The sequence below is a fragment of the Hyperoodon ampullatus genome, assembly GCF_949752795.1.
Source record: "Hyperoodon ampullatus genome assembly, chromosome: 4".
In the NCBI taxonomy this organism is placed as follows: domain Eukaryota; kingdom Metazoa; phylum Chordata; class Mammalia; order Artiodactyla; family Ziphiidae; genus Hyperoodon; species Hyperoodon ampullatus.
The window spans coordinates 167,364,760-167,508,938 of NC_136917.1; the positions used below are offsets into that span (position 1 = coordinate 167,364,760).

Genomic DNA, 144,179 nt, shown 5'->3' on the forward strand with positions numbered 1-144,179 from the left:
ATCTTGCTGGTTTCGAGGGTTGGGAGTCCCAGCACCGGCTGGCTGAGGCTCTGCTCACCTGGCAGAGACACCTCTTCGAGGTGTGGGCTGAGGCCGCTGTCTCGTCTGACGCGCAGGGTTCCCTTCGGGGCTCCCTTCCAAACCATCAGGGTCATTGACAGAATTCAGTTCCTTGCGGTCATAGGGCTGAGGTCCCCAGTTCTTTACTGGCTGTCAGCAGGAGGTTGCTGTCAACTCCCAGAGGCCACCCTCACCTCCTGAACACCTGGCCCTCTCGTAATGACAGCTGACATCTGAAAGCCAGCAGGGGAATCTCTCTCTAGTCAGCTACCTCTGAGTCTTATATAATGTAAGAGAACCAAGGGAATAAGTATCCGATTGTATTCACAGGTCTACCCACACTCAAGGACATGAGACTATACAGAGATTATAGATTATACGGCGAGTACATACGGGGGTGGGGGTGGGAATCTTGGAAGCCGTCTCAGAATTCTGCCTGCCATGGAGACTCATAGAAAGTCTGAGAAATTCAGAAAATTATCTAGAGCAAATCTAGCTTCTCCCCATTCTAGAAACCTCTCTGATCTTCTAAATGAGCCAAGATTCCCTCATTACTCTTCAACTTCCCTATCCTCAACCCCTCCCCACCTCTGGAATCCTTAAAGGGCTTTCTTCGGCAGAAAAAAAGGGGTCTACTGACCGCTTTCTTCAGGGGTCAGTAGAAAACCAAGTCCAGATCTCGCTTTGGACCATTCCAGAGATCTGCTCCATTTCTGACACCGCCTCTGGACACAGTTGGCCAGAAAAGAGGTCATGGGGCATATTAGCTTCCCAAGGCTGTTGTATCAAATAACCATACCCTGGGGGGCTTAAAACAACAATAATTTATTCTCTCACAGTTCTGGAAGCTGGAGGTCTAAAATCAAAGTGCTGGCAGGACCATGCTCCCTCTAAAGCCTCTGGAAGGGTTCCTTCCTCACCTCTTCCAGCTCCTGGTGACCCCAGGTGTTCTTGGCTTGTGGCTGCATCACTCCAATCTCTGCCTCCATCTTCACAGGTCTTTCTCTCCTGTGTCTCAAATCTCCCTCTGTCTTTCTCTTATAAAAACCCCAGTCATTGGATTTAGGGCCCACCCTAAACCAGGGATGATCTCATCTCAAGATTCTTAGCTACATGTGCAAAGGCCCCTTTGCCAAAAAAGGCCACATTCACACCTTCCAGGGTTAAGACATGGACATATCTTTTTGGAGGGCCACTATTCAACCGATTGCATGGGGAAACTGATTTAGAAGTCTGGCTATGTCCATTGCAAGGACCAGATATCCCCCTTGGTCTTGCTGGAGCATGGCAGGCGCCTTGATTGGTGAGTCTAATGGAGCTGAGAGCCTAGCCGAGGTGGTGTGCCCCTGGAGAGGCACAGGGCCAGGATCCGAACTGCTTGGGAAGCTGCCACTCTGCCTGTCCTCTGCACCCCAGCCCCCAGTGCAGAGAGGCTCCGCCACACTGGGGCCCGGCAGAGGGAAGGCAGGGAAGCACCAGAGCCCACTGCAGCCTCGCATGAAATGTCCAGCCTCTCTCCTCCTCAGCCGTCACACCCAGAGGAGGAGGTTAATAACAGTAACACCCACTTTATGCGGGTGTTGTTATGAAGATTACATGAGTCAGTGTAGGTAAAGTAGGCAGAATTCTAATCGGCTCCAAAATTCCCACTATACTGGTGAACCTGCCCTGCAGAGACCCCTCTCCTGGAGGGCCTGGCGTGCACTAGGTTAAACTAGCTGAAACTGCCATTCGGGGATGAAAAATGGAGTCTATCATCTGTAACTTGCAGGTTTCAACGGAATGTAAGTATCATGTAACTGTTAGCTACTATTACCACCTACAGCTCTAGACCCACCTCCTGATGACTCTGCAACCACAGGAAAGGAAAAGGACGTCTCCCGCCCAGCTGCAGGATGAAAAGCTCATGGGAGGCTCTGATTGGCTGAGCTTGGGTCATGTGCCAACGCCTTCCACGAATCACCGTAGCCTGGTGAGGTGTTATGATTGGTCTAGCATAGGTCACAGGCATGCCCCTATTGGCTGCATCCCAAGTCCCAAAACATCAATTCTTGTTAATGATTGGTGGATGGATGGATTGCATATGTAATACACACACAGGATAAAAACCAAACAGCAGATAAAGTTACACCATGGAAAGTAGGCCACTTCTTCTCAGAAGTTTCTACCGATGCCTTTTGTGTGTGTTAACATTCCAGAAATAATTCATGCATCTATAAGCAAGCATATGAATGCATAGAGATATAGATACAAATCTCTTGCATCTGTTTTTCACACGAATGATTGTGTGCTGGACGTTTTCCACTTCTTTGACCCTGAGCATTCCTCTCCTTGCTTTGCCCTTTTCCGGAGCCAGAGACACTGATTTCTGTGGCCTGGGGCCTTCCTTGCCCCTGCTTCTGGCTGTGCTTGGCCAACTTAAGGCCCTGGCAGAAGATCAGAGGGTGAGAGGCCAATAGAGAAGGGGATATTTATTCCCCCAGCTGCCACCCTGTGGGGCCCCAAGGCATGGCTACCCCTCTACTGTATCCACAGCTCCGGCCAGGAGCCCTCTCCCCAGCTCCAGCCGTCTCTCTGCGCCCCAGAGGCAGCTGTCCCTCTACCACATAAAGCCGCCACCATGGCTGGCCCAGGGCCCTGCACCCTCCCCCGTGGGTTCCCCTAAACCCTCCCGCACTGGTAAACAGTCTTCTGTGAAGCCCTCCTCTCCAACCCTCTTTGCGTGTCCCTATCAGATGGCACACTCTACACACTTCTCCAATAGAAAATCGAGAAAGGAATTCTCCCCCCATTAGTGTCCCCCCCCCAAGAGCCACATTCCCCTTCACCTTCTATTTAGAGTAGGAGCTCCCCAGACTCTGAAGTCAGACGGCCAGGGTTTAGTCACAGCTCTGCCACTTTCCACCTGAGTCACCCTGGGCAAGGTACTGTCTGTCCTCACCTGTAAAACACGGGCAATGGTACGTACCCACTTCCTGCAGTTGGTGTGAGAATTCACTGAGCTGTGAAAAAGACCCGTTAGCACAGGGTCCAGCACTTAGTAGGTGCTGGTTAAATGCTTTCTCATCTAAGCCAGGTTTTACCCCAACCCAAATGTCCCCGAGGCCCCACTGGACAGCCTTTGCCAGGGTTCTTCATGTCCTGTCTGGCCATCCTGGTCACGTTGATTCAAACCCGCGTTGGGTTTGGGATGGTAACTGAGTGGAACGTGTGCCCAGAGGGGAGACATTCTCCATCCCGGGTCAGTGCCTCCATCTCAGCGCAGGAAAGTAAGGGACCCCTGCCCCATCTCAACGGGGTTACATACCAGCTGTCCACGAGGCTTCTGGGAGGACCCAGCCATTCTGGGAACATTTTTCAGTTTACTTTTCCTGTTGGGTCTTCTGACCTCATGAAAAGCCAGCACCAGGGAAATGGGGCAGATGTTAGAAATGCTGGCTGATGTGGGAAAAGTTGAGAGAGACAGGGGCCTGAGAGAGGGGCGCAGGAGGAGGACCTGGGATGACCCTGGCCTCTTACTCCTAGGGCTCAGTCCCCTAGAAAAGGGGTTAATTATATTTTTGCAGCCCACCTCATGGGCTTCTGGAGAGAATCCACTTTGATAACCAAGGAGAATGAATTCTGCAGAGTGACATAATGGAGTTGGGATTTTCCTTAGGGAGTGTCTGAACCGCTTTCATTCCAGACGCTGAGGCACAGAGCCTCAGGTAACCGGGGTTTCAAGGACCTTTGAAAACATTTAAGTCTTGAAAAAAGGTAGAGGCTGCAATTATGGAAATAGAAAAATCAAACTCAGCAAATGATTAATTTATATATTCACTCTTCATTAATTGTTAAATTGAGTATACATCAAATTCTCGCTACATTTGAAAACCATTTGTAAAGCTAGATTTTCTCACGTTACAAGAATTCACAAGTATGTCAGTGACTGCCAGGAAATAAACAGCTAATTGTAAGTTAAACGAGTGATTTGTAGTTAAATCTTTTTTTTTTTTTGGCCACGCTGCGCAGCTTGCAGAATCTCAGTTCTGAGACCAGGGATTTAACCCAGGCCATGGCAGTGAAAGCCCAGAGTCCTAACCACTAGGCCACCAGGGGACTCCTGAAGCTAAATCATTTTAAGAACAAAATCACTGGTCCTGCCCAACGGGCTGGGAACTCCCATCCTGCCAGGTGACAGCCTATTTCCAGAATCATCTCTACTTTCACCTTTTCTCTTTCTTATACATCATGAAGACCACCCGAAAGAAAACCAAACCAAAACAAACCCAGTTTCTTTAAAGGTGAAAAATACAGAAGCTGACAAATAGGTTGAAAACCAAGTAGTTCGCCGGTTGCACTACAGGGACATGCATTTCAGTGGGACAGACAGTTTGGAAGTCCTAAGGCCAGAGTCACCTTTGGCTGATTTGAATCTGAGGCTTTTCCAATCCTGTTTTCTCCCAAGCCACTCCCTTGAAATCCAGGGAGAGCAGATTTTTTGCAAACCCACAGCTCACAAATGCCAGGGATTGTTGTTTTTTACTGAATGCTGCGTCTCCATCATTGTCAAAGTCTCTTTTCTAAGTGACTTTAATAGGAAACATCTTCTCTGTCTCTTGAGGGGCTGAATCCAGCATCTGTCTCCTCATCCCTCAGCCCCTCACGTTCCGGGCCCTCCTGGACCCCAGCCCAGGCTCCTTCTCTGTCTAGAGCTCCTTAGTTCAAAAATTCCAGTCGCTTGACGAGTTTATTTTATCCAACACCTAACGGTACTTGCACCAAAGCTTGTAGTTATTAATTAAACCATCTGAGAGAGTCCTCCAAAGACCATTAACAATCTGATTGAAAGCTAACCTTCCTAAGGCTGTTTTTGAAAAGAAATAACTGCAGGGCATGAAGGAGAATAACGATGATTCAGCTGTGTCACAGTTAAGAGTCCACATCAGCCCGAGGACAGGAAATGGGCTGAGGCCTGCTGTCTGGGCGCCAGGAAGCTGGGCGCCGAGGAGTAGACCATCCGGAGCGGATGCCCAGCAGCACGAGCCTGGATTAGGTGCTGGAACATGATACTTGAGGCTCTCGGCAAAAATGCGACAGAAAAGTGGCTTCCCCTTATGCTTTGTTAATTGCAAAGTTAGTTCACCCTCCATCTTGATGGGGCCCAGCCTTTCTGGGCACTTGGGACCCCAGCGGTGGCAGGCAACCGAGGGGCCCAGCCTCTGAGGGGCTGGAGCCAAGCTGAGAGTGACCCAGAGGAAGACCCTACAGCCTGATGGCGGAGGGACAGGGACACAGCACCATCGTCCGGGTGTGGGATCGGCTTCAGTATCCTTTGCTGGGACATCCTGTGGACCATCGTTAGAGGGATATCCACCTTCAACTCTGCTGATCCAGAGTCAACTCTAAAGAACATTCTGGAAACCCAGCTTGGGTCTGGCTATTGAGATGTGCCTTCACCCTCAGACACAGAACTTGCATCTTGGTCGCAAATCTCCCCTCCCGACAACCCCTGCCCCCGCCCCCGCCCCCAGAAGATGACCTATGCGTTCAGGTGGCGTCAACTAGACAAAGGCAAGTTCATATTCCTGGGTCAAGTTCTTTTTGTTTGAACTTTAGGACCCTGACAGAACCTGAACTCTGACCAAAACGATGTCGGGGACTGAACATTTTTTGAGGGAACGCCACTTCCCGTTCCACGACAAAGTCATTCTTAAGAAAGATCTGCTTTTTAAGACCAGGGACGAACCCCAGAGCCTGTTCGCCAGCAGGATGGTTTATGGGCACCCACGCTGCGGCAGGAGTCAGTACTTCATTCCGTGTGCCCCTGCACAGACGCACGCAGAGCCTCCTCCACCACTGACATCCCCACCAAGGTCCGTTTCTTCCACTGACACATCCTTATCACCCAGAGGCTACAGCTCACCTGAGAGTCAGTCATGGTGGTGTACAGTCTACGGGTTTGGACGTGTAGCCATCATTATAGTATCATACAGAGGATTCTCACTGCCCTGCAAATCCTCTGGGCTCCACCGATTCATCACCGCCCCACTGCTCCCCGCCCCGCCGGCAGCCACTGATGTTTTTAGTGTCTCCATAGCTTGCCTTTTCCAGAACGTCCCACATACAGCATGTAGCCTTTGCAGATAGGCTTCTTTCACGTAGTGATATGCACTTAATGTTCCTTCATGTCTTTTCATGGCTTAATAGCTCATTTCTTTTTAGAGCTGAATAATATTCCATTGTCTGGATGTACCAGAGTTTATCCATTTACCCACTTCATTCTCTTTCATTACTGAAACACATGATTTTTTTTAAAACATCTTTATTGGAGTATAATTGCTTTACAGTGTTGTATTAACACATGATTTTTTGGTAAAGTGAAACAGTACCCCCTGATTTATGTTTTTTGAATTCAGATGTCCCCATTAGCAAGTTTATTTACAGCAATATTCATCTATTCTCAGTCTTATAAAATTCCACCCAAATGTATCTTCTTGACCTAAGCCAGTTTGGCTGGTCAGCAATCTGATGAGGCTCTCTTGGTGAAGGGGTGTGGCCTCCAGCAACAAGAGGAGGTGCGGGCTCTATGTCCCCCGGTAGCCACCCCCACTAGACAGTTACAGTGAAAGCAAGTCTCACCCCAAATTCTGCCCAATGGACAGACACTTGTTAGCAAACAGGCCCCAAAGTAGTCATGGGCCCTGCCCCTGTAAGCTTGGGAGGGGCCCACTCTTGGTCCTCAGGCCCCTAGAAGGGCACCTTGTTTAAGCAGCTCTGAGGCCAACTTGGTGACATTCTGATGGCTGCGCACCTGCCTTCCCGCTGGGCCAGGCGGCAGGGTCTTCCGGGAAGCAGCAGGCCTGGCTCCTGGGGAGCGACAGCACAGGAGGGGCCCTCTAGTCTCTGACGTGGAGTCTGTTTAGAGACACATGGTCCACTCCAGAGAGCACATTTTTAGAGGGAAATGGAGAAAACGGTGTAACCCCAGGGGGCCAGCCAGAGTGGCAAGGATCTTCTGCATTGCTGGAGGACGGTCATAGGGGTGGATCGCTGAAGAGCAGGACAAGCGGAAGTTCATTCAACTTGACTTTTGACTCGAACCCGAAAGTCCATTACAGCTTGTTGCTAGTACGACACGTTGTTCTGGGCTTCACCTCGAACATTCCCTACCCAAGACCCGGATCAGTTCTGCTTCAAGGAGCCCCAGCTCCTTTCTGTGGATAGAGGGATTTAAGGACCACACCTGGCTGTTAGGTGTACTCCCCGATGACTGGATGCATCGCTGCTTCTAGGCCTTTCCAGTGGACAGGGATGGTGATTTCATACAGATGCTCCATTTCTAACTCAGGACCACAGGATTCTGACTTAACCTTATATTTCTTTCTTCATTCCTCCATTCCTGGACAACAATCTGGGTTCTTACTGACACCGAAATACTCACTTATCCCATTACTACCAACACTGATCACTGAAAACAATTTGGGATTTTTAACTGTTTTGTAACTTTTGTTTGTTACTGTACATTCCACTAGGAATGTTCAAGTGACTTGTAAAGTCACTTGGAATAGTTCCTGAGGTTACACCACCGACTTGAGACACAGCCAAGTTCATTGGTTTCATTTTACTTTCAATTTTCAGGGATTTTTTAAAATGTAATTTTGTTTTATAATTATGTAAAATACGTACAGGATTCCAAAATCAACAAAAAGGGACTTTCAGAGAAGACCAGCTTCAAGCCTCCTCCATCTGTTCCCTCCCGGCCTCCCTCCTATACGTAAACATTTTTTATTTTTTGGTTCAGCTTTCAGAGGTTCTCTCTTTTTACCTACGTACCTGTCTATTTATATTGGTATTTAGGAAGGCTTGTATTTCTGCTGTAATGATTACCGTACGTATCTCTAGATAATATCCTTAGTCTTTTCTTTTCAGGCTCTGTGTGTTGGTTCTCTACAATGATCAGTATTGAAATTGGCTAGAAAACTCTTCTTCCCTCTCCATCCCCCAGATACCTGATATGAATGTTGGTTTACTTCTGGTTAATAATTATATGACAATCAGACAATCAGCTGATTCTTTTCATATAGATCCCCCAGTCTCCAATATTCGATAGATGTTATGTCCCTGTGCTGTCAGCATGCACAGCCATTATACACGATAGCACATCCCTTATCACCATCATTTAGTCTCAGTTCTATGGAGAAATATACATTCCGTATTCACTGGTCCTTACGTTGACCCCTCCAATCTCTTTGTCTGAAACTCTCTAGCAGCTTCCTCAGGAAGGGTTCATTGGAAAAATATTCCCTGAGGATGCCACTTTGTGGCCTTTATACCTCAACGTTCCTTGTCAGTTCCACGCCCAACTTGGACGGCAGTCTAGCAGTTTGTTCACCCAGGTACCCTGCTGACCTCCAATGGGTCCAGTGACACTCTAGGCAGCTCAGTCCCTGCAAACCCCGCAGGCAGGTCACTCTCCAGAGCTGCCCCCTGCCCCCAGTTTGGGTGGGGAGCCTCTCCCAAGTCCTCCATCCATTCGTGGTACCCCCTTTTCTGTCCCCTGATAGCAGGCCAACATCTCTTCTCTTTGTCACATGCAAATGTCCTGTGCTCTCTGCCTCACGTGTGCCTCCTGAGGTGGCTGATTGTCTGGCTTAAAAAAACACAAAACCGGGGCTTCCCTGGTGGCGCAGTGGTTGAGAGTCCGCCTGCCGATGCAGGGGACGCAGGTTCGTGCCCTGGTCCGGGAAGATCTTACACGCCGTGGAGCGGCTGGGCGTGTGAGCCATGGCTGCTGAGCCTGCGCGTCTGGAGTCTGTGCTCCGCAACGGGAGAGGCCACAGCAGTGAGAGGCCCGCGTACTGCAAAAAAGGAAAAAAGAGAAAAAAAAACCCCAAAAACCCCACAAAACCCTCTGCGCCTTTGTCGGGTCTGTGTCAGGTGCACGGGATGTCCAAGCACCGTCTGTGTGTCTTCCTTTGCACACCCCTTCCTTTGCACACCCCTTTCTTTACACACCCCTTCCTTTGCATGCCCCTTCCTGCTGCAGTGCTTCCCCTGCACGTATCTGGTCACTCCACACGACTTACCACTGCACTCATACAAAACCTAAGGGGTCTTTCCACTTATCCCCGTGCATGGAGGCTTTATGATTAGAAGGAGAAAAATACTTAAATTCTTTGGGGAAATCAAACTTTGAGAAGGTTTAAAGCAACTCAAAAATTGCAAAAGCTCTTAAAACTCCAACTCTGAAAAGTTTCTTGTAATTTTACGAATAGTCTCTCTATATCGTCTGTTCACTGCAAGGGTGACTGTAAGTCCAGGAAAAAGATCATCTCAAATACAGTAGCTTAGTGTCCAGATGAAAAATATACTTCACACCTTTCAGTGCAAACAATGACACACTTCTTTAGATAACAACTGCATCTCCTAACTTTGGGTTTTCACAAGTCTTTGAACACCGATAAAATTTACTAGCATGGTAACAAATCTGCGGAGAGACAACAAGCCAAACCATTCCCAAGTTCTCAGAAAAATAATCTGAGATGTATTCATTGACACTGTCATTTTGAAGACTTTATATCAAGAAAGCAAATAAAGGATCTCAATGCTTATCTCTGTCCAGTGGACCAAGTGCTGGTCCAAGTTGATGGTCCAGTTTGCTTCCCAGCCATGGATGCTCTTCCAGCCCGTGAGTCCTCCAGGCCCTCCTGTCACAGAGAAGACCCAGCTTCAGCGGAAGACTCTCCTCCCAGGGAGCCTTAGGTGTGGCTGCCAGGGAGCAGAGGGCATCTGCCTTCCTGATGCTCAGGAGGTTTGAAAGAAGAAGAGATACGGCTGATTTTAAACTGCCCATTCCCCTTCCTACTCTGCAGCATCCAAACACTGTTTTACTCAGATCATTTCACTGCTATGAATGTTTTTCATTTAAGGTTCTTAGGAGAACACGGTGAAGAATAACCATTAAATAGGGCCCCACGATGCACTGGTCACATTCCATTACAAGAAAAACTCACACTACATATGCATGTGGTTAATGACATGTTGTATTTGATGCCAAGGTTTTAAAAAGCACTATTTTGACATTAAAATGTGTTCTTCTCTGTATTAATGGCCTATGTCTTCTGAGTTTTCTTTTCGAGGTTTTCTACATTTTCCTCTTTAGAACGAAGAAAATCTGAAAGTCCTATCATGCCATTCTTTCTAGAGTCTCTAAATTGGAAACAGATAAAGACACTTATTAGTAATTTCTTACTGCACACAATACAATTTTTATGGAATACAGTATAATTTATAAGTTTTGCCTTAAAAGATTGATCATTTATGGTCTCAAATCAGTAATTCTTACCTCTAAAAATAGAGCATTCTATTCTCTTTTACAAAAAACGAACATATCTTTCTAGGTGAAAAACTCAGTACTATGTTTGCAGTTTTCTCTTTATTGACAACTCAAATTTTAGTCACTAGTATAACAAAAGTATATTTCTATTTTAAGCGTTGGTCCAGTAAAACTCAAAGGACTGTCTTAAGTCTATGAAACTTTGGCACTGAAAACAGTATATCTTTTGACTTTTTATCTATAGATAAAAGATGGTGAACATTAGTAAATTTCTACTAGCAACTTAGTGGATGTAAAAACACTGAACTGTAACAATGCTGATTTCCCACGTCAGTGGGAAAATGAGAGCTGTCTTGAGGGCTCATATTTAAAAGTAAAAGGAACACAAGTTAGTGGTTCTAAAATATATTTTACTGTAAAAAGGAACCGCCTCTTACGGGCCCAGGGGAGCCACGCCTGTGGGAGAGCCTCCCACTGTGGCCGCTTGGCGACGGGGCGGGGAGGATGGGGAGTGGACCAGCCTCTGCTCCGGAGCCGGGGAATCCCGTTACTGTCTGTATTTTCAACCACCAGGTTATAAACCCCGACCTCCCAGCCGGCAGTTAAATGCCCTTCTATTTACCTTCGGCCCCTCCCTGTGGAGGTCGAGCCTACATCCCCGTTCCTGGGCGTGTGAGCTGTACCCGCCTGGGTAGCTGGAGGCCACACTTCACCTCCTCTGTCCCCATCACTCCTCGGAAGTCACCGGTGCCAGGGGCACAGTGACCTCTGTGGCCAGCGTAAGGGACAGCTTTGGGGTCTGCCGCTCTGGACGAGGCCCCTCACTGCCCGCCCCTCCCCCAAGCCTCTCCTGGCGTCCGTTCCCCCGCTTCACTCTTCCTGCTCCAGGTCCTCCTTACTCCCTACCCCCGCCTCAAAAAGGCTGGACTCCCGCTGCCCCACCCTTGGTGCTCTCCTCACACTGGGACGCCCGCCGTCCCCCTGGGAGGACCCCAGCCCGGGTCTGAGCTCCCTGACACGCCCTGCAGCCCCCTGCCCCGACCCCGCCACAGGCCCATCAACTCACAAGTCCTGCCGCCCCCAGGTCCTTCCTGGGAGAGACACAAACATCCACTCGGGCGGGAGCCACTTGGGCATCCTGGAAGGCTCTCTCTCCTCACTCCTCACCTCCAGTCAGCCACGCAAATCCAGGCAGCACTAAAAAGCCTCTCCCTTCTTTGTCAGCTCTTTTCCAGACCTTGGCAGACGCCTCCTAGCTAGTCCCCTTACACCTGCTGCTCAAGGGGTCTTCTAACCAAAATTCACCACCACGCTCCCTAAGACCTTCTATGGCTCCCTAGTGCCACCAGACATGACCCGAACTCCTTAGAGGCTCCCGTGTCCCGCCATCTCCACCATCCGTGGGGTGCATCCACCCCTGTCCCCCCAGCACTGCTGCGCGTGCAGACGCCACCCCAGGCTGCTGGACCCGCCGCATGGCTGTGCTCCACGCACAGCACGGAAGACGGCTTCACGGAGGGACCCAGGGCGGAAGGTGCTGCCTCATGGGCAGAGTCCCTTAGGGGAGGCCTCGCTTAGCTGAGGACCCTCGGCAGTCGCGCAGATGGGCGGGGTGTCTGAGACGAGGGCAGAGGCCTGGAGTCGGGCGAGCTTTGTCTTCTCCAAACCCAGGGCGGCGTGTGGCTGAAGTGCCGCGGGCGGGAGAGACGCACAGGCAGCGCTCACCAGGCAAACGGAGCGGGTCGGGCAGGGATCAGCCCCTGCGGGCGAGAGGCCGGGAAGGCGTGGCGGGGCCGTGACTCGAGTCATCATTCCCGGGACGGTGGCCGCCGTCTGGGGAACGGCCGAGCTGGGGAGGTGCAGGCGGGAGAGCCGGTGGGGCCAGAACCAGGGGCAGCAGCGGGTCCCGGGGGGAGGGGTCGGGGAGAAGGGGCTTCCGTCGAGGGTCCCCCCGTCTTGTCCTGACCTAGTGGGGGGACGGTGACGCGGTCCACAAGCGGGGGAGCAGAACTGCGGAGGGGAAGGTCCGGGGGACATGGAGTTCTGTTGGGACGTGTTAATAAGCCTGACGCGTGCAGCGGACCCACCTACACGGCCGAGGAGAGGGCGAGCGGACGCTGTGACATCCGGGAGTGGAGGTCAGAGGCCAGACAGGGGCCGCGTGCCAGGAGGGGCTGGGGTCCCCGCGGGAAGGGGACAGGGCTCGGAGGCCGGCCACAGCGAGGGGGACAGGAGGGCTCTGGTCAGTGCGCTAGTGGGAGCCGCTCTGGGGCCTGGTCGGGGACGGCAGCAGGGGCGGGGGGTTCCCCAGGTCAGCGGCTTTAGCAGGACGCCAGGCCCCCCCTCGGGCCCGTTCTCGGTGAGCGGGCGGCACGAGCGGGCGGCACGGGGTGGGGGGTGGGGTCAGGAAAGAGGAGGCTCAGGGAGGGGCGACCGCTGGCAGCGGGCAGATTCCCCTGGGACGGCCGAGGAGAGGGCCAGGGAGTCGTGGTGTCTGGGGAGCCGGGGAGGCCCAGGAGGGGGAAGGAACCGCGGCCGCCAGACGGAGGTCCGAGAGGTCATTGTGCGGGGCCGGCCGCGGTGCGTGGAGAGGCGGAGAGAGACGGAGGCGCCGCAGCTTCGAGGGGGAGGGGAGAGGGTGCCAAGTCGGTGGACGACGGACCAGAGGGAAAAAAATGGGAGGACGGGGTCTGGAGGCCCAGTCCGGTGGCGGGTCCTCAAGGGGGTGCGCTTCTCAAGGGAGGAGGGGAGGAAGGGCTTTGGAGGGAGGGACAGGGAGGGCTGAGAGGTCAGCTCCGGGGCACCCCAGACGCGGGCGGTTGGGGACGGTGGAGGGGGCCGGGCCTGGGTGGTGGTGATGGGCCTGCCGGGCGTGGGCTCTCAGGGGCCAGGCGGCGGGGCTGTCACCGTCACCGTCACCGTCACCAGCTCCCAGCGCTGGCGCTCTCGTGATCTGAACCCCCGACTACATCCCGGCACAGAGGCAGCACTGGGAGGCCTGGCAGCCTGGGGCGCTGCCCTCTCATCACGGGCCTCCTCCTCCCGCTTGGCTTGCCCGGAGCAGCACCGTCGCCACCCTTAGAGGGGCGGCCCTTCCCCGCGTCCACCCCTTAGAGGGGAGGCCCTTCCCCCGCGTCCCCCCCTTTAGAGGGGAGGCCCTTCCCCCGCGTCCACCCCTTAGAGGGGAGGCCCTTCCCCCGCGTCCACCCCTTAGAGGGGAGGCCCTTCCCCCGCGTCCACCCCTTAGAGGGGAGGCGCGTCCCCCGCGTCCCCCCCATTAGAGGGGCGGTCCTCCGCCCGCGTCCCCCCACTTAGAGGAGCGGCCATTCCCCCGCGTCCCCCACCCCATGCACAGGCAGCACAGCACGGGGCGGGGGAGGGCAGGGGGCACGGGGTCGCTCCTCACTCATGCCCTCCACCTGCAGGGACCCATTCGGTGTTTCACTGTTGAGAAATGAATTCTTACTTTTGAACATGCCCCGGTTTTAAACCATGTGACATCCCGTGTTTAAGAATCAAGATGCGTTTTGGATACGTTTCTTAAGGACGGGATAAGTTGTCTCCCTCTGAAGTCTGCAGAGACCGGCACAGCCTCCGGAGGCCCGGGTATCCTCGGCATCACTAAGTGACACCTCGGGGCACAGCGTGTGCCACCTTCCCTTCTACAAAAGGCCGGATTCGCGGCCTTTTATCTGAGAGCAGAGAAGAATGGGAAGAAAGAAGTCGCGCCACCGAGACACCTGCGAGCACTTACATGCTGCCCTTCAGAGAGGAGAGGTAGGACTCCGTGTCTGATGCAGGTATATCCCAGTCGAGTCCAGACAGGTAACGGTAGACGTAGGAGAAAGTCTCAAAGGGGATGCGCGCAGGCCCCCCCTCGGGGTCAGCGGTCAGGATCTCACACAGGTGCTTCATCGCAGTGTTCAATGACTAGAAACACCACAAACCAGGTGGAGAAACGGTTACTACGGGGATTCACTAAACTGAAAGGAAAGACAGCAGCAGAATAAACACCTGAGTACATTTTACAGAAGCTCTCTCAAAAGTACGTTCTCGGTGTGAATTAAGAACTAGGGGAATTTATAATTGCCTTAAGAAAGAAAAAGAAAAGGGTTGATCGAGATGTATTCTAATTGGCCTGAAAAAAAATTGATTCCCAGATTTTATTTATTTATTTATTAAATAGAGTTATTTAATTAATTAATTAATTTTTGTCTGCGTTGGGTCTTCATTGCTGCACACAGGCCTTCTCTAGTTGCGGCGAGCGGGGGCTACTCTTCATTGCAGTGCGCGGGCTTCTCATTGCAGTGGCTTCTCTCATTGCGGAGCACAGGCTCTTGGCACGCGGGCTTCAGTAGTTGCAGCACGTGGGCTCAGTAGTTGTGGCTCACGGGCTCTAGAGCGCAGGCTCAGTACTTGTGGTGCATGGGCTTAGTTGCTCTGTGGCATGTGGGATCTTCCTGGACCAAGGATTGAACCCGTGTCTCCTGCATTGGCAGGCGGATTCTCAACCACTGCGCTACCAGGGAAGCCCCCAGATTTTATTTTATGTTAAATGGGAATGACTCTTACAGCAGAAATTAACACAACACTGTAAATCAACTATACCTTAATAAAAAAAATCTAATGGGAAAAAAAAATAAAAGAATTAAAAAAAATTTTTTTTAAATGGGAATGATTTGGGACGTCCCTGGAGGTGCTAACATCGAGCGGCTGCCACTGCAGGGAGGACAGAGCTCAGACAGCAAGCCTAGGAGACAGACTAGAACCCTCCAGAGAAGCTCCCGTGGGAATGAATCTGGGCTGCACTCACAACGAGAAACAGCAAGAAAAACCAGTGCGATGGCTACAGAGGACAGTCCCCAGGGGAAAGGTGCAGGTTTAGGGAAAGTCGCACACAGACCTGCTTGACCAGAACAGTGACTGTGGGGGAAGTACATCCCATGGCCTCAGGGACACGCAAAGGGCTGGAGCCAGCTCTGTGTAAATTTTAAACAACACATTCATTCTCTCTCAGTTTCTGCGGGTCAGGAGCCTCCGCACTGCTTCGCCCGGCCCTCTGTGAGGCTCCAATCAGGTGGCAGCCAGGGTTTGGTCCTCATCCAGAGGCTCGACTGGCAAGGGATCCACTTGCAGCCGCCCTTAGGGAAGGGCAGAACTCACTCCCTGGGGCTGTAGGACTGGAAGGGGGCTGGCCTCTTGCTGGCTGTTGGCCGGAGACCCCCCTTAGCTCTGAAAGGCTGCCTGCAGTTCCCGATACAGGGGGTCTCCCTGAGGTCCTCTTACAACACGGCAGCTTGCTTCTTCGAGTGCCAGGAGCTGGACCAGGTTCTCATGGTCAATATCAGAGAAAAATCACCTGTGCTTCCGGCAGCAGGAGGGGAACGGCAGGGGGACTGAAATGAGGTTCTTGCACAGAAGTTGCGAATGGCTGGCACCCTCCACGTCCCAGGGACCCTCTGAGAGCCTGACTTGGCATCTCATTTACTCATTATGGTAGCCTCATGAGATGAGGCCTGGGGGCCCAGAGAGGCTGAGTAACTTGTCCCAGGTAAGCCAGCTGGGACGGGACGCAGGCAGCCAACCTCCTGAGCTCGGGCGTGACCACCACATTCCACCACCGCCAACAGTCACTAGGCTGGCTCGGGGAGCGAGTGACAGAGCTTACACGTGCCTGAATTCCAGGCATTCGGCTGGACCATAGGAACACATCTCCCCCATCGCCATCAGTGGTGACTCGGGGTGTCTGCAAAGCTACCAGCCATGCCCCACCCCGACCGACAGCCCTGCTGAGACAGAATGCACTGGGGCGGGGTTGGGGCAATGGCGCAGCCCTGACATTAGCCCAACTCTGCGGGCAGAACGATGCTCTAGTTAGAAAAATGACGGCATTCATTTCTCCAAGGACCACTGCCCACGCCGGGCCCCCGAAAGGCTGGCCTGAGGGAAGACTTCGTGAAAACAAAATTGTGTATTTTACTGGCTCCTTGCTTGAAACGTCTCGGGGACACATTGCTACATTAGATGCTGCTGTTTTAGCCCACACAGCAGAGGGCAGTCGTCACGAGGGTGGGACCGTGGGGCCTGGGGCGGTGGGAGGAGGTGGCAGACGAGGAGCCTGCACAGGAGCGCTGGGTGACTGATGTTCCAGCACTTCCGAGGAAGAGCTATTTAAGGAAAAAACACATCAAAGTGTTCTGGCATCACTTCCCTCTGCAAAGGCGAGATGACATTACCAGTGTTGACGTTTCTGACAAAAAGATTTGCAGCAATTTTTACACCCAAAAGGATTCATGAGGCACCTTGCCTGGTTTGGAGACTTTGTTTCCTACAACAGATTTCTCACTTCCAAGGGTTGTGGGCTGTCAGGCTACTTGCTCACCAGCCACAAGGATGGACCCCTCCCTGGCCAGCGCCCCCTTCTCCAACCTCCTGCCCATTATTCTCTGGTTGGAAATTCGTCCAGGAGGAGGTGGCTGCACTGTATGCAGCCCAGCGTGCACGCCTGAGGCGGATCTCAAATCCAAGTGGAGACGTGTGACAAACATGGGCGCTGTGGCCTCCTGAGCATCTCCAACGCCAGTTCCGTGGGTTTTTCCAGTTTCAGAATTACAGCTGCTCTCGTGACGACACCATGAGCCACCTCACAGCTCCCACCACGTCCCTTTTAGCTGCAGGAAAATAGCAATGTGGACAATATCCTGACTGACCCTTTGAACAGAGTCAGGACCGTGGGGGTCTCTCTCCTGCCCTGTGGCCTGAGCTCAGGGTCACACAGCAGCACTGACTCCAAATCTCAGTTTTAAAAAGCCTGTGACACAGAATTAAAATGAAAAGGGAGAAGTAACAACTGACACTGCAGAAATACAAAGGATCATGAGAGATTACCAGAAGCAACTCTATGCCAATAAAATGGACAACCTGGAAGAAATGGACAAATTCTTAGAAAAGCACAACCTTCCAAGACTGAACCAGGAAGAAATAGAAAATATAAACAGACTAATCACAAGCACTGAAATCGAAACTGTGATTAAAAATCTTCCAACAGGGCTTCCCTGGTGGCGCAGTGGTTGAGAGTCCGCCTGCCGATGCAGGGGACCCGGGTTCGTGCCCCGGTCTGGGAGGATCCCACATGCCGCAGAGCAGCTGGGCCCGTGGGCCATGGCTGCTGGGCCTGCGCGTCCGGGGCCTGTGCTCCGCGGCAGGAGAGGCCGCAGCGGTGGGAGGCCCGCGTACCGAAAAAAAAAAAAAAAAAAAAAAAAATCTTCCAACAAACAAAAGCCCAGGATGAGATGGCTTCACAGGCGTATTCTATCAAACATTTAGACAAGAGCTAACACCTATCCTTCTCAAAATCTTCCAAAATATAGCAGAGGGAGAGACACTCCCAAACTCATTCTACGAGGCCACCATCACCCTGATACCAAAACCAGACAAAGATGTTAAAAAAAAGAAAACTACAGGCCAATATCACTGATGAACATAGATGCAAAAGTCCTCAACAAAATACTAGCAAACAGAATCCAGCAGCACATTAAAAGGATCATACACCATGATCAAGTGGGGTTTACCCCAGGAATGCAAGGATTCTTCAATATACGCAAATCAATCAACGTGATACACCATAGTAACAAATTGAAGGAGAAAAACCATATGATCATCTCAATAGATGCAGAAAAAGCTTTCAACAAAATTCAACACCCATTTATGATAAAAACTCTCCAGAAAGGAGGCATAGAGGGAACTGACATCAACATAATAAAGGCCTTTTATGACAAACCCACAGCCAACATCGTCCTCAATGGTGAAAAACTGAAATCACTTCCACTAAGATCGGGAACAAGACAAGGTTGCCCACTCTCACCACTATGATTCAACATAGTTTTGGAAGTTTTAGAAGAAAAGGAAACAAAAGGAATCCACACCGGAAAAGAAGTAAAGCTGTCACTGTTTGCAGATGACATGATGCTATACATAGAGAACCCTAAAGATGCTACCAGAAAACTACTAGAGCTAATCAATGAATTTGGTAAAGTAGCAGGATACAAAATTAATGCACAGAAATCTCCTGCATTCCTATATACTAATGATGAAAAATCTGAAAGAGAAATTAAGGAAACACTCCAATTTACCACTGTAACAAAAAGAATAAAATACCTAGGAATAAATCTACCTAGGGAGACAAAAGACCTGTATGCAGAAAACTATAAGACACTGATGAAAGAAATTAAAGATGATACAAACAGATGGAGAGATATACCATGTTCTTGGACTGGAAGAATCAACACTGTGAAAATGACTCTACTACCCAAAGCAATCTACAGATTCAATGCAATCCCTATCAAACTACCACTGGCATTTTTCACAGAACTAGAACAAAAAATTTCACAATTTGTATGGAAACACAAAAGACCCCGAATAGCCAAAGCAATCTTGAGAACGAAAAATGGAGCTGGAGGAATCAGGCTCCCTGACTTCAAACTATGCTACAAAGCTACAGTAACCAGGACAGTATGGTACTGGCACAAAAACAGAAATATAGATTGATGGAACAGGATAGAGAGCCCAGAGATAAACCCATGCACATATGGTCACCTTACCTTTGATAAAGGAGGCAAGAATATACAGTGGAGAAAAGAAAGCCTCTTCAGTAAGTGCTGCTGGGAAAACTGGACAGCTACATGTAAAAGAATGAAATTAGAACACTCCCTAACACCATACACAAAAATAAACTCAAAATGGATTAAACACCTAAATGTAAGGCCAGACACTATAAAGCTCTCAGAGGAAAACATAGGCAGAACACTATGACATAAATCACAGCATGATCCTTTTTGACCCACCTCCTAGAGAAATGGAAATAAAAACAAAAATAAACAAATGGGACCTAAGGAAACTTAAAAGCTTTTGCATAGCAAAGGAAACCATAAGCAAGATGAAAAGACGACCCTCAGAATGGGAGAAAATATTTGCAAATTAAGCAACTGACAAAGGATTAATCTCCAAAATTTATAAGCAGCTCATGCAGCTCAATAACAAAAAACAACATACAACCCAATCCAAAAATGGGCAGAAGACCTAAACAGACACTTTTCTAAAGAAGATATACAGACTACCAACAAACACATGAAAGGATATTCAACATCACTTATCATTAGAGAAATGCAAATCAAAACTACAATGAGGTGTCACCTCACACCGGTCAGAATGGCCATCATCAAAAAATCTACAAACAATAAATGCTGGAGAGGGTGTGGAGAAACGGGAACCCTCTTGCACTGTTGGTGGGAACGTAAATTGACACAGCCACTATGGAAAACACTATGGAGGTTCCTTAAAGAACTAAAAATAGAACTACCATATGACCCAGCAATCCCACTACTGGGCATATACCCATGGAGAAAACCATAATTCAAAAAGAGTCATGTACCACAATGTTCATTGCAGCTCTATTTACAATAGCCAGGACATGGAAGCAACATGAGTGTCCATCGACAGATGAATGGATAAAGAAGATGTGGCACATATATACAATGGAATATTACTCTCCATAAAAAGAAACAAAATTGAGTTATTTCTAGTGAGGTGGGTGGACCTAGAGTCTGCCATACAGAGTGAAGTAAGTCAGAAAGGGAAAAACAAATACCGTATGCTAACACATACATATGGAATCTAAAAAAAAAATGGTTCTGAAGAACCTAGGGTAGGACAGGAATAAAGACACAGACGTAGAGACTGGACTTGAGGATATGGGGAGGGGGAAGGGTAAGCTGGGACAAAGTGAGAGAGTGGCATGGACATATACACACTACCAAACGTAAAATAGATAGCTAGTGGGAAGCAGCCGCATAGCACAGGGAGATCAGCTCCGTGCTTTGTGACCACCTAGAGGGGTGGATAGGGAGGGTGGGAGGGAGGGAGATGCAAGAGGGAGGGGATATGGTGATATATGTATACGTATAGCTGATTCACTTTGTTATACAGCAGAAACACACACAACAATGTAAAGCAATTATACTCCAATCAAGATGTTAAAAAAACAAAAACTAAAAAGCCTGCAACCCTTTTCGTTTCCTTATCCTCGCAGCTTTCCTAATTTACAACGTTGTCCTGGGGCTTATGGCCGGTGCGAGAGGGAGACACACATTCTCCGGTTGGCCGGACATGGTGCTGGAGCGAAGCCAGTCCATCAGGCCGAAGGGACGGAGAGGCTACCAGGCCCGGCATCCGCCGACCCGCCCCCTTCCCCACAGAGGAGACGCTCAGCCTGGGGGGGCAGTGAGCCCGGGGGCCCACGATCAGCTGCCTCGTCAGCAGAGGCAGTTCCTGAACGTGCCTGCGGCTGGACGCCTGCACTCACGTCAGGGCCACATCTCTGCACTGGCCGCAGGGGTGGGCATCTCAGAATGGCCTCGAGAGGCCCAGCGGGACCCTGAATGGGGGGCCCCAGGGAGAGCGGCCGGGAGCAAGCCAGGTGCTGCCTGCAGCGCACAGGGCACCTCGACGGGTCACAGACAGCGGACCCAACGGGCGGAGTGGACGCCGTGGCGTGGACGGGGCAGCAGAAGTCACTGTGGGGCGTGCGGGCCGAGCGACCAGACTGCAGCTGGGCGCGGCTGCGGGTCTGAGATGTCCAGAGCCAGGGCTGTTGGGAGGCTGACACAAAGATTTCTGGGGTGCGGATCACGTGAGGATATAAAACGGTATCAGTGGGAAGGCCTAGGAGTTGTTACCCTCTGACACAGTGTCCCAACCTGAGGGCGGCGCGCTCCCTGGGCTACAGGGGCATCCTCAGGGACCCCTCCGTCTCCCGCGTCTACCGGTAGCGGCATCGCCGCAGCCCGTGGTCTGAGTCCGGATCCTGCCCAACCACCTCCACCTGCGGCGCCGAGCCTCTGCCCACAGCTCGCCACCCTGCGATTCGGAGAACAGGACTGTCCTCCAAGGACTGCTGGGAGGACTAAAGAGAAAACAGACAAAGGGCTCCGAACATTCCCGCGCCTGGTGAGAACCCTAGAAACGCTGGCCGTTCGTAAGCGGTACGTTCTGATGGGAAATTACGTGACACGCGCGTAGGCGGGCAGCCGTACACACGGAGGGGCGCTCTCGTGAATGAAGTGCAAAGGCTTTTCAAACCCGAACCAGAGGCAGGAGGGCGGTTTGTCGTTACGGGCTTTGTCAGTCGTGTGTGGGTGCAATGGGGACTTGGGCACAACGTTTTGACATCCCAAAAAAGATCTCCACGCTTAAAAAAACAGATGAAAAATGTTGATCCACCTCTTTAACGCCTAGGATCACGGATGGGGCTGCAGAAACCTAAGGTGAAGGTCACAACACACACTTGTTTTCGCTTCGCCCGGCAAGGGAGAGGTGCCCACAGACACGGCCAGCCCCCCGACGCTCCCCCACCCCGTTGGAAGCTTCGATGTGAGAACCAGAGCGGCGCTCGGGGCTTCGAGGATGTACCGGACGTCCCTCCACGGGCAGGGGGCGTCGGGATGCTCGGCGCTCAGGGCGAGGCCCACGCAAGGCCACGCTGACAAACGTCCGTGGAAGGAAGGAAGGGTGAGCGACGCGTGTGGCCCAGACATCTGAGGTTCCAGTCTTTGCAGAGAACTCGGTTCACCTGACTAGAGTGGCTCCGAAGAGCAACTGAAGAGCCACAAGCCGTGAGACGCCGTGGAGTGGACGGGGCAGCAGGAGTCGCTACGACCCGTCCAGGCAGAGCGACCGGCGTCCCATTTCACAGCAGTCCTGTGTGCGACGAGGGGGACGGCAGTGACCCACGAGAACTTCCTCCTCCTCATCTCGCTTCACTTCTTCATCTGCTCCTTCGTGAAGGTTTTCTTTTTTAAGCATAAAGACAAATGCTAAGATGCCAAACTAGATGAAGAAGCGTCTCCCAGAAGTCACAGCACTGCGCTCCGGGGGCATCTCCAAGCTACCCCGCCAACGCGGGCACTCGGTGCATCAACCAAACAAGTGTCGCCTTGGGCCTGGCTCCTCCTGGCCCCCGTGGACCCAGAGCACGGCTGTTAGCCCTGCACTTGGGGTACGGGGGGTGGGCAGGCCAGGGCAGAGCTGGCACCTCAGGCTGCGAACTTCGCCTGGATATGAAAGTATGAAAGGTTCCCCACTTTCCACAGTGAGAAGGGGGCCACTGGCACCAGGAGAGAGTCAAAGGCCAACAGCAAAGACTCCTGGCAGAGGTGGCTTACTCAGGGGACAGGGCAGGGTCCCACGCTGGCTGACGGGGATAAGTGACACGTTCTAGGAAGAATAGAGAAGCGTGTGTGCTGTCACCCTGTCCCTTCCCCAGGAGTCACTTCAGAAAGGAAGCTCCATCCTTAACAAATGTCTCCATCTAGTGTCACACCCCACACACGGTAAGAGGTCTTATCTTGCAAAACAGGCTTGGTTTGGTTTGAAATCTAGTGGCTGATTCTCCTGATTAGGGAGGTAGAAATTACAAAGATGGATCCCCAAATATGAAATAGTCTAATTTCTCATCATTATAAAAATCTAAATTTCACAACTAAGTTTAGAGGAGCAAACCATAAAATCAAATATTAGTTATTAATTTTATATTATTAAAATCTTGCTTCCAGAGTTCCAGATGAACAAAGCCAAATAAAATTTCCTCCAATGGGGCTTCCCTGGTGGCACAGTGGTTGAGAATCTGCCTGCCAGTGCAGGGGACACGGGTTCAAGCCCTGGTCCGGGAACGTCCCACATGCTGCAGAGCAGCTAAGCCTGTGCGTCACAACTACTGAGCCCGTGTGCCACAACTACTGAGCCCGTGAGCCATAACTACTGAGTCTGTGTGCCACAACTACTGAATCCCGTGCACCTAGAGCCCGTGCTCCGCAACAAGAGAAGCCACCGCCATGAGAAGCCCGCGTGCAGCAACGAAGACCCAACGCAGCCAAAAATAAAAAAAATAAAAAAAAATTTATCTTAAAAAAATTTCCTCCAATAAAATCCCGCTGGGATTCTCCCTGGCGGCCTCTGAGCCTAGAGGAGGGAACTTGGTCTGAGGTGTCCAGCCCAGGGCTGACCGCTCTCTCTATGGCTGACCGGAAACACCGCCTGTGGGCAGGTACACAGGAAAAGGGAGCGACCAGCCTAACACCCGACTTTACTGGGGTTTCAGAGGTTCTCGCTGGGACCATTAACAGAACCAGTAAATTGCACTGTATTCACACAGCAGAGGAGATGAATGAACCACAGCGTCTGTAATGATACAGATGAATAAAGAGAAACCTACTTGGGAAAGAAAAAAGTTCCAGAAGATTAGTAACAACATAAAGTTAAAACCAACTAAAATTAAATGATGTATTTCTTGGGGTCCATATGGGATCCATGGGAAGCGTGAGATCAGGGGAGCTGATGCTTCAGGTGTGGGCGGCAGGGGGACGGGGTGGAGGTTAGCTGCAGGTGGTTAGTTGTGTCAGTGGTCACGCGAGGTAGTGCTACATAAAGTAATTCTTAAAAGTTTAAACAGAATTAAGGAGGCTGATGCGCGGACCCGAGATGAGGGCACCCCATGAAGTGAGGACTAAGAGTTAGCCAGTTACGTGCTCTGGGGTCCAAAGACTGAAGGGAGAGGGTAGCAAAGTTTGCTCGTCTCTGCAGTAAACGGAGCTGCTCAGCTCTCTTTTCTCAACCCCGTTCTTCACAAACTTAAAGTGGTAACTCTCCCTGAACTTGAGCCCTGTGTCTCACAGGGTGACTCAAATACTAAGGCTAAAGAGAGATTCTAGACTTCTACCCCTCCCTACCACACCTGCCTCCCTTAAGGAACGTCTGTGTCTTCATTCCTTTTTCTTCTTCGTCTTCTTTTTTTTTTTTTTTTTTTTTTTTGGCCGAGCCACCTGGCTTGTGGGATGATCATAGTTCCCCAACCAGGGATCAAACCCACGCACCCTGCAGTGGAAGTGTGGAGTCTTAACCACTGGACCACCAGGGAATTCCCTGTGTCTTCATTCCTAAGTTATACTTTTTAACATCAGCAAGGTATCTACAGTATTAGTTACTAATAACAGATTTTAACTAAAATAGAAAGTAATTTTATGCCTCTTCGCACAGACAAGGGCAACATATTATCATTTACCAAGTGACATGTAGTTTAATAAAAGTCACTGATGCATTCTCTTCCAAAAACTAAGCACATTTTAACAGTATCTATACGGTTTGTCTACTGTACACATCTTTTAAATTGAGGCATTCATAAGTACTTAACTTCTGTAAACTAAAGTAACTATAAGCCTAAAATACAATAAACATATGGAAAAAATTGCCTTTCTAAGACAAGATTACTAAAGTAATGAAAGTGTTCCTTCAGTTACTGAAACACCTAAATTATTTTTAAGCCAGGCCTATGATCACACAGAATTATTAATATGCTATTTATAGGTACGTACCCCACCAAGCATGCTGCATCCAAGCGCTAAAAATTTTATCCCCTCGATCTTGTTTTCGCAAGGATCCAACTGCAAGAGAGCTCTGAATTTTTCTACTGGCAGGCACAGATTTTTCCATTTCTGCTCAAGATCTGCTAATTCCACATATTCCTTGTGGCTACACTGTTTAGAAAACACAGCATGACACAATCTACGTAAGTTTTAAAGCCCCAAGAAGTAGTATAACGCTCTTGAAGACTTAAACAGAGCACACATCCCCTTTCAAAGATGAACTCTGAATTCACTGCACCATTAGCCCTGGGGAGGGGAGCAGGGGATGTGTGTGTCTGGGGACAGGGGGTGCACAGGCAGAGAAGGGGGCTGGGAACTAGAGACTGGCAACAAGTTACTTCTCAAGAGAAGAAAGGACTGGGAAACAAACATGGCATAATGTTATGACTTAATAAAATGGACACACAGACATGGCGTACATGATTCTCTATTGTCTGCCTGAAATACTTCACAATACAAATAAAACTTCAATAAATCAAATAAAATCCAACCCTAAAACATGCTAACAGGTAAATCTCAACAGTGAAAATAAATTTATTCCTTCTACGCTTTTAGACAACTTTATGAAAATTGGTAACTCCTGTGATCTGCTAGCAATATTCTGCGTGAAAGAGGTTTGAGCAACTTTAGCATGTCTTTTCCCGAACTACCCCTTGCAGTGGATATTCGTTTTCCCTTAAACTAGACATGGGAAAATCCAGAAAAACTAGAAATGGGAAAATCTCGTTTCCAGAAGTCACCGCACCCCGAAGAGGGACACAGGACTTCGAGATGTATAACGGGGACGAGTCGCTTTAAAACTCAGGGTTATACCACTGATGTTGTTTTTAGCAACACAGCCCAATCATTCAGATAAAATACACTTTCTATGAACTTTCCAAGTGAGATGGTGGGTCTCGAGGGCTCTCAAGAGGGCTGGAAGCCAGACGCCCGAGGGCAATCTGTCTTTCAGATGAAGAAGGTGGCAGATTATCACGTTAGCATAGTTTTTATAAACACATATTTCAAGAAGGATCTTGCAACTCCCATGTCTAAAATTTCGTATTTTCAGATCTTTTTTTTTTAGTCTAGCAGCCTCTTGCATCTTAATTCGGTATTTAAAAGAAATTATATTTCTATATAATCATGAATAGCTATCTTGGGTTCTTTAAACCAGAGAAAGGCCCTGAATCCAAGATTCCTTCTTTGAATAAACCTTGGAGGTTTACTGCAGGGAAAGCGGGGTTTGCATGGACTGTGGAGCTTTTTCTGCGGCGCTTTATCGCAAGTTCAGCTGACTGATAGCAAACTCTTGTACCTGCTTGTGCAAAACTTTAAGGAGTCCTTGAGTCAGGCCTGTGTCTGTTTTCTGAGTGGCCACGGGCATTTCGATTCTGTCTTTTACAGGAAGTGGATCTCCTCTTGACAAAGCTGAAAAATACCTAACAACGACAGACATCTCTGAAGGCTCATCAGCACACAACCAGCCCCTGAATTCATGCACTTCTGTCAATGAACCCAGAGGGCGACAGCGATGAGGGAGGACAGTGCTGGGTCCCCTGGCCCAGCTCCTGTCCCGGCTCCTCCACTCAGCTCTCCGACTTCACCTCCACCCGTGCCTCAGTGTCTCTGTCTGCACAGCATGGACAATGGCAGCCCCGGTCTCAGGGCCCCCATAACAGGTGCTACACTTATCCAGCGAACGCCATCAGAGTCCTGAGACTGCCAGAGGAGGTGGAGGTCGGGGCCCCGCATGACCGGAGTGCAAGGTCATGGTCCGTCATGCCACTTTGACAGTTGGGGGGCTTGGCCCTGCTTTTTGAGGGGCTTGATTTCAAGCATCTCTGTGCCTATTCAGCTCTAAGGCACCCGGAGCAGGGAAATCACTGTTTGGCTAAGTCAGGTGCAGTCCTCCCCCTACCCTTCACTTTTCCTGCCTGGTTTTTTTTGTTTGTTTGTTTTTTTCAGTATTTTTTCCCTTAATTGTTCCTTTCTGGGACATGGATATTACTGCTTAAATTGGGAATAAGCTGGGGCACAGAGACAGTTTGGGGCAACAAGTCAGGAGGGGGTGTACACCTGGGCTCTGGCTGGAGGGGTCAGGGTGCCAGGCAGGGTCCTTCTGCAAAACTCACTCCCCTTGGGCACGTGTCAGCCGGGGCCGGCGGCTGAAGCCACATCATTTGCTGCCCCCACGACTTTACCTCCGTCAAAGAAATGACATATCCAGGAAAACAAAACACTAAATCATCCAGGGCCACAGGTAATAATTTAAAAGATATGAGTAATGATGGTTACCAAAGGGGAAATGGTGGGGCGGGGGAGATAAACTAGGAGCTTGGGATTAACATACACACTACTCTGTGTAAAACAGATAACCAACGAGGACCTACTGTAGAGCACAGGGAACTCTGCTCAATATTCTGTAATAACCTATATGGGTAAAGAATCTGAAAAAGAATGGTTAGATGTATACGTAGAACTGAACCACTTTGCTGTGCAGCAGAAACTAACACAACACTGTAAATCAGTTCTACTCCAATAAAAATTTTTAAAAAGATATGAGTACATAGAGACATCTCTGATGTAACAAAATGTAGATAAATAGGTATTTGTTAGGCTAACAGACATTTTATATCTCATCCCTTTCTTCTCTCTCCATCCCTCAAATTCGACTTTGTTTTCATGCTTTTAGGACAAGTCCAGTCATATTTCGTGAATTTAATAGTCTGAGAGAAAGCTAAAAGGCAGGCAGTTAGACAAACGTGGACCTGAAAACCTAAAGGGCCAGGTTGAGGGGGTGCTTCGCTTTGCCATGTTGTTCCTAATTAGGGTTTTCAACGATTTCGCGGACTTTCCTCCTCACCACCCGTCAAACCAATCACCAGGCTCGGCCCAGCCTCTAGAGCAGCGCCCCTTCCCCAGGAAGGCACTGGCAGTGTCTGGAGGCACTTCTGGTTGCCACAAGTTGGGGTGGATGGTGCTTCTGGCACCTGGTGGGGGCAGGTCAGCAGGCCGCTAAGGACCCTCTAGTCCACAGGACAGCCCCACACCCCCCAAAGACATGTCGCTCCAAAGCAGCAATAGAGCCGAGGCGGAGGAAGCCTGCCTGAGCGGCCAGGCCAACTTGTGTCACATGCCCTCGAGTATAAGGCACACGTGAGCACAAGCCTTCAGGACTCAATGACATAATCATGTACAGTCAATTAGCCACTGCGTTGTGGCAGAGGCTGGGGGTGAGGCTCGTTTGAGAAGAACCCTCCCCTGAATGCCTGCTGGAACCTTCCACAGCAGTCACTTCCAGACGCACCCTGGCTTTCTGCTTTGCCTTCTGCTGCTTTTCCCTTCCTGTCATGGCCCTCGTGTTATACGCTGTGTCCTCTTCCGCCTTGTCTTAACCCCAATCGCTACGAAATCTTTCAAAGACCAATTCACCCTCTTCTCAACGACATCTCTCCCTAACAGATTCTGTTCTGAGAGAGTTGGGACACATGACTAATGCTTGCTTTTCCTCCTAAACTCCAAAACTGCTCTTAAGAGTAATTAGCTGCACGGAACATTCAGAAATTTCTTGATTAAGCCTTTTAAATTAAAGTGAAGCTTAAAATAGTTGTCTCTAAAGTGTTACCAAATATAATGTTCCAAGAAAAAAAAAAGACTAAATCTTGGAATGTTTGGTAGAGAACACATAAACTCTTATGAATCAGTTGTATCTCTTATTTAGTCTTGAATAACGGTTAATACTAGAGGCCACAATTTTGGGCAAGAACCTTGAGAGAGTCTTTCAGAAGCAACAGACAGAAGCATTTGTCAGAAGGCAAAGGGCTGGATTAACCAGTAGCCTCTTGTGGTAGGTGCAGTAAGGGCCCCAAAGATATCCTGGTCCTAATCCTGGAAGCTGTGGATCTTCTTTTACACGGTAACTGGGAGTTTGCAGATGTGAGTGAGGGTTTTGAGATGCAAAAATCATCCTGGATTATCTGGATGGTTCCTAAATGCAATCACAAGTGTCCCTAGAAGAGGGAGGCAGCGGTAGATGTGAGGATGCCACAGTATTGGTGATGGAGGTATGCCTCGAGCCAAACAATGCAAGGAATGCAGCTCTAGAAGCTGGAAAAGGCAAGGGGTGGGGTCAGAGTCTCCCTAGAACCTCCAGAGAGAGCAAAGTCCCACCAATATCTTGCCTGTAGCCTGGGGAAACGGAGTTTGGACTTTTGACTTTCAGAGCTGTAAGAGAATAAATATTTCTTGCTTTAAGCCAACATGTTTGGTGGTTATACGTTAACAGCAGTCAGAGGAAACTAAATTCACTTTGGTCATACGGTTTAGGGAAGGTCAGCAAAATTTGACACGCTAGTTACTAAAAAATATTAAGTTAAATTTATACTGATTCTTGGGACCACAAAATTGACTGTCTGAGTCAATTTGTTTACTGAAAAAGGACAAAGAGCCTTCCTATAAAATCAACAGGGTTTATTTGAATGGTTCTAAGGTCTGTTGAGTTGTGACTTTTAAATTATTAATGTCTGTTCCTGGAAATGGTTAGAATGTTTGCTGCAAGAAACTGCGAAGGCTCATGTGTTGTGAATTAAGCTGTGCAGAGTTTGACCTTATAGCAGCCTTGGGATGGTTACCCCAACGTGAACCAGCCCTTCTGGTTCCAGTAAACTCAATAGGTACCTAATCCTGGAGGATTCTCTGAAGGCAAGGAACATAATCATAAGATTCCTCCTTGTAAAAATCATTTCACCAATAAAGGAACTGTGATAGTTTGTAACACAATGCAGAAACATGTTACCCAGTGTAACTGCTTTATAAATTTTACTCTACCTGCATAAATACCACTCTCCAACAATGGAGCTGTCATTGCTTTGTAGATAAATGAGCATTTTGCAGTAATTTCTGGTCTCGTGGTCAATAAACCATGATGTTTCCTAGATAGATACTTCGGTGTAGATACCACCAATGCTAAAATGAAAGTTTTGCCGGTACCCTAAGTGTCCCGAGCGTTGGACCACTGGTCCAGGAAGGAGGATTCACTAGGCACGACTGGGCACGGGGACGGGCCGGCTCTCCCAGGCGCTGGCCCTGGGGCGCTTACCCCGCGGACCACTGCAGCACGTCGGTGGGCTGGGTGCGGATCGCAGCCTTGGTGAACTGCTTCAGGATGTCCGGCAGTTCCGGGGGAATGTGGATCTGCTGCGCGCAGAACATGGTGTCGGGAAGCGGCATCGCTCTCCGCAGACCAGGACCAAGCTGGGAAGAATCAAGGTGTGCTGCGGAGCGAGAAAGGGCGGGTTGGTCAGCCTGAGGCGCGGGGGTGACGCGACGGCCACGGGGCTCAGGGGCCGGGGTCCCGGGTCCGGAGTTTGGAGCCTGGCGGGGGACAGGGGTCTGGGGCGGGACCGAGGTCCGGGATCCCGAACCAGGTCGGGGTTCCGGGTTTAAACGGGGCCAGGCCTGGCCACCCGCCTTTCCCCGGGTTTCGGGTGGGGCCGGGGCCAGGGCCCGGCCGGAATCTTAGGTTTGGGGGCGGGCCGACAGGCCGGCTTCGTGAGGCGCGGACGGCCGACGAGGGCTCTTACCGCTCCTCCTCGGGCTCCTCGGAAAATGAGGACCGACCGCCAGTTCTAGCAACGGCCGCGACCTGGCAACTGGAGCGCAAACCGCCGCTACTGCTTCGTAGCGGTATCCAGGCAACCGAGACACGCGCGGGCCCTGCCCCTCTGGCGTCGCGCACGCGCACAGGCCCCGAGCCGCAGCCGGCCCCTGGCCAGTGCTGGAGGCGGGGGCGGAACGCGCCTGAGCAGTGTGGCTTCGGCGCCCCCTCTGCCTTAACAGATAGCTCACAGCCGCACGAGCGGAACATTTCCTTTAGGAAAGGGCCTTTTGATAGATTTCCCACTGCCAAATGTGAGCGGCGAATTCACAAACGACCCCCCCCCGCTTTCCTTTGCACGGCCTCCGTGAAGCTCTGGAACGAGATGCCTCGTGTCCTCCAAGGTAGGAAGCCATTAAAGTCCTGGAGGCTGGTGTGTGCGCGCAGCACGGGCCTCCCTGAAGGAATCTGGCCCCTGCCTTCCCAGACTGCTTCGTTAACTTGCACGCGCCCCTATCCGTCTGTCCTAGACGTGTCTGTCCTAGACGTGTCTGACCTCGACGCCTTCGCACGCGCTGTTCCCGTGGCCCAATCGGCACCACTTAGTGAACTAATTGGCAGTTCAAGAGCCACTTAAGAGTTTAGACAGGGCAGTTTCCAGCTAAAAGAAGATTCTATCTAACTTGTTTTCCTAAGTAAGATAGGACGGTTGAGCCAATCTAATCGGGTCTAGGAGAAAATAAGCTACCTTTTCCGATACAATAGTTTTGGGTCCAAGGGTAGGAGAAACTGCTCCATTCTGGTGGATGCTGACCAGCGCAGCGTACAAGGTATGAATCCTATCTAGTTTAGGGGTCTACTGGCTGGCTGCTGCAGCTGCCCTTGACACCCACACTGAATGAAACAGGCCCTGAGACCCACCTCGCCTTGCTCACCTCTCGACACGAAGGTGAAGAACTAGAATGAGCTGTCTCCAGGAGGGGCCAGTGACAAGCCCTCCTTCCTTCCCTAGAAGTATCAAGCCCCAAACACAGCTTCTCTACTGGGCAACTTACCTACCAAATGACACACACGTTTCCAAATTAACAGCATTAGCAAAACTGAAAATAGGCACTATTTAATGTTGATGACGATATGGGAAAACGAGGAATCTCATACACTGATGAGTGTTCATTATTTGGGGGCAATTTGGCACTTTAAATATGTTTGATGATTTAGCAGTCTTCTAGGAATTTATCCTACAGAAATACTAGTAAAGTAATATGGACAAAATGTTTACTATAGCATGTAATAAAATGGGTTAACCAATTGCCTTTCAGAAAACTTAAATCATAATCTTATCCACACAATGGAATATAATACAGCTAAAAGTTTTAAATGGGATAGCTACTTATGTACTGACACAAAAAGATACTCAGGGGCTTCCCTGGTGGCGCAGTGGTTGAGAGTCCGCCTGCCGATGCAGGAGACACGGGTTCGTACCCCGGTCCGGGAAGATACCACATGCCACAGAGCGGCTAGGCCCGTAAGCCATGGCCACTGAGCCTGCGCATCCGGAGCCTGTGCTCCGCAATGGAGAGGCCACAACAGTGAGAGGCCCGCGTACAGCAAAAAAAAAAAAAAAAAAAAAAGCTCAGAAATATAAAGTGAAAGAAGCCCCCTGCAGAGCAGTCCTGGGCACGTACCACCCGTGTTGATAAGAGCATCGGTGAACGAATGCTTATGCAGAGCACAGTCTGGAAGCAAACACCAAGCTACCTCACCTCTGGAGGATGGCTTTCGGGTTTTATTTTAGCCATATATACATTATTTTGATTCTGATTCATTCATTTATTTACTTACCCAACAATATTTATAGAACGCCCAATATGTCCCAGGACTGTCCTGGAATACAGTAGTAATCCCCAAATAGTTTTTTTTTTTTTTTTTCAATCTCTGGAGCTTACATTCAAGTGAGGGAAAAACATGCAATTATAAACAAGATAGGTAAACTGTACAGTACGTTAATATGAAAGAGAAAAATATAGCAAGAGACAGGAATGCCGAAGTAGCTACAATTTCAGATAGGCCTCCCTAAAAAAGACATTTTAGTATAGAAACGAGGAGATTGGGGAGAGCTTGGAGGAAGAATATTAAGGCATGGCAAACAGCAAATGCAAAGGCCCTGAGGTTTGACCTGTTGTGGAACAGGGGAGGCTGCCTGGAGCACAGTAAACACAGGGGCTGCTGGGGCAGAGGGTGTGGACTTGTGAAAAGTTCTGTTCCGACTGCTTCTATCTTCTAAGTGAAACAGGAATAAAAATCATCAGCCCGAAGTCAGCAAGGTGGAGAAGGTGGCACTTTGAGGAAGAGAAGGTGTGAAATGGTCAGTTAAAGACAATGTATGAACATACAATACTTTTTAAAATTGAGGTGTAATTAACATTCAGTAAATTGCACAAATTTAAACTGTACAGTTGGGTACACCCTGACATGTCAAACCAGAACTCCATCAAGGTAGTGAACACATCCATCACACACATGCGTCCTCTCTGCCCCGTCTCTTCACATGCCTGAGGAATCCCCCCACGTCCCTCCTTGCCGACCCCTACCGCACTGATCTGCTTTCTAGATTGCTGTAGGTTACTCTGTATTTTCTAGAATTCTACATACATGAAAAGCACACAGTACGCTTTGAGTCTACTTCCACTCAGCATCACCATTTGGAGATTTGTCCAAGCTGTATATACAGAGAGTGAATTGCTTTCTGTTGCTAAGCAGTATCTCATTATATGGATAATCATTTATCCATTCATCAGTTGATGGGCACGAGGATTGTTTCCAGCTTTGGGTTAGTACAAATAAAGCTACTACGAACACGCACGTGTTTAAGTCTTCATACGGACGTACACGTTTTCTTTCGGTGAAGAACTAGGAGTGGTAAGTAAACAGGTTTTAACCTTTTACGAGCTGCCCAGCTATCTCCCAAAGTAGTTGTACCATTTTACATTCCCTCCAGCGGGGTATGCGAGTTCCAGCTCCTCCACATCCTCACACTACATGGTACGGTATTTTTAGTGTTAGCCATTCTAACGGGTATGAACGGGTATCTCATTGTGGTTTTAATTTGCATTTTACTTATGGCTAACTGTGTTGAACATCTCATGTAATTTGCCATATATATATGTATCTCCATATCCTCTTAAGTGTGTTAAATATTTTGCCCATTTTTAAAATGGGCAAATAGGTTTTCTTACTACTGAGTTTAGAGACTTCTTTATTCCGAATGCATTTTATCAGAAATGTTTTGTAAATATTTTCTGCCACTCCGTGGCTTCTCTAAACATCGTATTTCATTGTATCTCATTGTATTTCAAAGAGCAGACAGTCTCAATTTTGATAAAGCCCAATTCATCAAATTTTTCTTCTATGGATTGTGCTTTTGGGGTTATAACCCAAGGTTGAATATTTTCCCCCTGGTCTTCTTCTAGAAGTTATATAGTTTGGGGTTTTAACATTTAGGACTGTAATCCATGAGTTAATTTTTACAACTGTTGAGATACGGATCAGTTTTTAATCTTGTATCTGGACGTCCAGTTACCCCAGCACTATCTGTCTGACTTTTGCACCTTTGTCAAAAAGCAGCTCTCTGTACACGTGTAGGTCTATTTCTGGACTATTCTGCTCCATCACACCACCTTTGGATTTGTGCAGCTAGCAGAAGGGATTGCTCCATTTAAGCAAAGAAAGGAGTGAATGAGTGGGGTTCTCAGGTATGAAGCTTCTTGTCCTAAAGAAAAGTTACTGAACAAACATGGAGAAGCAGAAAGACATGGCACTGTTACATATCTAAAGGAAGAAATTTCAAAAAGATGATTAGACAACGTAAAGTGGGTTACTGCTGTTGACATACAGACAGTTGTAGTGCCATGTGGGACTGAGCAGAAGTAGACTGCAAGAGGGTGAAAGAGGAACTGTGGTGTGGGTGTGTGGGAGGGGTGCCTGTATACACAAAACAGGACTTGAGCACCGCCACGTCATCACAGACTCACCCAAGGTGGGTCCTTTCTCTGTGTTCCTTGTGGCATTTTACTCATACCTACAATGGAAACTTTTGCTCATTTTTTTGTTCTTTTCCATTCTAACTGGGCTCCTTGAAGGCAGACCCCATACCTCATTCTACTACAGTACTAAGTACAGTGCTGGAAACAAGAGACACCAAAAAAAATGAGGGCGGGGCTGGGGGTAATTCACCTCCTCAGACCCTCATTTCACTCGTGATGTTGTCTCTGTTCGCAACAAGAGCGGCTGCAGACTGCACGGTGGGAGGAGGGAATTTGTGGCCACTTTCCGAGATTTCACTGTACAATTTCCTTTGCTATAAAGTTCAACTTCACAGATTACACGTGCCCTATGGATCAAATAGCATTTCACCTACCACCACTGCATTTGAAATAAATAAAAATGCACTTGATTTTTAAAAAATCATAGAAAAAGTTTTGAACCTAGAAACAAAAATTAGAAACAGAAGGATCTCTTCACAAAGGGCACTTTAAAAACCTCGAGCAATCCTTTCCTTTTTCTCTGATACATATGATGAGTATGTGAAGTGGACTTTTACTCTATCCAGATCTCCACCTAAAAGACAACCTGGGGAAACTTTACGCTCAGATCTTGCAGTGGAGGCGCAGAGCTGGGTGGCATCCTGCCTGTGGCACAAGAAGGGCTTCGCTCTTCCCAGTGAGGATGGGCTGTAACCACAGAGGAGGGAGAGAGGGGAAGGTGCGTCTTCTGCAACTACACTTTCAAGTTCCTACTTAGAACGGAGGGGCTATAATCGTATGTAACTTGAGTTTTCTCTTCCATAATTATTATACTTTTAACAATCTGGATTATCTGCCTATGCCAACTAATAATGCACATTTCATAATTCTGAAGCAATCTTGCAACAAAGCAAAAATAAACAAACCAAAAAAACTAGGCTACAACTAACGTTTTTATTCAATTTTTCTCTCAACTCAGAAGGCAACAAACAACCACATAAAAAAGGGAGCACTTTAGAATATATACACATAAAGTTGGTCTGGGTATCTAAGGTATTTCATAGAAAACTAACATCCCAACTAAGTAAATGTGCTATTCACTGAGCTTCTACAACAGTCATTTCTAGGCCTTATGGTCATTACATTTTCATTTAAGGTACTATATTAATTTCATGACTACAAAATGAGGCACTCATACAAAATAGATGGGAATGAAAACAGATGTATCCTGTCTTATCTTTATGTTGTATTAAATGCCAAAGATATTGTTGGGGATTACCTGAAAGAAGCCCTTACTTGTGATGACTGTTTTAATAAGATTAAAAAAATGACACAGGGCAGTAATGGACTGAAAGGAAAACATCTGATTGAGGGGCACGTTAATTAAGTAAATACAAGGAAGTTAGAGAACCTCCACAAGTGAGGCTTCCAGTAATACCTTTGTGGTAAGACATTTGTTTTCTTCTTGATGGCAACTGAATAGGTAACATTCTAAAGGAGTATTTTAAACATAATCATTTAATTTTACAATATAAAAAACTTATCACAGTAAGTAGAGAGCTTAAAATACTCAATCCTGAAAATGAGAGTAAGTAGCTCACTTGCAACATTTAAAAAAGTGCCAGTGTTCTTATACTGGTGCAACATTCTTCGGAGTGTGTGTGTGTGTGTGTGTGTGTGTGTGTTTGCAAACGCAATACAATGTAGAAATGTCCAGTGCTTCACTGTTGTTTTAAAAAGTCATCAATTCAACCTAAATTCAAGAATTACACTTTAATAGTAGCATTTTGCCAATACAGAAAGGACATATCATCTAAGATCAAATCATCTGAGAAAAAGTTCTTCTCTATTACTTGAATAAGGGAAAGAAAAAACACAAGACAAGAATCCACAGTAATAACAGTTATATTAAATGTTGAAATAAAAATTACTTTTCATTTACATCTGGAATTGAGATGTCCAATCTCCACTGTTTCTCCAGAGAACAGGAAAAAAAAAAACCACCTAAAAACATGGAGCTTTTTTAAGGCTAGCTATACACAAACTTCACATTGGCATTTTTCTTCAGTTTTCATCTCAACTATTAGCACTTAATCGTTTAAAAATCAAACAGAATTTGCTAATAATGAACAACTGCATACTTCATACTATGACCATTTGATAACTGGTCATGTAAAACTAACCCCAAATGTTGATTTGTCTTCAATTTATAAATAGTAAAAATAAAGCAAAAAGGTCTTCTTTCCTAATTAAATTCCTTGAAGACAGTCTTAGCCCAATGTAAAATGAAGCAAAACTACACTATTATTTTTTTAAATTCTACCTGAAGAAGGGCAGCAATACCAGTACTTTCTGAACTAGAAGTTTTAAATATTTATAAGACTGTTGGTTAATCATAAAATCTTGATGCTACCCAAGTAAATAGTATGCCAGCAAATGCTTTCCTTATGAAAGTATTCACCTTATTGAAAAAAACAGGACAAAGCACAACTGAAAAACCAGGGGAAATCCTTAAGTAAGACAAGATAAAGTTATCTGCCAGTGAAATGGAGGGCAACTTTTTGGCCATTCATATATATATATATATATATATATATATATATATACACACACACATATATATATATATATATATACACACACACACATATATATGTATATTATATGTTGTTTTTTGGGTTTTTTATTTTCTTACAAAATATCTGATAAGATTCACTTAAAATTTTGTAGAATAACAATTTTTAATCTTTTGTGATATCTGCCTAGATCTCTTTCTGGTAAAACAGATAAGTGTGTTCCAATAACTTTATATCAAGATCTACAAATTCTCTGAAAAATTAAAAAAGAAACTTAAATTAACACAATCAAGTTATATGCCCAATTTGATAATATTTTTCTCCCAAAGAGAACTGATATAGACATACACCATGACAGGTGGCATTATGTTTAAAATGCTCCTAATTTTTACAGTAGGACTAAATTTCTAAGTAAAGGTAGGGCTAGCACAGACCTTATTTCAAATATGAGAAAGGGCTACTACAAAGTGTCAAAAATTGTAACACTGAATCCTATGTCGAGCTTTTTTTTTTTTTTTTTTTGATACTGATGTTTTAAAGTAATCACTTACCACTTCAGGAAAAATTGTTGAAATATAAAACAACCAGAACGTGTTGCTTTTGATTTTCGTAACTTATGTTTGGCTGACTCTCATATTTTAAAAATTCTCAGATTTAAGCCTATGGGTTTTAATACTATATGGAAATTCTTTTATGGTTTCTTAAGATCTATGCTGTCCATTTTCTCTGAGAACTAAGTTATCATTCAAAAACAAACACTACCCTTACAATATACCATCACCATTAAAAACGTGGATCACGTGCCCAACCATTCTATTTCTCTAAACTTCTAACTTGAAGCTTTGGTTATAAAGGAAAACCAAGTTTCTAAGTGTTCTGCTTTCTGAGATTTTACAGCACGTTTCCAATGAAATACATTCTGTACTCCTATGTTAAAAGGCCAGCTCAGCCAGCTTCCTTCTGGTCAAATGAAATCAAGTCGGTTTTATTTATAGTTTTATTCTGTAAACAAAAAGCTTTGGAAACTTTGGAGAAATGCACTGCCCCTAATCCTCACCCAATGATGCACTAACCAGCAGGACCAGGGGTTCTAACCCGTCTTCTCTAATGCTGTCAATCTAAGACCACAAACCCCATCTACATTTGACAAACATTTCAGTATGTCCTTATTCCAGGAAGATGCAGTATCACTGGTGATGTTATTCTATAAGATTTATGATCTTGCATGACTTTTGGCCACTGCTGACGAAAAGACAGCTGTGTGTGGGAAGAGGGGGCTGGAGGATCTAAGGAAAAATCTTCTTTCGGACTTTTTCTTTTCTCTAAGTACAGACATGCCCCTAACAAGCACAAAAACCCAACTCCCAATGCTGACCACTAGGAATATTAAATTATCAAAATTAAAAATAATCTCCTCACCTAGCACAAGATACTATACAATATTACAAACACAGACACATGAAAAAAAATCAGGCAGTAGAAAATGTACAACAGCTTTGGTGTTATACAAAATAACTTCCAAAAACGATTGACAGTGAAGCACAAGTTCATGTTTTCTTACCACAGACACTCCACTGTTGATTTCTACTTGTTTCCTTTTACGTTCTTGGTAAGGTCTGAACAGCCAAGACAGAATGTACAGTTCACTCAGTAAGAACTGCTAGGAACACCGGGACATTGCATTCCAAAAGACGTCATTAAAAAGTCTTGCATCTGCACTATGGCTCTGTGGCACATTTCCTGTCAAGATCACAGCAGGTCCAAAATAAAGTGACAACTAGATTTAATAAATTAATATACATTTTGTTTAAAGATGTACAATGCACATTCTGTTTAATCCAAGGTTTTAGGGTATCCAGGAACTTCTATTTACACATATACAGACCTCAGACAGCAACGATGTCAGGAGATGCAGGCAGGGCAGCAGAGCCTCGCACTGCTGCTTGCTGAATGCTGAAAACCCAAGTCACATACCCTTAACTTAAAAAACAACGCTGAGAGATCACTGGGGAAAATCTCCAAAGAGAGAAGTCCACAAAAAAGGACACGTAAAGGCAGGGGAAGGTCAAGGTAGTTGAGACAACCACTTTATTCTTGGGACGACTGTGGAGGTGGCGGAGATGTGCCTTGTTTGCCAGATTTCCGTTCATAGTTCACGAGGCGTTGGCCCACAAGGTACCTAGGTTGTTAAAAACAGGGTGGTTACTCTCTTATGTGATCTTACTTACTAAAACATTCTTCGTTAGAGCAGCCAGTGGTACATTTTCTAAAACATAAAATCAGATCACTTCACTCCCACTTAAAACCCTTCAATAGTTAGGTAGGTAGAAGGGGAGTCTAGAATGAATACTGGCAAACAGCACAAAAGCAGGCATCTCATAGCAAAGGTATGGATTTATGGGAAGACATGAGAGCAGCACAGGTCAGAAGGCCTCAGATGCTGTGCAGCGGAGTACAGGCTCTGGTCCACAGGTGAGGGGCCCTCATAAACTGACTCTTGGAGGCCAGAGGTAGGTACGGTAGAGTAAACTTATTCAGGGGATTTATCTGTTACGGATCATATCTTACAAAACAGGTAAGTGGACAGATCTGAAGAAATGGACTGGAAATATGATCATCAGAAAGCTGGGTAGGGAGGAGAGTAAAACCTGAAAAGCTCTAGTTCTAAAGAAAGGGAGAAATCAAAGGACAAAGATTTCAAGGAGGTCGAAGGAAGATGGCACGGAAGTGACTGTACGCAGGTGACTGACGGGAGGGAGGAGGTTACGGTCCAAGGAAGAGTATCAAGTGCTCCTAACCCAGGAGAGGTGACGGCAAAGGGAGCAGGACTGCAGAGACGGAGACAGAAGTGCCCGTGGACGGGACGGCAGGCCTGGAGGCCCTCCACCAGGACCCGGCGTCCCCATGATGCCAGCAGGAGCTGGGGGGAGCGGCGGTGATGGGCTGCACTGACCGTGGGGGAAGGGGCCGGAGGCTGACCCGGGAGAACAGTGGGTGACAACGCTGACGCCAACAAGCTGCGGGGGGTGGGGGCGGTGTGGGTGATGGTTTCAAGCAGGCACGGGGACCCACTTGGAGGCAGCGGTGCAGACCAAGACGTGCCCGCAGGACTTTACACATCTGTGTAAGAGGAGGAGAGTGAGGCCAGCACGTGGCAGGGCTGCCCGGGAGCCGGGGTCTCTGAGGCTCAGTTTGCTCCTCAATAAAGGCAGAACAATAGTCCCATGATTGCTGTAAGGAACAGAAAGCAGGCAGAAGCCTCGGTAACAAAGGCCTGGCATGTGTGCAGGGCTCCGTGCGGCAACTTTTATTTTTCACTGCGACTTCCTCCACCCTGACTTTCATCGATCACTTTGCTGTCGACATACAGGTCTCATGAGGTCCTCTGGCAGTTCACGCCAAGGAGCTAAACATTTCACTTTTTACAACATTCCACCAGTCCTACTTCTCCTCCATCACGAGCTCGCTGTTTCATCCCTTTGCTTTTTGTCTTCCCGATTCTCTTCCTGAAGTTAATCATCTCTTATTTTTATCCCACTGTCCCCCAACCAACCGGTGTTTTTTCAACTTGTGAGGAATTTGTGAACGCTTTGAACAATGACAACTGAGCAAGATCTGACATGATACTACACACGGCACTACCTGACACGCATGTAATCACAAACCACATCAAGACAGCGAGCACAGAGAGAAAAGCAAGGTACACTTGCCCCAGACCGAAAAGTAACTCAGGGGCAGGAAAACGAGACTCTGAACCCATAGCCAGTTCTACTACCCCAGCAGCCTCTCGTGCTCCCAGCGCACACGCACACACGCACACTTGGCACCTCCTCGGGATCAAGCCCTGTGGCAGGTACTCTGTGGATGTATAATGGTGAACAAGACATGCCCTCTGTCAAGCCCGAGTTCAACGGTTTTCTGCACGAAGCAACGGTGGGGAAAGGTAATAGCGTGCCCTGGGCTGCAGGCAGCTCCCGAGGGTGTGTCTCTTGTGCTCGGGTGCCGAAGTGAGGAAAACCGGCTTTCATCGCTGAAAGCCCCTCCCCATTCTTTCGTGGTTGACAGAATTTAACACTCTGCCTGCCTGAGCGTTCCAGTGTTTATTACCATCAGTAAGTGCTTTGCAGAAGCCCTGAACACTCTCTAAATTTCATTCTTAAACATATGACTCTTAAAGAGCCCTCAGAGTAAACGAGGTGACCGTATAATCTGTCGCCCAAAGCCGACACCCACGAGTAAAAGGGGGCGCTGTTAGTAATGACACGCAGGCAGCCTGTGTAAACTGGGACTCTCCCGGGCAAACCAGGATGGGTAGTTACAAACTTACTTCCTCTGTGAGGCGCCATTAAAGCAGAAGAGGACTCAGCCTTCCATTAGGACATGGAGGGTCAAATGGCTGCTACCCCAGAAGGTGTTTTCCTTGGCTGTTCTCAATTTCTCAGAGGTCAGGTCGCAGAGTTTCCTCAAAAGAGAGGGCGCCACAACGCTTCTGCAGTAACCTCACAGCTTCTCTCAGCAATGGTCAGAGTAACCCAATGGCCCTTGGCTGCAAGAAGGGCTTAGGCAGGCACTGCTAATGCCTAAAGCAGGCTTCTTATTTTTATCTAAAACTATTTAATATATTGTCAGACCAAAACATTTGAAAACAGACTGAAAATTATTTCAAATGGACATTAAAAACTCTTCCTCCCCAAACCGGTTTCTCCCAGTCTTTTCATCTCCGTAAACGACAACTCCGTATTTCCAGTTGCTTGACCCAACCAAGTCCTGATAACCCCCCTTTTCACATTCTACATCCAATCTGTTAGCAAATCCTGTCAATTCTACCTCAAAATACGTCCAGAATCTGAGCACTTTTCCCTCCTGTGATTTATCACATCAGACACAATAATTAAGAAATGAGACATCTTAACAAAAAGCAGCTAGACAAACGAAGTCTAGACTTACTTGTCATTTTTAATATGTTCATAAAGGCGCTTAAACTGGCGGACCTGGAAGGACAAGATTCCCATCAACACCACGACCATCAGTAAAAATGGATAAATCCGCCGGTGGACCAAATTTTGCATTTCCGCAGTAACACCTGGAAAACCAATAAAGAAAAACTCTTAAGTGTATAAAGGATGACAGTGAAATGAAAGTACGTCCTTTTCCTAAGAAGAGGGGAGGGGCGCTTAACTGAAACTCCTCCTGTATGAACTGGAGGGAGGCAAGGAGTGCCGTCAAGCTGGAGCCAGTCCCAGCTAGAGGAGGAGCCTTGTGAACCACCCCGAGGAGCTGGACTGTGTTCTAAAGGCACAGAGGAACCAACCAAAGGATGTCCACCAAAAAGGTGTGAACGAGATTTATTCTTCTGAAAGGTCATCGTGGCCGCAGTGTGGAGAATGAATTAGCGATGGAGAGTTCAAAGCAAGGAAACCAGACAAGAGGCTGCTGAGGTTGAGGTTAAGGTGAGAGCTGATGTTCAGCTCAACGTGAGCTCCGGGCAAGGGCTCCAAAGATGAGAGAATGGGTTCCAGAGGTCAGACCAGAGGGACGTGGAACCCAGCTGAGTATGAAGCGCAGAGAGCCTCAGGTGACACGGGTGACCTTCAAGGTTTCTGACTTATACACCTTGTCGGATGATAATGCTAGTAACTGACAGAGGGAATTCAATAGAAGCAAAAGATTGGGAGGGGAAAACTTTGTGCTTATAATTTTGAACATATTGCTGGCTTTAAGGTCGTGTGAGGATTCTTCAGTACATAGCTGATAATGTCTAGATGTTAAAGTGGCACAAATTAGCATCTCCTCTTTGGTTTTTCTTTTACGCTAAAGGACGTTCTTTAGGTGTCAATACTTTCTCACCTGCCTAGGGAAAAAAACTGTACCAAAGTGTTTTATGATCCTCATCTTGCCCTAACTAGTGAAATCTAAGAAAAACAGTCTTTTAAAATCATTGTTTTAGCTGGATTTATATTTACGATAAAGCATTTGGAGCCAGGCAACCTCTGATACCATAAGTGACAAGAATGGAATGATGTGAATAAAGGTGCTCTCTCAAGCTCTCAGCCAGCATTACCCACCAAGTAAAGGAACGACGCCGGACGCGATGACATAAGGTACACAAAGGGAAAGCAAGAGCACAGAGATCACTGGCGCTGCCAGTTTCCGAATGATATACTGAAGGTCAATGTTCCGGATGCCATTTGCGTAAACCTGAAACATAGGGGTAAAAAATGAGAATAAGGATACAAGACAAATTCCTCCAGGTTAACAGAGCAATCTCTGCTGAATTCAAGCACAGGGAGCTGGATCTACCAGCCCAAAAGATTCAAACTTGCTATTTTTTCAGAAGTCAAGGCAAATTCTGGAACACAAATACATAAGTATGGTGTCCACAAGTTTTTAAAGAAATGCATTTACTTCCTTACACTTTGCAGTTAACTCTGCTAAGAGATAAAATAATAAGATGCTAATCTAGCATAATAATTACACTAGCCTTGTGCTATACGATACCAGATGGCATCCAATGATATTAGTTGAAGACTACGTAACTTGAAGTAACTTCATACATAAATTGTGTAAGAGTGACCTGTGTTACTACTCAAGATTGCATTCATTTTATCTGACTATAAGAAAACATTATAAACAGGAAGCATGTTTCTAAAAAGCCTGTATAAATCACATTTCAACAAATCGAAAGGTATTTAATGGAACAATTTAGTATGAAAGAATTCTACAGTGAATTTTTTTTTTAATTCAAGAATTTCTAAAATATTTCATCTCATCTAGGAAGTTCTACGGGATAGTACTGCAGAGGAAAGAATGGATGGAAGTGGGGAAATCTTGGGAATAATGGAAAATAAAGATGGTATACAGAAGGGGACGAAACAGCAGAGCGCTGTTTGTGTTTTTCCCCCAGCACTTCAACCTCTCCTGGCCCACAGTCACACAGTGTGGTGCAACTCCAATCCCCGGGTCCCTCGGAAGTGGGCCAGAGCATTTCAAGGTGAATGACAAACAGGCTTACTGCTCCGCAGGTCCCCTTCTGACCCCCCAAAATCCTTTGAACCCAAATGCATTTAAATTAATGCAGCAAGGCATCCCGGTGTTTCTCAATCATTTTACTTAAACTTAGACACGTGTATGATAAAGAATGCATCAGAGAGCAGAATATTATAGAGATCAACAGTGTTTCACAGCCCCCAGCTGTAACTACATGCTTATTCTCCACAAGGGTCAGAGTCTCACCTGGAAACTCTAGAGTGGACTGGTCTGTACTCCTATCGGGAATGGACATGCTGCCACGCAGCCCGCAATCCATCTCACTTCAGAATCAGCCCGCACTTGAGAGATGTATGCAAACACACACCAATTCCCTGGCTCTCCCCACCCTCTCAAATCTCCAGGTACAGAAATTTTTGGATGAGTTTCTTGTGCATACTGGGCTGAGAACTACTGTCTTTATTTCCTGTACATCAAAGGAGGTATACCTTCAGTGCTACAAAACTGTAACACCTTATTAATTTGATGCTGCCCTAAGGACAAGAGGGTTGTCCGTAAGTCCATTCTTTAGGTAACTCAAACTTAAAAGAAATAAGTACCGAAGTCTACTATGTTGGTTACTTTGGAAGAAATCTTCCTAAAATGAATTATCCTACTTCCTAGCCTTACTATCAAAGTACAGAAGTACCATCTATTTTTTTCAAGGTTATCACCTCAGTGACCAAATTATGTGATAGCTCCACAACACAAAACTGCCTTAGGTGTTATGTAGCTAAAATATTCCCAAAGAGCTCTGCTTTTCTAAATCTATTTTTTCCTGCCATTTTCTTTATTTATTGCCTTGAACAATAAGCTCTTTTCCTTACTACAGGCTTACAAAACTGACGGTATACCAAGCCTTCATCAGAACTCCTGCTCTAAAAAAAAAGCACATATGCTAAATTTTGCCTTTACTTTAGTCAGGGTTCTAGGTCCTTTAAGATACTGGTTAACTTTCAGATAAGGGAAGTGTTAAGAGTAGCTGATGAAAATTCATGGTGATAAGAGTAAACTGACTTTCTCCTTAAAAAAAAAAAGTTACATATGCTCATTAAAGAAAATGTAGAAAACTTAGAAAAGTGGGAACGTGGAAAATAAAGAGTCCCATAAGCCGAACTCGCTTACCTGCTCAATTACAGTTTTCAGCCACCACTGAGGACCCATCAATGTTATAGCTGCAATGATTTTGGCATGCAGGACTCCAAGTGCCCAGTCCTAGGATAATAAAAATCATTTAACAGATTTTTGTTTGTTTTTAGCAATAAACCCAGCACAGAGGCTATTTCTTGCATTATTAACTTCAAAACAAAAATTCTGTTGGATTAGTAACAATTTTACAGAAGAATAAATATGCTGGAAAATCCAGGGAATTTTTCCCCCAGCAGCTCAAGTTCAATGTTTCTATCAAAACTCATTCTTGTGTCTTTCAAAAAAAAAAAAAAAAAAAAAAATCTACATTATTTTCCCAAGAGAACTAAGAAAAGTGTTTAATGGACATCTGAACAAGCAAATAAATAAAACAGTGCCCTGATTTTACTTCATCAAATCATCCTTGGGCTGCTTTCCCGGTTGGGCTCCTCCTGAAGGCTCAGAGCGCTTCCAGAGGGTGCGCTCGCAGTTCTGCTGAGCTGTTACTAGGACCTCCCCAGTCACACCAAGCTCGCGGCTGTGCCTCTGGCCTGCCCACCCCACTATCCACCAGGCAGCCAAGGGATCACCACTCCCACTGCCCAAGTGATCTCTTAAAGTGCAAGTCAGATCATTTAAGGAGACCTCCCTGCTTACAACCCTGAACACAGCACACAGCGTCCTTCATAACCTGTTCTGTTTATCTTAAAAATATATATACATGTATGTTTTAAAAGTATCAAGTAACATTTAAATCTATTCTTACATTAAACTGAAACCTTTCCAGAGAAGGCTGGAGTCCTCTGTGACCACCAGCCCAAATCCTGATCCCTCCCCAGCAATAACCACTGCTAACATTTGGTATGTACCTTCCAAGTTTGTTTCCTTATGCACCGATCTATGTCTATACATGTATGTCCCATAGGAAATATGTAGTATCAGTTTTATATGGATTTTGCTCATACTGTTCTGTTCCGATTTTCTGGTTTGGTTGGTTGGTCTTCCAAAACATCTTCAAATAGGGTGGGAGGCTGATGCATGCACTGAATTCTTGCATAACCTCAAATATCACTCTTCATCCTGACAGACGAACGGGTGAATGACATTTTTTCTAGGTATAGGAAGGTTGGGTTTTGTCCCTTTTATCTCAGTGGTCTCTAAATGCCCTTCTGCCTTATGGTTTCAGTGCTACAAAGTCCACTGCCAGTATGCTTTTTTTTTGAAGCTTGTGATTTAATTCAGAAATTTTACCAAGATGTGCCCAAATGCGTTTTTCTCATCAATTTTCTTTTCACCAAACCTGATGAGGTCCTTCAACCTACAGATCAGTTCTTTCTTCAGTTCAGTTAAAAATGTCTATTTTTGTTTCAATGTTGTCTCCTATTTTTGTTTCAATGTTGCCTCCTATTTTTGCATTGTAGAACCCTTATTATGGCTATATTAAGTCTCCTGGGTGTATCCTCCAAGACTCTTCCTCTCCCCTCTATTTCCTATTCTTCAGTTTTGCTCTGTGCATCAGTCTTCCAGGCCTCCAATCGGACTAGCCACATCTTTAATTCATTTACTGAATTTGTTTGAAATCCACGCTATGTAACGTCATGACGATTTCACTCTGTTTTATGGCTGCTGTTGTGCGTGCATGCCCACATACCCCTGTGTTTTTATTCTTCTATTTGAATGCTCACGGCTCTGCAAGCAGTTCTCTGTCACCGGGCATGTGTTCTGATGGCTCTGCCTGGCCTTCCTTTCTGTGGCTGCTGGGCCCCCCTTACATAAAACGTGTTATTTTTCTCTGTTGACTCAATGTGGTTCAGAGGCTCAGATTGAGAATATTCTAAAGGGCTGCAAAAGGATCTTTAGCCTGTCAGACCTCTGGGATAGCAAGCCAACAATTCCCAAATAAGAACATGGAGAAATCCTCCTTGCTTTTTCTCTATCCTTCCAGGCTCACAAGCAGGGAAGATTCAACCCAACAACTCGCTTTCTCTTGGCCTCTGGGAGTCCAGAAGGCACCCAAATGAGGTTAATGTTCACCTGAGGAGGTCCACAGATCACTGAGGTTCCAGCTCTTTCAGGATCCACTGCTTTCCAGTCCTTTCCCACAAAAAAAGACATACCACACTAGCTCCTCTGCTAGAATTAAAAAAGAGTCCAGCCTCCCATAGGTCTGTAGTCACTTGATGCAGGAAAGGCAAGCAGCTTGGAGTCAGGGATGGACAAAAAGCAAGCTGTTCTCTCAAACTTTGGGATTTTATCCAGAATATTAAGGATACCGTGCTGCACACTCTGTTTGCAACTTGTGTTTTTCCCCTACTCAAAAACACGTCAGGGCTTCCCTGGTGGCACAGTGGTTGACAGTCTGCCTGCCGATGCAGGGGACACGGGTTCGTGCCCCGGTCTGGGAAGATCCCACATGCCGCGGAGCGGCTGCGCCGGTGAGCCATGGCCACTGAGCCCGCGCGTCCAGAGCCTGTGCTCCGCAACGGGAGAGGCCACAACAGTGAGAGGCCCCGCGTACCGCAAAAAAAAAAAAAAAAAAAAAGAAAAAACAAACCAACCAAAAAAAACACGTCTGAGAGCTATCTATATCAAAACATATAGCAAAACAAAAATACAAACAAGCAAAGAAACACACAGCTCTACTTCCTTCTTTTTAACTGCAGCACTGGATTCAAAAGCAAAGATATATCACATTTTATTTAGTCATTCTCTACTGATGGACATCTGGGTTGCTTCTAATTTTTTGACATGGTAAAAAATTATGTAACAGCAGAACAACCCTGTTCATGTCTCCTGCACACATGTAAATGTTGCTTTGCAGGATATTCTGAAAAGTGAAAACTGATGGGTCATAACATATAAGCATTCTTAAAACTGAATAATTTCAAATAATTCTCCAAGGTCACAATGTTGGGCACTGTCCAGACCACCAGGAACACAAGTGTGAGTGAACAAGCTGCGTCACTGCTCAATGCAGTGAGGGAGAACAGACGGCATGGGGAAGTTGGAGCCCTTCTAAGAGTGTTAGAAAAGGGTTGTTACAGTTCCCTGGCTCGTGTGAGGTGACTTGGGGAGGATTGAAGGAAGCAGGGCTTTGCTCTATTCCAGATGCTACTTAGAAAGTACAGGTAACCTATAACTGGGTATTGTAATCAATCTTACCCAGAAGAAGGGACAGGCTGGGGCTAATCCAACTGAAGTTGGAAACAAAGGAGCAGCCAATCACGTCAGCCAGGGTACTGGCACGTTGGGGCATTTTTGTGGTTTGGACAATACTCATGTTTTGCCTGCGTTCAGACATGATTATGGAGGGGTCTTGAGTCTGTCTCGATCCATCATGGTCACAGAGTGGCCTTGTGTGATGCTGATGCTCTGTCAATTGTTCACACTCAGCAGGAGGCCTAGCTCCTGGACCTCCGGGGCTGTTTTGCTCTTTTTCAGTGCCACGTACTGCACAGCCTCAGGAGGCGTATACCATCTGTTTGCCGCATCTGCAGTGACCACCTGGGTTACGGTAGCATCTGCCTGACCCCTCCCCTATAAAGTTGTGTTTCCCTCTGAGGTAGAAAGTAATCTGTAAGGTGACATTCTGTCACCATGCAAACAACCACTTCTGCATTGTAGTGGCATAAAAACACGACCGCAAATCCTTCTCCCATGGAGTGGTAGGGGTCTACATCCCCTTCCCTTAAATCCAGGCCAACCTGTGACTTGCTCATACCCAGCAGAATGTAGTGAAGAGCAACGCTGCAGGACTTCTGAGAAGAGGTCATAAAAAGTGATGCAGCGTCTGCCTTGTTTGTAAGAAGCCCAAGTGCCTTGAGGCTACCAAGCTGTAAAAAAGCTCAAGTACATCCAGGGGCTCCAGCCAATAGCCCAGATAAGGTGCAACCAATAACCGGCACCAACCCTCACACATGAGTGATGACGTCTCCAAATGATGCCAGCTAATAAGGCTGTCAAATCACACTCAGCCACGGAGCCTTCCCAGATGAGACTCCAGATAACATGAAACAGACACAAGCCAATATACCCTGTCTTAATATCTGATCCACAGATTCTGTGGACAAAATAAATGGTTGTTTTATGCCAGTAAGCTGGAGCTGCAAGGTAACTTGCTATCGCAGCACAGTAGCTAAAGACCCATCAACTTTCACCTGAGGGGTTCAGGATCCACTGACAATCCTTAGAATCAATTATTTTGTTAATTATTGCAAAACAGTAACTTTCCTAATTAATTGTTAATTCTTCTACCTTTATTGCTGGCATTATTCTGTGGAAAACAGCCTTACTTCAATCACTGATGCTATTAGACTACACTGCAATGCAGCTCCTACAGAAAGGCGTCCTAGCTGCTTCACGACTCCCCCTCCTTGCTCCCTTTCCCTCTGGTTCTAACCTATGGGCACACCGGATGAGAGGAGGCCCCCTATATCGTACACTCTGCCTCCCTCCAAGGTCTGCCCACTAGCTCCCTCCTGGAATACACTGCTTCCTTTCTCACCCACTCCTCTGCACTCTACCGTGCTGTCCTAGACATTATCTCCTGCAGAAGACGGCACCTGAAGCCCCCAAGCTGGGCAGATGCCTCTCCCACACGATGCTGCGCTTCTTGTGCTTGCCCCGATCACACACAGTCACCATCTTTCCCACCAGCCTTTAAGGTCCCCAAGAAGTTCCTGCATTAGCCTCATTTCCATCTCAGTTATACGGTGCAGGGTTTGGATGTACATTAAAGCATTCAAGTAAATATCTGCTGTTAGATGAAGCTTATGGGGGTTCTTCATCTGGAAAGTAGAGGATAATTTTCATTTCTGAAAAATTCATCATAATCTACTAAAAGGAGATTTTTAAAACAAGGCTGAAAAGCCTTTGAATGACTGAAGTCAATACCTAGATCTTTCCCCTAATACCTCTTAAAAACTTGAGATCTATGATGTTAACTTCAGGCTCTAAGTATGACAGAAAAGTTAACTTTCCTTTTCCGTGAGCATTTTAAGGCCTTCGCTGTGACCTGGATAGGTTCCCTCAGAATGCTCTTTTTAATAAGCCTGTGACTTTGTGGGGAAAAATGCTGCAATTTTTCAAAAGGGTAAGTTATTGCTTCAAGTCTCAAAGCCAAAAGGAGCAAGATATCTCACCCTAACTAAAAGTGAAAAGTTCAACACGTTAGTTTGTATCTTTAAACACTGGTGAAGCCTATAGTGACATTTTAAACCAATAAAGTAAGGTATTTTTTAAAGGTGTTGAATGACCTGCATATTTCAAAAACTAAAATGCATTATCTAATCGATTTTATAAGAGTTCCTACAATAGAAAAAATTAAGGAGTCTTCTTAAACAAACTGCTTAAAATCACTTTTAAACAATTAAGAATTTTTCTGATTCCAAATACATAAAGAAATATCATGAGCAAAAGACACACACTTACCTGCCATGGGTAAAAAAGAGGAGTCTGATCCAAAGGGACCCTCAGGGGGGCAACAATAACCAGCTCAAACAGAAGCCCCAGAAGAAGCGGGACGACTCCAGCCAGCAGCACCGCAACTATCACCGTCTTCATTATCTATCAGGGAATGCAAAGCCTTGTCATTAGAGACTCTATGACTTTTAAGCCAAGCTCTTTATCTCATGTGGAAATTTACTCTTCTTTGACCTGATGCCTAACAGAACGAATATATACCTTAAACAACTTACATTTTATGTTACATGTTTAAATGAAATCTGAATGTGTAACTATAAAAACTCAAGCTGTAACAAAAACATGAAATTACTATGCACTGTTGCTACAAAATTATAGGAAATTCATTTTATTACATATATTAATCAGGTGGCTTTGCTGCTTTTCTCAACCTCAGTCTCAGGAGTAGGCTTCTGTTTGTCCATGAGAAGCTACTGGTTGTCCCAGGCCCCTGATCCAGCGGTGGTCCACCCACAGGCTGACCTGTGACCCCTGAGGTGGACTGGTATAGATGAAGGGCTCTGCATAACCCCAGTTAAGGTAATTAACCAAGTTGATCAAATTAGCTCCCCTGAGAACAGTACAGTCCAACAGAACTTACTATGATGACAGAAATGTCCTGTATCTGTGCTGTGCAGTATGGTAGCCATTAGCCACAGGGCTACTCTATTAACACAGCTCTAGAATTTGGACAAAGTGGCAAAATGAAAATGAAGTAGACACAAAGAGAAGAGATAACATTCAAGAGCCACTATGAAATCCTGACAAAGAAATCAGTTTTTAAGTGGCCTTGATGTCCCTTTTTCTTAAGGTAGCCTCAGTGAGTACATCCATTTCAACAGCAAGAGAGTAAAATGGTGTGTATTAAGACGCAGTACCTACTTCTTTACATGGCAATATGATATGGAAGAATATCAAATGAAAAGTGGTACTAGCTAGTTTCTGCATTTTAAATATAGGTAGGTGTCTCATCTTATGGATTACAGAACAATCAACTCCCTCCATTCTTAATATACAATTAATCTCCTATGTTTTTCTTTCAACACTAATATTAAATAGCTATTGAACTTTCAGTGAAATCAAGATATAAATTCAGATACCAGAGTTGATTATACAAATGAAAAGGCATAAAGCAGTGACGTAAACATATTTACCAGTCATAGCCAACGTTATGATCAATCAGTAAATTACCACACCTGGACAATCATCTTACAGTGACATTTTTTCCTCACCTTTGTGACAATCAAGTTCTTTATTGAGAGTAATAATTCCCATTACTTACTACACTTTCACACTAGCCAAGACATTCTTGAATAACAACAGACTATAATTAAAGAACTCCCATTTAAGTGAAAAACACTGACTTAATCCTGAAGTCAAGATTTTGTATTAAAAATTTTTTTTTCAACCAGATTTTAGAAAAAAAATCATTAAAGGAAATTTCTACTTAAACAAATTGATTTTAAATTCTACAGGATATCTTATTACTCAAGGGCCTTACCGGATCATTTAATAGCATGATTTCCTTTTAACCCTCAAATACATCTGACTATGTTTCTCAGAATGAACCAGAAAACTACTGTCTTAAAGGAACACTCTTTCTAATTCAAAAAAATCAACTCTCTTGACTCTATCAACACAGTGAAGAAACAAAAGTGAAAAAAGATTAACAGAAATTACTGGAAAAACATTCACGACTCCTGTCAGACAAGATCAGTCTTTATTAGGAAAACCTACCATAAGGGACCACTCCTTAACCTTCTGGAAGATCACTCTGCGTCCCTGTGGCATCCATGCCACCAGCACTGTCACCGCCCTGATGGTTAGCCAGCAAACATAGAGACCACAAGCAGCTGTGTAGAGCTCATGGATTTTGGCAGTCCCCGTCCAAAATGACATTAACCAACGGCCAGCAAATACTGAAAATAGAAAAGCTGATACATGAGAAACGGAGTCATGTAAAGAGAACTCTAATCTTGACGTCAATGTTGTACTACTAGTATTTTCAAAAATTTCAGTCATTTTAAGTGATTATTAAAAACACATCACATTTTGATATATCAGTGTCTTTGTTAAAAGCAAACAAACAAAATAAAAACAAAACCCCCCAAATTCAAAAGAATGTAATTATTTGACTAAGATACAACCAGACCACAGTAAGTCACCGGGGATGACCTCTCCTGTGACATGCATTCTGACTTGCCAGGCCAATTACTTGTTCTTTGGGGACTGAAACGACCTGAGGGGGGGTGTTATTTTTATTGTCTGTATCATCAAATGAAATCATTATGCACATAATAGGCCAAAAATGGAAAACTTACTTTCTATTATTTGTGTTGTCAATACTTTTAACATTTAGGAACATTACAAATAATTTAGAGTAACTTTCTTTCAATTGGGTCATTCATTAAGATAGAAAACTAAGCTTATTTTAATCAAAAGTGGGCACATTAACAAAGAATACCACACTAATTTTTCTTAGAAAAAAAATTAAGATCTAAATATAATGAAACTTAGGAAACATGTGCAAGTTGTCTAAGGGACTGCCTCACACAAAGAGTCATTACAAATCAACTCCACAATGTACCCACAAAAATCTAACTATCAGGCAAGATCATTTCTATGGTAACTTTCTTTACATGGTTACTTATCTTAATCAGGCTGGAGAGAAAAGGAAGACCCCATTTCCAGTGTCTTCTTCTCCTTAATACAGCACTTACCTGTTACCTTTCAGTGTCTACAAGGAACCAGTGGCTGTGCTGAACATGTTCCATACATTTTCTCATTAATCCTCCCAACAACCCTGCAAGCAGCAATGACCTCCACTCTGAAGACTAAGAAACCGAGGCTCAGCAACAGAACCTGGCCCAGGAAGGTCACACAGGGGAGGAGGCTGAGTGTGAGCTCCTGTCTACAGGGCAGAGCTCATGCTCTTGAAGGCAGACCCACACTGCCTGCAGTCAAGCTAAACCACCCAACAGTCAGGTTTACAGGCCACAGAGCTGGTAACGTTACACACTTCTGTGCCATCTCACAGACAGCTTGGATATGAAGATAACTCATTTTTTGAAGACAAATACATGTTAAGTATTTATCTACATGAAATAAACACACGTGCATGTTAAAGATATAAAAATACCACTGATAATTTAGTAAAAATGTCTAGCATTCTGTATATACATATTTCTACTCCAAGATTTTTTGTTGTTCTTTTTTGGTTGGTTTTAAAAAATTTAGGGCTTCACTGGTGGCACAGTGGTTGGGAAATCCGCCTGCCAATGCAGGGGACACGGGTTCGAGCCCTGGTCTGGGAAGATCCCACATGCCATGGAGCAACTAAGCCCGTGAGCCACAACTACTGAGCCTGTGCTCTAGAGCCCATGTGCCACAACTACTGGAACCCGTGCTCTGCAACAAGAGAGGCCACCGCAATGAAAAGCCTGCGCACCGCAACAACGAATAGCCCCCCCTCACCACAACCAGAGAAAAGCCTGTGTGCAGCAACGAAGATGCAACGCAGCCAAAAATAAAATAGAAAAAAAAAATTTAAAGGCTGCTTTTCATTCCGTACTTCACATACTTCTAAAGTGTTTTTGAGAGGTCAGGGCTAGTTTCTAGTTTGCAGTAACTTAACATTAGCTAAAATGCAGCTACAAGAAAGTAACCTAGGGGGAAAACAGCATCCTCACCACCTTAAATATGTACTATGACAAAAGCATTTCTATGATTAAACGTAACTGCATTCCTTCCACTAGATGGTGGGACTGGATTAACAGGGAAATATTTACTTAACAATCCTTAATGAAATTAATGTACCTGTATTGCCAAATTCAAGCACTAAAAACTAGGTTTCCCTCTTTTGTTAACTTATTAATATTTCTGATAAAAACATGAAAATGGATCATAAAAACCACAAATGTAAAGCTGTCCAAAGTTCAAAAACTGAGTTTTCTCAACAATATGTTTACTACACTGCACCCAATGGTTAACTAGACTTTGTCTTTTTAACAGCTGAGGTCTGAGTAGTGAACTTAAGAGCAAAGTTCTCACGGTCAAAAATCATTGTGCAGAAACAGTGAAAAACAAAACAACTTTATTTTTACCAGTTTAAGGTGAATCACAACTCTTACAAATTAGAAAATATTTTTTTTTAAGAAACCTCACTTGAAATTAACTAGCTGCTCTTCCCCAGCCTTAGCCCTCATGGGAAAACTCAAGTATTTAATACAGATTTGGTTTCTAAAGTTATACTGAGTTAGTGCTATAATCAAGACACTAACTCCATAGCATGTACGGGCTTGATAAGACCTGAAAATTATCTTCCACTTAATGATTATTTAAGTGGCTAACACGTATCGGTATGATTCAGAATCTTCTGGCTTGCTATAAACACTAACTAGGAGGATGGGGGGCAGCAAGCTGTTCCTGACACTTTGTCACTGGCTTTGGACTCCACCCCCATTTACCCCTGACCTCTGCAGAAGATGACAAACTACTATATTCATCAACAGCTTCTTACTTGTTAGATGAAGAAACCCTGTTTAGCTGAAATTTAGCGATTAGTATTTATGATACTAATGATAGTATTTATGATAGTATTTATGACAGTATTTATGATAGTATTTATCATACTATTTATGATAGTATTTATCATACTAATGATACTATGATACTAATGGTACTATGATACAGGTGATAAAGGGAAACAGCCTGGCTTCATAAAGGTCTCTAACAACAGCATGCAGTGGACTGGAAAGATAATTACATAATGAAGGCAAACATAATTAACATCAAAACACTGGCTTGAAAAAAATGACTTAAGCCACCCAGATGACTTTCTTTTTTTAATGCATACATTTTTATTTTAAAATGCTGAAAAATTTTTTATAAAAAAAAGTTCACGAAAAATTTCAACATATACCCAAGCAGAGAAAATCCTATAATAAAATCCTTTGTACTCAATCACCCAGTTTCAAAAATTATCAATTCACAGCCAACCTTAACACCTTCCATAGTTTTGCCTACTTCCCCACCCCCAGAACGCTATGAAGCAAATCCCAGACAACAGATGACTTTTTGAGAACCCAGACTGCAATAAGAAAATGTCTCTATAAAGTTGAGTGACCACAAGTACTTCACTTCCAAAAATGAATCATAAATTGTATATTGACTCTGTTGCCCTCTGCTCCAATACAAACGAGTCCAATGAAGTGTAGAGCCCTATACAGAACAGTACCCCATATTCAATAAAAATGAGGGGGTAACTACTTCAAGTTTATGTGTGATGAAAGATCACGTGTCAGCAAGACATACCCTTTTAAAACAAAGCACCTTTTCATGATGTCATTAGCCGAGAGCTAGGATAACCTCATACCTGGTAGAGTAAGGCAGATGAGGCTGGCGATCAGCAAGGTTATACACATGAAGACAATCAACAAAAATATCTGGAAGGCAAAACACAGCAGTGCGTAAACAGGATTCATCTGTGCTCAATGCATTTTATGACACCCCTCAAAGAATCAACACAATTCTCCCAGTAAAAATGATCTGCCTATATTTGTATTTCAAGGATTCCTTCCATTTCACATAAAAAGGAAATTTTCATTTTAGGTAATATTAACTATAATTTTGGCCGAAAGGAAACTGTGCCCACTTTCATATAATCAGATACGTCAGCAAGTACCAATATATTTTCAATCAGAGAGCACAAAAATAAAACATAATCAGCTTAAAATTTCCCTCACTATTAATTAAAACTAACAATATTTGCTTATTTTTATCAAATTCTCAAAAACAACTTCTCATGAAAGGAAAGCTTACTCCCTATCCAATTAGAACTTTCTGTGATAATGGACATGCCTACTCCTGCACTGCCCGACACAGGAGCCACTGGCACAAGTGGCCACGAAGCACTTGACATGGGGTCACCATGAATGAGTAAAGGAATTTTAAATTCTATTTACTTTGAGTGTGTGTGTTGTCTACAGGAAATGTCCCTTCTTTTCTTTTTTCAGTCTCACTGAGGTATAAACGACAAATAAACTGTAATACATTTAAAGTGTTCAATGTGATTTGATACATGTAAACACCGTGAAGGGATTCCACCATCAAGGTAATTAACACATTCATCACCCCACAGATTTACAAACTGTATTTATTTTTAATTAAGTTTAAAAGTAAACAGCCGTTGTAGCTATAGCTGGTGGCTCCTATACTGAGAAGTGCAGATAAAAAGGAAACACACTGAGACAAGAGGGAAGTGGCTACCCTGGACAGAAAGACAGAGTGCTGCTGGCCTTGACCTGACTAAGCCCAAAGGGCAGAGCTCCAGCAGGAAGACTGGAAAGCACTGACGATAACACTCCAAGAGGGGGCTGGAGCCTTGGTCAGCTTTCGCCGCCTGAGAAACCCCTTAGTGATTCTCTCTCTCATCTAGGCCAGAAGTACCTTCTGCTTAGAAAATACCTTTTGTCAACCCGAAAGCCTCGAGTCTCACAGCTCGACCCCCATCTCTGAGGGCGCCCTCCCCAGTTCCTGCAGCTTGCCTGCACCTCCCACCCCCCACTCCACACATTCACCTCCCTGCAGATTCCATATGTACCATGGCTAACCTGCCTCTTGTCCTGACACAGGCCTGGAATGCCCTTCCCACTTCCCATGTTTTAATCTGCCTGACCCCAAACTTTAAAGACTTAAAGGTATCAACTCCTCCATAAAGCTTCCTGAACAACTTTCAAAAACGTGTTTTGCGGAGCAAGAAGTGAGCAATCATATGACATGCTACTAATATAGCAAGTGGGGTGAGGACTAACACCTGGCCATTGAATCTAATCCCATGAAGGTCACTAGTGACCCTTGACAGGAACAGTTTTGGTGGAGTTTGGGGGTAAGTCTTGCTGAGCCAGGTACTTCCTTAACCAATCTGGTCTTCAGTTTGATCAGATGTAAACAAGAGATTACTACTCAGACCTTGCAGCACTGGGATTAATACTCCAAGGATTAAAGAGAGGAAAACACTAAAAGGCCCCCTCCAGTTCCTGACACACAGGTGAAATGAATCAGGAATGGCAACTTCTCATTTGATCTAGGGTCTTCTATCTTGTTCCTTTCCAACAGCAGGGACCAACAGCACATGGACCCCCAACTCCACGGCTCACATCTAAAATTCGATCAGCTTATCAGACATTTACATATATTATGTGTTGCAGAATGAGAGGCCTGAAATGTGGGTTCTTGTCAGGAGACTGCAAGATGCGTCTACACAGAGGATCATATACTAACAGCGCCGATAACAGCAGAAAAACTCCTCAACAGAAGTTGGAAAGCTCGACCCCTGCTAAGTCGGGGCAACACCTACCCTGAGTGGGAAATGCGGGGGCCGGCGGTAAGGCTGGAAGCCAACAGGCCCGCCCTGCTGGAGGATGGCTTGGTGGGCCGCATGCAGGCCTTCCCCCACCACGGGGAGGGCGTTGTTGTTTCGAGCGTGCTGGTTATTGTTAGCCTGCTGGTTTGCACTGTTCTCGTTGTCTTCCTGGTCTCCCAACAAATAGGAATGAAGGTCCCTGTGTAAAAATGGCATCAGTGAAAATGTTCACCTCAGATCAGAATAAAACAGCAGACGCGAGACTTACTTTCTTGATAATTATACTTAGGGGAGAAAATGTACGAGTGGAATCTATGCATAGCACTACTATTATCTCAATCAGCTCTAAAGGTTGCTGCATGCTTTAAATTAGACCTTCCCAAACATAAAGTTAATTAACATACAGAATACCCATTCAATCTATTTTGTTTTCTTCAGCCAGTATCTGAGAAGAATCAGTAACTGAAAAAAAAAAAAAAAAAAAAAAAAAGAAAGTGTGCAATGCCCAAGATACTCTATGTGAAGAATTTCAGGGAAAAAACTATCAACTTCTTTTTTTCTCTGTAGATGACTACTTTTTTTCTCTGTAGATGTGTCTGCTGTAACATGCAGCTCGACTAAAACATCAAGCCACAAATCAGTTAAGGCACAAATGAGATGGGGGGAAGGAGGGGACTCACGGTAGGGCACTGAGCGGTTAGAGAAGGATGAATGTTCAAATACAACCAAATGCATACAGGCATCCCCTGGAGATACTGTGGGTCTAGTTGCAGACCACTGCAATAAAGCGAGTATTGCAGTAAAGCAATCAAGTTTTGTGGTTTCCGAGTGCATACAAAAGTTATGTTTATACTATACTGTCATCTATTAAGTGTGCAGTAGCATTATGTCTTTAAAAACAAGGTATATGCCTTAATTTAAAAATACTTTATTGCTAAAAAATGCTAACAATTATCTGACAATGCAAGGTTGCCACAAACCTTCAACTTGTAAAAAATACAGTATATGTGAAGCACAATAAAAGAAAGTATGCCTATACTTCACATTAAGGTATCTACAGGATGCCACATATTTTCTGAAAAAATGTTTAAACTACCGAGATTAAACTTCTAAATAAGTATATAATATATGAAGCTTGAAAAAACATAAATGCATCATGCTGACTAAATGACTGAGAAACCAAATCTGAGAAGAGCTCACTTATCAGGTTAGGATTTCTAAAATAAGGGTAACTTGGTTTGTTTTTAATGCACTGAGAAGTATTTTATTTTTTACCCTGTGTAATGAAATGAAAGAACCTGGGCCAGCAGCAACCCTCTGTGAGAGGGTAAAAAACATGTACACATTTCTCCATAAAAGGATACACAATGATTAGAAAAATAAGAAAAATTTAAAACTTTAATAAGCTTTAAACAATACACCTGCAGATAACACTAAATTGTCTCTTATTAAAACTAACTTTTCCTGAGCGGGGCATACTTTTTCAGAAAGGTTATTAAACTGACACAAATGACACACGTACGAGTCACCTGCCTGTACTTACAGCAAGTATCCAGCAGTAACAGTCCACGCTCGCACCAGTCCCTTCAGCCACTGCCGCGTGTGTCCCTGTTCAAGTAACGCTGGTAAGACAACTTGAAGCAGAAGCAGCTCAAGGGACAGTTCACTCACTGGAGCATCACTGAGAGTTACGAAAAGCCATAATTTATGATATGAATTCGATTTTCCCTTATAACTGTATCATATTAGACATTTAATGGAATGACAGCAAAACTCCTTGAAGAGTCACATGAACTCAGTGTCTTTATCACCTCATCTCCATTCTTCCTTGAAGAACAAGGAACATCCCTCAAACATCACCAGAACTGCTCCCAACAAGGGCTGCATGACCTTGGTGGTGTTAAGGTGACGGCCAGGTCCTCGTCCTCGCCTCGCATGCTGTCTTAGTAGCTATCACACACATGGTCGCTCATGCTCCTCAGAACACTTTCTCCGTGAACACCTTTCCAAGACACACTGGATGCGACCTCCTGTGGCTTCAAACAGCACCTTTCTGTAAATTTCTATATGCTGCTCAGACACCTTCCCTAATTCCTAACTTATACATCCCAAGTGCCAACTCAACGTCTCCCAGCACACACGAGACATCTTAAGTGGATCGTGTTCAATATCCAATTCCCACTCTTTCCCTTAAATCCTGCTCTTCCACTACCTTCCTCATCCTAGTAAATGGCAACTCCATCCTTCCAGGTGCTCAGGACAGATACTTAGATCCTCGACTGCCTTTCTTCACCCGACATTCAAACAAGCCAGAGAATCCTACTGACTGTACCCTAATACCCCGAATCTAACCACGTGTCATGACCTCCACGGCCACCTCCTCCCTCTCAGCCACCCTCGCCTCCCACGGGGATCACGGCATCACCCTTAGCTGCCCTCCTGCTCTGGCCCTGGCCATCCCAACCCTGGCTCTTGTCACAGCCTCCAGAGTGATCCCTGTGAAACCTCTGTCAGACCACTCCTCTGCTCAGCCTTTCCAAGAACCCCCCAAATCACTCAAGTTAAAGCTAAACTGCTTACTTACAATGGCTTACAAGGCTCTCCAGGACCTGGCTCTCCATGACCGCTCTGACCTCACAGCCAACTACTTTTCTCCTCCTTCTACTGCAGCCAAACTGGTCTCCCTGCTGCTCCTCAAACAGACCTCAGGCCACTGCATGTGCCCGCCTCCCCTGCAAGGACACTCTGCCTTCAGGGCTTCACACGGCTCACTCCCTCATGCCCTCCTCCTTCAGGGCCTTCCTCACCTGTCACCTCCTCAGGTCCTCACTAGTCACTTCCTTGCTTCGTTTTTTCCCATAGCACTTACGACCCTTTGACATATTATGTATTTTATCTATTTTATTGGCTGTCTCCCCAACTGAAATATAAGCTCCACAAGGGCATAGATTTTTCTTGATTCTGTTTTGTTCACTGTTACATCCCTTGTACATAGAAAAGAACCTGTTATATAATGGGCCCTCAATTTTGCTGAATGGAAGAACAGACTAAACACTGTTACAAAAACTCAGCTAAAATTCTAGGTATAAAGAACTACCAAAAAATGGGTCTACTCCAACAACATATAAAGCCAGAAACTGTGCTTCCTGGTTCTCACTGTGACGATCCAAATATATAAGGAGGGAGAACCGACTTTCTCTAGGTAGGGAAAAACTCAGAATAAAACCTTGGTTTGGATTTTGACGAAAGACAGCAGAAGCATGCCAGGCAAACATGGGGAAGAAGGTCATTCCAAACAGAGAGGGAAAGACCAGGAGCAGCTAGGCATTTATGGGGAGGCTCAATGGAGGCTGAGCGTGGCTGGAGAGGAGAACTCACGTCAGACAATGCTGGACAAGATGCTCGAAAGGCAGTGTGAGACGCTGAGCCTTGGATGTCATTCTAAATGACCCAGGTATTATCGTGTACATTACGGAGGAAGAGGCAGGTGTGTTAAGGATGGATTATAAATGGGAAAAAAACAGGAAGGCCTAAACTAAGGTATTAAGTGGTAAATCACATTGAATTAGACAAGAGACTGTAAAAAGAATTAGAACTGACAAGATTTAAAGACTAATTACAAGTAAATGTGAGGAAGAAATCCAATTTGCCTGGCATGTTTAGGTGACGGAAGGGATGAGGCAAATCACTGAACAAGAGATTATAGGAGGAATGGTGGAGACTAGGTTTCCAGGTTACTTAAGTCTTTAAATCAAAAAAAGATTTTCCATTTATAAGCCATATAGCCTATTTTAATCTACAATTAAATGTATATCTATGGCTACATTACTTATGATGTGCTTTTCACACAAAGATGATGCTACCAGGTATCTCTCATTAGGAATGTTAAACATTTCAATGCTAAACAAAGGCACACTTCATTTGCAGAAAAGTCAGTCCTTCTTTGGAACACGTAACTGCTAAACTAACGTTTATGTGATTTAGAACATGGCAAAATTTAGTTAACAGATGATTTCTAATATCTGTAAGAAATGCATGTTTTAAATAAATGTACTCTGAATATCAAATCCCTACCAGAGTTAAATTAGTAAAGCTTCCGAATTTCAACAACTTACCTATAGAGCATGACATTGTATGGAAGAAAATTAGGCAGCAGACTCTTAATTATCCGTATAGGTAGCCAAAGCATCAGGAGTACAATGGAGCCAAAGACAATCTGCAGCAAGAAAAAGGGCAGGGGACCACTGTAATCACTGTAAGTCTGAGAGACAGGCAGACTTCTGGACGTACACATCCAACACACAATCCAAGTCTATATGCGCCCAGGCTGCTGAGTGTTCTCATTCAGCACACTCTACTTGGCTTACTCTATGTGGAGACTGCATACCTGGGACAGCTGCTCCTCTCTCTCTAGGACACGAAGGCTCAAACAGGAGCCACAAAGGATAAGCACTGCATGGTATGTGAAAAGAGAGCTAGAAACTCATACTGAAGGATCAAAATTGCCTGCATCTTAATAAACCACCTGTAACAATAAGACATGACCCATACTAATGGCTACAAAAGTTTCCAAATAACACACATCACTGCTTTTAGAAGTTTATCTTGGAAAAACTTAGATTTAACTAGGTAATTTCTTCTTCCAGGCAGGGAAGAAACTTTGAGTTGCTTCTGTTAAGAGTTTAATTTAGAAGCTATTAACAAGTCTCCATTGCTTCAATGCAAATTAAATGTAATTCAGAGACCCATAATTTGGCAATCAATTATACCACTAAAGAACCAAAAGGCATTTTTGTTTATTACATTTTGTTTTCATCAAAGTAACCAATAAAACAGCTATCTGATAACCAACTTCCACAGGCTTAGATAAACTTAATTCAATCCACTCTACCAGTCCTCCTGACCAAAAAAAAAAAAAAAAAATCTAAAGGGTAGCCCATTTTACTTCAAAAACAAAAAAAGTATGCTTACCACTGACAAAATAAATCTTCGGAGATGCCTATAAATAGGCAAGTGAATCATTTCTTGTACTGGATTAAAATCTGGATCATTCAAATTCCTTAGAAACCATAAGACACCAGGTCGAAGTACCTGCAAATATATTTTAAATGCTATAAATACTTACCAATGTCTTCAGGCTCTGTATATGAGCTAAAACATTAATAGAGAAATAAGCTCTTAAAATTATTTTGGCATCTTATAAAATGGGCCCTAGAAAATTCATACAGTTTTCCTGGGAAAAGAAGTTCCTAAATCAGAATCTTTATTAAAACTATCCTGTGTTTGATGTCCTTTGATGCTTTTAATCATTCAGTGGAAAAATTTAAGTACAATTTGTCAAGAAATCTAGGTCTCCAAGATGAAAAATAAGTTTTGTTTGGTTTTTTGGCCTTGCCACATGGCAAGAGGGATCTTAGTTCCCTCATCAGGGATCAAACCTATGTCTCCTGCAGTGGCGGCACAGAGTCTTAACCACTGGACCGCCAGGGAAGTCTTGAAAAGTAAGTATTTTTATAAAAATCATCACTATATTGTATAATCTGGAAAGGATTAGGTTACAATTTATAAGTGTCCTAAACGGAAGATGTGATTTCAGTCTCACACTTCCTGAAAAGAGTTATATTAATTAAACAACCTTCAGTTTCTCAGTATCTTCATTTTACCATCTATATCTTTTCCCCTTGCTCAGTAGGAAGCATCAACCCTAGAGGCTATGGGCGATGGGCAATGAATGGGTCTGGGGATTAGTTCTGGGTGGCTCACACTCACTGAGCTACCCTGTATAAAAAGCATCTCATCTGCTCAAATTCTATTTCTCCACCTTCCAAACAAAGGGGTTATTATATGTGAGCTTTAAGGTTCAATCTAACTCTAAAATACTAGGATTCTGTATCAACAAAAAAACACCACATTGATAAAACGAAAAAATTCAGTATAAAATACTTAATCACTGAACAATGCAATTTAGAGGTCAGGTATAATTACAATTTAAAAAACACATTATTAATGTAGTCTCAATCACTAATTTCAAAACAAGGATACAAGCTTTGTTTGCAAACAGAATTTACTGAACTTATACTATATGATTCAGGAGAATATTTTGGCCCCCAGGCTCATCCCCAACTCCTCAAATCTCTCAAAGAGCAAAGTAACCAAGAACTGCATTAAGCCTTTGTGCTTCTGTATCCCATTCACACTGGATTAGTCGTCAGCCTGCTCCTTTGGGCCCTGCACATCTCCATCACCACTCTCAATGGAGTAAGCTGACTTGTTCTGTGGCTGTATCCCTTCCCAGGATGCAAAAATCAAGGAGAGTGGAGACTGTGTCTCTGTTTCTCACTATTACCCCAGCATACAGCACAGTGTCCGGCACAGAGTGAGCATGCAGTACTATTTGGGGAAGGGATGCACAGAGGAAAGTACACTTATCAGAATTACTCAAGTTTTATACTTCATTTTGCAGCAGATGACTAAGCATGAGATGTATACTAGTCAAATACTGACCCTGTTTTCACTGCCCCCAAATCAGTAAGGACTGTAATCTGAAAACAGGATTAGTAGCAGTACCCATCTGGTGAGTGGACCAGAATCATAAAGGACCCTCACTACAATTCTATACTTTAGGTGTCTGCTTCAAGACCATTTTACATATTTGATCCTGCAAAACCATACCCTTTGGTTATTTCCAGCATTAAATGTCCCTGGATGAAGTCCAAGACAGGCTCACATCACATAAAGTTCCAAGAATATGTATTTGAGGATGGTTAAAATATATACCAAGTTAAGCAAGTGTTTTGATCTAATTTTTATCCCTCAGTCTATTCATCTTTCAAACTCAAAACTAATTAGACAGAAATAATAAAACTTGTCAATTTTTGAGACAAATTACTAAAAAACAGTTTAAAGCAATTGAGCCAAACTAGGCTATTAGCTGTTCCCTCTTAGAATAAAATAGCAGAGAAAATGATTTAGCTAGGAAATCATCATAGCCTTTAAGGCATGGCTTGTGGTTAAGGCAAAAGTCCTTTTCATAAATGTACAGTGTTGGAACTTCCCGGTAGAACTTACCTCTCTCAGTAACAGAATGAAGGAGGCAAAGTAGAACACATATACCATTCCCACCAGCCAATGCAGAAACATGGTAGTACCTGGAGCCGACTGAAAGCTCAGTTCTCGATCTTTCAGAGTGGCATCAAACATTTCCTAAATCAAAACAGTACACGTGAGAGAGATTTATAGTGCTTACATCTGCTGAATTAATATCTTCATATTCTAGGAAGTGAATGAATCACTATGCATGTAGGTTCTGATGTTTCTAGAATTACAGTTCTCTTAAAGCCATTTCATCGTATCACAGAAATACAAATGATATAGGTTGGATACCATTTCAAAGATGTATATGACACTTCAGAAATTTTACAGAGGCAATACTGATAAACCAGTTGGTGAATAAGAACTTTATCAATATTGCTATTGTGAAAGAACCATTTTTGGTTAACATAATACTTTCCTTTCTTGGTTACAGGTATGAATTCATGACAAGTTTTAATAGTAAGGTATGGGAGAAAATGTTATCTCAGAACCAAAGGCAGCTTTTCTACATTTGAATTTTTTTGAAAAGTAAAAAAAGTGGACTTCCCTGGTGGCGCAGTGGTTAAGAATCCGCCTGCCAATGCAGGAGACATGGGTTCAATCCCTGGTCCGGGAAGATCCCACATGCCACGGAGTAACTAAACCCGTGCGCCACAACTATGGACGGAGACTGCACTCTGCAACTACTGAGCCCGCGTGCCACAACTACTGAAGCCCACCCTCTTGTGCTGCGCAACAAGAGAAGCCACCGCAATGAGAAGCCCACGCACCACAACCAAGAGTAGCACCGCTCTCTGCAACTAGAGAAAGCCCACACGCAGCAATGAAGACCCAATGCAGCCAAAAATAAATTAATTAATTAAAAAAGAAAAGAAAAAACTGATGATCACTGACAGTCATTAAAGATTTTAACCAAGACCGAACACCTTAGTTAAAACAAATGGTTAGATTGAATTAATTACTACAAAGGCAGTCTTCTTTTCAGATTACTCTTTTCCGGGTTTTTTTTTTTTTGCACCACACGGTGCTGCCTGCAGAAGTTCCCCGACCAAGGACTGAACTCAGGCCACAGCAGTGAAAGCACCCAGTCCTAACCAACAGACCACCAGGACCTCCCTCGAATTACTCTTTTTATACACAACGTCTTGGCATCTTCATAAAACTCAAAAGAGTTAAACGAGGAAGAGAACTTTCCACTGGTTATCAGGAAGGTTCCAGTCAAAATACTCTAACATCAGAAATGTGTACAGAGCCTCACACAAATCAGGTACTCAGGAAAAATTAGGAACATTAAGACTCTACAATGATACATTCTCAGAAAAAAACAAACTATTATCAAATATTGACTTTACATTAAAGGAACCCACCCTAAAGACCACTTTTTAAAAAGCCTTTAAATTATTAGATTGTATGACAATGAATAATAAACTCACCAGGGAACAGATATCCAGCCACCAGCCACAAATGAGAGGGAACACTCCAATTTCTACCACCACTAACAAAGAGACCTTAAGTAAAAACAAAGGTCATCAATATCACCCAAATGGGGAGAAATCGTTTCCAGTCTTAAGTTATAACAGGAATTACCTTCACAACAATATAGCAGACTCCCAGCAAGCGACGAGACCTATGAAATTTAACAAGAGTTGCCAAGCCCTACAGCATGTAGTCAAGGAAAACCTAAACATTTAAAGAAAGATACAGAAAAACAACAAGGTCCTACTGTATACAGCACAGAGAAACATATTCAATATCCTATGATAAACCATAATGGAAAAGAATATTAAAGAAAAGAATGTATACATTTGTATAACTGAATCACTTTGCTGTACAGCAGAAATGAACACATTATAAATCAACTATACTGCAATAAAAAATTTTATTTAATTAAAAAAAGAAAGATACAGTGAAACAGGTAACTATTTAGGTAACAGTTAATATTATCTGACAGAATTTATTTATTCTATATTTTTTCTGCTCTCATCCTCACTACAAATACCCTCAACTTCTACTAAAAGGACAAGTGGAGAGAAATAGTTTTGTCATTAATAAGAACAACCCTTGGGTAAGCATAACAACATTACTGAACACTAAGCTGGTTCATTAAAGGATACATGACAAATTATCAGTGTTATTGCTAGAAGTATATACCCAACTATGGTCGTGATTAGGCCTTCAAAATGGGATGCTTGGACCTAGAAATAAGAAAATAAATAAACAAAATGTAATTTCACCACATGGCCTACACCCCAGTTTAACAATGTTTATTAAACAATCCAAGTAGACTAAATGTGAACTATCTCAGGAATTCGTAACTAAAAAACAACTATAAAATCCCCTCTGGATGACACCTCTGCAAAGCAGATTCTCCCATGGACTGCTACTTATTACGAAAAGATGAGGAAAAATTAAAGAATAACACTTTACTCAAGCAGGCAAAATAATAAGAGTAGGGTGAATTAAATTTTACAAAAATAAGAAAAAAGTTGTAACCGCCTGCACTTCAGTCCGTTCTGAAGCGGACCCGCTAAAGGCTGAGCACTGAAAACAGCAGCACAGAGTCCAAGCCATCCTCTGGCCAAGGTACATCTTAGCCACCCTATCTCCTAACCACAATGTTTCAGTTTCCCTTGCTCGCCAAATCTGTGTCATTATCAACTTACAAAGAGTTAACAGTTTGGATAGTGACATACACTGCCCAAGATACCATCACCTTTTGGTTCCTGAATTTCAGGTAGCAAGTGGTGACAGTTTATAAAGTCAAAATTTATCAAAGCATTTATCTGAACTTTCCAAGTTCTTGCATTCAACTAGTGAGAATTTGGAGAGCTGTATTAAGTATCAGAACATGTCTCTTTGCCATTTCAGAAACTTTAGAATGTGATCTCTCAGGATTCACATATACAAATTGACCAGAATATTCCAGCTATGTCAGCTTTTCTTAAAAGACTAAATCTTTCTGGGGACCCCCCAAAATTGTAGTAGTTGTCCATCCAAATATTTATCTAATTCTGAAAAACAGCAATAAAATGTCAAAATTAAAGCAAATTTCTTTAGAAAACACCACAGTCCATCATTCCAACATAGATCAACATTTTAAAAAATTGATTAATATATCATTACCTGTCTGAATTCACTATGGGGCAACTAGGGAAAAGGGAGAGAAAGGAGCACACAGGCTAACGGAGCAGGTCAAAAATCAGCCTGTAAGAAAACTTTCCCACAGTATGTCTCTGGCCTGCCCAACAGGAAGGAAGACAGTGCATCGTGGGGCTCAGAGAACATCTTCCACAGCTGACAACATGCCCTACTACGTCTTAGGCCACTTCTGGCTTAGAAGAGGTGAACAAGATGGTGCTGGATAACTATTCCTTCGTATAAGGCAGACTGAGAAATGACGTAACTCTTTACAATATTATTACTTAGTCAACATATATCAAATTTGGGGTAATTAATAAAATTAAGTTTGCAAAAGTATCATACTCACGTGTTCTTCAAATCCCAAACCAACAAGGGAGAAGTGGCCAATGTGGTAAGGGCAAAATGCTAAAAGGGGGGGAAAACCTCAATGAAAACTTCAAAATCACGACAACGAACACTCCTAGTACCAACCCCACTAAAAGGAACAAAGGCTTCTTGGAGAAATGGAAGATCTCAGAACCAAAAATGTACTGTCTCTGACATTCTCTATAACCAGAGAACAAAAAATTTACCAAGCTCCTAATAAACTCATGGTGAAAGGACATAAGAACTATTGTGAAAACAGTCTCACAGGCCTGTGAAAAGAGAAGAAGATATGAGCATACAAAAAAAACCCCCAAAACTGATGAAAACACACTGAATACATACAGTGAAGAAGATATGAGCATCCAAAAAACAACAACAACAAAAAGAAAACTGATGAAAACACAGTGAATACATACAAATTCATGAGTTCATAATACTCAAAAAAGGGAAAGCCAAAAACAAAAACCATAAAAGGAAAAAAGCAACATAATAGAAAACACTTTCATCACGAAGGGAAGTAGTTAGAACATCAATTCCTTATCCTGAAAACTAATAATTAAAGGAAAAGAACTGCACATCTGTCCTGCTTCTTCCAAACAAACAAATTCAGGTTAACTAAATAGTTCTAGCTGATAAGATCAAGCTCTTCTTTACAGAAAAGCCAGCCAATAAATGCATAAAGATGACAGAATTTGAAAATCACCATTTTGTAATACCTAATAAAAAATAAATTAATTCAGGCAAGTATCAATGGATAATATAAACATATTCATTCGGTAAAATGTTGATGGCACACTAGATATTAGCATAATACTAAAATACCACCTCCCACAGATTACTTTCTGATGTTTAAAAGGAAAAATGAAACCTAACAATAGAGGCTTCAAGATACTATCACCTGAACCACAGACAAAGGTGGATAACCAGATATCATGTACCTCCTGATATGTCATAATAATAGGCAAAGCATGACCAGTGAAAATTTTGTCCCAGAAGTACTGAACCTGAATCTAATCAGGCCTCAGATTTAACTTCCAGTTTAAAGGAAATACGGAGACAAAGGAACAAGGTAGCAGAATCAACAGGAAGTCATCGGAAGAAAGTAGAAAGTGAGACACGTAGAAGACAGCTGACCTAGTGTCATCAACAAATCAATGGCAAAATAGGGTAGGGGCAGATGAGGGGAGCAAATAAAAAATATCCTAGATCCGAAAAACTTAAGATTTAACAACCAAAAGTAACAGTAAACTACCAGGTATAAGATAGGCTCAAGGATGTACCGTACAACAAGGGGAATACAGCCAATATTTTGTAGTAACTGTAAATGGAAAGTAACCTTTAAAAATTGTAAAACAATAAAAAAAAAATTTTTTTAATTACTGTAGGTTTAAAAAAATTTCAATATCTGGGTAAGGTAAACCTCCCTCAATATACTTCTTTCAAAATCTCCTCGACTATTCTCAGCTCTGTTTTAAAAGGAGATGAACTTTAGTGCAATTTAATGAATTTTTTTTGTCCAAGACTGAAAAAAAAAGGTAACAGGTAGACCTTATTTGAATTCTCATTCAAACAAAGCAACTATAAAATGATATTTAAGGAGACAATCTAGAATTTTTAATATGATCTATTATTAGGTAATATTCAATTCTGGTAATTTTGTAAAGTGTGATGATATTCTGGTTAAATAAGAAAATTGCCTTAAGACAGGAATAAAGACGCAGATGTAGAGAATGGACTTGAGGACACGGGGAGGAGGAAGGGTAAGCTGGGATGAAGTGAGAGAGTGGCATGGACATGTATACACTACCAAATGTAAAATAGATAGCTAGTGGGAAGCAGCCACATAGCACAGGGAGATCAGCTCGGTGCTTTGTGTCCACCTAGAGGGGTGGGATAGGGAGGGTGGGAGGGAGACGCAAGAGGGAGGAGGTGTGGGGATATATGTATATGTGTAACTGATTCACTTTGTTATAAAGCAGAAACTAACACAACAATGTAAACCAATTATACTCCAATAAAGATGTTTAAAAGAAAAAATAAAATAGCCTTAAAATTTTCATATTAAGAATTTTGATAGTCTCTTTTCCTCAAGTCTTTCTTTCCATGTTAATATAACTGTAATTCATTCTCAGTAATAAAATTTAATTACCTTTTTTTATGACAAAAATAACTCAACAGTATAGATTATTAGGAAAGGGGAGAGGGAGACTCAATCATAAAGACAAAAGTCAGAATGAATCTATAGGGATCTGGCTGCCGAACCTTTTTGACCAAGTATTCGTAAGTAGAAATTTTTTTTAACAGGTATTCCCAATACACTTGAATTTCTTTATAAATTATACACATATACTATTTTATTAACATATTATGTGTATTATGAAGCACAAGAAAATTTTAAAGTGTGCGAAATAACTATATGCAGAATTTTTCCTATTTTATTCTCACACCCAACTCTGAGGACGACTCAAGGAGGCCCTTGGGAAAGGCAAATGTTCAAATTTCAATTCTTTATATATATAAATATTAACCTAAAGCACCAATTTTAACAATCAATTTCTATCCCATTACACAGAAACTACTAGATAGGTACCCTGAAATTAAGATCAGTTTCTTAGGATTGTTCCCTTCTACTGAGACAGCAGCACTGTAAGGTTTTATTTCTGCAAAGTATAATACATGACCACAAAGGTCCAAAAATGCCAGTGGAAACTGCAGTAAAGCAACCCAAGTAGGAAAGAAACATGAGTGTTGCTTAATCCCAATGACTATGTTCATCTAAAAGGAAAAGCATATTCCTAAAAAGAGGAAAACTTCTTGTTTCATTTCAAAAGATCCTAAGTATAATGTGCATACTAAGACAAAAAATATTTTTTTCATAGTATAAGCTTAGGAAGTTGGATTAGAAAAAAATTTACTTAGTTGAGATTTGCTTTATATAAACAAGAGTTCTTATTTCTATAATTCATGCTTTAAAGGTGACTTATTCCTTTAAACATTAATTTAGCACTAAACTTTTCTTGCAAGAACCAAGACTAAAGTCTATATAGATCATTTTCTCCTCTCAAGGAAAATTTGGTCAAGATGAAAAGAGTTTCACACTCTATATATCAATTATTTTACATAATGAGAAATAAATGTAGAATAATCTGCAGACACATTTTCACCCCCATATGCAAGGGAAAACAACAAAGAATGGGCTTCCTGTTAATTTGCACCATCTTAAATATCTACTAAAAATTATGAATGAATGGAACTTTTAAAAGATATTGTGTTTCAACAAGATACAGATAAATTTCTTTTGCTCTTTTACAGATAATACTCAGGAAACAATTTTTTTTGTCTCATCTTTGATCTACTTATTCAGTGTCTTCTTTGACCATATGGCTTCCTATTGAAGACAACTGCTTCCTGATGAAAACACTGCTTTCTAGTCCCTAACACAGAGCAAATAACTTGAATTTAGTGGAAGAAACTTGGAAAATATTCCTCTTTCTTAGGAGTAATTCATATGCACTAAGGAAGGAATTTCTCAAAGATATTCCCTATACAGAGATCTGCAGCCTGAGGTCTCTCTCTGAGACACCAATAGTACAGTCTAACAATAACCCAGTTCTATCAGACTCCACCTTGAGGAACTGAATTCTAAAATCTTGGTTTACTCAACTGTTTCCCTTACCTTTCTCCAAAGCAGAAAAACCTGTCAGCTACATCTCGACCCTGTCTTCCTTACTCTCATGACTCCCAATGGGAGGGACTCTTGGTGTTGTCACAGAATCCGCATAGCTACAGTTGTTAAGGTGTTTGGAAGTAAACTTTGCTGGAATCTGGTTCTGAGGGGAACTACAGTTTCCTCAAGCCTATATCCATCTCTGCGACAGATCCCGAGCCAAGGCCTCTGGTAAGGCCTTGGTCAGGATTTTAACAGATGAAAACAAGATCTTCTGCCATAGGGAAGAACACACAGATAATCAGCACAAAATGAATTCCAGATGTGAAATATTATATATTCTCAAGTCAGTGTAAAATTGGCTTCTACAAAGAGAGACAGAAATGCGCAACAGAAGCCAAGTTGGTAAATAGCCATAGTCAATGTTGCTTAGGAAAGAAAGTAACTGTATACCTGGGGTCTTCCTATACCAGATGACTGTCTAAAACTGTTTCATATATTCCTAAGTTGAAAAACAAAACAAAACCTGCAACAAGACTCCTAGAAAACTAAACTCCTACCATAATACCATAAATAAAAGCATAAACGCCACTTACCAAAAACAAGAATGAACAGTGTGTTTAAAGACACCACCCAGAAGACATGTTCCTAAAGGAAAAGAGCATTAATAAAACATATTCATCTCCTATTTATGTTTAATCCATTTATTTAGTTATAAGACTGAAATTTTTACTATAATTTTGAGATTTTGTTCAGAAATTATGTGTAACTTCATTTTTCATCAGATAGCTCATAAAACTAAACCTAATGAAACTTAAAGTTCATAATGTCCACATGAAAAAAAAAACAAAGAAATCAATCCATAAACATTTCCTCTTCAGAAATTAATAATCTACCACAAACTACACAGATTCTCATAAATAATCGCCAGGTTTCATTTAAGTCATATGACACTAAAAAATTCTAAATAAAGAAAAATTTGAAAACCACATTATTTGTGAACAACATATCAATGTAAACTGCACAGCACTTCTTTCAGTGTCCAGTGTGTTCTCATGCCTTCTTTAAGGTCACCTGATCTTCTCTGGTCCCTTCTGTCCCCATGGCTTTCTTTGTTCAAGTCTCAGAACATGCGCTCTCACCTGGCCACTGACACACTCCACACTTATGTACTACTGCCTCCAACATGAGGCCCACCCATCTATTCCTCCGCGTGTGCTCAGTCACGCTCCACGCTGACAATCCGGACACCCAAGCCCGTTTGCCCAGGCCCACTACCTCCCCCCACAATCAAGTTAAATGATCCTTCCAAGGGGGCCATGGAGAAAGATTTTCACGAATCTTAACATGGTAAGATTTTCTTTTTAGAAAGGTTATTCTAATCAGGTTCCCAATTTGCCACAAATCCAAGTGGCAAGAGGATGCTTTAAGAGAGGACTACTACTGTACATTCCTACTTAGCATGTGGGCTCATATCACTTGAATTTTTCAGCTTCTCTGCCTTAAGGGCTCCCAAACTGTCCTTATCCTCAATATCTTTTGTGCCTCAACCTCTAGTTATCTTCCATAAAAATTCCCCGCTGACAACGCCCCTCTGCTAAGAAAGGCCTAAGCCCTCTTCTATGTCTCTCGTGTCCTATACACACTGTTTGTCAGAGTCTTTACCTAAAGTTCCTTGTTTACATGTTCATTTCTCTCTACTAAACTATAAAGAGTCTTTGAGAACAGGTACCCTATTTCATTCATTTCTGAATCATCCAGTAACTATCACAGCTGGCACATGGTACATATTAAATAATTTGCAACAAATGCATGAAGTCATCCTGTGGTTTTTTTCTAAAAATTAGAATGGATTTGAGTTAACACCACTGCCTCAACGACTTCTATCACTCATCTATGAGGGACTGATAAAGGACAGAAATCAGTATATACCCAAATAATACCTTCTATACTGATTATACTCAAGCCTTGAATAGGAGCTCACTAATATCACATTCTTACTAATCTGTGAATTATCATCAGATACATTCCTCAAAATCCTAACACTGCTAACCTCAGCTTCCTATTCTGGCCTGAGGAGCCAGCCTGAAGAGGAAGCCAACACTGTGGACAGCAGAGGAGACAGACGGAAATTATCTGACTCTTCAATGACATTGCTGAGCCCCCGGATCAAGCACACCTGAAGCCTATCCTTCCTCTGGACTTCCTCCTGTGTTACTGGTTTGGTCAGCTGCGGTTTGGCTACCTGCAGCCAAAGTCATCTTGATAGTTAAAGCTATTTAAAACTCCCAAATGGCAAGTGATTTTGTATTACAGAACCTGAAAAGAGCATCATTTCTCCGTAAAGAACAAGTTCATTAAAGAACTGTTCTTCACCATACAGTTGTACTCTTTATTATTAACGTAAAGATAGGAAAGGCGCAACAAACGGGGCTCTCTCTGTGAACAACGCAAAACTGTGCTGTTTTCACCAGTTCAGGCATTAAACATTGCAAGGTGGGACTTTCTTTTTTTTTTTTTAATCATGTTTTTAAAATTCTTATTATTTATTTTATTTATTTATTTTTGGCTGCACTGGGTCTTCGTTGCTGTGTGAGGGCTTTCTCTAGTTGTGGTGAGCGGGGGCTACTCTTCGTTGTGGTGCGCAGGCTTCTCTTGTTGCAGAGCATGGGCTCTAGGCGTGCAGGCTTCAGTAGTTGTGGCACACGGGCTCAGTAGTTGTGGCTCATGGACTCTAGAGCGCAGGCTCAGTAGTTGTGGCGCACGGGCTTAGTTGCTCCACGGCATGTGGGATCTTCCCGGACCAGGGCTCGAACCTGTGTCCCCTGCAATGGCAGGTGGATTCTTAACCACGGCGCCGCCAGGGAAGTCCCACAAGGTGGGACTTTAAAAGAAGGCCAAGTATTCTTAACTACCATAAACTCTGAATTTCATTTTCTAAAAATCAAATATGTTTAATAATTTCCTTTGTAAATAATATTACCTTTAGGCTTTGCCAGTTATTTTCAATGTACAAGACAGGCTTTCTTCAACATATTAAGTAATCAAAAATCACAGGGCATTTTGACCTTTAATATAAAAAGCCAGAACATACTGTAAATCTGAAATCACTGAATCACTAAGACAAATAATTAAGTCGCAATTCTGTTATTAAAAAAGATTAGCTTGGACTTCCCTGGTGGCGCAGTGGTTAAGAATCCGCCTGCCAATGCAGGGGGCACAGGTTCGAGCCCTGGTCCGGGAAGATCCCACATGCCGCGGAGCAACTAAGCCCGTGCACCACAACTACTGAGCCTGTGCTCTAGAGCCCATAAGCCACAACTACTGAGCCCATGTGCCACAACTACTGAAGTCCTCATGCCTAGAGCCCATGCTCCACAACCAGAGAAGCCACCACAGTGAGAAGTCCACGCACCACAACAAAGAGCAGCCCCTGCTCGCCGCAACTAGAGAAAGCCCACGCACAGCAATGAAGATCCAACGCAGCCAAAAATAAATAAAATAAATAAATTAGAAAAAAAAAAAGATTAGCTTTACTTACTAGAAAAACGAGTGATCCATCAAGTCCTAGCATCTAAAATAAATAATATACATTAATTTAAGATGCAACAGGATTTTTTATTCTATTTATGAAAAAAGCTCATTTTCCTTTCAATATTTTTAAACATAATATTTACCCACTACTTTCCAATACAGCCTATCATTTTCAGAGAGTGAAAAACTTCTGTTCATGCGAGTTTTATATTTTGAACCTTCTTTTAATCCAAATCATATGATTATAAAGTTAAAATTTTCCATCTTGGGTTTCAACTCATTGATATGGAGCCAGTCAAGATTTCATGATACAACAGTATTACTTTGTCAACTGAAGCATCAGAATAATACTTAAATTTAAATTGTTACTTCATTTTCAAAAGTCCACAATTTCAAGTTAAAGATTTTATAAGTGGAGCAAGGTTTGTATCAAAGGCCAGAAGATAGAAAAAGGTATCAACAGACCTTTATCATAATATTTTTAGTATTTTCATCACAAATAATACATTACTTAATTTTCCCTAGAAATCAAAGTTCTGGTAATTGTTTTCATTAAATGTAACTGGAAAATTAGTGTATACATCTAAATATGGTCAACTTTAAGACACATTAGGATTAAAACACTAGGATACTTGACAGAAAGAAGTCTCACTCACTCTCTCCCATGTAAGCTCTTCTGCAGCTCGGTCCCACTCTAAAGCATTCCAGTTCATGTCGTCTGGAAATATAATTGTAGTTTAGAGATTACTGATAGAACTTGAATTATAAATAAATATACTCTTTTTTTTTTTTTGGCGGTACGCGGGCCTCTCACTGCTGTGGCCTCTCCCGTTGTGGAGCACAGGCTCCGGACGCGCAGGCTCAGCGGCCATGGCCCACGGGCCCCACTGCTCCGCGGCATGTGGGATCTTCCCAGACCGGGACACGAACCCATGTCCCCTACATCGGCAGGCGGACTCTCAACCACTGCGCCACCAGGGAAGCCCCAATATACTCTTTTTATTTGGTGTTTTGTAACTGTTGTTGAGAAGGTAAACCACACTTAAAATTTTTCCAAACTGAGTATTTGCTTGTTAGGCAATTTTTTAAAAACATAAATAAATACAACATATAAAATAAGATGATTCTAGATTGTGATAAGTGCTAGAAAGGAAATAAGCAGGGTTATGTGAAACAGAGGAATTCAACAGCTCTGAATCAAGAATGAATATGGTGGGTTTGAGAAAAGTAAAGAAGCCAGGGGACTAGAATACTCTGGGTGAGGAGGAGGGTGGCAGAAGATGCAGTACGACAGACAGACAGGGATCAGATCATACAAGAGGAATGGGAAGCCTGAATTTTGTTTTGTTCTTTAACATAATGGGGAGATAACTGACAGATTTTAAGGGAAGAGAGCAGTACGAACACCATGTGGAGCGAGAATGGAAGAAGGAAGACCAGGCAGGACCTACGCATTAGACAAACAGAAGGAAACAGGGGCCAGCACTAGGGTACAGGAGCCGCAGTCTCAGAGCCTTTGAACATACACCCACCTCTCCCTGCAAAGGCCCCCTGCTCCCATCACACAACTGGCTTCTTCTCATCCTTCACGTCTCAGCTCAAATATCACTTCCTCTGAGCTACCTGGGGAACCTTATTTAAAACAGGTCTCTCCTCAGTAGCATCCTCAGAGCAACATGCACATTTACCACAATGTGTAATAACAAACTTGTTCACTTGGATATTTCTACTTCGTCACTAGACCAGAAACTCCATGAAGGCAGGGACCTGGTGTTTGAGTGCCTGGCACACAAGAAACACTCAGGTATCAGCAGTGATAAGTGGACCCAGTGACAGTGCAGTGCTTGACAGGAAAACTCTGGGGCCAGAGGAAAGAAAAGAAGGTGGTGACCTACTGACAGCTGACTGGCAGGCTGGTCTCAGAAGTTCTTTACCACTCTGGAGTTATACTGTCAGAAAATGAGAAACTGGTTTCTTTGGGTGCTATCTGGCCTGCAGAGTACACTTCAAGAATTCTTCTTTGATAATAAAAGTTATACTGACTCAATAAAAATGGCAAAGGAATAAGATAAAACTGTATCAAGTTCCATTTTAAAAAAACAGGATCTAGGGCTTTCCTGGTGGCGCAGTAGCTGAGAGTCCGCCTGCCGATGCAGGGGACACGGGTTCGTGCCCCGGTCCGGGAAGATCCCACATGCCGCGGAGCGGCTGGGCCTGTGAGCCATGGCCGCTGAGCCTGCGCGTCCAGAGCCTGTGCTCCGCAACGGGAGACGCCACAACAGTGAGAGGCCCGCGTACCGCAAAAAACAAACAAACAAACAAAAACAGGATCTATTCCAACTTACAAATAATTTCTTCCTATCCATCCTATAAAAAGTCCTGTGTAAAGTAGAACTTTATTTTATCTCATCTAATCTTATCTTATTTTATGGCCGCACCATGTGGCACTGTGGGATCTTAGTTCCCCAAAGAGGGATTGAACCCGTGCCCCCTGCAGTGGAAGCTCGGAGTCTTAACCACTGCACCGCTAGGGGAGTCCCTAAAGTACAACTGTAAAACTCAAAATGTGCCCTGCTTCATAGAAAAAAAAAAAGTATGCATATGTATATCCATAAATGCAAGTCTGCCAAAATAAAGTAAAAACAGGTTAGAAACAAACTTCAAACCCATTAAATTTTGAAAACTCCAATGCTCCCCAAGGTGAGCTGGGAATGGACTCATGGTCACAAAGGAAGGGTGAGCACATGCCGGCGGCCATTACCTTGCGCCCCATTGTTGGCATCAGCTGCATCTTCCCCGCCCGCGTCGTCTTCCTCCTCATTCTCCTCCTCCTCCTCTTCTGCCTGGTCATCCTGGGCTGCAGGGTTTTCCCCCACCACTGCGTTCTCAGCTGGTGGGTTAGCAGGCTGGTCGGGGGCAACATTTTCAGCACCATTTCCTCCTGCTGGAGCCTAAAATGACAGAGGAGACCAGAAATTTGGCTAACTTGCCTCAGTTCTGCTCTATTTTCAAATAGCACCCTCCCTTCTAAAAAAAAGAAACAAAACTAGCAAACAGACACAAACTCTATTAAAATTCCAAAAAAAACCCACCTCTCAAGGGCATTTCTTCTAAATGTATCTGAATTTAGATCAACTTGGTATATAAGAACATAAACTCATTTAACAGTGTACATATTCATTCAATATAATTTAGAGATTAACATTTCACAAAGCTTTACAGAAAACAGGTTAACAAATCTGGCTATCTTGAATACATCATTCCATAATCCTTCTTTATAAGGCATCTCTTGTCTTTACTGACCACTTCAGGGATGAAAATATATTTATGTATCTATTTACACACATACTGATATATAACTTAATTCTCAGTTATCAGTTCACACTTGAGGAAAGGTTTCTCATTTCTGCCCAGGAGGGTAAGCCTGTCCATATGAACTTTTATCAGTTTCCACAAGCACGCTTCTCTGGCTCTTCCTAAATTCTGCTACCTACCAAATGCAAAGACCTAGTTGTAGTTAATTAAAACACTGAACTCCTATGGAGTTAATGAAGATTCTAAAAGAACTGTATTAAAATGCTTCAAAATATGAGGTACAATGATGAAAGTATTAACACTAGGTAAAAACTTGCTTAATAGTCCCATTTTTCATATGTGTGGTTTTCAAAGGCGAAGCTGTACTCTTAATTCTGTAGAAAAAAGGGTATGGCAGAATTTGATGATATCAATCTTCACACTAAAAAAAGCCAAAGGTCCTTAAATGAAAAATTAAGTCCTTAAGTATCGTTAAGTATTATTTTGAATTAATTTTAGAGTCAATTTTTTCATAATAAAATTTTACAAAGGGCAAATTGTTTTTGTATTGTAAGTAGCCAGTTTGGTTTTTTTTTTTTACATTTTCAACCCTATAATTTCTCAGTAAACAAGATAATAAAAATCATTTATCCTATCTTCCTCTTCTTAATGTCTCTAGCAGACACTCTTGTATCTGAGCATGTCATCTCATAAATAAAAAGTAAAACTGCACAAGACTGCTATCAACAGTACTCCAATTTTTCTACTTTTGGTAATGTTTCTACTAAAAGCAACAAAGGTGAGGCATTTTATACATGAAGAAACTAATGAACAAAGGGGGTGAGGAGGCTTCCTGAATGTTATGCAGCATGTCAGAAGCCCATGCAGGTGGTTTGTCTCTTAACTGCCAGGCCGGCAGCACGCTGCTAACCCAGGCAAAGGGAATGAAAGGGCGTGCAGTATACCCCCAGTACTGTTCCCAGTCTCGCTAGAAAACTAAGAGGCAAAGTAACAACAGCATTCTTTTGATTTTTCACATCTCCTTTAATCTTCTCCCAAACGCTGTCACTGTCCTGCTTTGCAATGAGGGACACGGGAGTCAAGGGTTTGGGTCCTAGAGGGTGACAATAATTCTTATGTCCTACCCAAATAAAATGAATTTGGGGCTAGAGGGAGTTACCTCATTCTGGTGATGCCCAGCAGCGTTGAACGGCGGAGCAGCGTGCTCCAGCCAGATCGGGGCTCCCCCATGGACTATCTGCTCTCGCAGCCACACCAGGCTGATGAACGCACACAATGTGCACGTCACCACAAAACAACCCTGCAAACAATCCGCCAACAAATTGTCCCTATTAAAAAAAAAAAAAAAAAAAGTACATAGAATTACTCCAAAGAACACTTAAAATTAAGAAACCAAAGGTAACGACATTCACTTTACATAAAAAGCTCAGAAAGAACAAGAAAAGTAAGTCATAACTTTCTGGTGAAAAATCAGTCTCTCAAAAAGAATTATTTCCGAGGATGGTGGCAATTTATGTATCTTATAAGCTGGCCAAATATGTTTATTTATATATTTGTATTGTATGTGTTCATATTATAGAAAGCAAAGAATAACATCAGAACTACATAAATCGGCTATCCAGCCTCTCTTTGAACATAGCTGAGAAAAAGGAAGGCAGCAAGCAAAAAACCGAAAGTAGCCAAATACTTGACAAAGGTCAAGTATTAAATACATGTAATTTCCTAAAGATACATGACTCTGTCCAACCCTTACTAAGAATATCCTTATCCTTAGTTTATACACAAGTTTAACCAACTTAGTTAGCTGATACTTAAACCCATGAAAATGAACACAATCAGCAAATCAGAAAGGTGGAGAAGGGCCTCTAGAAAGGCCTAAAGACAACATAAAGGAAGGCTGAGAGATACACAGTACACAATGCATGAGGCAAAGAAGCCTGTGGTACATTTTACAAATGCCTCATTTAGAACGCAGATTAAATTTTGATGCCAACTGCAAATACACCAAAAGTGTATTAGTTTCTCAACAAATCCAGACAGATCAAGTATGGTTCGCATGAAAATACACGGAGTATAATAATACTGAAGACCTCTTTGTTCTTTTCCTCTCTGAAGGAGCATATCCTTCCCCGGTCTATGTCTGATTTCAGAGTAATTCAAAGGCAACTCAAGAATCTTGGTAGCCTTTGGAAAATTCACTACCATAATGGACGTTTTTCCCTCCATGGAGAACTTCAGGAAGGGTCAATTTGGGAGACCTCGGCCTGGTAGCTCCAAACTGAACTAATGTGGCCCTCAGGTGTTAGCTGGAATATACGTTAATCAAGAGGAATACTAATCACCCGCTTGCTAAGGACCCCTCCAGGCCATTAAAATTTTGATAGGTTGGGACTAAAATACCCACTTCTCTACTCCTCCCTTGTCATCAGCAATAAGAACAGCAACTGCTTATTGTCGGTTTTATTGCAGATTTTTAAATGGTGACAAACCCTTTGTAGAATCCTTTCCTTTTCCTTCACACCTTGAATTTGGGCTGATTTGTGAACTGTCTGGACCAGAAGCGAATTTCCTGAGTTCTAAAGCCTAGAAGAGAGCTTTCAGGTGAGCTTCCACTCTCACCCCTTTAGAATGCTGCCCTGAGGCCACCACGTAAAGAAGCCCCACTAGCCTTCTGAAGATGAGAAGCCATATGGAAGAGCCAACGTACCCCATCTTAGACTACCCAACCCCAGTGACACACATGCATAATGGAGGCGAGCCCAACAGAAAAATGGATCAGCTGAGCCCAGCCCAAACTGCTAACCCCCAGAATTATGAGCAAATAAAATGTTTGTTGTTTTAAGCCACTAAGTTTTAGGGACAGCATGTTTTGCAGCAATAGTTAACTGATAGACTGTGCCTAGAGATGCTGAGGAACTGAGCTACAGTTGGCAGCTGCTAATACGTAGCAGCTGCTAAGATATTAAGAAATTTTAAGTAAAATTTCAGAAAATGGATTCTATAGAGAAAAATGAAGCATTACTCAGAAAAAAATAAGTGACTTACTTATAAGTGCTTTCAGAAAAACTGGCTCAATTCTTCAAATTCTAAAAGGCAGCATGAGATTACAAAAGCAACCCACGCTTACAATTTCTTTCCACTATCCCCACCAAGCTTTCAGCATTCTTCCCATGTCAATGAGGAAGCTCATGAAGGCAACTCAGGTATGGCCCACTAACCAATCAGGTCACAGAGAAAAGGAGAGCCTGCCAACATAAGACAAGCAACAGCTCTGAGTTTTGGTGATAATTTTGCTATGTATTAACATAGTGCTCAAAATTCACATATAGTTTTTACGTGTATTTGTGAATTTAATCTTTGAACAGCCCACCCAAATCCCTGAGGCATGAGCTTCCTCATTTTACAGATGAGGAAACAGGGGTTCAGAACTGTCCAGTGATTTGAAGTCACCAAAAAGTTGCAGATGCAGCAACTTTTTAATTCCAATGTCAGGGCTCCTTCTGTTACAACCAGCTACCTCTTTGCATCACCTAAGTGATCACACTTGCCAAACAACCAGATGTTTAATGGTTCTGCCAACAAGAAGTAAAGGTGGTAGGCAAGTAAAATACTGCCTTACTTGAGACTAAAATACTAAATTTTCACTGACATGGCTTCTATAAACACCTGTTTTTCACAAAGCCAAAGCCTACCAATTTAAGCTTTGGTAAACATTAACATATTTAGCCACTTAAAACAGAAACCATTAAAGAAGTAACACACCCCCACTTTACTGAACAGCACAGATGGGACCTCAAGTCACCTCTTCTAAACAACTGAGATACTGACTGGCTGCTACACTGCTCTCTCACAAATTACAATGATAAACACAACTCTAGCCTCACACTAAATGGAACAAGACTGCCCTGTTTGAAACGGTTCTTTTATTAGTTCATAGATATTAAAATATAACTTCCATCACTCTTAGCAGTCACCCCTTGCTTTCTTCTGACCTCCCTCGCTACTTCTAATATGTGCCTTTATGTCGTATACGATTCCTAAATGAAAGCCGGAGATGAGCTACATCATATACGTGGAGACATATGAATGACACTTCAGCCAAGACTGATTTCTTGCCTCTATACTAAGACTGTGGTCTGGATGGCTGATATAAAAATCTGATGTCCAAAAATAGTAACGCTGTCCTACTTGTTTCACTGAATCACTTCACAGAAGGTCAATATTTTCATACAAAGGGTTACCTTATTACACTATTTCTAAATTCTCAAGTGTGTCAAATTACTGCTTCTCCTTTTTATGAGGGCCACAGCCATTAGTGCCCTGTTTTCAAGATCCTTGTCTACTTATAAACATTACTTCGAAAGCTGTTGTAATGTAAATAAAGTTCAAGTTCAAAACCTTTTATCTTATCTACTCCCTATACTGCCAAAGAAACACATAAATTAAATAACTTGCCTGTTCTATCCAAAAACAGGTAAAGCTATCAAGTAGGAAAACCAAGTTGCAAACACATCTAATATTTCTAAGTATTTTCAGCCACAATTCAAACTAATGATGCAGACACAAGAGACTTAAAAGACCTCCTCCTTGATTTCTTTTCTATCAGAAATGTAACATGGTCTCCTGCTCTCTTCTATTGCCATTTGGCTTATTTGTATAATATATTCCGCAGGCTTCTGTTCTAAAAGACAGTCTTATATTGTTCTTTGCCTTTACTGACACAGGGATCAGAAACCTAAGGTCAACTGGGTACAAAAGAAGATCTTAGCAAACAGAGGTGCAATCTTTTGCAAGCTTAATATTCTAATGATCTTGATACTGTTCATCATTTACAGCATTTCTAACATCAATAATTTTGAAAACACATATATGTCTTTCCCAAGAAACTGCCATTACAAAGCTTTATATCAAACTGAAGTACAGTAAAACCACCACAGTGAACAAGTTTTTACAGTCCATCTCCTAACAATCACAAAAAACATTTAAAAAAGAAATTTGACTTCAAATGTCTGTGTTGCTAAAAACACATGTTTAAATGAACTCCGGTCATATCACTATATGGAACAGTACATTTCTCGCACTACACGACAGCTTATTTAACTAGCTGTCCCACCGTTACCAAACTGTCCTTTAAGATGGGTATGTTTTAAAACATCATTTATATGTGTCAGCTACTTCCACTGTAGCTGTAACTTTAGAATAGGTAACAAACATAAGGTATTACTTGTCCTTGGAATAGAAGGACTTTTCAAGTTACAACAAACACAAGTATGCAGAAGAAAAAATGAGCACCATTCACAATGTGCAGCCTTCCACCACCACGAGGTTCAGTACTTACGTGGACAGCATGTCTAGCGGCAGTGTCAGTAGGGAGCTCACAGAGCCAGTAAACAAGCACTTGTAGATGCGGCCTACCAAGAAAGGGCACGATGGCACACAGTCACAACTCTCATCGTAACTCATACAGTCGCTCAACTAAACAGAGATAAAGTGGAACACTGCGAACGCCACTGAAATAAACATTTAGTCTTTGCAAGGTTGAGCCTCATAATACTAAAGTTAAAAAAAAAAGAGTCAAGCATTAAAAATAGTGACACTAGGGCTTCCCTGGTGGCGCAGTGGTTGAGAGTCCGCCTTCCAGTGCAGGGGACACGGGTTCGTGCCCCGGTCTGGGAAGATCCCACATGCCGCGGAGCGGCTGGGCCCGTGAGCCATGGCCGCTGAGCCTGCGCGTCCGGAGCCTGTGCTCCGCAACGGGAGAGGCCACAACGGTGAGAGGCCCGCGTACGGCAAAAAAAAAAAAAAAAAAAAAAAAATAGTGACAGTAAAGAATAAATGTTACACAATAATGTTTAAAGTTTTGATTCTCTCTAGATTTACTTACTTGCTTTTATTAAATGAGCTTAGATGTTTGAAGAGGGGGGGACCAATCTCAAGAAAATATCTCCAAAATTATAATACAGAGTATTTTCTTTAACCTAGAATTCTAAACTTCACTGAGTCTGCTCATGAAAATAAAGTTTGGGGGGTACACATTTTTGACATTAAGAGGACTTTTCAGTAGAGTACATGCTTCAGTGCTATGAACAGCAAACAACCAATTTTTGACAAACAGATTCAAGGGTCCTCAAAAGGACAAAATCTTAAATCTGGCTATGAAGGGAAAAGATGAAGGGCAAATACACAGCCATCCCCTTATCCTCTTAGTCAGAAAAGGCAGAAACAGATTTGGAAATGAGGCCCAAAAGCTGAGGTTTTCTTTCAAACTAGTACTTGTGTATTAGTTTAAGCACTTCCTATATAGCCTTGTACCAAAAATTTACAGTGACTTCAATGGCTATTTTCAAATGCCAAATCAAAATGGAAAGACAGGAAAAGACTTTCTGTGACAGAAATTACTTACATATATGTATAAAACATTCAAAGCAAGTATGCTTGTAACAAGTAAAAGCAACAAACAGCCAATTGTCTGTAGATAAGAAAACAGACTCATAAATTAAAGTCCTCCTTACTAGCGTGCTTAAAAATAAGGTAGCTCAACACATTCCTACAGGAAAAGACAGCCACGGGTACATTGCTAACTTAAAGAAAGAAGTTACAGAATGTGTAGTGGGTGACATAATTTAGATTTTAGTTGTGTGTGATTGTGTGTAAACAAGTCAGAACAGAAATAAAGCTTGCTACCTGTTACTTAAATCCTCAAAGTTCTTACTTAATTTTTGACTACTTGATCTACTGATTTCAGAGAAGTGTTAGTCTTCCACTACAACTATGAATGTTTTCATATTTCTAAGTCCTGCTTGCTGGTGCACAGAAATTCTTAAGTTTTCTTAGTGGACTATGCCTTTTATTAATACGAAATAAAATGCTGTTCCTCATTTAAAGTGTTTCATCTTGAATAATATCTGGCTGGTGAATACTGTTCCTGCATTTTGTCAGCCTTTGTTAACAAATCCCTCTAGCATTAACCTGGGCTGTTTCGTACTTATCTCTTGTAGCAGAACACTTTATACATACACAATTACGAGGCTCTATCTAAACCCTATGATCACGGATATTGCAATCTTATCTTTTCTTCTCTTTTACTCCCGTTCCTCAGCCCTCCCTTCTTGTCTTTCCTGTCTTTTGTCAGACTTTACAAATTTTACTCACTGTTTCCTATTCCTGCTCCCTAGGATGAAAACTTATCATCTTATTTCTATTCTCCTAACAGTTACTTAAATTTAAGTTTTGTTACTTTTTTATTAAGATAAAATTTACATAAATATTAAGTGTGTCTGGGTGAATTTTTATATTAGTATATATCCATACTCTTTTGTGCCTGGCTTCTTTTTCTCAAAGAAGCGAAGTTTATCCATGTTATTCTATGTCGCGTCAGCCAGCTCCTTTTTCACCACTATGTAGTATTCCATTATAGGGGTAAGCCACACTGTTATCCATTCTACTGTTGATAGTTGTTTGGTTGGTTCCAGTTTTAAACTACTATTATCAAAGCTTCAGTGACGACACTGTTACACACATGTCTTTTAGTGGACACAAGGCTCTTATTCCTGTTACCAACATTCCCAGAAACAGAACTACTGGATCATAAGGTGTTTATAATATTTACCACTGATAGATAACATCAAAAAGCTTTCCAAAGTGGCTATACTCTATATACTCTTACTATCAATGTACGCATGTTGCAGATGCTGCACATCCTAAGAAGGATTTGGCACTGTCTTTTCTTTTAATTTCAGCCATTCTTCTGAGTATGTAGCAGCATCTTCTTGTGCATTTCCCTGATGACTAATGATACTGAGCACCTCTTCACATGTTTATTGGCTATTTAATCTTCTTTCCAGAAACATCTGTTCAAATCTGCTGTTCACTTTTTAACTAGCTTGTCTTCCTTTTTCTTACTGATTTATATAGTTCTTTATATATCGTGGATACAAGTCCTTTGCTGGATATGTGTATTGCAAATACCGTCTCTCACTCTGTAGCTTGCCTTTCTCTCTCAAAGGTATCTGAGCATGAATTAAAGTTCTTAATTTTAATTAAGTTAAATTTCTCAGTATTTTCTTTTATGGTTGTTCTCCTATACTTTCTTTTAGAAGTTGTTTGGTTTTAATGTTCACATTCAGGTTTATGACCATCTAAAGTTAACTTGTGTCAGGTGGGAGGTAATGGTATGGGTCCTTGCTCCACACGCCCGTCCAGCTGATGCTGTACCATTTATTGAAAAGACCATCTTTCCTCCCCTGAACAGCAGTGGCACCTTTGCTGTTAATCCCCTTTGCTAGTTCTGGACTCTACTTGGTTACTCCTGTATTTTTAATGCATAATTACACTGTATTTTCCTGTTTTATCTAAAGCACCTATAATTTCACCACAAATAAGACAACCTAAAAAGCTCTCAATTCTATCCTCCCCTCACAATTTCTCTCGTTAAGATCATCTAGAATTTTAGTTTCCAATTGATACCTAAAAAAATATTAATTATTGTAGACTAACAACAATTATGATTTAGCTATAAGAAGCACTTGTTTCTTTTTCTCCGGAGCTCACACCTTTCCCTGTCTTTGATTCCTTGCTCGTTTTAGTAAAATATATTCTCAAACACTTTTTTCATAAATAATTTGAGGTAGTAAGCTTTCCAAGTCCTTGCATCTATTGAAATGTCTGTATTTTGTCCTTCTATCTGAGAATAATAAGATTTTGGGTTCAAAAATTTTGCCATATGTTGACTATTCTACTGTCTTCTAACATTCAATGTTGCTGACTTTAAGTCTGATGCCAGTCTGATTTTCATGATTTTGTAGGATAATCTGAAAGCATAACATCTATACACCACCCTATTCAGCACTGGAAAACTTCAGAATGTCTCTAGGATTGTCTTTTTCCTTTTCCAGTCAGCTCTCTCTCTTTCAATCTCTTTTACCCTCTGGAACTACTTACTAGACAGATACTGAAAGAATCGGATGTAGCCTCCATCTCTCAAATTTTTTCCCTCATACTTGCAACTTCTTGTCTCTGAGTTACATCCTGGAGAACTCCTTGCTCAATCTTCTAGCTCACTAATTCACTCAAGTGAATAGTACCTATTCTGCTACTTTCATAAGATTTTCATTTTTATAACTGATTGAGTTTATTTTACTTTATTTTAAGGAGACATGAGAATATTATTATACTTATTTAAAAATCTTGTTTGTGGTTAACTCTAAAGAATCCTATCTATATACTCTGGCACCATATACTATCGACCCCTCTCCATGTCTTTAAGAACACAAAGAACCTAAAAAGAATCAACTAAGAGTTAGTATACCAATCTCCCAAAGAGCCTCCTATATTTGAAAGATATGCTTCCCAATTATTCAACACCATTAGATATGTTTTTTAAAAGGGGATAACAAAAAAAATATCAAAAGAACCCATCTTTTGTCATCCTTGAAATCTCTAATAAACTTCAAGGAATAAAATTCAATTTCTTTCTAATTATGTTTGATTTTGCTTTTTCAATTCTTTCATGAACTTTCATTATTAGCCTCTGTATGCTGTGTTTTTCTTTCCCACATTCATTCAAGAAACTGACCTGTTAAAAAATGGTTTTTAATTCAGGTGAATAATGTTTCCTAAATGAGGTTTTCCTAATACATGACATTATAATATCAAATAATTAAATATCATTCGAACAAAACTATGATGCCATATTACTTTATAATATTAAATAGTTGTGCAATGTTTAAATAACTCCAGCCACAGAAGAATGAATACTCACATGCTGTAAGAGGAACAACTCCCAACCATGCAAAGGCCACAAGTGTATAATGAAACCAGTATCGTATTGCAGTGCCGATACTTGTAACCAGTCCAGCAAATATGTCTTGGATTGGAAGCCGCGAAGGCATATCTGGGGAATAAACTATAAGGGGAAAACGTTCACATAATTTCATGAAGATTCAAACAGGTTATTTTCTAGGCAGGTAGCACTATCTTAACTTTCAACATTTGCAATTGCACTTAAATATTTTTTCCCATAAGAAAAATGAATCAAATAATCGCAATAAAATACTACATTTACCCAGAAGTCATTTATGAGAGCAAATCACATAAGAAATGTAGAAACAGGCCTCTGAGCAGGAAAAAAGATTCAAGAGAAGTACACATCCCTCACTCATAGCCAGGAACTTTATGTAAGGCTAATTTACACATATTTCAGCATTCAAACCCTATAATTATCTGGTTTCTCAAATTATAAAAGATCACATAAAGCAAACAGGAGCAAAAGGTGAAGCTGACAGATGTCATCAAGAAAGAACCCTCCCCCCATGCCAGCCTCAGAAATAGCACTCAAAATGCACAACAATCTGCAGCAGAGCCACTTCCTGTAAGATCGAACAGCCCACTGACATCTGTTAGCCACTCCCCACCCCATTTTAGCACAATAATCAACATTCCAAATGGTAAATTAAGGTCTTCCCACCTCTCTGCAAAATGTGGTTCAATACTCAGAAAAAGAGGTTCTGCCACAGGTAATACTGTGATTTATAAGAAATACATATCTGGTCGTTCAGATGACCAAAATATATTTCTCATATACGTTTGGTCTTCGTCCACAGTTCCTGGCTCACAGGTCCTGAAACCCTAGGAATTTTCTAAGCCATAAAGGTGTCTTTTGTTATGTTAATGAGATGACTTTTGAACCTGTCTGGGGCAGGGGTGGGGAGAAAGAGTAGGGCTTGAGTTTTCGAAGGAAGCCAACCAAGTGATTAGAGGGTTGGAACTTTCAGCTCCACCCTTCAGACCTCTGGGGAGGAGCGAGGGACTGAAGGTAGAACCAATCGCCAAGAGTCTACGATTTAATCAATCACGCCTGTGTAATGAGGCCTTCATAAAAACCCGAAAGGCCTCAGGTTCAGAGAGCTTCCCAGCTGGTGAAAACAAGTAGATCTGGGGAAAACGGTGCAGTTTCCCTTCCCACATACCCTACCTTATGCATCTCTTCAATCTGGCTGTTCCTGAATTATATCCTTTTATAATAAACTGATGATCTAATAAGTAAAATGTTTCTCTGAGTTCTATGAGCCACTCTAGCAAATTAATCAAACCAAGAAAGGGGTCATTGGGAACCCCTGATTTAAAGTCAGTGGGTCAGAAAGTCAAAAGCAGAAGTAACAGCCTGGGTTTGCGACTAGCATCTGCAGGGGGTTGAGGGGCGCCAGTCCTCTAAGGACGGAGCCCTCAACCTGTGGAATGGAATGCTGTCTTGGAGCAGACAGTATGAGAAGTGGGTTAAACTGCAGGACACCCAGCTGGTGTCCTGCAGAACTGCTCACTGGTGTGGGAAAAACCACCCCACAAACATGTTGGAATTGGTACCAGACCCTATGTACACATGTTTTAGAAAGATTTCCTTTGTAAATGGTTCCAGTGAAAACCACTGCTCTACCACAGGTTTCTCAGAAAGAACATACAGAAGGAATAAAGGCCTCTTTCTCCAATAAGGCCGAAACAAACAGCTATGATAAATAAAGTCTTAAAATCAGTGATCTGAAATTTATGAAAGCACTATTACAAAACTGTTCACAGCTATAGACACAAAAGGAGTGAACAAGTAACAAATAGCAACTTTTTACAACACACCCACAAAGATCAGTACTTTAAGAGGATTTTTTGATATACAGGAGCTAGTCATTAAACCAGTAATAAGGAGAGCACATGACTGTCAAATGAAAACTAAAAGGTACAAACACAAGCTTTTATTGGCCTCAGAAGAAAGAAGCTCACATGAGTATTTCTTATCAATCAAACTTCATGAAGAGATTCAATTATTTAGTCTTGCAGTTTGCAATAAACCTCAAGCTATACAGTTTTTATGCCCTACAGAAAATTAAAGACTACAAAATAACAGAATTGACATTTTTTGAGCACAGTGAATACAAAGCTTCAAAAGTGAAACTGTAATGATTTTAATTATATACACTCATCACATAAAGACAAAGTAAAACTAACACTAATTTACAGAATTTACACTCAGCAGCTCCAGATGCTTACAACAAACAAAAACTAAAGCATAAAAATATCTCTGGGGGAGGGGGAGAGCAATTTACTAGGATCCCAGAATGAAAATGTGCTTCAAATTATTGATAACTTGCCAGTATAAACCTCTACTTATTTAAGATGAACAATATTAAGTATCAATCAATAGATAAAGGAGTTATAAATATATATAATCAGAATTTAAAGATCTGCAAAATATTTACCATAAGCCTACAAAATACTGAGCTTAAAAAGCCTTATTTTAAAAAAGTGAATTAAGTATTTGTCTTTATTATTCCAACCAACATAATTTAAATTCAACATAATTTAAAGTCAAAAGATGTCCCAAATTTGAACAGGGATGGCATATTTGACAAATTCAAGGCATCAATAATTTTTCTGGGTAAATAATGGTATTATAGCTGTATTTTTTTTAAAAAACCATTACTCTTTAGAGATACATGCTAAAATATGTACAGATGAAATCATAAATGATGGGATTTGCTTTAATAAGGATGGAGAGGTACGAACAAGAGCTTAGGGAATGACATGTAAAGGCTATGAGTTGAAAATGGATGAAACTGAGTGATGGATACATACAGGCTCATTATACCTTTGTACACGTTTGAACTTGTCTAAAAGAAAAAAGAAATATTCCACAAATTTAATCACGTGTGTGTGATGTGTTAAAAGCTAACGTGTGGTGTGTTAAAAGCTGATGTGTAGTTTTTAAAAATATTTTCCAAAATGTTATAGCAATACTTTCTATTACCATAAAAGACAAATTAAGCTGAACACAGTTGCTTTAAAACTGTTTAAACACCTTTATGTGGCCAGTTATAACCTAGAAATGCAGTGAAAACTTCGAAAGAACTTACTTGGTGTGAAAGCAAATCTGTGCTTGCATAATTCACAGTATTCTTTTCGACTGTGTTTCAGCCACTGAACTAAGCTGCAATTACAAATACATTCATAAGTATAGTGTTTATAACAAAAAAACTTTTAAGGTTTCATTGAAAACTAATATTGCTTTACTAAAATTTTACATATCAAAGAACTTTTACAATTTTAAATTTAGAAAGTCCTGAATTTTTTATCATTGATGCCCTCTAAGAATACAGAATTATAACAGATAAAAATAAAAACGACATGTATTTCCTCTATTAAAAAGCAGTTTCAAGGGGCTTCCCTGGTGGCGCAGCAGTTAAGAGTCTGCCTGCCAATGCAGGGGACACGGGTTCGTGCCCCGGTCTGGGAAGATCCCACATGCCGTGGAGCGGCTGGGCCCGTGAGCCATGGCCGCTGAGCCTGCGCGTCCGGAGCCTGTGCTCCGCAACGGGAGAGGCCACAACAGTGAGAGGCCCGCATACCGGAAAAAAAAAAAAAAAAGCAGTTTCAATTAACTGAACAATTAACTAATCAAAGTAAATTGTAACGTCCTCAAAGATAACTGAATATAGAAGAATCTCCAAGCATCAACATCAGTTCTAATATTGGTCTAAGGATACGGCTACCTGGTGGCTAGGTCTATCACTAATTGGCTGGCTGTGTGACATAGAACAAGTTACTTAACCTTTCAATGCTTCAGTTCCCTCACCTGAATAATGATAAAATCATAATCATACTCCACGTTGCAGTTTTGTTGTAAGGATTAAATGAGTTAAAATGTATACAACCACTGAGTTATTACCTTACACAAAGCATTTCCTAAATGTAAACTATAATCATGCCAAGCAAAACTAGAACACCATAACACTTCCCATGAACATAAGCTCTCCATGGTAGAAATAAACAAATGGGTACTCACGTGCATCTGAAAGACAATATACCAAAATGACATGGCATGGTAATAAGAAATATGGGTAATTTCCAAATTTTCACAATAAAAATTTTAAAGAAATAACTAGTTACAGAGAAAGTTCATTGAAACAGTATCCCTTATTATATAGATGACAGTAAAGCTCAGACATAAAAATTTTCTAAAACGATGACTCACCATTCTTGATGGATAAACTTAATACTGCCAGTACACACACAAGGATGATAAAGAGGTTTCTCAGGTGTTCCTTCTGACCGACACACTCTACATATGTCTATTAATGAAAAAGAAAAATTGAATTATCTTTGGTTATAACTTTTTAAAAAATAATAGGCCACCAAAAACTAAAATACTGCATGTTAAAGCAAGACTCTATCACTAGGTAAAACATTAATCAACATCATGGAGAACCAGAAAGTGTGATCAGGATGATAATCTATTATATCTGAAACTTAAAAATTTTCTATTATATAAAAAGGTAAACTGTTCCTTTGTATGAGAGCTTTGTAAATAAATTAAAATCGAAAATAATGGAAACCCTGGTTTTACTTGAAACTGTACTTTCTCGTAACTAACAGATTGTAGATAGAAATATGCAAGATCACTTCACCATTCCTGTCCTAACAGTTTAAAGTCTAAAGTCCTACGTCCGGTCCTAAGTTTAAACTTCACAAAAACACATCGGAACAGCAGAGTGGCCCTAGAGGGAGAGACAGACAGAAACAGACACACACCCGATAGAGTGTGGAGGGGGCACCCCAAGACCACGAAGGCCAGAGAGAGGCGAGCCAGAGGCCACCTTAAGCAGAAACTACGGAAGCTCAGGGCTACAGGTCGGCCACCCAAGGGCAGCAACTCTTCCTTCACTCCCTCCACCCCCCGCCCCAAGTGATTCTCATGGCACTACTGTCAGTCTTGCCTGGGGTGGCGGGTGACATACAGATGGCCGAAAGCTATCCCTCAAGCTCACTTGCTCGGTCCTTAAAGCGGTCTTTCCGCAGGACCACCTACCGAAACCTGGTTGCAATTTTCATTTAGACCATCTTCTCGGCGATCCACCAAGACCAAATGCCAACCCCAAGTGGGCAATCTGAGGGGCGATGGGCAGTATGAACAACGGGCAGGGACTTAATGCAAGCTTCTGATCTACTCTCTTACAGGGAGTTCCTCATTAATGAGGAATAATTCCAACCCAGAGCCCAGCACTAATGGATTCAAATCCCCAGCACCTGTCAGACTGGGATATGCACATGTTGAGAAGCGTGGCGCAGTTACGTCCCCTTAAGAGCATCACAGACTTGTGATTGCTCAATCCTGGGTGGCTAAGCAATATCTGTCGAAGTTAGGGATATCAAGCCCTGGGGGTAACCTAAGTGGTGAGCACACTAGTCTCCCCGGTTATCAATGAGCCAGACAAATCGCTCCAGCAACACAGAAAGGCCACGCACCACCACCCACGTAAGAGCTATCAAAGTGCCAATCCTGTCTGTGATGGAGTCGCATAAGGTTGTCCAGCTTGAGTCAAATTAAGCGCAGACCACACCGCTGTGCCTTCAAATTTCAGCTCTGGAACCAGACGCTCCAGCTACCACCATCCGAAGGGCTTTGGTTGCCCATAAGCTTCCAGCAATAAGCTGCCGGCACATTACCGGAAATAACGAGGGCAGTCGGCATTGTTTATGGTCAGAACAACATGGGATCAGAATCTCTTCAAACCTCCCATTTTCACCTTCATCCTTAAGTAATGAAAACATCCATGGCAAAAGCTTTCACTCTGGTCGGTCTTGCATCAGTCTAAGACTTTGAGCTCTAGCGGTGCAGTATGAGCATCCCAGCCATCCCGTCTAATCGGCCTCCACAATCAAATTCCAACACAAACAAAACAGAACCACGCTCCCATTCCAGGATTTCCAGCAGCAGTGTGCAGGCAGCTCGCGCCTGCTTGGAGTACTTTAATTTCTTCAAGTGCACACTTCAGCCCACGGACACTCGGCTAGGAGCCAGGAGGGCACCGAGAAGCAGGGGGTAGGGATAGGGACGGAGGCTCCCCATCCGCAGACCCGCGCGGCAGATCACACAGCGTTTTAACTGCACCGAATTCAATACCCTGCCACTGAAGCTGGGGGATTACCTCAGCTGCCGGTACCAGATTTGCCACACAATAGATCTGCCTTAAAGGATTTTAAGTGGACTCATTCCAATTACCGGAACTCGAAAGTGTCCAGCGTTGTTTTTCATCACTGCCTCCCCACCCTCGGGTCGCGAGTGGTAAATCTGCTACCTTCCTAGGTTGGAGTAGTCGATTACCAGGCTTCCTCTATGGAATCGAATCCAGATTTCCCATCACCCGAATTCCCAGTCACAGTGGTTGCCATGGTACGCAAAACGGCTCCTTAACAGGGCCACAGAACGTGCAATCCTGGTCATCTAGAATCATCAGACCAGAGCTGCTGATGCCCACAGGCATGGATTAGTTCTAGAATTACCACAGTTCTGCAGGTAGGAGCCAAACAAGCGCTCAAAGTCATTCTCAACGTCAGGGTGTCTAAGCCAGAAGTGCTTAGACAGCCGTGGGTTAACTTTAGCAACAGGCATGTGCTACCGCAGGATCAACCACTGAGGGTGGGCTTGAGTGCGAGTGTGGGGAGGCAACTGCAGTCATAGGGCAAAGCGGTTCCACCTCATCCTGTCTCCTCCGCCAGCTCTCAGGCAGCTGCGGGAGTAGAAAGTAGGGCGCAGGAGCCACAGCGCGGCAAGAGGTGTCCCGTAAGCAAGACACAGTGCAGAGGAAAGCGGCAAGAGACACCACTGGGCTTACGCGAACGAGGGTCACCACGAGGGTCGCCACGTCACCCTCCACCAACATGGTGACTGGTCAGCCACCAGTTATGCGGCGATGGACTGGGGTGGGGCAGGGACAGCCTTTGTGGGCACACCTCGGCTAGCGGGATGCCGGGACAAACACCGGAACAGTATCAACACGGGTGTGAATGCCGAGCGCCTCCTACACAGGGACCAGCCCCACAAGGTGACCTAGCCCTGTGTGGCGCAGGGAGCCGCGGCAAGGACGTCACAGTGGGAGGCTGAGGGATGTGCCCACCCGCAGGAGGCACCACGTCTCCCCACACTCCCACAGCACGGCCGCGAGGGGCAGGTGGGGTTGGGTGGGGTGGGGCTGGAGAGACAGCACCTCCACTAGCAGGGCAGAGAAACACGTGAATACGACCAGACACCGATCTTCAGTAGACTCCATCCTTCTGAAGGACCAATAAACAGAAAACTAAGCAAACACAACAAATCTAAATCAAGGCCCAGAACTCTGCTCGACAGTCTAAAGTACAGGACTGGACTCACCTTGCCCTGCAAGGTCTAAACTATTTTCGCCGTAACAGTAAGAGTGTTTTACCTCTCATTGTCTTGCCAGTGTACAGTGGAGTTTTCCAGAGGCTACATGAGACACCTGTTTGAATGCAGCTGCCTCCCATTAAACCAGACGTTTAAGAGGTATGTAAATATAAAACAAATCCACTTTTCTCACCAATGTTTTGGGTTTGGAATATACAATTATTTTCATGAAAAAAATTTTATATTAACACATAATGGGTGTCAAGTGAATAAATATTTCTAAATTTTTTTATTCTCTTATACGGCAAATAAAAGCTCTTCTGAATCTTTTAGAAGAATTTACAGGGATCCTGAGACCAAAAGAGTTTAAGAACCACTGCTCTATCGTAGTGGTATGTTTAGGTATGCTGATAGATAGACAGATAGATTTTGCTCACAGAACACCTGAAAAAAATCAGAAAATAACTATGGCTCTCTCAAAATACACATATGCATTAAATTATCATTATTGTATCAGGGACTTCACAAGCTCCACTGATTATAAAAGGAAAAGGAAAGGGAAGGGAACATTAGACTTCTGAATCACTTTTAGAACCACGGATATCTTTTACATAATAATAAAAGTGGAAATCATATAATAATCAAAATGCAAAATAAACCAAAAACAAATCAAACAAGTGAACCTGTGTATATCAAGCTTAATCACAGAAAATAATTACTTTAGACTTTAAAACATGATCATATATCCCCAAGTAGGCTATATCCAAAGACAGAAGGAACTATAAAGAAATCCTAAAGAGAATTCAGTAATCTTCATGTTAATAATAATATTATTGATAGTTACTTTAAAACTTGGAGGATAAAGACAATAAGTATGATACTGGTATTGTGGTTATTTGTTTTAAAAAAATTATCTCTTAGAATACATAAGTATTCATGGATGAAAAGATATAGTATCCGGGATTTCCTTTAAAACAATCCAGCAGAAGTGTGGGGAGGCAAGAGGGAAAGGGTTGAAATAAAAGAATTATCAACCATATGCTTGTGTATGTTGAATCCAGATGCTGGTTATTGGAAGTTTATTACATTAATCTACTTGTGAGAGTTTGAAATTTTGTATAATGAAACAAAAAGAAACAATCAAAGGTTAACATGCAATTTGTAAATATCATAGCTGAACTTTCACTTTACTAACACTACCAAGTCCTATTTATTTGTTTGTTTATTTATTTATTTATGGCTGCGTTGGGTCTTCATTGCTGCACGCTGTCTTTCTCTAGCCGCGGCTAGCGGGGGCTACTCTCCGTTGCGGTGCGCGGGCTTCTCATTGCGGTGGCTTCTCTTGCTGTGAAGCACAGGCTCTAGAGCACAGCCTCGGTAGTTGTGGGGCATGGGCTTAGTTGCTTGGCGGCATGTGGGATCTTCCCAGACCAGGGCTCGAACCTGTGTCCCCTGCACTGGCAGGCGGATTCTTAACCACTGTGCCACCAGGGAAGCCCACCAAGTCCAATTTTATCAGTGAAGTTCTTTAGTAGGAGGTCTTTGCATGTGGTTTATTTAACTTAACATACACACACAAATGTGAAAACTCATGTTAGCAATTTTCCTATTTCACTGACCATGTTTTTTCAAATGTGTTAAAACTTTCACTGGCTATATCTTCATCAGGGAAAGAAAGCAAAATAAGATCTAAATAATCTGTCTCAACATTCCTAAAAGCCTACTGCTATGCAACCAACAACCCATTTCTAACTCAAAACCATTTCATCTAAATGACTCTAATACAGAATTTGGTCCAAGAAACAACATCACAAATCTCTTTTGCAGTACTGACTCTTGTTTTTCCCCACATGATGAAGCTGTGACTGAGTTTTGCTCAAGAGTACTTTATGTATAAATATTTCCATAAATGGAAAGGCAAAGATTGTTGCTATAAATCAACCAGAATGGTGATATGCCTCAGCTATAAAACTCTTCAAGGCAAACACTCAGCCGTCTAGCAGGCCCCAAGCCACACTTGATTCGGTGTGGCTTATCCACCCCTCGCAGGGAAATGGAGGTCAGGAAAAGCTACCTAAGAGATAGGCTGCCACTGTCATTGCTCTATATCCTCAACTCAATTTCCTTAGCTAGTCCGTGTGCATGGAGTAGAAGCAATGGAAGGTTCTTCCCTGCCAATCTATATTCCAGGAGAAAAATCTGAAACAAGGCACAGGTATATAAAGGTCATAGTTAAACATTTATTCGGGAAGAATACATAAGAAACTATTAACAGTTGCTACTTTGGGGGGATCAGGGTTGGGGGAAAGAAGTTCTTTCCTTATTTTATAAGTGTATGCTGCCTACAGTGCAGGTGTACCTCGGCATCCATGGATGCATTGCTTCCAAGAGCCCCCATGTATCCCAAAACTCCAGGGCACTCAAGTCCCATAGTTGGTCCTCCACATCTGCAGGTTCTGTCCACATCCACGGATTCAAGCAAATTCAGATGAAAATTCTGATCTGCAGTTGGTTGAATTTACAGATGTGACACCCACGAATGGGGCGGGGGCCAACACCATCTAAGTACTGGAAAAAATCCGCATATAAGTGGACCCAAATAGCTCAAACCAGTGTTGTTGAAGGATCAACTGTATATATTTGTGTAGTATTTTGCTAGTATCTTACTTAAAATTAATAGTTTCCTATATACTTATGTTCAAAGACATGTACAAGAATGTTCATAGCAGCTCTATTCATAATGCCTCCAAAATGGAAACTACCCAAATTGCCTAAATTTGGCAAATAAATTTGGATAAATAAATTTCGGTATATTCACATAATTTAATATAATACTTCATGGCAAAAAGAATAAACCAACCAAAACCACAAACCACAATTTGGATTTATCTCACAAAACGATGTTGAGTGATAAAGAACCCCAGACACAAAGAGTACCTACTCCTATACAATTCCAGATGTAAAAAAATTCAGAAACATGTAAAACACATATCATTTAGAAAATAAGGATAAAGTTTCGCTCTAGAGAAAGACAGCAATAAAGACTAGAAGACAAATGAAGATTCTAGACCAAGATGAAACAGTACGAGTTTTCTGCCTACTCCTCCTGCCAAAGACAGCTAAAAACCCAGGATATTATATACAAAAACAAACATAAGAAGACTCTAAAAGGCGAAGAGAAGGCAGATCAGCAAAAGAAGCTGGGATGCCAAGGAACCACAAGGCAGTGAGTTCTCTGGATTTGTGTTGTGCCTCAAGTATCCTGGACTGGAGGCTGAGGGGGAGAAGCTGGCAAGCTAGAAACACCAATGAGAACAGACAAAAAAAATTCCGCCCAAAAGCTTGCTCGCTCTCTAGCCAAAGGACCGGGGAAGGGCAACTCGGCAAGACAGAAAACTTTAGAGAGTAACTACTGCTGTACCCCAGCCAAACAGTACAAGAAAAAAATTCGACCCTACCAGCACCTCTGACAGTCAAGAACAAGTGGGGAGTAGACCTAAGATTAGCGAACTCTATTTCTAATCCTAGCCCAACTATATTATGAAGCAAGTTAAGAAGGAAATGAGGATTTAAAACCTAACCCCCAATTCCAAAAGACAACTTTTTGACTTTATCATACACACCCTGGTTATGTGATCAAGTTTCCTTGAATGTTTTATTTTTTCATAATTTAATGTCAATATCCTATATATATCTACTATCTACCACTCCAAATTTATAATTTTCTTCCTTTTGAACAGTAGATTTGCTCCCTCTAATGAAACACATTACTGAAATATAAGGGTAAAAATAACTAGTACAGCAGCTAAGTAAGAAGTAGTTTTATTACTAGTGAAGCTGAATATTTCCACATTTTGCCACGTTCTCTTTGTGAACTATCTATTCAAATTCTTCGTCCAGCTTACTAATTGGGGTCTTAACAATAAGAAAATAGTCCAAAAAAATTCAGCAAAGGATTTGAACAGATACTTCAGCAAAGAAGGTCTACAAATGGAAACAATGCTGACTCATTAAGGAAATGCAAATTAAAAACACAATTAAGATGCTGATGACTGTACAACAATGTGCTTATATTTAATGCCATTGAATCAGACACTTAAAATGGTTAGAATGGTAAATTTTGTTATGTAAATTTTACATTAACAACAGAGTTTAAACCACAGTAAGATTACCACTACATACCTATTAAAATAACAAAAATAAAAACATATATACTCTTACCATACACCCAGCAATCCTATTCCTAGGTATTTAACCTAGTAAAATGAAAACTCATGTTTGCACAAAAACCTATGTGAATTTCATTCATAATTCTCCCAGACTGGAAACAACCAACCCAAGCATTCCACAACTGGGGAATGGATAACTGTGACACATCCCTACAACAGAATACTACTCAGCAATAAAAATGAACAAACTGCTGATACAGGCAACAATGTGACTACCTCTTAAATGCATTATGTTAAATTGAAAGAAGCCAGACTCAAACAGCTACATACTGTTTAATTCCACTTATGACATTCTGGAAAAAAACAAAACTATACAGACAGAAACAGATCTGTGGTTGCGAGGGTCTGGGGGTGGAGCTGACCATAAAAAGACACGAAGTTATTTTGGGGAGTGAAAGAACTATTCTATATCTTGATTGTGGTGGCTACATGACTATATGCATTTGTCAAAAACTCACAGACATTAAACAAGGAAAACTTTAAATACACTTTAATTTTAATAAAATCATGTTTTCTACAGTACTAGTGTCTAAACAGACGTAGAAAAAAAGAACAAATGAGAAAAGGTAACGACATGAAAAAAAATTAGTTCCCTCTCTAAAATGTGTTCTAATGAAGTTGTAGATTGAAATATATCCCAATGAGCACATTTACTTCATCCGGCCAGGTAGGAATTAATGTTGCTAGGGACTGTGGAAATCATCAGCATTGGTCATCAAATATTTTTGGCATTCTACTTTCTGGGTATGTGGCAGTACTGCACTTCCCTGTCACCTCTGAAATTATACCTGAACATGTGACTTGCTTTAGTCAATGAAATATGAGTTATAAGTGATGTGCCATCGCTTCTGGATAGAAGTCTTTGGGCACCAATAAACACAATCCATCACACTGCATTTTCTTGCCTCAATGATTGTGGAATCATGTGCTAAGCCATGGTCTCCAATCTATATCTCCAAGTGACCAGCATTATTAGCAGGAGAATCTCTCCCCAGCCACACTGGACGTGATGTCAGTGAGAAACTTAAAGCAACCTTCTGTTGCTCAGATTTGGGGGAAGTTTGTGACTAAGACATAAATTAGCCTATCCTGTTTTATAAAAGATCTTAGCTGCTTCACAAAACAAAAACTAAAACAAGCACAACCACCACCAACACAGAAAGTCAAAGAAAACTCTTTTCGCCATCTTTCTGTGCTACTGCAATGGTGTGCATGAATGACCTGGCTGATGCTCTCAAGAGCATTAACGATGCTGAAAAGAGAGACAAACGCCAGGTTCTTGTCAGACCATGCTCCAAAATCATCTGGTTTCTAACTGTAATGATGAAGCATGCTTACACTGGCAAATTTCAAATCACTGATGATCACAGAGCTGGGAAAATTATTGTGAACCTCACAGGCAAGTTAAACAAGCATGAAGTGATCAGGTCCAGATTTGAAGTGCAACTCAAACATCTAGAAAAATGTCAAAATAACCTACTTCCATTCTTCTAGCTTGGTTTCACTGTACTGACAACCTCAGCTGGCACGAGGACCATGAAGAAACAAGACAAAAACACATAGGAGAGAAATGCTGGAATTTTTTTCCTAGGAGTATATAACAATGTGCAAATAAAATGCCTCAATGGAGAAAGGGGAGGGAAGTCAAAGAAAAAATAATCTATTTTGTTTACTAGGATCAATCCCACCACCCAAAACCACAAGAGAACAACAAGGCTAAGGGTACAGAAGGAGAGTGCAGTCTACAAAAGGTGCAGCCTGAGGCCCTTCACTAAAAACGATATAATGTTCTGTGGTGGAGTAAGACTCCACCAAATTTACATGCAGTAAAATTAAAAATCTTGCCCAGGCCAAAGTAAAATCAATGCACTCTGCTGGTTATGAATGCAAACTTACCTAGAACAATAAATCAAAGCTCTTCCTGGTTTTCAAGGGCAAATTTCTTCTGTTAAATCCTATGGCAACTTTTGTTGCTTTATTTGAATACTTAGTATCTTCACAAAGCATACCTTTTAGAAGTTCCTAGCACAGTACCTAGCTCAGTAAAGTTTTTTTTGAATGAAATCTTCAAGTCCTTAGTGACTGAAGATGGAGACAGCCCATGAGATGAAAGGGAGGGTGAACACCCAACAGTGTGAGAGGTTATCAAGTTGGTGCCAGCTGGGGAAGTCAACACCCACTCAAGGCTAGCCCATCCCGTTAGCTTTCTTAGCCAAAAATCCAGTTCACCAAATATATTCTAAGTATCTACTATGAGACAAAATGCAAAACAACTTTTAAAGCTTTGGGTACATCTTAACTCTTAAGCCACTGCCTATCCTGAAAGTTGTTTCACATAAGGTTTCAGAATGTTTCCACTTTCCTTCTGGTGATAAACTAGTGATACTTTAATAAACAAAGGGTTTAATACCCTTTATTTTTTACAACAGATGACACTTACAGAACATGTGAGGAGACAGTACAGTGCTCCCCCGTACACAGTACCCAGCATCCCCTCTTATTAACATCCAACATTAGGATGGTAGTTCTACTACACTTAATGAACCCGTAATGACATACTATCATTAACTGAAGTCAACGGTTTATTCAGATTTCCTTGATCTTTACCTAATGTCATTTTCTGTTCCAGAATCCACATTACATTTAGTTGTCACGTCTCCTTAGGCGTCTCTTGGCTCTGGCAGTGTCTCACACTTGCCTTGTTTTTGATGACTTTGATTCTTTTTTTAATTAGTTAGTTTATTTTTTGTGTGCGTTGCATCTTCGTTGCTGCACGAGGGCTTTCTCTAGTTGCAGTGAGCAGGGGTTACTCTTTGTTGCGGTGTGCAGGCTTCTCATTGCGGTGGTTTATCTTTGTTGCGGAGCACAGGCTCTAGGCACGCAGGCTTCAGTAGTTGTGGCACATGGGCTCAGTAGTTGTGGCTCGCGGGCTCTAGAGCGCAGGCTCAGTAGTTGTGGCCACGGGCATAGTTGCTCCGTGGCCTGTGGGATCCTTCCAGACCAGGGCTCGAACCCCTGTCCCCTGCATTGGCAGGCAGATTCTTAACCACTGTACCACCAGGGAAGTCCCCAGAATTGGTCTGATGTTTTTGCTCATGATTAGAGTGGGGCTATGGGTTCTGGGGAGGAAAATCACATAGGTAAAGTGCCATTTCATCACAGAATATGAATGGTACATTATCAACATGATTTTTATGACTGTTAATGGTGACCTTGATTCACCTGGTTGCAGTAACAAAGGATTTTTAATAGCTGATTATCAACAAAAATTTTATAATTAGTAGCTACGATTACAATAAACATATTAAAAATATATTATTAAAAAGTATTATTCAAAATATCTGTGGATAACCTATACTGCTAAAACCAGAAATGTGGCTACATAAATTGTGGTACATTCACTACACAAATGTCTATAGTCCCTTAAAAATAGCAAATATAACAGTTATATGACAATATGGAAATATGCATAATGTCAAGTAAACAAAGCAGGAATAAAAAAATGAATACATACTGTTCTTACAACAAGGTAAAAACCCAAAACAGCCTAAAAGAGAAAATACAAAAAATGATAGCCATTATATTGGTTAGATGAGAACATGGGTGATTTCCTTCCCCTGTTTTCCCAAAGTTTCTACTGTTTCATTGCTACTTTCACAATTACAAGAAAAAGAAAATTTAAACTGCTAAAATTCTGTGAAAAACACTTCCTTTTTGACTGTGAAAGTATACCTATTTTTTTTAACATAGATTTGGTAATTAGGTCTTGAAAGCATACATTTAAATTCCAATTCTCCATATATCCCAATTCTCCATATAACCCAAAGCTTAGTTATTTCTTTTCTCTCCAGATTACTGATCATTACAAAACTAACATTCACCTATACTATTGCTCCCGGAAGCCTGAAAACTACATCTGCCTTGCTGACTAGGCTTGAGTCACATGCTTTCAATGAGAAGCTCTTCCGTGGGAACATAAGATGGAGGGAAGGAGTAAAGCCATTTCCTACTTCTGGCTCTAAAAACAGCAGCGGCAGCTAACTGCAGGTCCTGTGGACTCCTGCAGTAGTTACAGAGCTCGTGGTGAGGATTTTGCCAGCAGTGGGCAAATGCAAATTCAGCAGCACAGGCAATAACTCCCAGGTTTTAGCAGGAGTGTGCCAAGTATCAATGTACTGAATATTTCCTCTGAGCTCCAAATTTATCCTTCAGTACAACCTGTTCAGTGATAAGAGACTGGACTCTTTTAAACAGTTTTTAAAAATAAATTTGTCGGTAGAGGGTGCTGGAGGGACAACACAGGAGGACTGGAGCACTCCTTGCTCCCGCTGCACTGTCAGTAGGTTTGCTTTAGTAACCAACTTCTCACAGCCCTACTGACAACAGCTCAACACACTCCAGGCCTTGAGCCCACAGTGGTACCCTAACTCTGTCTGCACGCCTACTCATCAACCTTGAGTCTCCTGCGTCCACCCTGGAGGGTTGTTTCCTGCTCACCCAGAAACTGTGGACTCGCTCTGGCTTGGACAACTCCGTACTTCTCCAACGAGGTCTGAACCACAGCTGTGAGGAGGGGCGCTCACCCCTCCCCCGTCTGCCCCGACTTGGACATTTTCCCTCAGGCCCAGAGTACCCTTTACGGTAGTCCTTACATCTTTATCATTATTCTCTAATCCTAGGTTAACAATATTTTCCCTCAGGCCCAGAGTACCCTTTACGGTAGTCCTTACATCTTTATCATTATTCTCTAATCCTAGGTTAACAATTCTTTCAACTTCCTCTAGTCAAGTTACTGTGTTTTCTGCCTCCTCACTGGATCCAAAGTGCAAAGGAAAAAGAAGATTTAAAGAAGAACCAAGTGGAAATTTTAGGTGAAAAATACAGAGTGTGGACTCACTCCTGGACTCAGGCTCAACAGCAGTGTTTGTCTCAAGAAAAAGCACTTGTATTATTCTTTGGAGCTACCAGCTGAACTAACTGCTTCCCCACCCCCACCCCCCACGAAACACCATTTTTACTATGGAAAAAACAAAACAACAACAAAATGACAAACAACAGTTATTCAGACAGATTCGGGTATTCGGCAGGTATTGTGTCACAAAAGAATGAAGTGAGCCTAAGAACCAAGCAAAACACTGACAATATTTGCTGCCACTGACAAAATAAAACTTTCAAGCAAATATTAGTATTTTAGAAAACCTACATCCACCACAATAAGAACGACAGCTTCTCCAATACCTAAAGCCCTTTTGAGATAAGTGGTGACGTTAATGAATGTGACTTTTATGTTACACAGGAAAATGTGTCAAGATTTGGAAGATTTGCATAACTTGATCCAACAGCTACCAAATGATCAATACATGAGGTTACAAAGCCATGCATGAGTAAAAGACAACAGATTTTTAAAGACAGTTTTACTGAGGAATAACGGACATCCAATAAAATACGCTTACTTAGAGGATATCACCTGATACGCTTGACACTGGTAAAACTGTCACCACAATCAAGATAATGAACACATCCATCACCACCAAAATTAACTCATGCCCCTTTGTAATCCACCTTCATCTCATCCTTCTCTCACCCATCTTGTTCCCTCCCAACTAACTGTTCTCCACAGCACGTATAACCATCTCGTCATGCCACGTAATTTACTACGTGTTTACTTTCTGTCCTCCCCTCCTCCTCTACCAAGCCGGAAACAAGAACGTAGGCTCTATGAAAGAAGGGATTTTGTCTATTTTGTTACCAGCCTAGCCCAAGTGCATAAAATAGTGCCTGGCTAGTTAACAGGTGCTCAATAAACACTTGTCAAATAAGTGCATGTATGCTTGCCCGTAAGCATGCCAAAGCAGTGAAAGTTGATCTGTGGCAAGAAGAATGAAGCAGGCATTACTGGAAGCAGAGATGAAAGACCATGTGGTTCTAGAAAGACAGTAACTAGCTGTCTGGTTCTGACAACTTCTTATCCTTTTAACTCATTACTTCCAATGTTTTGGCAGTCCATAAAAATAGGCTGGTAAGATTTTATTACATTCTGCTAGTGTGAGCAGTAATCTAGAAAAATGAAAAAGAAAAACGTCAGCTCTATATACCACTGGGCTGAAATGAGAGCACACTACTATGGCAAAACGTTTAGTATCTTAATGAGAGTTTCATACATCAATACTTGCAACATTTATTCCAATGTTGCAGTGCTTTTACTTTTAAAAAATGTATATCCTTGAGCAAAGGACAGATTTTTTTTTTGAAACTGAAAAATATCAGTGCTTTGCAGGATCAGACTCCTAATCGATAAAATGAGGAAGATCTAAGACCTCCTCAAGCTCTGAAGTTCAAATATTTGATGATAGAGAGCAGTTTACCTAACAGAACTTCTTTCAAAATCGGAGTCAATCCTTTTACACCCTGCCCCTGCCTTACCAACTAAGTTTACATAATATTTTAAATGCTTTGTTGTCATTTCAACAACTTTTCATTTCATCTTCACTAGGAGTAGATTCTGTCTCAAGAAACCACTTTCTTTGCTCATCCATAAAAAGCAACTCCTCAGCTGTTAAAATTTTATCATGAGATTACAGAATTCAGTCACATCTCCAGGCTCCACTTCTAATTCTATTTTTCTTGCTATTTGTACCACATCTGCAGTTACTTCCTCCACTGAAGTCCTGAACCCCTCAAAATCATCCATGTCGGTTGGAGTCAACTTCCAAACCCCTATTAATGTTGATATTTTTGCCTCTTCCCATCAATCACAAATGTTCTTTTTTTTAAATTTTATTTATTTTTTTATTGAAGTATAGTTGATTTACAATGTTGTGTCAGAATCACAAATGTTCTTAATGGCATCTAGCATGGTGAATCCTTTCCAGAATGTTTTCAATTTACTTTGTCCAGATCCATCAGAGGAATCATTATCTATGGCAGCTATAGCCTTAGGAAATGTATTTCCTAAATAATAAGACTTGAAAGTTGAAATTACTTCTTGATCCATGGGCTACAGAATGGGTGTTGTGTTTGCAGGCATGAAAACAACACTCATCTTGTTGTACATCTCCATCACAGCTCTTGGGTGACCAGGTACATTGTCAATAAGCAATAATATTTTGAAAGGAACCGTCTTTTTTTCTGAGCAGTAGGTCTCAACAGTGGGTTTAAGATATTCAGGAAACCGTGTTGTAAACAGATGTGCTGTCATCTAGGCTTTGTTGTTCCATCTACAGAACACAGGCAGAGTAGATTAAAAATAATTCTTAAGCGCCCTAGGATTTTTGGAATGGTAAATGAGCAATGGCTTCAGCTTCAAGTCACTAGCTACATTAGCCCCAGCAAGAATCAGCCCGCCCTTTGAAGCTCTGAAGCCAGGCATTGACGTCTCCTCTCTAGCTATGAAAGTCCTAGGTGGCATCTGCTTCAAATATAAGGCTGTTTCATCTACACTGAAAATCGATTTCTCAGTGTGACCACCAAGAATTAGCTCAGCTGGATCTTCTGGATAACTTGCTGCAGCTTCTACGTCAGTACTTGCTGCTTCACTTTGCACTTTGGTGTTATGGAGACAACTTCTTTCCTTAAACCTCATGAACCAAGCGCTGCTAGCTTTAAACTTTTCTTCTGCAGCTTCCTCAACTTTCTCAGCCTTCTCAGAATTGAAGAGAGTTAGAGCCTTGCTCTGGATTAGGCTTTGGCTTTAGGGACTGTTGTGGCTGGTTTGATCTTCTCTCCAGACAACTAAAACTTTCTCTACATAAGCAATATGGCTGTTTCTTATCATCCATGTGTTCACTGCAGGAACTCTTTTAACTTTTTTCAAGAACTTTTCCCTTACATTCACAACTTGGCTAACTGGTGCAAAAGGCCTAGCTTTCAGCCTATCTCGGATTTCAACATGCTTTCCTCACTTATCTTACTTACCTCTAACTTTTGATTTAAAGTGAGAGACATGTGACTCTTCCTTTCACTTGAACACTTAGAGATCATTACAGTTATTAAATGGCCTAATTTCAGTATGGTTGGGCCTCAGGGAATAGGGAGGCCCCAAGGAGAAAAAAAAGAAACGGGAACAGCAGTTGGTGGAGCAGTGAGAATACACACATTTATCTATTAAGTTCACTGTCTTTGTGGGCACAGTTCATGGTGTCCCAAAACAATTACAACAGTAAATCACAGATCACCATAACAAATATAATAATAATGAAAAAATCTGAAATATTTGAAAGAATTACTAAGATGTGACACAGAGACATGAAGTGGGCAAATGCTTCAGGAAAAATGGCACCTATAGACTTACTCAATGCAGGGTTGCCACAAACTCTCAATGTGTAAAAAAAATTAATATCTGCAAAGCTCAATAAAATGAACACAATAAAACAAGGCATGGCTCTATTATGAGAATGGATTATAAAACTGTTGATTTTACAAAAATAAAACAATACACTGAACACTTTAGAGATCTTTAATAGCTAGCAAACACAAAATATGAAGGGTCAAAATCCACCTGGCAAACAACCAATTTTCTAATAGAATTCAGTCTTGTTTACTACAAATAGGAAACATTCTGAGCATTATAACATCATATATGGTACCATTAGAGGAAAGCAACATGCAATTTTTAAAAGAGATGGAAGAGCTTAACAATCTCTTCGCAGGTTGGTATTTCAGATTTCTGTTTGCTCAGATTAACATATTAAAAAATAGATAAGTAAACAACATCATCAGTGTTTTTAACGAGTGATAAAATTTTAAGATTTTTTATTTTCTTTATGTTTAGCCACATTTCCCAAGTCTCCTACCAAAAAAAAAAGTTTCTTTTATAATCAAAAACCCAATTGCATATTTTAATTTAAGAACCTGTAATAACTCATTTAGCAAATAGAAGTTGTTTCCAAGCTTTTTGGTGTCTTCACTTTGTCATTTTTATCCTGAAATCTTCTGTAATCCTCCCTTTCCTTCCAGCATTTATTCAAGTTAAATTTACATTAACTTTGACAATTTCAGAAGACTTCCAATTTGGAATTTTGCAAAATTAGGCATGAGCAGTATTAAAATTCACTATCATTTCATGACTAACAGTGTCATAAAACAAATGCAAAGTAAAGCTTTGTCAAATTATGTAGATGATTCATCTCATAAAGGGAGTGACAAAAATACAGTCATCTCAACACTGGACACTGGGTATCCACTTATAAATTTAACCACGGAGTCTGACAGACCTGAGTTGGAATCTTGCCTCTGACATCTGTTACCTGTATGACCTTGGGCAAGTTACTTAATCATACTAACCCTCAGTTTCCTCATCTGTAAAAAGGGAATGGTGCCTACCTAACAGTCTTAGGAGAGTTAAATGAGATGTGTATAAAATGTTTAGTGAAGTACATGCCATCCATCAAGTCCTCAGTAAATGTCAGTTATTTCAATAGAGAACAGTGTTCAAGTCAGTAAATAAATATCATTTGTACCGCACCCTGACTGAGGGGGGTGGGCAGTGCACTAGAAGCACTCAGAAAATATTTCTTTCATGGTTCCAGCTTTGCGATTCTGCAATTCCTGAATCACCACTATCATACCATAAGTGTATGCAATTACTAAGTGCCTAAGCTCAAAGAATGGGAATTTAATAAAACATGCCAGTATATATCAATTGATAAATCAATAAACACATGCATTACTAGACTGAGTCATTAAAATTTGAATCCAAAAGGATGTATGGATGTAGATGGAAATTTACACACTAGGACCACCTGTCAAAAGAAAGTAATTCCTAACCTCCTCAGCAGTTTCACTTTACTATTTTTTCCAAAGGAGTCTGCTGTGGTGATTACCTTTCACTCACGGCACATAATAAAAACAACTGAGCCATAATGAAAGGAAAACTGTGTAATCAGGATACCTAGGTTCAAATCTTTCTCTTACTAGGGTGTGAAACTTGGACAAACTATTAAACTAACTTCCACACCTATAAAAGATAATAATACCTACCTACTCCATAGGGATCTTAGATCAAATGTGAAGGCATGTAACTATGCTTTGTAAACTGTCAAGTATAACATGCAAATATCATTACAGTTGAGGTTCTTCCTAGCGAAGGAAAGACTTCTTTAAAAAAAATGATAAATTGATCCCCTCCACGAATCACATATACAGACAACATCAAACTTTTCATCACCCATTACTGCACACCACGACAGTCCCCAACGATCTTCATCTAAAATCATCAAAATCGCAACCCGTAAGGTTGCAAGACGCTTATCATATCCCCACATAATAAACCCAAAGCATAAATGTATCTTCATCGATAACCTCAACAACAGGAAAGCGATTAGGAATTTCCTCTATAGACTCACGAAATTATTCCATAAACTCTAAAAAGATAAAACTGCTTAAAAACAACCTAACTACCTTCGCCGGATCAGCAAATGCGTTTCACTAGTCACAGATGTTCAGTCATGTCTTCACTTCTGTATTCAGTTCACAAGAGTCAGCTTGTTCCAGAACAGCCACATCCAAAACACACGCACTCAAAAGCAAAACAGACACACAAAACTCTGCTTATTGGTGCCAGAGACTAAGCACAAAATAAACTACACCGAAACAAAGAGCCTTCCTGCTTCGAATAACCCCGGTGGCCCTGCCTCTGCCTCGCTTAGTAAACAAACTACTAGGGGCCACGCAAGCACAGGGCAAGGTTTTAAAATACGGGGTCAGTTCCACTCCACCAGGCCGTCACCTGGCGGGGTATTTTTCGCGAAGTTTCAGTCAACAAAGAAGTTTTATCGTGAAAGGGTCGGGCCCGGAGAGCGAGGGGCAAAGCGACATAAAGAAAGACAAAACCGAGTGGGGGAAGGGCGTGGAAAACGCCCCCAGACTTCGTGCAGCGACCACGGCGCCGTCCCCCCACCCCGGGACTGGCGGGACAGAGGGGGCGGGGAGCCACGCCGGCCGCGGCCACTGCAGCCCGACGCCCCCGGCCCAGGGCAGGGGTCCTGCTCTCTGCGCGCGCGCGCGGGCGAGAAACGGCCGGGGGCGCCGAGGGGTCACCTACTGCTCCCTGCCGCCCCTCGAGCCCGCCGCTCGGCGGGCAAACGGCCCGGGCGCCGTCCCCGCCGCGATCCCGCCCGCCGGGTCCCGCCGCCGTCCCCGCGCGCCCCCGCCCCGAGCCGAGGCGCCCCCGCCGCTCCGCCCGGGCCTCGCCGCCTGCCTCGAGCGCCGCGGACCGGGCGCGGGCCCGGCCCGAACCCGGGCGCCAGAGCAAGGGCGCGGGCGCCCCCGGCTTACCTTCCTCGGCGGTGTCCATCTTGTCTGGGGCGGGGGGGGGGAGCGGCGGTGACGCAGCCGCCAAGCTCCCGCGGCGGAGGCCGGAGCCTTCCGGCCGGGGCGGAGGGAAGGGAGGAGGGAGGAGGGAGCGGAGCCGGGCCCGGGCAGGTGCGTTGCTCAGGTGCGAAAGAGGAAGCCAGAGGAAGGAAAGAGGGGAACAGGGTGAGGGAGAAAGGCAGACAGAAAGCGGGCGAGAGAGGGGAGGGGGAGGGGCGGGGAAGGCCGAGGGGAGAGGCCTGGGCGGGGCGCGGAGGCGGAAGGGGCGGGGCGCGTCAACGACAGGTGCCGTCACTTCCGGCGGCGGCCGCCGCAGCCGCGGCGCCTTCCTCGGTGGCTGGCGGCCCCGGGGGCGTTGCGGCGCCCCTTGTGGACAGCGTGTGGCTACTTTCGTGGGCGGCGGGCCGCGCGGGCTTTGTCCCGCGGGCTGCGCGGGCAATGGGGCTGAAACCTTAGAAGGAGCTGAGTTCTAATGACCCCGAGGGAGGCGACAAAGAAGGCGCAGAGCTGAGGGAGGAGAGCAGCGGGAGCGAGCTCCTGACGGCGAGGTGGCGAGCCCAGCGCCGGCCGGGCGCGGTGCAGACAAAGGCGGGTCTCAGGGCTGAAGAGTTAGTTACCTGGGCGCCTGTGAAAATACAAGTTCGGCGCCCCCCTCCCTCCCGCCCCGAGATTCTGGTGCCGCGTGTTTGGAGTCGGCCCAGGGATATGCATTTTTGTTCCGCACGCGGGCACTTCTGATGCACGTTTTGAGGAAGTACTGAAATATCACTGAAATTAAAAAGGCAAGCTCTAACTCTACCACACTCCCTCCCAGGGAAACGTCTTCATTTAACTGGAAGGACTGCTTCAATAACCTGCTTAGGCTGGAGGCTGCAACACCCTCCTCTAAGGGAAATCGGTTCAGATACGGACAGGGCTTGATAACACTGCTTGTCGGACGCTTATCTGGCCGGAGCTAAATTGCTTCGGACTGAGCTCTGCTTCCATCCGTACAGCACCTTTCCTCACTGTAATCCCTGGCTTTTTGTCTAAATGAAGAACTATGCAGAAAATAACAAGTTAGAAAGGTCACCACTTTTAGAATCGCCTGAGTAGAACTAAAGGTGTCTCTAATCCCAAGGAAATCTATTTTAAAGAATATGCGGATGACTTGCATATAGATTAGATATATGGTACATTGAGGAGCGCTAGCAATCTCTTTTCCATCTGTGTGAGTGACGGAGTTGGGAAGACGCCCTCCCCCAAGCCTCATCAATCAGAATGAGACTTAGAATGAAAATAACGAAGTGGAATCCTCTGTAGAGAGAGCAGCCCTTGAAGACGGATGTCACCGATTTGACCAGTGTCCCTCATGTTACCCGAGGTAGGAGAGAATTCAAAGTCTTGACACAATAATGGAGACCCGCCGATTTCAAGGGCTGACCTTGAGAACTGAGCATATTTAAGCTTTTTCTTAAATATGTTAAGACTATATTATCTCCCAAGGAATGGAATCTGAAGGAGGCTCATACCCCAGTCCCCACCCCCCACCCCCGCCCAACAGGACGAGCAGTCACATCCCCTGTAAGGCCTGTGGCAGACCACTCAACTCAGACCAGGGTCACTGTTCAGGACCACCAGACCCAGCCTCAGGGGTTGTACAGCAAAAGCGGGAAGGAGTCTGAGAGGTAGACTTCGAGGTTCACTGGAGGAAGTGCTAATGGTCTTTCCGGGCAGGTATGTGAACCTCCAGGCAGTAGACCTGGGTTAGGATTGGAGGGATGTGGGTGTATGCGGTGTGGATGGAGGGCTCCCTCCTTTTGTCTTTCTGTGTCTTCCTTTGTGATGCTCAAAGGAAGGTTACTTCTAGAGTTGAGAATTGCCCCAACCTTTTTTCATTTTTCATTTGGAGGTTAAACCTAAGAGTAATCAACCAATATTTGTTGAGTCCCTACTATGTGCCAGGCATTGGTCCTCACAACAAACCCTTTGAGATACGTAAGGCAGTCAGACCTCTCTTGGTTACCAACTAAGCTAGTAGACAAAAGGGAGGAATGGACTGTCGACATGAACAAACTAGGACAAGGGTAGTGGTCCAGTGGGCCTCAGGAATTGCTGGAACCAGAGTCCCCTCTCTGCCCGCATCCCTCTGTTCTGCTTCTCTCTGCACATCAGCTTCTTGTTGTCACACCAGCTTCCTGCACATGACTGGGGACAAGGCCCCATAGCTCTCAAGGTCGTATCTTCAGCCTCACCATCAGACAGGCTGAGGGCGACAATCTCTGGTCTCAACAATTCCTAGGGAAGGACAGTTCATTGGTCCAGCTAAGTGCCCATCCCTGAACCAAATGATGAGGGTCTGTAAGAACATAACGTGTACGCCGCCATTGAACTACATTACTGAAGTGCAGAAAGAACATTTCCCACAAGAAAAGGGAAGACAAAGCAATAGATATGCATTATAATTAGAATTCTCGTTGTTTTCAAACAAGGACACCAAGATAATATAGAAATATTTTTAGTTGCCACACTTTTATCCAAGGAAACCAGTTAGAATTCATACAGAATTTCAACCTGAGAAAAAGTTATTTTGATCAAAAGAGACACTTAAAGGTATAGCATACATGTGGTTCCAGCCTCTGTGTGTGTGTGTGTGTGTGTGTGTGTGTGCACTGTGCCATGAGGATACTATAGCTTAGTAATTCTGGGTTTCCATATAGCAATCAAAAGAGCAACAGGGGATGTGTGGGAAGACAACAGTATAATTTTTGAGCACTAACTCAAACTAACAATAACAATAATTAACCTAACTCCCTATTATGTCCAATGAACGTTAATAGCAATCTTGCAAAGCAAATATTGTAGCCATTTCACAGATGAGGAATCTGAGACAGCTGATAAGTAACTTGCTTTTGGCCATATGTAGAAGAGGAACCAAAATTAAAGCACAGGTCTGTCTTTAACTCCAGACCTCTAATTTTTAAACCTCACCTGTTTGCCGTTTGCAGCCACACTCTTAACACTGCCACTAAACTCTTAACTTTTTACCATGAGCCCATGCTTAGATAGAAGCCCAAGACTTTGCAACAATTGCACAGAAGTTGCACAGAGTTGTTGCTGACCAAGTATACGTATGATAATTAAGTAAAGTGCCTTACTATAAGCTTAACATTAACGTCTATAAATTATTGAAGGCAGTTTGTGGCATTATCTTAATATAAAACTCTTTCCTTCCTTCCTATCTTCCTTTCCCTCTCATCTCATCTTCCCTTCCCTTCCATTTTTTAAAAAATTTATTTATTTATTTTATATTTATTTTTGGCTGCATTGGGTCTTTGTTGCTGTGCACAGGCTTTCTCTAGTTGTGGCGAGAGGAGGCTACTCTTCGTCGCGGTGCGCGGGCTTCTCATTGTGGTGGCTTCTCTTGTTGCGGAGCACTGGCTCTAGGCGTGTTGGCTTCAGTAGTTGCAGCACATGGGCTCAGTAGTTGTGGCTCACGGGCTGTAGAGCGCAGGCTCAGTAGTTGTGGCTCACGGGCTTAGTTGCTCCGCGGCATGTGGGATCTTCCCAGACCAGGGCTCGAACCCGTGTCCCCTGCATTGGCAGGCAGATTCTTAACCACTGTGCCACCAGGGAAGTCCTCCCTTCCATTTCCCTTCCTGCTATGAGACACAACAATAATGTGGGCAAGAACATGGATGCTGAAGGGAGAGGCATGCAGGTGGCAGAGAGAGAAGACTGGTGTGGTTGGACAATTGATTATGTTGAATAATGATGACCAGATTTCCCACTGTTGGAGAAAATACTAACATGGAAAAGGGGAAGGCTAAAAAGAACCCTGAAGTGTTGGATTGGAAATACAGGTATCATTAGGAACTCATTTTTAAAAATGTAAACAAATATAGAAATATATATAGTTGACCCTTGAAAAATGTGGGGATTAGAGGGACTGACCCACTGCTCAGTTGAAAAGCTGAGTATAACTTTATAGTCAGCCCTCATACCTGTGGTTCCACATCCTTGGATTCAACCAACCTCAGATGGTGTAGTACTGTAGTATGTATTTATTGAAAAAAAATCTGAGTATAAGTGGACCCATGCAGTTCAAACCAGTGTTATTCAAGGCTCAACTATATATGTATGTCTATAAATATCATATATAATATATATCGGCTGTTAAATATATATGCTAGGAAATATATAATATTTAATATTATGTGTACATTGTATACATTTCCTAGTTCTGTCCTCTGAGAGGATAGACATGCAGTGATATCTCAGTAGCTATGAGCACACTGCGTATACAGATTTTGGTTTCTAATACCATGCTCCACTAAAAGGAACCAAGACTGCATGATCCATAATGATAGACACATGTCATCAGACATTTGTCCAAACCCATAGAATGTACAAGACCAAGAGTGAACTGTAATGCAAACTATGGACTTTGGGTGATTATGATGTGTCAGTTCTATCAATTGTAGCAAATATACTATGGGGGATGTTGATAATGGGGGAGTCTATGTAGGGGCATATGGAAATCTCTGTACCTCCCTCTCACTTTTTCTGTAAACCTTAAACTGCTCTAAGAAAAAAATAAAGTTCAAAATTTTCAAAAAATATTTATATGGGAAAAAAGGAGTAACCAAGACTCTGAAGAAATGTCAGATTTTAGGGCTGAAGCAGGAGAACTGCAAGATAAGCCTAGAACATCTTGTGCAGAAATTAAGGAAAGGCTCAAAAACTGATAGGGCCATGCTAAAAGGATAAAGAAACTGGATCAAAGAGGCTCCCGTTGGCCATGCTGAGGACAATTTGAGCATGAAAATACATATTACAGTAACAGATTATAACCTGTTAAGTAAAATAGGAATCCATGAGCTCATCATGATATAAATCAGTAGGGAGAGAAAAAAGCTCTTCCTTTGCAGTATAATGCCAACCAGTAAACAGAAAATCACTGACCAACCTGTTAGTGGTTCAGACTGGAGTTGTCAATGGAGGCTAAGAATGGGTGAAGTTTCAATGAGGAACAGGATTTTAGCATATTATTGGAACATTTTCCAACAGTTAACAAGAAAAATAGTAGTTTTACAGTGAAGACATCAACATGAGTAGATGATCAAGGTCAACATCACCAGTGATGGGACAGATTGACATAACGAGAAAATTGAAGTTTCTCAGGAATGCATGCCTGAGTCTGGGCATGAGGCAACATCCAGTGGAATCAAGTTGAGTGTCAGCCTACGGAATATAAGGGCTGTATTCTCTTAAACTCTCAAGGACATGATAGACAGAAGACTGAGGAACTGTTCCAGATTGGAGGAGGACGTGACAACTAAATGCAATGTATGAAGGAATCCTAGACCTGAAAACCAAGAAAGACATTTGCGTGACAGTTGGCAAAATTAAAAGTTGAATAGGTTCTTTGAATGGTAGTGTTGTATCAGTGTTGATTTTCTGACTTCTTGGGAGGTCCTTGTTTAGGGAAATGCACATTAGAGTATTTAGGGGTGATGTAGAATCAGGGCTGAAGCTTGTAGTGAAATGGTTTAGAAAAAGACTAAGTGTGTGTGTGTGTGTGTGTGAGAGAGAGAGAGAGAGAGAGAGAAAGAGAGAGATGTTAAAAGTTGGTGAATCTGGGTGAAGGCAATATCGGAGTTTTTTTGGACTGTACTTGCAACTCTTCTGTGAGTCTGAAATTATTCTGAAATCATTTTTTAAAATTAAAATTGCTACGTGCTAATGGAACTATAAAGCAGTGGTTCTCAGATCTGGGGAGTCTCAGTCATTAGCACCTTTGAGTATCTGATAAAATCTGTGGGCTTTTTTTCCCAGAAAAACTGCATAAACACAAAATGTTGCATACAGTTTCCAGGAGTTCATGGTTGCCTTCAAGTCCAGGCAGAAACCTCCGGTTAGAAGAGCTTCTCATTTAAAGTACTGAGAAAAATGATGATGTTTACTTCCCTTTCCAAGAATATAGCAGGCTAGGTTATTTAGACCAACAGTTGAAAATACTTGATAAAATATTAAAAACATATTTGTAAAACCACTGAAGAGTTGACAAAAATGGTAAAGCAACTAGCAGGCCAGAATCTAAGGACGGGATATAAATGGAATATGGCAGTTGCTTTTGCTCTGCTGATTACAGGCAAACTTTGAACCTGAATTTTGACAGCTTCCAGGGGCAAGAATAACAACTGTCAAAGCCCAGAGCCTGCCAACGGTGAAACATCTGTTAAGAGACCTTCTACCTGGATTCTCCCCCAGGGCCTCCAGAACTGCGTTCTCAGGAGGAATAGTGAACCAAAAGTAGACTTCTCTCTGAAACTTTTAGGAAAATTTGGTTTTGCTGAGCCTTATTAAATTATACCCATGAACCAACCCTGGCATGGATTGCACCTCAAACTCATGACACACCAGTAACCAAATAATCTCAAGCAATAAATTTAGTTCAAAATGATCCTGAACTACTGGGACCCCTAAGTACTTGGAAGATACAATATAGTAATCCCATATCTGGGAGATATATATATATGTATATAAACAAGAACTTACAGATAACAGAAACCATCCTACAAAGACTTCAGATATGGGATTACCAGACAAAGATTGTAAAGAAATTATACTTACTAGGACCTTTTTTTAAAAAAAGTGATGAAACAATTTTAAAATATCAATTTTATGCGAGAATTACATCTTTGCTGCCATTTAAACATACAATGAAAAATCTTTATCAAGAAATGAAGGTAATAATTTTTTAGGGTATACACAAGCAAAATCTTTAGAGAATTCTGCATTAGCATGAATGAGGCTACATCTGTCCTTGTGCACTTGGAATTCAGTGGCTGTGGATCTTCAACGGCCGTGGCCCCCTTTCATTTACTGATGTTTCCCTTAGGCCAACACAGGTCTGGACATGTAGTAGTAGTCAATAAATATTGGCTGAATAAACAAAGCATAATTTTCGAGGAGATACTTTTTGTTGCTGAAATAGCAACGTGTATGAATGCCTTTCTTAGCAAGAGACACATTCATAAGGTAGCTGAAATATCAATTGAGCAACAGTGATATATAAGGTTTGGTTTGTCTGTACTTCTACATCTGCACTTCTCAGTTATAATGAATTCAATTTCAATGCTTCAGGCAGATAGTCTCAACAAGGAGCTACACTGAGTCAAATCAAATCATCAAAACAAAGTACCAAGTGTTTCTTATCCCTAACATATTCAGATACAATATTCAAATAAAAATTATTTGCAATTTAAGCCAAAATGTTACTGAGATGAAGGAAGGCCTTCAAGACCAGTTTTTTTCTGCACATTTTATTATGAACATTTTCAAATATACAGAAAAGTTGAAGGATAGTACAATGAACACCTATATGCCCTCAACCTAGATTGAACAATTATTAAGATTTAGCCATATGTATTTTAACTATAGTTTTTTTTTCTGTGTCATTTGAAAGTATGTGTTTGAACAACTTTCCCCCTAAGCATTTTAGCATGTATCTCCTACAGTTAGAATAATGTCCTTTAAACCCATTGACACACCATAACAACCTCTAGAATCTAAAGTTTCTATAATTGTCCCAAGAATGTCTTTTATAGTTTTGTTTTGAATTTTTTTTTTTTTGGAACAAGCATTCAGTTGACCTTCATGCATTGCCACTGGTTTAAGCCTACATAGTCTCCCTTAATCTAAAACAGTCCTTGTACCTCTCATTTTTCGATGACAATCCCTGTTGGAAAATCACAGGGCAGTTGTTTTATACAATGTCCTTCATTCTAGATTTGTCTGATTGATTTGTCCTAGTGTCATTTAACTGTTCCTTTAGCCCCTGTATTTCCTATAAACTGGAAGTTAGCCTAGAGGCTTGATATGACTAAAGTTAAACATTTTTTAGCAAGAATATTTCATAAATGATGTGTTTTTCATATGGTAGCAAATCAGGAGGCCAAAATGTCAGGTTGGACCATGATTACTGATGCCAAGTTTGATCACTTGGTTGAAGTGTTGGCTACTGAGTCTCACCATTCATTAATCACACATAGAGTAGAGACTTTCCTGGTGGTCCAGTGGTTAAGACTCCATGCTTCCAATGCAGGGGGCCTGGGTTCAGTCCCTGATCAGGCAACTAAGACCACACATCCCTGTGGCATGGCCAAAAAAAAACATTTTTTTTAAGTAAAAAAAAAAGATCTGTGGAGTAAAACATGAAAGCCACAGTCCTTCATATTCTTTCATTTATATCTTTTTCACGAAGTAGGACAGCCAAAATTTTAAATTATTCTTAAATTTGAAAGTGCATGCTATCGGGGCTTCCCTGGTGGTGCAGTGGTTGAGAGTCCGCCTGCCGATGCAGGGGACACGGGCTCGTGCCCCGGTCCGGGGGGATCCCACATGCCGTGGAGCGGCTGGGCCTGTGAGCCATGGCCGCTGAGCCTGCGCGTCCGGAGCCTGTGCTCCGCAACGGGAGAGGCCACAACAGTGAGAAGCCCGAGTATCACAAAAAAAAAAAAAAAGAAAGTGCATGCTATCATTAAAAACATTCTTGTTGATATTTGTAATGACAAGTGTATTTTATAAAACCTTCTAAGCTCTTTATTAAAAACTTCTCCTGTAATTTTTGGACTTCCCTGGCAGTCCAGTGGTTAACACTCCACACTTCCAATGCAGGGGGTGCAGGTTTGATCCCTGGTCGGGGAACTAAGATCCCACAAGCTGTATGGTATGGCCATTAAGAAAAAAAAAGTCTCCTGTAGTTTTTCCAATGAAATAAAACCGTGTTCTGTTTGTGTCAATCTCCTAATTCTTGGAAAGAAAGAGAGGAGAGAGAGAGAGAGAGAGAGAGAGAGGAAGGAAGGAAAGAAAGAAGGAAGGGGAAAGGAAGGAAGGAAGAAAAAAGGAAGGAAGAAAGGGAAGCGAAGAAGAGGGAGGGAGGAAAGAAAGAAAAGAGAAAGGAAAAGAGAGAGGAAGGAAGAAAGGGAGGGAAGGAATGAAAACAGGAAGAGGGAAGGAGGGAGGGAGAGAGGGAGGAAGGAAGGAAGGAAAGAAAGGAGGAAGAGAAAGGCAAATCAGGTTGACGCCTGCAGTTCTTCCCAAGTGACAGCGTCCTGACTGTCCATGTGATGTAACTGGGCCTTGAGAGTTCCTTCTGAAGAGACCAAAGGAAGAAAAAAGAAGTGGGGCTTAAGCCACACAAATTTAGATTGGGTTGCCACATCTAAACTTATTAAGCAGATAAAGAAGATGCTTTATTTGGTGCCGTTTACACAAAGCTCACCCACATGTCCCTCAACTATGGTAAAGGAGCAGAATGTGAGGAGGGCCTCAGAGGACTTGGCATAACAGAGAGTTCTGTGCTCTCTGCTGTAACATCAAGCAAGTCAGTAAGTCCTGAGCAAACACAGCTGAATCCTGGGATGAAGCAACATGTCAGCAGGGGAGCTGGTGCGGAGCAGAGACCAGAGCCCATTAGAGTCAGAGATTGGCACAAGCCCTGAGATTGCAAATAAGGTCAGAAAGGAGGCAGAATCTGACATTCCCTCATTCTGCCAACACGGAAGACACAGTGCAAACACACGCTCATACATTTCCTTTCCAATAGATTTCCCTTCCAAAGCCAAGTATGATTTATGAGTTGTAAAGAGTTGCAGGCAAGTTGGGAAATACTGGGCTTCTCTACCATAGGATTTCTGGGTGCCTTTAATCTATTAAAATGTGTTGAGCATCCTCAAGAGGGAATATGGTCCCCAGTGTTGTTCGCATGTCCTTGGTCACTGAACTCTTTTCTCAGAGGCCATCTCACACAGCTGGAGTGCCTGGGCATGCACTCTGAAAAATGCTAAACTATACAAGCCCCAAGGACCCCGAGGATAAATGGACCAAGAGGTCCACCCTTGCGAGTAGAAAAGTATCTACGTTGGCCATGAAAACTTCCACATGCAGAGGATCCTTTAGCCCAGGAATTTCTTGAAGCTCTGTTGGATATCCCAGCTATATCAGATTGCTGCAGGCTGGCAATAAATGCCACCTCCAAGGGTGGATGGATGATGGTCTGTTCCACGTGAGCTCATTGGCTCAGCTCCAGAACGTCTTGGGAGCTCCATGGCAGTCAACAAGCATTTTCAGGAGTGAACTATGAACGTTTTAATGTTCTTGCCTTGGGAGATGAGTGTCATGGGCCAAATGGTGGCCCTCCAAAACACATCCACACCCTAATCCCTGGAACCTGTGAATGTTACCTTATTTAGAAAAACAGTCTTTACAGATGTAATTAAATTAAGGATTTTGTGATGAGGTCATCTTGGATTATCCAGGTGGACCATAAATCCAATGACAGGTGTCCTTATAAGAGTGAGGCAGAGGGAGATTTGAGACACACAGAGGAGAAGACCATGTGAAGATGAAAGCAAAGATTGGAGTGATGCAGTCACAGCAACCACTAGAAGTTGAAAGAAGCAAGGAATGGATTTTCCTCAGAGCCTCTGTAGGAAATGTCCCGCTAACACCTTGATTTCAGACTTCTCGACTCCAGAACTGTGAGAGGGAAATTTCTGTTGTTTTAAGCCACCCAGTCTGTGGCAATTTGTTACAGCAGTCAAACCAATACTCATGCTTCCGCACCAATCTGAACCTCAATATTGATTCGCTGGCTCCAGAGGCTGTAGAGCCAGTAAGTGTCAACCCCCTCTGCCACACATGGTTACATGCAGTGTCCAGAGGCAGCTCCTGGGGCCCCAAGGGAGGATCTCTTTAACCGATGAGTCTGTTGAAATAAACATTTTCATCCGATATTTCGGATTCTAACCTGAAATTGTGTAGTTGCCCTAAAGCGAAGTTCTTCCTAGAAATTTTATCTTGTGGAACCCAGAGAAACCTTTAGGGATTATCTGGCACCCTTCACTCCTGTACCTATGGAAACCATTAAGCTCTGAAGCTGAATTTCTTCTGTTACCTTCTTGTATGCCTTCATTATCTTTAAACAGTTACTGAACACTTATTTTGTGGAATATGCTGTTAGACCCGAAACATAAGCAGGTCAGGTATGTCTAAGACCTGATTCCTGTCTTCAAAGGTTACCACTGAATTAGGGATGACTATCTAGTTTTATTGGGAAAGAATCTTTTTTACAACCTCACTTGGAGAACCCATGTAATGATTAGCATTCTGACTAATGTAACTAGTTACATTAGATGTAATTACATTTAGATGTAACTCTGGAGCCTAACTAGAATTTCTAGATTTCTTAGGTTGAAGTCTTTTTTTGCACGAACTTTAAGCATATGACCACACATACATATTATTTCTGTTTGTAAATCTCTCCATCCCCCCTTCTCCTGGCAACAAGATCTGCCTCTTTCAGAGAATGGATCCTCCTTCACTCCAAACACAGAATTTTAGGGCACCTGCCAGGCTTCCCACCGGCCTATGCCTCTCTTGCTCCTCCGTCCCTGGGAAGGGCATGCAGTCTAGGCTGGACCAAATGGTGCCCACGAACGACGTGTTTCTCCTACTGGCCCCTTCAGTCCACTCACCCCCTTCTCTACCCTACTCTGAGGCCAGGTTTCCGACACTTCAGCTGATAGTTACATTAACACAACTTGACATCAATCCTAACAGTATATTTAATTTCAGTTTTTGACCAATTATTCCGAAGCAAAATTATATCTAACATTGACCGAGCACTTGCCAAGTGCCGGGCACAGTCCAGTGAACTTGATGCACATTAACTCAATAATTCTCAGCAGTTTGATGAGGCAGGAGCTGAAGGGAGCACTCGGGTTCAGTGAGTTACCCGCGTCCCGCACCTCCGAAGGGGCCTCACTCCGCATCTAGGGCCTGTGCCAGGAACGCATCCCCGACTCACAAGGGACTCTGGGAGTCCCCATCAGAGGTGCCCCTGCACCCTGTATTTCTGAGATCAGATGGGTGTTTAACCTCACCCACCTCCCTCACTTTCCTCCCCGTGATGCCCCACGGCCCACCTCTCCTGCGGTGGTCCTCACAGCTGCCTCTCTACACCGCCCAGTGCCTCACTTCCTTGCTAATAGGACCATGAGGACTACTCTCTTGGCTGTCTAACTTCTGGGTATTCATTGAGAGACTGAATATACGAACGGACAACAGCCAGGCCATATATGACAACAGAACTCTGACCCACAATCTGCTGCAACCAGCCCAGGAAGCCAAACCACAACCACTGCAGCAAGCACCCCGGAACGGTCAGCACTTAATCAATAACGGTCAGCTTCCCTAGTTTTTGGCCCTGCTTCCAATTCAGGACCAATCAGAGAAAGCCAAATAAGCCACCCTCGCGAATCGCACAGGACGACCCTGTCCCCCGCCCGCCTCCAGTTTCCCCAGGACAACAGCCTCGGATCAGTGCACACCTGCAGCCTTCCCTTTTTCTGTTAGGAGCTTCCCCACGCCTCCCCCGTCTTTGAGTCTCTGCCAAACGCAGGAGGGCGGCTGACTGACTCTTTGAACAGCAAGCTCTGCGTAAACAGCCTTTGTTTTTCTCATTTGGGTGATCTTTGCTTATTTCCACCGCTCTTTAGTTTTAACTGGCCCTTACCTCTTTCTCTTGATGCCCTGACCACCTCTGGCCTTCAGATAACCTTCACCCCTCCCTCTCTCTGAGGCCTGTCCCCCAGCCTCGAATCTGCCCCATTTCTGTACGAATGAACCAGTCTAACAAGCGTCAGGCTTTTCCTGCAGTGACTCATCAATTTCCTCATCGGGCCACACGATTCCATGGCAGGTGAGACCTCAAGCACGGATTGACACCCGCAGAGCCTCATTTTAGCCCCAGACCTGAGGAAGCAGTTGCCATAGCGATAGATGCAGCGGGCGGGCGGGAGAGTGGCTCACTGTAGCCAGCCCACGCCGGGAGGGGCCGGGCCTTCCGCAGCGTCGGAGCAGTTCAACTCCCATTCTCACCTCCTCCCCGCCCCCACCCCCGAACACAAAAGGGCTGGGAGTGGGGACTGTCCGTGTGGATCCCTCTTGGAGCCTTGGCTTAGCGCATCCCCTGGGTTGGCTGTTAAAGGTTGGCGTCCCTTGGTTGTGCCGCTTAGCCTGTGTTGCTTAGCAACGAAAGAACAAACAACGTAAATCGAGTCTCCCTCGAGTCTCAGCGAACGCCTCGTTTGCATGGACGCAATCTCAGAGCGCAGCGTCAACCTGGGGGTGGAGACGGTCTAACCCTTTTCAAGTGGAGGATTAACACATACAGCAAAAAGGGCACAGAGCTTAAGTGCACGTCTTGGAAACTTGTAACTAGCACGCAGATCAAGACATAGAATATTTTCAGGACCGCACAGAATTCCCTCCTGTCCTCCCGATAATCAAGACCCACTGCCCCGTACCTGGGTGTGATTACCATCACCATCGATTTGTTCTGCCTGTTGTCTTCTTCTTTTCTCCTCCTCCCCCTCCTCCCCCTCCTCCTCCCCCTCCTCCCCCTCCCCCTCCTCCTCCCCCTCCTCCTACCCTCCTCCCCCTCCCCCTCCTCCCCCTCCCCCTCCCCCTCCCCCTCCTCCTCCCCCTCCCCCTCCCCTCCCCCTCCTCCCCCTCCTCCCCTCCTCCCCCTCCCCCTCCTCCTCCCCCTCCTCCCCTCCCCCTCCCCCTCCTCCCCCTCCCCCTCCCCCTCCCCCTCCTCCTCCCCCTCCCCCTCCTCCTCCCCCTCCTCCCCCTCCCCCTCCTCCCCCTCCCCTCCTCCTCCCCCTCCTCCCCCTCCTCCTCCCCCTCCTCCCCCTCCCCCTCCCCCTCCTCCCCTCCCCCTCCCCCTCCTCCCCCTCCTCCTCCCCCTCCTCCTCCTCCCCCTCCCCCTCCTCCTCCCCCTCCTCCTCCCCTCCTCCCCTCCTCCTCCCCCCCTCCCCCTCCCCCTCCCCCTCCTCCCCCTCCTCCTCCCCCTCCTCCTCCCCCTCCTCCCCCTCCTCCCCCTCCTCCCCCTCCTCCTCCCCCTCCTCCCCCTCCCCCTCCCCCTCCTCCCCCTCCTCCCCCCCCTCCTCCCCCTCCTCCCCTCCTCCTCCCCCTCCTCCCCCTCCTCCTCCCCCTCCTCCCCCTCCTCCTCCTCCTCCTCCCCCTCCTCCTCCCCTCCTCCTCCTCCCCCTCCTCCTCCCTCTCCCCATCCCCCTCCCCTCCTCCTCCCCCTCCTCCCCCTCCTCCCCCTCCTCCTCCCCCTCCCCCTCCCCCTCCTCCCCCTCCTCCTCCCCCTCCTCCTCCCCCTCCTCCTCCTCCTCCTCCTCCCCCTCCTCCTCCCCCTCCTCCCCCTCCTCCTCCCCCTCCTCCCCCTCCTCCCCCTCCCCCTCCCCCTCCTCCCCCTCCCCCTCCTCCCCCTCCTCCTCCCCCTCCCCCTCCCCCTCCTCCCCCTCCTCCTCCCCCTCCTCCTCCCCCTCCTCCTCCTCCTCCTCCTCCCCCTCCTCCTCCCCCTCCTCCCCCTCCTCCTCCCCCTCCTCCCCCTCCTCCCCCTCCTCCTCCCCCTCCTCCCCCTCCTCCTCCCCCTCCTCCCCCTCCTCCTCCCCCTCCTCCCCCTCCTCCTCCTCCTCCTCCCCCTCCTCCCCCTCCTCCCCCTCCTCCCCCTCCTCCTCCTTTCTTTCTTCTTCTTCATGTTTCAGGTGCACAGCATGTCAATTCGACATTGTGTAACTTGTATACACTACGAGCTGGTCACCACTACGGGTCTAGCTACCATCCATCACCATACAGTTGACCCCGTCACCCATTTCTCCCACCCCATCCACCCACTTCCGCTCTGTTTACCACTAATCTGATTCTGTATCTATGGGCTTGTTTTTGTTTAGTTTGTTTGGTTGTGTTTTTTTTTAAGATTCCACGTATGAATGAAATCATACAGTATTTGTCTTTCTCCGTCTGCCTTATTTCTTCCCCACCAGTCAGTGCCACCAAAACCCTGCATCCCTTGATCCTAAGCCTGAGAGTTAGGGCATCCCAGAGCCGGGAGGCCCAGACAGTCACTGCATGTCAGCCTCAGGCATTAGAATTCTGTTTCCCCCAGACAGTATTTCACTTCTCTCCAATTAGTTTCCTCTTCTAATTTTAAAAACTGCTTATTCTGAAATAATTTTAGACTTACAGAAAAGTTGCAATAATAGTACAGATTCTCATACACATTACACCCACATTCCCCAAATGTTAACATTTGCTTTGCCATTCTCTCTATCCAGACATGGGTAATTTGTATATGTTAATGTTTCTAAACCGTTTGAGAGTAGATTGTAAACATGTTGCCTCTTTGCCCATAAATACTTCACCATATATTTCTTTTTTTTGGAAAAAGGGACACTTTCTTACATAACCACAGAACATTTATCAAAATGAGAACATTAACATTGGCACACCATTGTTATATAATGTACAGACCTTATGCACATTTTGCCAATCATTTACAGATGTTCTTTTTTTTAAGTTGCCCTTTTTAAAATTATTTTTATTGTGGTAAAATATACATAACATTAAATTTGCGGCATTAAGTACATTCACAACGTTATGCAACCAGCACCGCTGTCTTAGTCTGTTTGGGATGCTACAATAAAAATGCCATAGGCTGGTTGGGTGGCTAGAAACAGAAATTACTTCTCACAGATCTAGAGGCTGGAAGTCCACGATCAGGGAGCTGGCGGATTGGGTGCCTGGTGAGAACCTGCTTCCTGTTTCACAGACCGCCATCTTCTCACTGTGTCCTCACAGGACAGAAGAAGCAAGGGAGGGCTTCCCTGGTGGCGCAGTGGTTGAGAGTCCGCCTGCCGATGCAGGGGACACGGGCTCGTGCCCCGGTCCGGGAAGATCCCACATACCGCGGAGCGGCTGGGCCCGTGAGCCATGGCCACTGAGCCTGCACGTCCGGAGCCTGTGCTCCACAGCAGGAGAGGCCACAACAGTGAGAGGCCCGCGTACTGCAAAAAGAAGCAAGGAAGCTCTCTGGGGTCCCTTTTATAAGAACACTATTCCCTCTCATAACCTATTCACTTCTCAAAGGCCCCATCTCCCAATACCATCAAATTGGGGATTAGGCTTTAATGTGTGAATCTGGGGGGACACAACAGTCTATAGCAACCAGTATCCATTTCTAGTACTTGCTCATCATCCCAAACTGACACTCTGTACTCATTGAACAATAACTCCCCATCCGCCCTGCCACCCAGCCCCTGGTAACCACTATCTATTCTGTCTCTATGAATTTGACTATTCTAAGTACTCCATAAAAGTGGAATCACACAATATTTCTCTTTTTTTGACTGGATTATTTCACTAAGCATAATGTCCTCAAGGTCAATCCATGCTGTAGCATGACTAATGTCCTTTATAAGGAAAAATATTTCTTCCTGGGCAGGATCCAATCCAGAATCCATATTGCATTCAGTTGTCATGCCTCTTTAGTCCCCCTTAATAAGGAACAATGCCTTAGTCTTTTTTTGTTGTTCACGATGTGGACATTTTTGTAGGGTGCAGGCTAGTTGTTTTGTAAAACGTCTCTTGATTTGATTTGTTTGCTGTTTCCTCACAATGAAATTCAGGTTATGCATTTTGGGCGTGTTGTGCCCTTGTGTTGCATCATATCAGAGCCACCTGTTGTCAATTTGTCCCATTAGCAGTCACATTAACTTTGATCACTCGGTTAAGATGGTGGCCAGGTTTCTCCACTGTGAAGTTAGGGTTTTCCCTTTCGTAGTATCCTGTGGGGAAAGAGCTTGAGACCATGTACAAATCCTGCGTCTCATTAAACTTTTCACCCAATGTTTTAGCGTCCATTGATGATTCTCCCTGACACGGTTATCACTATGGTGGCTCCAAATGGTATTTTCTCATTCCATTATCCCTCCTACGTTCATGAGTCGATATTCTATCATAAGGAAGAGCTTTCCCTTCTCCCTATATATTTATTTTTTTATTTACATAATTATATCCATATGCCCTTGTGGATTCTTACTTTAGGCTATGATTATAATAGAATAAAGTAAGAATAGTTATAATTCAGTAATATCATCATCTTAGATTTGTCCAGTGGGAGCCTGCTCAAGCTAAGTAGCTTTTGTCCTTTTGATAGGTTCCTATGATTCTTTGAACATTTCCTCACTGTCTGGCAGAATAATATGCTTTGGGCACATCTTGTATCTTGAACCGTGAAACTGGCCATTTCCCTGTGGAGCTCTGGTTCCTTTTAGTGGAGAATGGCATTTGGAACGCCCAGATCTGGGCGCTGGGTGAGCGTCAAGGCCCTCTTAGCAGATAGAACGGGGCACGCCAGCATTAGCTATGTGGCACTTCAGCCTTTACACCAGTGCGTTCTCACACCAGTTCTGGTTCTCAGTTGACTGCTAAGCTACAGATATGAAAAATCATGTGTTTGTTCTGGGAGGTGGATTACAAGTGACTGATTTTCTTCTTTTTTTTTTTGGCCATGTCATGTGGCTTGCAGGGTCTTAGTTCACAGACCAGGGGTCGAACCCGTGCCCCCTGCATTGGGAGCACAGAGTCTTAACCACTGGGCCGCCAGGGAAGTCCCTTCATTTTAAAGATGTATGTATTCACGTCCCCTTGCTACTGTAACAAACTACCACAAACTTAGTGGCTTAAAACGACCCACATTTATGATCTTATAGTTGTGGAGGTCAGAAGTCTGAATGGGTTTCACTGGCCTGCAATCAAGGTGTCTGCAGGCCTAGGTTCCTTCTGGAGGCTCTAGGGGAAACTCTTGTTTCCTTGCCTTTTCCACCTTCTAGAAGCCGTTTGCATTCCAGGCTAGCGTCCCCTTCCTCCATCCTGAAAGCCAGCAATTGCATCGCTCTGACCTGTGCTTCTGTTCTCACGTTTCCTGTGACCCTGAGTCTCCTGCTTCCCTATTCTGAGGACCTCTGTGGTTGCACTGTTCCCCGCTGGATGACGCAGGATAATCACCTTCTCAAGATCCTTAACTTAATCACACCTGCAAAGTCTCTTCGTTTTTTTTTGGGGGGGGGGGCTTTAACATGTGTACAGGTTGTGGGCGGACATCGTTGGAGGCCCATTATTCTATTCAGTGTATTTTATCTATTGTTAAATAATGAACACAAATTGCTGTGGTAATAAAAACGTTGTAAGAAAGAAGGGCCCAAGGGACAGCTGCCCTCTTGCTCACCCCTGCAACTCTTGATGGCATCTGCCTCCAGCTCCTGAAGCATCCCTCCACTTTGGCCAGAGGGCAGCAGAGACAGGAACTGGTGACAAGGTGGCCCAAGCTGGCCCCAAAGGCAAAGCTCCAGGGTCACCGCCCAGGTGAATGGCTCCAGACCCGGTGGGGGCTCTCCTTCCAACCCCCAGCTCCCCGGGAGAGACGTCCCTCTTTTCGGGTCTCTGAGATTCCTCAGGCTGGCGTGCATTTTAGAGGCAAACTCGGAGGACACTGTGGGGCGCCTGGGACTCGGTTTCCATTTGAGTGGCTGGATTGCAATCACGGGATGGTGGAGTTTAGCTTGTCTCCGTGCATCTCCTTCAGGAAGCGTCCGCACGGCCGTCTTCCTTCGCAGCCCCTCAGCTTACTAGCCCCGGCCCAGCCTGCCCTGCGAACTGTGCCCACCCGGCCCGGCAGGGGTCCCACGTGATCCCGGACCGCCCCGCCTCCGCTCTAGCTCCTGGCCGCCTCTCTCCTGCTTTCTCCGCGACCCCCAATCCCTACTTCTCTGGACACTCCTATTTGCTTTTCTCCGTAATACACATATTGCCCTTTTACGAACCTCCCGCCCCCTGCAGGCCCCTCGATTCTGAGCCAGGTCTCGCCGGGAGAGTCAGGACGGATTCCGCTGACTCGGCGCCCCTTTCCCTGCGGGCCCTCTGCTCCCTCCTCGAGTCCCCGCCGGCCCTTGCGGGACCTCGCGCCCACCCAAGGACACCGCCCCTCTCGGGCCCGGCGGCGACCCCGGAGGGACAGGATCCAGGGGTGCCGCCGCGCCCCGCGCCCCTTGAGAAGCCCTTTCCGGGCTGGGGGTGCGGTTATGGTTGGTTTCGGGGTCTCCTGGGACGGCTGGGATTGCGCCTGGGGTCGAACACCTTTGTTAGTGTCGCGTGCCACCCTTTCCCTCGGACCGCAGCCCCTGGAGCTGGGCAGGGGTGGAGGGCCCCCCTGGGGCCCCGCCTGGCACCAAGTGCGCGCCTGCAGGCGGGTCTCGCGGGCAGCGCGCCCCCTGGGGGTGCAGCTAGAGACTCCTCACCCACCCTCTGCCGTCCCTAACCCCATCCCACAGCATCTGAGCGGGAAGACGGAAAAGGGAAAAGGGAGCCTTGCAGAAAAGGTGGCAGGGGCCACGAGCAGGAGGCTGTTTCCCAGGCGATCCTCTTGCGCTTAGAACAGAAATGGCATACCATATCCACCCCTCTAAGGACTCGAATACCCATCCTCAGTGCTCAAAGGACAATTATTTTTAACCTCTTTATTGAGATATAACTCACATTACCATGCCATTCATCCAAAGTGTACGCTTCCACGGTTTATACACTCACAGGGTTGTGCCATCACCACCACAATCAGTTTTACAGCATTCTCCTTTCTGTAAAAAGAAAACTGTTCCCATGAGCAGTGGCTCCCCCTTCCTGCTCTCCCCCCAGCCCCTGGCAACCGCTAGTCGGATTTCTGTGCCTATAGATTTGACTAGCCTGGACCTTTCGTGTAAAGGAAATCATTAGACTCTGTAATCTTTTGTGGCTGCCTTCTGTCACTCAGCATAACGTTATCAAGGTCCATGGATGTAGCATGGAACAGTGCTTCCTTCCTTTTTCTCACCAAATAATATTCCACTGTGTGGATACAGAGCATTGTATTTCTCCATTCATTCGTTGATAGACATTTGGGTCGTTTCCACTTTTTGGCTATTATGAATAATGCTGCTGTGCACATGTATGAGTACATTTTTGTGTGGACGTGTGTTTTCAGTTCTCTTGGCTATATTCCTGGGAGTGGAATGGCGGGGCTGTATGGTGACTCTGACATTTCAACGACCCGTCCAAGACCTGATTTTAGCTATTTGGGAAAGAGGGAGGTGGGGCTAGGTCAGAAAGCAACCAAACAGGCCTGCAGCAGCACAGGATAACTACCTCCCAGCTGATGACAGAGAGCCTTCTGTACAGAAAGCCTACCCTGTGGAGACCTACGAGAGGAAACACAAGAACCAGCTCAGAGAGGGCTCGGTCCAGTGAGGACATCCTCCTCCCGGGGATGGAGACGGAGACAGACAGCCCAACTCCCAGCGGTCACCCTTTCTCACGGAGAGGGCAGAAATCCAGGGGAACGCCCAGCGGAGGCTGTTTGGGGTGGTGAGGGTGTGGGGAGAGGGCGGCTTTACAGCTGAGGTAACATCTGAGTCCACCTCCCGGAGACTTTGCAGCAGAGCGGGGGAGCAGCATGGGTTAAAGCCCAGCCGTGTGAGCACGCTTGATGCACTTGGCCGTGAGAAAAGGACAGGAGTGGGGCAGACAGGCCCAGGAGGGCAAACTGAAGCCTGACTTCGATGCCACGCTAGGGAGTTCGGACTTGAACCTTTAGGCCCTGGGAGCCAGCCAGGACTTGGGGCTGGGAAGGGTGGTCAGCCCATGACCCGGAGCCAAGCTTTTGGAGGAGGGCAGGGAAGGAGGCCTGAAGCGGGGGCTCTGGGTGGAGGCTGCCATAGGAGAGAGATCAAGAAAATGTCGGGGAAGAGACCGGACGTGAGGGTGGGGTAAGCGGCGAGGAGGCGTATGGGAACCTCACAGGACTGCGGGAAGGTGGGAGGCGGTGAGGGAGAGGGAGAGCCGCCGCAGTCATAAAGGTTTAGTCCTTTCTTCCAGGGAGAAAGGATGGCTACGACCTGGACCGCGCCCAGGGCATGTACAGTTGCTCAACGCTTTTACTGTGTGCTTCTTCCCACTGAGCTCCAATAAGGAAACAGCTTCAGATGAAAACGCAGCTCCTTTGGGTTCGGGAGAAAGCCTTCACTATCCGTCCCCACGGAGGCGGGTGGAGCTGCCCATTACATGCCTCCCGCCCCTGGCACACACAGCGCCCCAACCCCCCGCCCAGCCCCACTTCTGCAAACGCCTCCAGGCTCCTCCTAGAAGGCTATTTAAGGGCCACCCTAGGGTCATCAGAAGTGTGAAAAGGAAATACTTGTCTCCAGAAGCCATTCTTTTTCTTCCTTCTTTCCTTGTTTCTCTGTTTCTGTGCCTCTTCTCTCTACTCCCCTGTTCTTCTGTAAGAACTCAGAACTCCAGCTGCCAGTGTCTCTGCAGGGCCCGTTCCCAGGGAGCTGTGGCTTCTCCGCCAGCCCTAAGGCTCAGGTACAGGCTGAGGGTTTCAGAAAGAGCCCCTGACTCAAGGGATCAGAGGAAAAAAACATTCCCTAAGGATGCATGCGGGCAGAAAATCGGGGCTGGGGGCAACAGAGGAGCAAGCCAAAGCACTTCCAGGATGCTGACGTTCCTGGTAAGATTCACAGCACGCTTCATTACTTACCCTTGGGGGGTCAAGTTTGAGGTCAGGGAGGACTGCTAGTGCAAAGGCTTTGAAGTGGAAGAAAGCATGATGAACTTGGTGAGGGTGAATAGCGGGGGCAGGTGTGGAAGCAGTTCCCAACTTTGATATTCTTGCATGCCACTTTCTTCCCAGGGAATTTTTGGAATCAGCCCAGACCGCAGAGGTGGTCAGATGTCAGTGTAACCCTGGTCCTCATCCAACTGTTGCTCCTTATTGCCAGAGTGTGACAGGTTTGGCAGCCTGCAGTGACACGAGGGCCAAGTCTGAGCTGCAGGCACAAGGGTTATCCTGGCCTTCTCTGTGCCTTCTGCTGCAGGGACCTACCAGCATTACAGCCCCGGTTCACATGCATGTTCAGCTTTGCCCACATCCTCTTGGCAATTGGATCTTTTCATAATTCTACAACATTGTGAAATGTTTAGACATCAGGAAACCTAAGGGAGTTGACATACAATTAGATAATAATAGTACATTTAAAAATAGCTGATGGATTCGCATTACTTTTCTCTTAGTTGATGGTTAAAATCCCCATAAAAACTGCAGGGTCAGATTTCTCTGACTCATCTATAAGTGGTTTCTGATAGTTTTAAGTAAGAATTAACTGCATCAAAGCTGGAATGAATACAAGCTTCTGATCCAAAGTAGATTTTTAGTCTAATTTCATCCAGGTTACAGTCTCAGAGCCAAGAGCTAATTTAATTAATGTTTATATGAGCTTTAAACGTTATTAACAATAGTGTGGTGCATTGTGACAGTCATGGCCCCCACAAATGGTGTCCTGTGTCCTCATTCCCTTTCAGTGTGACTTTGCTGCTCTTCCCTAAATCAAGAGGTGACACCTGTCTCTCCACCCCTTGACTCTGGGCTGGCCTCCTGACTTGCTTTGGCTGATAGAATGCAGCCGAAGTGACACTGTGCAACCTCGGAGACTAGGTCTTCAGAGGTATTGAAGATTTCATTTTCAACGTCTTGGAGCAGACAGAGACCATGTGGAGAGAGAAGCCCCACCAGCAGCCCAAACAAGGTCCCAGGATGTGAATGAGGCCACCTTTGACTCCAGCCTCAGTATCTCCACCAGCGGTCTGACCTGGGGAGACCAGCAGAAACTTGAGAAACAATACCTTGTTGTTTTAAGCCACTAAAGTTTAGGGACATTTGTTACGCACAAAGATAACAAATATAACTCGTATCCTAAATGGTGGCAGAATGGAGTCCTTTCCTATAAAAATAGACCTCATTCCTAAAAACAAATGAGACATTTCCTCACTTTCCGGAATGGTACGGTAGAGGTTTCACCAAGAAAGCAAGAAGGCAAGAAAGAAAGAAAGAAAGGAAGGAAGGAAGGAAGGAAGAAAGAAAGAAAGAAAGAAAGAAAAAAAGAGAGAGAGAGAGGGAGGGAGGGAGGAAGGAAGGAAGGAAGAAAGAAAAAAGAGAAGGAGGGAAGGAAGGAAGGAAAGAAAGAAAGGAAGAAAGAAAGAGAAAGAAAACAGGGTTGTTCAGGAAAGTCTGTGTGTTTAGGTTTGAAAGCCAAAATATAATAATGTTTATCCATTTTTTTAAAAATTAAGTTTTATTATTCAGACTAAGAGCTCGTTAGGGAGAAAAAAAGAAATTGATAAATGCATTCCATGATTCCCTCTCATTTGTCCTGGTCAGTGCTTTGTTGGCTTCTGAAGGGGTTGGAACCTGCCCTCCTAGCACCTGACGCTGAATTAGCAAAATTGTGCTCTCTTTTTCTGCCCTCTTTCCTTGCTGATACCTCCTTCACAGCAGCTCTCACCGCACTAGATACACTATATCTCTCCCCCTGATATCATGACCTTTCTTACTTGCAGGCATTTGAATTAAATTTTATTTATTTATTTATTTATTTATTTATTTATTTATTTATTTTTGGCTGTGTTGGGTCTTCGTTTCTGTGCGTGGGCTTTCTCTAGTTGCGACGAGCGGGGTCCACTCTTCATCGCGGTGTGTGGGCCTCTCTCTGTCGCGGCCTCTCTTGTTGCAGAGCACAAGCTCCAGACGCGCAGGCTCAGTAGTTGTGGCTCACGAGCCTAGTTGCTGTGCGGCATGTGGGATCTTCCTAGACCAGGGCTCGAACCCGTGTCCCCTGCATTGGCAGGCAGATTCTCAACCACTGCGCCACCAGGGAAGCCCCAGGCATTTGAATTAAAATGCATCTTCCCATACCAGGTTCATGTGCCAGATGCACAAATGCTGAGATGCGGAGGCTTGCAGCACAGAAAGTGTTTATTCACGAGACAGCCACGCGAGGAGATGGGAGAACAAGTCTCAAATCTGCCTCCCCAAAGGCGAAGGGCTTGAGATTTTACGGGATAAAGAACCAGAGTGGCCTGAGGTGTGGGGAAAGAGGATCAAGGCCAAGAAAAAGGTGAAGTAATAGGTGTTCTATGAAGATGTATCTGAATTACATGCTTCTATGGGATGCATGTTCAGAAAATGGCAGTGTTATCCTGATCGAATTTGGAGAACTGTCCAATTTCTGAAAAACAACTTAAGCAACCATTACCGTAGCGACCCCATAGGTCAGAGGTGTCAACTACTTGTGATATATTATCTAAGCTACATGAAGCTTGGGGGGAATGTGGTTTGCAAGAACAATTAAAGCAAGCTAGGTCGGTGAAGACAGGTTACAGAATATTACTCATTAAGCAAGTTATAGTATAAGGGATATAAGTGAAGACTCCAGACCTCTTGGCTCTTTCACTGAAAAAGAAACACATGATGACAATACTCCTTTCATGGGGTTCTCTTGAAATTAAGGAATTTGATAACAGGATTTATTCCCTTTTTCACCAGAATACTGGGCAACAAATACCTAGAGAAAAAGATCCAGGTATGGAATTACTGTTTATCCTTTTTTATATTTGTCTCTTTACATATTTTAAATTATTTTAAATGTACATACTGTAAAATACACATTTGATTTTGGTACACAGCTCTGTGCTTTTCTTTTTTTTTTTTTTTTTGCTGTACATGGGCCTCTCACTGTTGTGGCCTCTCCCGTTGCGGAGCACAGGCTCCGGACGCGCAGGCTCAGCGGCCATGGCTCACGGGCCCAGCCGCTCCGTGGCATGTGGGATCTTCCCGGACTGGGGCACGAACCCATGTCCCCTGCACTGGCAGGCAGACTGTCAACCACTGCGCCACCAGGGAAGCCCCTAGCTCTGTGCATTTTAACATACGTGTAGATATGTGTATCCACTACAATCAGGATAAAGAACAATTCCAACACCCCAGAAAATTCTCTTGCATGCTCTTTTGTTGTCAACCCCTCTCCCAATCCCCAGCCCCTGGCAACCACTGGCCTGTTCTCCCTTCCTACAGTTTTGCCTTTCCAGAATGCTGTATAATGGAATCATGTACTATGTAACTTTTTGAAACTGGCTTCTTTCACTCACCCATTCATGTTTTTGAGTGTGCAATATTGTAATTTATATATATTTGGTCACTCAGATGACCAAATATAAATTTCTCATGTATATATTTGGGCTTCCTCCATAGTTCCTCGCTTACAGCTCCCAAAATCCTTAGAATTTCCTGAGTCATAAAAGCAAGGGGGAAGAAAAAGAGCAAGGGAATAATAATTGGTCTCTTATCCTCAGTTCCTGAAATTCTTCAGGGAAGGTGACTTTTGAGTCCCACCCAAGACTGGGGCCTTGATACCAGGAGAATCAATTAAGGGATTAGAAGGTTGGAACTTTCATCACCACCACCCCCAACCTCCAGGGAGGGGAGAAGGGGCTGGAGGGTCAACCATTAGCCAACAGCCAATGGTTTAATCAATCATGCCTATGTAATGAAGCCTCCATAAAAACCCAAAAGGACAGGATTCAGAGAGCTTTTGGGTTAGTGAACACGTGGAGGTTGGGGAGAGGGCCTGGAGCATGGAAGCTCCGTGCCTTTCCCCACGCCTTGCCCTACGTATCTCTCCATCTGACTGTTGATTCCTAACAAGCCAGTAATCTTGTGAGTAAGTGGGTTTTCCTGAGTTTTGTGAGCTGCTCTAGCAAATTAATGGAACCCAAAGAGGGGGTCATGGGAACCCCTGATTTATAGCCAGTTGTTCAGAAGTACAGGATGCAACCTGGACTTGGGGTTGGCATCCTGAATTGAAGGGGGTCGTTGGAACCTCCAATTTGTAGCCAGTTGGTCAGAAGCACAGGCTTCCACTGGCGTCGGAAGTGGAGAGTGGTCATGTGAGATTGAGCCCTTTACCTGTGGAATCTGGTTCCATCTCCAGGTAGATTTAGTTGAATTCTTGGACACCCTACTGGCACCCAAGAATTGCTTGTTGATATGGGGGAGCATCCATACACAGACGCACACCACACACAGACGCACACCACACACACATTGGAATTGGGTTCAGGAACCCTTTGCAAGGTGTATAAATAATTTGTTCCTTTTTCTATGTGAGTAGTATTCCATTGTATAAACGTACCATTGTTTGTTTATCTGTTCACTCACTGAAAGATATTTGGGGGACTTCCCTGGTGGTCCAATGGTTAAGAATTCGCCTTCCAATGCAGGGGATGCAGGTTCGATCCCTGGTCAGGGAGCTAAGATCCCACATGCAGTGGGGCAACTAAGCCTGCGTGCCGCATCTACTGAGCCTGTGCACCACAACTAGAGAGAAGCCCGCGCACCGTGATGAAAGATCCCACGTGCCGCAACTAAGACCCAATGCAGACAAAAAATAAAAATAAAAATAAAAATAAATAAAATAAAAAGATATTTGGGTTGTTACCAGTTTGGGGCAATTATGAGTAGAGCTGCTATAAATGACTCTTTATTTAAATTCGTTAACTGTAATGTTATTTATTTCAAAACTACTTTATCAGCAGAAATATTAAACTGTAGTTTATGACACTTTAATTTTATTTAAAGTGTTTATTCTAGTAATTGGGGGGTAAATTAACATTTATCTTGTATTCACTTTTATTACATAAATATAGATTATTAAATAACTACCATGACTTGTCCCCACAAATCATGACAAGGCAAAGATCAAGTCCATATAATGGATACAAATACAGTAAAATGGTGGTTTGGAGCAGGGAAGTTTTACACATGATCTGAAGATGGAGAGAGAGAAGTTAAAATTTTTAAAAATTTGATGCACTTCGGTTGGACCTTAGAAAGTATTCAATATATTGGCAGCCAGAAATGGATAAGGAAAGGCATGGCTTTGTGGATAAGTTTTTGGCATCCTTGAGGGTAGTTTTGGGTACAGAAAGAACTGTGTGGATGTTTATTTTTGCTTTACATTTTAATTTCCCATATATGAAGGTTACACATCCTAAATCCTTATTCTCTTATTAGTTATTAAAGTTTAGGTTACAGATCTCATTCTTCTTATTATACATCTAGTAAACCTGAGGCATCAGTTGAAAGAGGTTTTTGGATTTACTAAGTTAATGAACCATCTTCAACTCTTTTAAACTACATTTATACATATAATGTAATTGATTTCCCTTTAAAGTATTTTTGTTGCCCAAATTAACAACAAAAAATATTACTGAATACTACATAATTATAGGAAATCGAATAAATTAATTTACAAAGAAGCAAAGCTTAAGTTCTCTTAATCTTTTCAGTATGGTGAATCAACCTAGTAAGACTCCATCCTTGAATCACAAATCTAAATTAACTATTTAGTTACACATTTTAAATTGGTGATAAATGGCTGACCTTTTAATTGGTCAAATTCTATTAAATATTCCAAGAACATAAAATACCAAATATGCACAAATCCTACCTGACAAATTTCATGTTAATACTATGGCTTTGACTTTCATAAAGTTTTGATATTTAATTCTAAATCTTCCCCTATTAAAAGGTATTTACCCAGAGGAAAGGATGGTTACCATTCCAGGTAACTGAGGCTCCTCAGGCCAGGGGCTTCAGACAAACGTGAGTCCTGATGCTGCAGACATTTAGAATGGAATAGAAATCTCTGCCTGACAGTCATGCACAGCCCTTTCCACGACTGTTTTGTGATAATTCAATACAATTGACCCTTGAACAACCTGGGGGTTGGGGGTGCCAGCCCTACTCCCACCCCACCCTGCTGTCAAAAGTCTGCAAATTGATAAATGACTCAACCAAGGGCAGGAAGCTGAAACAGTTTGGGTAGGATCAGGACTCAGGCCCTAGTTCTTTTGATACATACGGTGGTCTCTAATCAAACACAAACTTCCCCATACTTCACTGTACCACGTGGAACAAGATTTTTAGTAAAGGAGCCAAGTGATCAAACTTAACGTGACTCACAGTGGGACACCTAACGTTATGTTCCTCCTGATGTCCTAGAACATGAAGTTCTTCAAACAACCTATGAAGACTCTTGCCAAAAATGTTTAACCTGAACAACATCAACCCTTTAAACTTACCTTCGAGTTCACAGGAAATACAGGGGAGAGTAGTTAAATGGACACTGTATTAGTTAGTTATTGCTGAGTAACTAATTACCCCAGATCTAAGCTACTTAAACAACAATGAACAGTATCTCACACAGTGGTCCAAGAGAAGGCAAGGAGAAAGCCCCAATGCCTCATATGAACTAGTCTCAGAAGGCACAAGCTGTCACTTCTGCCATATTCCATTTATTAAAAGTGAGTCAATAAGGACAGCCCACACTCAAGGGGAAGTTCCATCTTTTGAATGGGGAGAATCAAAGAATTTGTGAACATATTTTAAAATCACCACAGGGGTTATTTTAGTTTAAAAAAGATAAAGAAACCAGAAGAAATGTGTGAATGCTGATTGGATCCTGGATTTTTTAAAAAGTCATAAAAGTCATTTTGAGGACAATCATGCTTAGTGAAACAAGTCAGACAGAAAAAGATAAATACTGCATGCTATCACTTATATGTGGAATCTAAAAAAATAAACTAGTGAATATAACAAAAAAGAGGGCTTCCCTGGTGGCACAGTGGTTGAGGGTCCGCCTGCCGATGCAGGGGACACGGGTTCGTGCCCCAGTCCGGGAAGATCCCACATGCTGCAGAGCGGCTGGGCCTGTGAGCCACGGCCGCTGAGCCTGCGTGTCCAGAGCCTGTGCTCCGCAACGGGAGAGGCCACAACAGTGAGAGGCCCACGTACCACAGAAAAAAAAGAAAGAAAGAAAGAAACAGACTCGCAGATACAGAGAACAAACTAGTGGTTACCAGTGGGGAGAGAGAAGGGGGAGGGGCCAGATAGAGGAAAGGGATTAAGAGGTGAAAACTACTACGTATAAAATAAATAAGCTTCAAGGATACACTGTACAGCACAGGGAATATAACCAATACTTAATAATAAGTATAAATGGAGTATAATCTTTAAAAATTGTCAGTCAGTATGTTGTACACCTGAAACTTAAGTAATATTGTAAATCAACTTTACCTCAATTAAAAAAATGTAAGACACAATGATATGTTGTCTACAAAAGACTCACTTTAGATATAAAAACACGAAGATGGTTGAAAGTAATGGGAAGGAATATATGCACCTTGCTCACATAAGCTTAAAAATCTGGTATTACTATATTAATATTACTCAAGTAGACTTCAAGACAAAGAGTTTTGTCTGAGATAAAGAGAACTATTTTATTATGATCAAAAGATTGTCAATAGAAAAACATAAAAATCCTAAGTGTGTGTGCATCTAATAAAAAGAGCTTCAAATACACGAAGTAAACATTGACAGTATTGAAAGGAGAAATAAACAAATCCACAGTGAGATTGAGACAAACATCCCTCTCTCAGGATGCTTATCTGCTGAAAAAAAAAGTAAACAAAAATTAGTAAATGTATAGAAGATTTCAATAGCATTATTGACCAGTTTGACCTAAGAAACATTTATAGATTGCAAAAAGAAAAAGAAAAAAGCCGTAAAAGTCATTTTGAGAACAACTGGAAAACTTGAATATGAAACAAATATTAGATGAATTAAGGAATTATTAATAATTTTCATAGATATGACAGTGGCATTGTGGTGACGTGGAAGAAGATTTCTGTTCTTAGAGAAGCACACAGAAGTATTTAGCAATGAAATGTCATGAAGTCTGAAACCTGCTTTTAAACAGATCAGAAATAAAGGAGAGATAAAGCAAATGAGACAAAGTATTAACACTTGAATCTCAGTAGAGAGTACAAATTATTCATTGTACTGATTTTTGACTTTTTCATACTTTCAAAAATTTTCAAAATAAAAATAGGTAAATATATTAGGATAGTTTGGTGTCAAATTAGGGGTGAGTTTCTCAAATTCAAGACTGAGGAATTAGGTTGTCATCCTTGGTTTGCCAGAAGGAAAAGGAGACCCTCTGCTTTTAGTAAATGCTCTTCTTTTGTCTAATATTCCTGGCAAGTGGGTACCACATTAGCTTCAAGGAACTCTCCTCCTGTAAGAGACACAGGAAGAAATCCCTGTGGATTTCTATATGGGGCTCCGTCTGCAAAACCAGGCAACAAAACCACTTTGAAGACATTAAAGACACACAGGAGAAGCAAAGCCAAGCAGAAATTGATGTCAAGGAGAAAAGCCGGTGTACTTTACAAAAAGCAGAAGTTCCAGGGCCTTCCATGAAAGTCTGAGAAGGAAGAGTGGAGGAGGTAAGGAGGTGGCGAAGGAGAGCCCCCTCAAGCTTCCAGCCCAGGATTTCAAAGAAAATCACCAAGAAGCCTCTGTTAGACACTGAGAGACTCTGGAAGAAAAGAAGGAGAGAATTGAGTTTGAGGTCAACGAACGAAGGTCTCAGGTTTATGCCTCTGTAGGCAGATAGGATGGGCGTCCCCGGAAGAAGAGAACCAGACATACTTTCTAACACAGGGGTCCCCAACCCCTGGGCTACGGACGGGTACCAGTCTGCACAGCAGGAGGTGAGCGGCAGGCTAGTGAGCAAAACTTCATCTGTATTTACAGCCGCTCCCCATCGCTCACATTACCGCCTGAGCTCCGCCTCCTGTCAGATCAGTGGTGGCATTAGATTCTCAAAGGACCATGAACTGTACTGTGAACTGTGCATGTGAGGGATCTAGGTTGCTCGCTCCTTATGAGAATCTAATGCCTGTTGATCTGAGGTGGAGCTGAGGCGGTGACGCTAGTGCTTGGGAGCGGCTGCAAATACAGATTCTCGTTAGCAGAGCGGTTTGACTGCACAGAGACCATAATAAATCATTTGCATGCAGACTCATATCAAAACGCTATCAGTGAGCGGCAAGTGAAAACAACCTCAGGGCTCCCACTGATTCTGCATTATGGTGAGTTGTATAATTATTTCACTACATATTACAATGTAATAATAATAGAAATAAAGTGCACAATAAATGTAATGCACTTGAATCATCCCAAAACCATCCCCCCACCCCAGTCCGTGGAAAAATTGTCTTCCACGAAACCAGTCCCTGGTGCCAAAAAGGTTGAGGAGGCCATTTTGGCCTAAGCCATTTTGTGATCTAAGCCTGTCTACAATGCCTGCCTTTGACCAGGCCAAGGAAATAACTTAATCGTATCAGGGACAATAAATCAGTTATAAGGACTCCCAGTTCTGTTTGAAGGTAAGGATTAGCCTGAAGCTCACTCTTGAGCCATCTTGCAGGATCCAAACCCCCTTGAGCACTCAACCACCAGACTAAATGGAACCTAGGAAATGATGATGCTGACCTCTGCTGACCCTCGAGACTTCAATCAACTAGAACCTGGACTCTGTCAATCTTTTCCCCAATTCTAGGCTGAATTCTCCTCTGCCCAAGCTCCCTTGTGAATATGCATATACCCTTGGCTTAAAACTTCCTCAGTTTTGTTCTTGGGGAGACACTGCATTGGGAAATATCCCTGGTGTTTTCCTTACTTGATGCAAGTAATAAATCCTATGTTTCTGTGTTCTTTGGCTTGGTTGTCTTTTGTGGCTTGGCATTCTCCAAGAGGCGAACCGAGTTTTCGGGTAGCATCTTCTAAAGAAGCCTACATCCCCTCCTTTAGAATACTCAAAGGGAATCCTACATATAGAATTTGAGGTTAATAGTAAAATAAGTTAATACAATAGTATTTCAACATTCCATAATGATTTAATAACTCTTATTGACACCAAAACATTTCATCCATTTAATAACATGCAGTATTATTTTTAGCAACTAGATATTGATCTAAAAATCACATTTTATTGAAGTACATTAGAAGCAAGCAGATAAAGTCAGAATGTGAGACCTTCTACAGCAGCAGTCCCCAACTTTTTTGGCACCAGGGACCGGTTTCGTGGAAGACAATTTTTCCATAGATGGGGGGGAGGAGGGATAGTTCAGGCAGTAATACAAGCCATGGGGGGATGGTTCAGGCTGTAATGTGAGCAATGGGGAGCGATGGGGAGCAGCAGATGAAGCTTCGCTTGCTCACCGCCGCTCACCTCCTGCTGTGTGGCCTGGTTCCTAACAGGCCATGGACCAGTGCCGGTCTGCGGCCCAGGGGTTGGGGAACCCTGTTCTACAGGATAACAACCCACTGGGGAGACTATTCTAGATAAAAGAATGTTATGAAAAAAGGAAATCTCAAAACTTGGAAATAGAAAAGTGATGATTTAGTGTCCTGTTTTTTCAATGTCACGCTGGGGCATTGCCTAACATGCTAGGGTCGTGCACCTTCATTTCAGGCTATTTAAGATTAATGAAGGTATTTCACAGTTCTATGAGTAAAGATGATAACGTCTATAAAACAGAGTGATGCAGATGATTCTTTTCTGATAGCAACTGGGATTAATTTTGTCTGGTAGAGATGCAAATGATTTCTATTTGGTAGCAAAGATCATCAAAAAGATTTTGATTTTAATTTTTATTTTCTTGG

At 43.5% G+C, this 144,179-nt stretch overlaps 2 protein-coding genes and 1 pseudogene across 3 annotated transcripts; 1 reads left to right on the forward strand and 2 right to left on the reverse strand.

Moving 5' to 3' along the window:
- Positions 1-10,131: 10,131 nt before the first annotated feature.
- On the reverse strand, positions 10,132-30,063 carry ROPN1L (rhophilin associated tail protein 1 like; the record flags this gene model as incomplete). The annotated part of the gene is made up of 5 exons (XM_079703385.1): positions 10,132-10,251; positions 14,133-14,308; positions 24,802-24,963; positions 26,150-26,273; positions 29,933-30,063. 5 exons carry the CDS (start codon positions 30,061-30,063, stop codon positions 10,155-10,157), a joined length of 690 nt encoding a protein of 229 aa, XP_079559511.1. The 3' UTR covers positions 10,132-10,154.
- Positions 30,064-39,088: 9,025 nt separating this feature from the next.
- On the reverse strand, positions 39,089-103,172 carry MARCHF6 (membrane associated ring-CH-type finger 6; the record flags this gene model as incomplete). Its single annotated transcript, XM_079703780.1, has 27 exons — positions 39,089-39,207; positions 41,976-42,111; positions 43,094-43,226; positions 45,180-45,269; positions 50,613-50,747; positions 52,380-52,561; positions 56,017-56,086; positions 58,000-58,204; positions 59,549-59,686; positions 62,121-62,221; positions 62,977-63,096; positions 65,074-65,208; positions 66,531-66,605; positions 66,685-66,753; positions 67,212-67,292; positions 68,221-68,244; positions 68,585-68,643; positions 72,868-72,919; positions 75,813-75,845; positions 76,462-76,523; positions 78,567-78,756; positions 80,280-80,448; positions 84,459-84,531; positions 88,881-89,024; positions 92,020-92,093; positions 93,138-93,234; positions 103,142-103,172. 27 exons carry the CDS (start codon positions 103,170-103,172, stop codon positions 39,117-39,119), a joined length of 2,769 nt encoding a protein of 922 aa, XP_079559906.1. The 3' UTR covers positions 39,089-39,116.
- LOC307052220 (small ribosomal subunit protein uS8-like) lies at positions 101,714-102,135 on the forward strand (annotated as a pseudogene). The gene has a single exon. The product of its transcript is annotated as a small ribosomal subunit protein uS8-like (transcript).
- Positions 103,173-144,179: the final 41,007 nt, after the last annotated feature.